Raw genomic sequence first — 144179 nt, 5'->3', positions numbered from 1 at the left:
TAATTCAAGAGAGTGATGAGCCAGAGTACTAGGTCCTGGCTTCTACTATAGGTGACAGAGAGAAAGAGCTGTGACATCTCAGCTGAGCAAATCATTTGCTACAGGCAAATATCTTAGATGTCACAACTACTACGGCGTCACATCCAAGAGCAGTGAGGCTGCTGGATCTTGAGTGCCTGTATGATTTCAGCTTACTCTACAAGGAGCATGAGGAGAAGCAGTGGGCTGCGTTAAGATTGCCCTCTCTAGGCTTTTAGGCTCTCCAGGCCTTCTACTCCCTGACCATACCAGAAGCCAAGATCTGACAACCTCAGATTGCAGGTGGTCTAAAGGGCTCATGAAGCTCTTGAACTTTGACATCCTGGTAGCATCGATGTCCTCCTTAAGAGCTATAATAAGTGGTATAAATGTGGCCCTGGTGTCCTTTCCCGGCAATATGATCTGCAGTGGTAGACCTTTATAATCAACCTTGCATATTCCCAGCGGAGCTAATGGGGTTACATATGGGCTGGAGAATCTCGAATTTAAATAGCTCACCCTTGTAAACCTTTATAGCTCTTGTAGATGTTTGTATGAATATAATCCTGCACCTTCACAAGACACTTCTTTTTCTGCCTTTACTGATCTGAATATGTGAAATACTTTGGAACACGTGTATCATATAGCAGGGTCAAGCATTTTAATTTATAGAAGGTCACAGTTGCTACTCCTCTTAAACACCAATGGAATTTTTCAATATCCTTGAAGTAAATCCCCTTTTCAAAACAGTAAATGTTAGCATGACAGTATGTCAAACATGGATTTGTTTCAAGATTATTTACTTACAATTAGACAACTGTTCTGGCTCTCAGAGAGAGTAGTCAGCAAAATCAACATTATTTGAAAGAGCAGCAGGGATGGCTAGTGTTTTAGAATCCACGGAATGTGGTTTTCATAAATTCCACAGCCTTATGAGATGCCACAAAACTGACTAATTTGTTCTTTAAAGGTTTGTTTGGGCCCATTTAACATATATCTAAATTTTAAAGGGTTTATATTTTATGAGAAAAAAGCAAATATCAATTTCTCCACTTCAGACTTGTGAGATGTACATTTGCCTAATAGGATCAAATTGTTTTCCATTTCTTTTCACTTTTATTTTAATATATATGTATGCATACACATGTATGCCTCTTAGAGCAGAATGAGGAATCAGCTCGTAGCAGCTGTGAAGAGTGAAATTCCCAAATAGGAAAAGGCAATTAGCTTGTCTGACATTCTGATCTACTTTAATGACACCATGAGTACTTCTGAATGCTATAATTCATGAGAACTTCTCAGTGCTGTAATTCTGACTCTTATTTGAAGCTGCTATTTCTTAATAAGCATTCCTTGTAAATCCTTGCTGCATGGTCAGCTCTTTCCTAAGCCGAAAGCAAAAGGGAGAGCCCGTACTTGTGTGCGAAGAGGCAGTGCTTTAGAAGACATTCTTCCTGATGTGTGTTTTCAATAAAATCTTAATTATGCTCTTTACTGAGGCTACATTGACATGTTTCTGTTGGTGGATACGACGTAGTACAGCGCGTATTTTAAAAGCAGGGCAGGGATAACGGAGAAGCTAGGAAGCCTGCCAATAAGTGTCCAGATGGCTACTTGGACATCCTTTATACAAGCCCAGAGGGGCTGGGCTGGGGTTGGGTGAACCTGGCAGGGTGAGGAAAAATCAGAGAAGATGCGGCTCTTCCCTTGCTGCAGGTACGAGGCGGAGCGGCAGAGAGGCGGCCGGCTGCGCTGCCGGTGCCTCCAGCTCCCCGCGGCAGCCCGGCTCCTTGCGCTCCCGTTTTGGCACAGGCTCTGGCGTCCCGCTTGGGCGGCAGCCTGGCAAAGCCCTTAGCTGCCTGGGCCTGGTGCAATACGTTTGCGCAGAAGAAGCTCCTGGCACTGTTATAAGACGCGTGAATGAGCCGGTGAGGGAATTTGCAGGTCTGGGTGGCATATAGATAATCTTCTAGGGAAGCAAAATTCCAAAAGGGGGTTAGTCAAAGGAGACGTTTAAATGTCTTAAGTAATGTACTGTCTATCAAGCCATGCCACAGTTAATTTTCTCTGCAGAGTAAGCCTATATCCGTCATATGGGAGGCTACAAAATAAAAATGTTCTGCGAGCTGCCATTGTTTTTAACAATGTTTAACATTGTTTTGCCTAACTAAAAATAGTCCTTGAAATCTCTGAAGTCTATTTACAATATTCTTCTGCGTTTAACTTTCGCTTTTCAAACTTTGCCTGGGAATTAAAATCCAATCCAAGGGATTCAGTATCTCTTTAGTATTTCTGTTTTTTAGAGATGAATTCTGTGAGGTGCTAAATTCCCTCACTTCCTATACCCATCACCATCAGCTAGGACGAGGCTCTAAGTGGGCAGGAGTGGATGAATAAAGTATCAATTAGCAAAACTTCACATCAGATATGTCAGAAAAGGAGGTAAAGAAGACAGAAAATCGTATGTTGTTGAAACATGTTGCAAGTCATTGCTCAAACTCATCTGAAAGAAAAGAAGGATCAGTGAAAGAGATAGCGGATTTTCCTACAGATTTGTATTTACTTGATAAGCTAGGTAGAGTCTTGCTAAAACATTAAAGACATTTTTGCACTCAGTGTTCACATAATGATGTGAAAACAGATGCCAGAAACAGTCTCGAGGGAGGAAAAAGAAACAGTGAACTAGGAAACTAGGCTCCTGTTAGGGCAGATAATTAGAGTATCTGAAGAGTGACAAAATTCCAGTGCCAAAACAGCTCCATTTCAGAGCATGATGGAGATGCCAAGAAGATGGGATATAATAAAGACCCCACAAAAAAATGCTATTTTCTGTTAAGGTTTTTGTGAAATTTACTTCACAAACATACTCTCCTCCTTTTTGTCTTTCCTATTTATTTAGTTTGTGCTTTCATTAGTTTAGTATTTGTCCTTCCAAAAATTTATATTTTTTTTTCCAAAAAAATGTACAATTCCTATCTATCACAGGGTCTTACAACAGCTCTAACAAATGATGGTTTAGGTGCTACACACAAGAAGCAGAACAAGAACAGCACCAGGACTAACCACAGACAACTGGATTTCTGCACAGCTGGGACCTTCATGAGATCCTCTCCTACAAGTTTGCTGTATTTTGCATCTGAGGGAACTGAGTGCAACAGTCACCCTGCAAGTAATTCCCCTTCAGGACAGGAGAAGCCTGCTGGTGCACTCTTCTTTACAGTGGATTGTACAAGCGAAGGGGAAGGAGGAGGCATCTGGCAGCAAGGAGCAAAAAAGCAGGAAAGAATGTGCATGCGGTGGGGGAGTATTTTACTCTGCTCCATGGAGTAGCCTTGCCCTGGTCCATTTGTTGTGCAATTTAAAACTGCCTGTCAGAACGTTATCTGTGGCAATACACAGGCTGAGTCTGAGAATCAGGAAGCCACATCCAGCTTCCATGATGTCATTCTCCACCAGGAGAACTATATTTTTAGCCTGATTTCCTAAGAAAATGAATCTTACATGAGTTTTGCAATCTGTTTGTACACCCTCTATCTGTCTTATGTCAGTCTCTTCCTAATAACTTTGTAATGCAATTCACCAATACCAGACAGATTTGACAGAAGGGCACAGGACTCAAAGTTGTTTTATAGAATCAGTAAGGTTGGAAGGGACCTCTGGAGATCATCTAGTCCAACCTCCCTGCTCAGCAGGGTCACCTAGAGCATGTTACACAGGATTGCATCCAGGCGGGCCTTGAAGATCTCCAGAGAAGGAGACTCCACAACCTCTCTGGGCAACCTGGTCCAGTGCTCCATCACTCTGACAGTGAAGAAATTCCCCCTCATGTTCAGGCGGAACTTCCTGTGCTTCAATTTCTGCCCATTGCCTCTTGTCCTGTCACACGGGACAACTGAAAAGAGTTTGTCCCCATCCCCTTGACACCCTCCCTTTGGGTACGTGTACATATTGATAAGATCCCCCCTCAGTCTTCTCTTCCCCAGGCTGAAGAGGCCCAGCTCTCGCAACCATTCCTCATAGGGCAGGTGCTCCAGCCCTCTGATCATCTTTGTAGCCTTACACTGGACTCTCTCCAGTAGCTCCATGTCTCTCTTGTCCTGGGGAGCCCAGAACTGGATGCAGTACTCGAGATGAGGCCTCCCCAGGGCTGAGTAGAGGGACAGGATCACCTCCCTGTTTCATTCTCAAACACTTGATTGAAACATTAGTATCCGCAGAGAGACGAGACCCAGAGGTGTATCCACTCCTCGAGGCAACGCAGACAGATCTCAGCTTTTTTTCATCTTTACAGTGGCCAACTGACCAGCGCTCACGTGTACCCTAGCTGGTCAGCTGGCACACGTCTAAGTCCAAGCCAGCCACAGCTTCTGCTGCCAAAAAGTCTTAGGGGCATGGAAGGACACTTGGGAGAGTTATGTGTATTGCAATCATGGAAGGCATGGGGAATGTGAGAGGAGGCATGGGGTAAAATGGCATGTTCATGAAGTTGTGAAGAAGAAACAGGATGATTCACTGAGGGTCATATAGGAGATGGCACACAAGTCTATGTTAAACCAGTCCCAGCCCTTACAGAACAATTTAGCCATTGAAGGCTCCTGGACCCAGGGGAAGTCTTGCATACATCTAGCTGAATCCAGAGAGCAGTACTGATACACCAAGAGCAAAACGGAGCACACTTCATGACATTCTCTTTCTTTCTTCGTGGGTAGGATATCAGACATAGACAAGAGCAATGGAGATAAACCAGATGATGCATAAATTCATAGATCTTATTTTAAAAAGATTAAAGAAATAAGGCTTTTGGCTTTACAAAAGAAATGATTCAAAGGAACCTTAGGGATGGAAATAGGAATAAGAAGGGATCAGAGACATGTCAATAGCAGAGGTGATTGCATTCCCAATAATAAAACAAGAGGCTCTGATTTAATCTATGGAATCACCAGACACAAAAGGAATTCAAATGGAATTTTTCTGCCTGCAGAGCAGTAGATTGAGCGTGTAGAATAAATTGCTGAGCAAGAAGAGCATAAGCATTTTGAAAAAGGTGTGGTATGCAAGTATGTGCTAAAAAAGTACCGTGGAATTTATCTAGAAAATAAAAGAGAGGCATGCTTCATTAGAAAGGGCTCCTAGTTTCCTTCTGTCCTAAAATGTCTCTCGTTTGCTATTAGCAACTCAGCAGGGGTTGTATGATACAATTACTCATTAGGTAAAGGAATTTCAAACCTTTGCCCTAAGAGGACCCTAAACTTGTCACTCAGACTCAATCTTGCATCCTTTTCATGAGCTTGAGCAGTCCTTACATGAAGATCATAGAGCCGGGCTTTATTTTTGTGTTGTTTGTGAGCATTCAGAGTTTGAAATCAAGAGTTTTCTTCTAGTTCTATATGCTGTGCTATATAATACAGCTCTTTGTACACACACAGTCCTCCTGCCACATAAAGGCTAAGACAGACTAATTCTATTTGTGTAAGCTCATTTCCCTTGTGAGATATATTAGCTACAGCCTCTTGTTTTCTAATAAAATCACTAACTGTGACTTCAATAGCCATATTTTATACTCTTGGTAGAGAGAAAGATGCAGACCATAAAGTTACAGAGCTTTGTGGCCATGTCGCCACTGATGATTAATCTTCTATATTGTCATACTGTTGTTGCTGCAACTTTTATGGTTTAAGGGTACAAGAAAGGTACTACTTTTTATTAGATCGATTGACTTAATTGGAAAAATGGGCAAATATTTTACATTTGTGTCCTTTTTTCAACTCTGTCTGCTGGACTAATAAAAGATACTTCCTCCCTCCGCAAATCTTGATTTCTGATTAAATCTCTACAGACTAAATACAGCACTGACTTACAACACTTTCAACATTATTCCTGTGTGTCACTCTTCAATAACTAATGAATAGAAATATCAAGTTAATGTACATCAAAGGTCTTTAGAATAAAATCTTCAAATTAAACAGGAACATATGTAGCTCACATATCTATATTTGAATAAAGAATATGGAAAAACTAACAAAGTGTACTATTTCAAGCCAATCTGTTTTCCTCAGAAAACTTTGCTGAGCAAGACACTGAAATGTTAAACTTTGTTGCTCTTTCCATTTCTGTTGCTTAAGGAATTTTCTACAATACTGTTGAATGTGAGTTGGGCAAACAGCAGCTTCTTAGTATGTTTTTTATAAATGACTTTGATTCTCTTCTGTTATATCAGAGATTTAATATTTCTTTTGACACCGTAAGGGTTGTTTTTGCAAGGACTGCCTAGGACAGCAGCCAAAGCTGTCTTGCTCACTTCCGTTCTCACATATAGAACAAAATCTAATGGATACGAAAAAGTTATGACATATCTTAGTTGGATAATGAGGAACTAGCAAAATTCCACAGAATTCTCAAAAAGAGACTGAAAAGAGGAAGCAATGTTATCCAGAAATAACACCATTTAGTTTGTGAACAAATCAAAGAGCATCTCTCAGGTTTCTCTGAAGCCACTTCATGGGCTCAGGTGCTCCTACAGGGCATATTCTTCAAGCCAAGTTTTTCCTTGAGGCTTGTGTGTGGGAGTCTCTTTGTTTTCCCCAGTGGAAATACCACCCAAACTATCAAAGGACTGAACTTATTGCCTTCGATTTTTCAGGGATTCTTCAATGGGCAAGGGAGCTATTTTCCCTAAGAAAGTAAGTGGATTATCTGTCAGCAAGTGAGCCATCCCCTTGCAGAACACAAGCTCTTTTACAACAGGAGCCGCTTTGTGAAATCCTATCATTATAAATGATTTTCACTGAAATCTCCAACTAAGTAAATACCCAGACAGCTGACTGATAATGTTCTTTACTCAATATATCAAAACACAAGCCTGAGTCTGGAGGATAGGTACTTTTCTCCCTTAAATACTTTCTTCTGTATAACTGGTTACAGAGGTGTTATAATTTATTATAACTCCCTCATGACTTCCTTACAAGATTACTCTAGTTAGAGATATATACTGAAAAACTGAAAGTCAGATTTTCCTCTTTAGAAAAGAGGTTCAGAAGTTTTCTGCCAAAATGCACTATCTCCGCGGTCTAGGTACATAGAAAAAAAAAAGCACATTTAGAAAATACACTGAAGAAAACAGTCAAACTGGTGGCCATAAGAGTTATACTGGAATTACAGAAAATATGAGAAAGAACAGAAATACCCTTACTTCAGGCAGTGTATAGGTAGTGTAATTTCTTCTGTCCTAACCAACCTGAAAGAAGCTAAAATTCAGTAGGAGTTGGGTATACTGAACAGTTATTGCTGCATTATGGCAAAGCTGAACAGGCTTACATTTTGCAAATACTCCGGGTTGCTGGAATGACATACCTACCATAAAGAAACTAGACAGAAAGGTGAATGCTTCTGTTGTTCTCCAATCTAGACTTGGTATGTTACCAGACAGGAAGAGGCATTTACTTTTAATTGGCTCTTACTAGTGGTATAAATCCTCTAGTTCTTACTCAAATTTGTCATGCATGGTGCTTTGCTTGCCTAGGATTAAATAAAAACAAAATTCATCCTGTGCCAAGTGCTTTAGATAAACAGAAAACACCCACCTTATTGTGATCATATCTCCTTACTCGGCATTGCTATGCAGCCCTTGTCATCTACTAGCATCATGGTGCAAGCATTTATAGGCAGGACATAGGGGAAAATATGTTGTCCAATTAAAGAAAAAAAAAACAGCTAGGCAAGAAAGATGTGTTTACCTGTATAATGACATCTGGTCAAAACTCATCTCTTGTGGAAACAGACTGCTCCTGCATGGGTGGATGTACATTATGGTCTCTCATCCTATGGCTGATACTACTGGCAGCCCAATACCATTCAACACCACATTAATCCTTTGACTCAAAGGGTTTAATAAAGACTAAAAAAAGTTTGATAACTTAAAAGCACTCATACCAAACCTGAGGTTTCTCCAGGGAAGTCTCCCTCCCCAGATAGCACTATCTATGCCATGCAGACAGGATCAGCACAGCTTCCTCTGGCTTGGAAGTATTAGCTGCAGCTCTCAGCAAAGAAGTGAATCACCCCAACAGTTCTCTGCCAGTGAAACTGGAAGATGATTTATAAAGAACATTTGAGAAACTTCTGATTGCCTAGGTTATGAGGATGTCTTGCAAAATCTGCATTGGCAAACATAGCCACATAACTGGATTCCTAGTATAATTGCCTCCAGTTGCATATGCAAATGCAGTTTTTGTAAACTCACAAAATGGAAGCTATCTGTCATCATATTCCTTTCACTTTAGTACCAATTTCTTGGCTACTTGGAACACAATGAATAAGAAATGCAAGAGCAAGACCTTAGAGGACCAGCTGATAAACAAGAAATAGACAGATTACATGCTAAGGATATAGACTTGGTATTTCTGGCAAATGACTGCATCTAAGTGGACTGTTCACATGATATGGATAAATGCTGTGAGTTGTTGACAAAATTATTTTTCCCGTCTTCTCCATGACATGAAAAATCCCTTTTCTATTTTTGCAGTAAGTCTAAATACTAAGGCTTATGCTCAGCAGCTAACGCCATATAATTGCAAGCAAACGTTACAAACATAAGTTGAGTGAAGTTTACATGGTGATTTTATTTATGAAAAGAAACTTCTTTAAGTACACCTAATAGAGTGAATGCAACTACTCAGCTGCTCCCAGATGGAAGAATTGTTGATATTTCTTCTTAACATTTACCAATGTTGAAATAAGTAGATTATGAGGCTTTATTCTCTGAACTGCTCCCTGCTCTGACAACAGTTATAAATCAAGATGCATGAAGGATCAATGAACACTTTACATGACTAAATAATCCTAAATAATATTTGTTGAATTGCCAGAAGCACATTCTTTTGATGGGTTACACTGGTGAGGATTCACCTAGTACAGGGCACAAACCCTGATGATAAACCATGATTGGCTGTTCATGGCCTTTAGGAGAAGATAAAGCAGTTTGTTGAAGCGTCTTCTGTCAAAATGTCTCTACATTTATTTCTCTGAACAAAAAAGAAATTCTGTCTATTAGCTCTGAGGCTAGGACAGGAGAAACTCTTCTTTTAGCTGAAGGGAATGGAAAGAGAACTTTCACAAGCACACTAAAAAGAAGGAGCAAATGAGGTACCTAACTTCCATTTCTACTTCTATTGCTCAAGAAAACGAAGTGGCTTTTGGACACAGTCTAACATTAAAGCAACTAACATTTTCTAATATTATTATATGTCACAGGGCATGATTTTTATTAATTTTTTTTCAGTAGCTCTTCCATTCTGAATTTCATGTATGTACATTTCTTTAGATCTTAAATCTGTTCCCATATATGTGAACTGAAGCCTGACCTAAAATGCTACTATATTTGTCACATCTAGTAAGAACAGAGAGGCTAGACAGGATTTTACTAGTGGTAAGTCCTTTGTTAACAGTGACATGCAAAGTGAAGTATGGAGCCTGTTCTACTTACTTAAGTGATGACATCTCTCCTGTGAACCCAGCATTTACTTACCCATGCAGCTACTTTAACATAAGCATTTTAAATAGATGAGGAATTTTTTTTCTCTCATGAATGTTCATGTATATATTATACAGAAACAATAGCTCTGATCTCCTTGAGGTCTCAAATCATATTCTCAAGTCTCAAGCTCTCAAGTTCTCAAGTCTCAAGTTCTACCATAAGACTGACTGACACTGAAAGTGCATCTTTCGCTTATTATCTTAATTTCATCACATTGCACTTTATGTCCCAGATGAGATTATAATTTGTCTGATAGCACCTTACGTAAGATGAGCAATGCACACAGTCTAGATATGCCTATATTCCATGAGAAGGGTAGCATCACTTCAGATTCCTGCTTACTGTGCTCCTTTAGAAAGCAGAATAACAAAGTTTTCTGAAAAACTCTCAGTTTGGGATTTTTCAGCTTGATGTGTCCTGTTCTGTTCAGCCAGGCAGGATAGAAAGATAATCCTCCCTAGACTGAAGAAATATAAAATACACTGCAGTTACTGTATTTCCATTTTGGAAAAGTTCATCTGGTTTAACCTCCTGTGTATGGAAACATGCACCTGCCCCCAGTATTTCAGCCAAAGATTAATGGAATAATGATGCTGCCTTCACTATTAATAGAATGAGTCCAGGCTGATTAGTCAAGCTTAACCTACTTGTTTTGACAAGGTCTTCAAGTTTACTTCTGTTTAAATAAGAATAGAAAGCTCTTCACTGATGTTTATTAAGTATGAAACCATATTTTTCTGTAAAATGTGGAAAGAAATGAATAGTTCAAAGATGTCAAACAAATATTTCAAAGAATACTTTGCTGAAGTAAGTGACACCTGTCTTGTTTGTTTCCTCAAATTTAGTGAAAATAGCTAGTCCATGAAACATCAGGAAGAGATCCAGCATTAAATTCCTTTGTTAGGAGATGAGCAAGAAATATTTTGTGCATTTACTGGTCAAAAGAATGGGTATAATTTCCTTATAAACAATGGTATAAGCATCATTTAATGGAAAGCGCTACTTTATTGTCAGGAAACTATAAATTTCTGTGTAGTAAATAATAGGTGTTGCTTGATCTTGAAGAAAGGAAACCTAAATTCTGAATTTTATTTTAGGTAAGATGCACACAAGGTATTTGATAATTTCAAGCTCTTTCGTCTATTGAATTAAATATACTGGCTAGATACTTTGTTCTCCATCAGATTTCCCAAGAAGAAAGCTTCCCTCCTCCTTTAGACAGTGACAGCTAAGGACACAATTAAGTCCAGGGAGGAATCTCACTGACGCAAGTCAGGACAGGAGGCCTTTTATCTGATAATGCAGAACAGTAACTTGTGGAACGACAGTTCACCCTGAAGCTGTGGCTCTTAAACTAAAACTACAGACGAGTTCCTATGCAGTTTCTACAACTGTTCCTTTTCATCACCCAGTTAGTGAAAGTTTTTGAGTATCACAACACATCATATCATGCCATGCCTGTCTTAATGTGCATCAAAATACACCTTCTGGGCTCCTGGTCCCCTCATCATGCAGACTGATGACCCCTGTCAATGTCCAGTGAACAGGGTGAGATGGCTAGTTGATATGGAGATCTGATGGATCTAACGTCAATCTGAAAACTGAATGCAGAAATTGGAAGTGATAGCTTGCATATTGCCTGAGCATCCTCATCTGTAATGAAAACACTACATATTGATCTGAAAAGACACGTAACTCCATAATGATCTAATTCTCTTTCAACTACAGCTCTGAACTACCAGACTGAAGCTTATCTGTTCTGACTTGTAATAACAACCAGTCTGGTTGAGTGGCACCGAGGAGCACAGGGGACTTGCTTTCAGGTCTGGGACTTGAAGGGGGGCAGAGGAGCTGTCTGCATAGCTGACCACAGGCGACTCAGCTCCTAGGAGAAGCCTGCTGGAGGCAATTTCTAACATCTGGTTTGAGAAACAGCTGTGATTTGCTGATTTACATAATTGAGATGCCTCCCTGGAATGAAGTGTATCCAGGGAAAAATCAGCATCTAGGCAAGTAAGACAATCGGGAAAGATGTGGTATTATGATATATGGAAGTCAGGGTTTCCATCTCTCTATCTGTGTGCTAGACATCTTTCTTGGGTGCCTCATTTTTTCATAGGAGATTTACGATGGGCAGTGTCAGTACTGCAGCCTCGTGGGATCACTCTAGGGAAGTTAGTAGCTTATGACTAATCCTGTGTCTCTAGTCATGGGATTTGAGCTGACAGACATGCATCCATCTCTCTGTCAGTGCAGAATCCTTGCCTGGGATTCTGTTTTCTAGTCCTTTGTCTTCAGAAACAAAGATTTCCCTTTGGACTCTATTCCAGTCAAAAAATGCCAGGATATTTTCCCTTACGTTTAGGCTAGTTTTTCGCTACTTTGATCTCTCTGCCCTGTCCTGCGCAGTTCTGCACCGTATTGGACAGTTCTGCCAAGCCCAATGGCGTTGTTCCAGCATTTCACTCTACACTCTTCCGTCAAATGCTCCACTTCTCTGGTAAAGCCTTTCCTTGAAAAAGGCTGTTCCCCTAGCCCTCAATCAATACATATTTTTGAACGGACTCTGTGTGAAAGCTTTTTATATGTATTTCTGATAAACGCTTTTCCAGTCCTAAATGTTTTTTTGAGTAGTGGGAGAAATAGGAAAGACAGAGGAAGCAATAATCAGGAGAAAGGGAAAAAAATGATACTAGAAATATTTTACATTCCCCAAAATGCATGAAATTGTACCTATCATTTCACAATTAAAAGTGGGATTCATCTGTCTTTCCCCAGAGCATTTTGAAATGACAGGCATAGTTTTTGCAGTTTGGAAAATGTTAAGGCGTACAGCAAAGTCAGCCTCTCTGAATTTTTTTACTAAGATAATTTGCCTGTGACAGCTTATTTCCTACTAAAAATCAAACATCATACTTCTAATGGTCTTGCATATCTGATATGCATATCTGATAGACACGGAAACTGGCTTTCAATCATATGTGCCAAAGACATATATTTTAAGGAAATGGAACAGTTATAAATAATATAATTGAAAACAAATACAAACAAAGAAAAACTCACAAACAAGCGAGGAAAAAATTCCCTGTCTTATGAAAGCAGGTTATTTTCTTAGCCGCAGGTAAATTTTCCAGAACAGTCATCTCTCTCAAACACACATAGCCCTGCTATCTGATCAGCTACAGCATTTTAAGTTCATGTACACATACTTGGTGCTTCATGTTTTCCATTGCTCACTCATGCAAGCATATCCAAGAGCCATGAATGTGGTTGCCAGTGCAAGAGGCTGAGTGAGACATGCAGTTCTCTGTCCTACATGGTGTAATAAGCCCCACAAGTAATTTCAGGTTACTCACCTTCACCTTCTGTTTGGCCAAGGCATGTAGCAGAAGACAATCCTGGCTACATCTCTACTAAGCACCTGCTAATTCACAGGTCAAGCTCATGCTCAAGCCTGAATGCCAGATTGTCCACACTGCCTGCATGAGTGCTCCAGCTCCGGTTAATGACCAAAGCAAGCTGGTAGGCTCACAACTAGAAAAATTCAGGAACATGGGAGAAAATGGCCCTCTCCTCCAGACGGTGTAGAAACAAGCTTTTGGAGCCACACAACTCAGGAAATAAAAGTCCAAATTTTGGCATGACTAACAAAGACAGAAAAGATCTAGCCAAGGAGACCTAGGCCCTGAAAAGGAAATTTTGGGTAGTTAGCACATCTGAAAAACAGTCCCTTTGTCATCATGCCTAATTAACCAAGTTCCTCCCTAGCTTAATAAACCTTCATTGAGAAAATTGACCCTAATCCTTATACATTATAAAATTTTTGATCTCGCTTATGGGAATTTTGAATTGCCAGGTAGAGTATAATTTTATCTCAAATTACTTTTGCCTCATAGAGTCCTGAGCATTTATATTTAAAGGATGGAAAGTGCCAAAGACAAATCTGCTCACAAACATACAAAACTATTATATGCAACTCTCACTGCTTCTGACTATGCATAAAGATAATAATGTCGCAAAAAGAGGTTGTCTAGATGTTTGTGTTATTAAAAATTGCAAAAAAAGTGAAATATTCCTCATTCATCCACTAACTTTCTTAAATATCTTATTATTTAAATGGAGATATTTAAATGCCAACCACATAAATCCTACCATATAAACCACACTGTCCTATTACAGTGTTGACTTATTTTATATGCAAATATGCATCTATTTATCATTGATCAAATATTATTTCATAAACAAGGATCGAAAAGTTACAGCTTAGTATTCAGCAAAAAGCTTAATGTTTAAACTAGGGTCACCTCAGGGTTATGAAGGACATGGACATTTTAAACTGATAATTTGGGGAAAGTGCACATTTAACTGCTCCCACTATTCTGTTATGTGTTGGGGCTAAAACTAAGAGCTGTCATTCTGAAATTTGCAGAAGCTCTGGCTTAAAACTACAGAAAAATATTACTGCTATGAACTGGATCCTTGGGGTTACACCAGCTGTGCTTCTGGCCCTAAACATATGGGGTTTTTTTCTCTTCTAAAATCTAGCCAATACACATGTAAACTATGTGGGCTGATCTCAGTTTTGTTTCAGGAAATGGACACACTGTGGTGAAATAGTTTTTTTCCAGTGCTTTAATTCTGCAGGGGCCTAATCCATGATAAATCTCTCTCCTATAAGTAACTTTCAACACTTTTACTTTTAACAGACTTTTTATAGAGAAAGCTGAGAAGAATATATCCTGAAGATGTATTTAGCTAATTGAGTGTTCACACATTTAATTCCTGTGAAGTCCTTACCAGGCCTTTCTGAACAGCTCTATTAGTCACCATATAGATATATGTACTTACTGCAAGCCAAGCTGCATTCTTCTTATATTCCTTTTGACTCCAACATATACTATAGATTGATTTGAAGTCCCATCTGCGCATAGTGAAGAAGTCAACAGGAGCATTTTCCAGTAACTCTGATGGACTTTGGTGGGCCGAAGCCCAGGACAAGAGTATAGTATTTAAAGCCAGGAAAAACTGAATGAGATCATCTGGTCCGATCTCTGGTTAAATACAAGACATGTAAGTTTTTCCTAAATATGCCAGTACTGACGTAACATTGCATAGGAGACTAACAAGTGTGTGCCACAGAGAGGGGAAACAGGCGCCTTCATCGCTGCGTGGTACCCAGCCTCCTGGGACCTGATTAGGTGAGCTATTCCCAGGTGATTCCAGCAAAAACACTCTTCTGTTCAGCCCAGAAAGGAAAATAAAATCAGAATAGCTTAAGGTGCTTGTCACCAAATCTAGGGGAGCATTTCTTCCAGACCCCTGAGAAGGCTGCTGTGCATCCAAGAAGGTTATCTGCTACCTGATGGCAGAGGCCCACTTTCTCCTCGCTCCATTTCCAGTTATGGCTGTGTGGCTGACTGCCAAGCGCTATACTAATTCCCTTCCTCAGTCCTGAAAAAAAAATCACAGAAAAGCAGAAGTGTGAGGCTTGATCATAGCCATTACCTTGACGCAAAACTGCACATATCACAGGACCGCTGAAGGAAAATTAATCCATGCTATCCATCCTACCAAACCTACAAACAAGTGATAAGCAGAAGTCAGGCTGACATCTTTTACAACCAAAGAATACTAAAATCACTGCCCAGCCTAACTGTAACTATGTGTGCGGACACATAACATAATATCAAAAATAAGAATGGTTCTTGTTGGTTAAATCAAATATATCTCTAGCTTCCAATACTTCTATACTTTCATTACTTCCAGTACTGCTTCCAATAGTAGTAGATGCTTTCAAAAGAGAAAAAAAATCCTAGGGCAATACAAAACCACTCTTCTAATCAGTCTCTTGAACTGAGGTTGAATTAGATCATTACACTGTATAGTAATCTGTGGAGGGGTCTCTCCTCCAGTAACTGCTTGCTTTTTTTTTTTGAATCTATCGAGTTTGCTCCCAGAGTCTGGATTAACCCTCTTTTAATATATTTAATCTCATTATAAAGATTCTGTGTGAGGGTAAATCCACTTCCTTCTCATAAGCTGTCTCAATATTTTCCTCACAGCTATGAGGAAACATCTTATTTCAAGGCTGGATTTTTCCAATTCTAATTTCCCAGAGCTAGATCTTATCATGCCTTTGTCAGCACATTTGAAACAGAGGATGGAAAACAGATTTTTCTTGTTCCTTTCCCCATTGTACTATATCCATTTTTAAATAATAGCCACTCAGATTTTTAAAATCCTGATCCAGGGGACCATTTAAGTACATGATTGACTTCAATGGGACTATTCTCAGGCTAAAAGTTAAACATGTGGTTAAGTGCTTTGCTTACACAATATTTAAATTCTTCTTAATTTCTCATTTACTTTCATTGCTTGCTCATGATACCTGATCTGTACAATGTGTTGGAAGCACAGCATTTCAAGTAAATAGTTCACCATGAGATCACATAGGTTACAGCACAGCAATTTTCATTGCAGCTTTTGTCTAGGGCTAAAGGAATTCTGTCTGATGGACACCAATGGCTTTTCTGATGTTATTTTCTCTGAGGAACTAATGCTCTTCATTTTTGCTAATTCCCTCTGCTGCCTAGTTTATTTGTTCAGCAGTGCCCTAAACAAGAAAGGTTTCCTTCACACAATAGCCTGCTTTGCACTCTGTGTGCGCACGGTTTACTGAATCCAGAGCTAGGGAAAATGTACTGGTCTTCAGCTGGTATGAATCAGTGTTGTTTGCAGAAATGAGGGAGCTATGCTTATTTACATCAGCAAAGGATCTGACCTGCAGTCTACTTTGTTTATATATGAATGTGTGTATATGTGCAGGTAAACATACAAGGCCTGGATAGATGAATAGGCCTTCAGCAACACGTTTGTGGGATATGAGATAACTTATTAGAAATGCAAGGGCAAAAGAGTGAAATTAAAGCTTATTTATTCCTAAGGTCAAGTATAAAAGAACTGGAGGTTCATGGGGAAAAAAATTAATAAAATATTGTCTCTCATCATCAACAGTGGTGGGAGATACAGTTAAGAAATGTTTATAATGTTATCACATCTGTACTATGTTCCTTCTAAAGCTTTCTAGGACTTAGGTGTTTCAGATCACCTGCTTTATTTCTGTATTTTTAGTATTAAGCAATGATCATTCCTAAGTCTCATATAGTCATGACCAAGGTCTCTGGCTCTTCTTGCAGATGATCTGAAGTGACCATTTCAGACCATTGGAGTTAGGAAGTTAAGTATTGTCTAACTCTTATGTTTTCAATTACTTTCTGAAGGTTTCTATACCTCTCTGTTGACCAGATGCGGAGCCTAACAGGCTGCAGAGCTGGGCAGAGAGGAACCTCCTGAGGTTCAACAAGGGCAAGGGCAGAGCCCTGCACCTAGGGAAAAATAACCCTAGGCACCAGTACAAGCTGAGGGCTGACCTTCTGGAGAGCAGCTCTGCAGAGAAAGACCTAGGAGTGCTGGTGGACGACCGACTGACCATGAGCCAGCAATGTGCCCTTGTGGCCAAGAAGGCCAATGGTATCCTGGGCTGCATTAGGAAGACTGTTGCCAGCAAGTAGAGGAGGTGATCCTGCCCCTCTACTCAGCCCTGGGGAGGCCTCATCTCGAGTACTGCATCCAGTTCTGGGCTCCCCAGGACAAGAGAGACATGGAGCTACTGGAGAGAGTCCAGTGTATGGCTACCAGGTTGCCCAGAGAGGTTGTGGAGTCTCCTTCTCTGGAGATCTTCAAGGCCCGCCTGGATGCAACCCTGTCTAACATGCTGTAGGTGACCCTGCTGAGCAGGGAGGTTGGACTAGACGATCTCCAGAGGTCCCTTCCAACCTTACTGATTCTATGATTCTATAAGGTGCCCAGAATATATAATTGAAGTACTCCTTTACATACATGACTACCCCAGTATTCCAGATTTTTGTCAGTATTCCAGAGAAAATATTTTTTCATAAAATCACCTAGTAGTAATTTTTATATACTAACTATATTTTACAAAAAAGTCTCAATTCTTAAAGTAAATAAATCTTAACATGAATGAGCAAACCTCTACAATGTTTTTCCCCACAATTTCCAGTTTCAGTAGAGGTGAAATTTTTATTCTGCACCCTCAAATTTTATGAAAGTTTTAAATCTCAAGGTAGAGGTGCAACTGCACAGGAGGCAGCTTAGTTTTCTAGAAGTTCAATAAAGGCAGGACTCCACTATAATGAGAGCCTCTGAGAGTTAAGAGGGTCACTCCAGTGGTCTCCAGAAACACTCTGATGCAAGTGCTGGATCAGACAAGCAAAGTCATAAAAACTATTTATACCACTGAAAAACAGAGAAGCATCTTGCTCTAGCATTTTTGTGAGAAAACAAGCATCTTCCATGTAAATGCATAGATAGGAGCCTACCCTGAATTTCCTTCCAGTGGGTAGAAGTGCATGGACTTCTTGAGCTAGAGACAGCATTTTCCCCATTGTGTTAATCAACCACAATGTGCCTGTCCTCCAAGAATTTTTTTTTTTTACATCCTTTATCTGAAGGAAACAAAATAAAAATATCAGCATCAGGAATCCCTACTAGCCATCGTACAGAAATTAGGATGTCTGATCCTGTGCTGCACACTAGTTTATGTAGCTAACCGAAAACCTAAGTGAAAATTTAGCAAGATTTTGATATGTTAGAGTCTAATCTTGAAATAAATTATTATGTTACGCTGTGCTCTGGAGGAATTTTCTTTCAACTTTTATGACAACATTTTGATTCAATTTCGGGGAGATAATGATTCAGACATGGTAGCTGCCATCTTGGCAGATTGTGCTAGGAAATGATAGATAGGATTCTCTACAGCCTAAAGTAATTGCTAATTTGGTTGTCCTTCAAGTATGCATGATGCTCAGAATCTGCCAACTTCCCTGCATGCTAGAAACTGCACATATTCATATTTGGCAGACCATATGAATCCTGTTTTGGCCTGTGTGTTACAAGCGTAAACACAAACAAGCCATGTCATGCTGAGATTGCGTGTCATATCAGTGGGAATCATCTACCCCAGTTTTAGACATCTACAGGGTAGACACATTTAGGTTAGTCTGCTATGCTTACTTTCTAGTTAGAGAAGAAAAACAGGGTCTTCCAAAGAGTGAATCATCTAATTCTGAAGTCAAGGTCTACAGCAGATCAGTTAAATTTCAGCTGAGACTATAGCTCTCCATTGGATACTAAGAAAACCATGATCACTTGCTGAGGTGACCACATCAAGCGCATTTATATCTGTATTTAATCTGAATCTGAACCTTGCATCCATATTCTTTTCTGAGTGCTTAGTATTTCATAGTGCTTGCAAATGTATTAAGCAACTTGAAGCTCATGGAACTTCCCTATTTTTGCTGAAATGACTTCATACCAGAACAGAAGGAAACAGGACAGTAAAAAAAATTCAAGGGATATGTAGTTGTCCTGTTCTGCCATATGTGCATCTTCATGGGCTCCCTATATTGTTGTTTGTGTGAACTAATTATCTGCTGATATGTGATACGGAAGCGTACTTCACATGCTTCCAATTGGAGAGCCTGCTCTCATCAATAGCTCCTCCGACGTTTTGGTTCTTTGTGGTCTTTCATATCTTTCTTTCAACTCCCTTCCTTCCTTTGCTGTCTCATTTCTAGTTCTCATTTGCTCTTCACTCAGTATTTCTTTTTATTCTCCTCCCATTTGCCAGGTCTCCGTAACTGATGTTGTTGTTGTTTTTTTCACAGAGCTCTAAAAGCTGCATGAGGCAGATGCACTGGGCAGTGTACTAGTTATATAAAAAGACAGCTGTAAAAACATGTGCGACGGCAATTAACCAAGAACTTTTAGAAGCATGAAGTCATTAATTCTAATTGCAGTACTGCTCTTCTCAGAAATTGTTCCCAATATCTGAAATAGAGAAAAAGTCTGCTTCAGGCAGCTTCCTGAAACAATTCCAACTCCGTGCTACCACAAGCAAGGGGTCTTCTTATTGGCTATACTGAGGAAGCTTTATCTTCAGACATGCCTCTTTGAGCTTTCTAACCCTCAGGCACTGGAGCAGGTTCCACTTTAAACGCAGGCAGAAGCCAGAGGTTAAGTTTCCAGCCAGAGGATTATTCCCCCTCCTTCCCAAAGCAATTTCCAGGTTCTTTATTGAATATTATCAAGGCCCTCTCCTGAATACCTTCAATTACTTTTCAAGAAAACAGCAGAAAAGGGTAGTTAGCAGCATCTTCAAGAATTGTTAAGTACCTCAGAGACTATATTCAGTCATTTTAATTTCATTAAACTCCAGAGTTGTTTCCAATAAGCAACCACTCTTTAACTAGCTGATCTAGAACTGAATGATGAAGATACCTTTAAGCAAACCAGATGAAAACACATACGGAACCCTGTTCCTTTCAATGTCAGGCTGAAAGCTGATATATTACATGTCTGCATGCAATAAAACATTTTTGTTTTAATGTTCCTAGGGAAGCTTGAAACTAAATCCTTGCAAAACATCTGGTTGAAAACGTCAGTATTTTAATATTAAATGTTTCCTGAAATCTGCTTGTGTACCATGCAGATTTGCTTCATAGCTTTATAATAAATTGTTTCTAACTCATTTTGTTATCCTTGCATTGACTTTGATATCTCCTGCTGACAACACAACATCAGTAATAGTGCTACTCCAAGTTCAAGAGTTAGCTGATATACCAGGCACAAATTCTGAAGATGACTGCCTAGTTTTCAGGTTTCAGCATCCTATTGTCTTACATTCAAATTCTAAAGTTTTAATTCTCTGCTCCTTAAAGTTATTTAAGCACCTTTACTTCATAGATTTGCTTTCCAAATATGGTGTGCAGCATTTTGCTACCACTTACAAGCACAGCAGTCCCTTATTTTCATGTAACAGCTTTGGATGAGATATTAAGAAACTTTGCACACCTTGGCGGGTAACAGTTTTCACTTTACTACTATTTAAAATGGCATGTCAAAGCCCTGAAGGACTTGGGGAAAAGAAGTTCATCAGAAAAGTGGAATTTTTTTTCCACACCTAATAGTTTTCCTGAGTATCCATGCATGCAACAGTCATGCACGAGACAAGCAAAAGGAAGCTGAATAGAGTTCATACATTTTAAAGCATGTTAAGCCATGCAAAGATGGTTTCTCTAACCATCTGCTATAAGCTGTAGCTTAATAGTTCCAAATAAGGTTTGCTAAATCTCAGTGTGATGCTGTAAGTTAGGCACACTGGTTTCCTGCCTTCAGTTGGTTTCACATTTACGCAGAGCATGGTCCAGACAACCCTGATTTGGCATTGCCTGACCTACCTCTGGACTGTATAATTGTATCGCCTTGGCACTGAGCTGTAGGGCTTGTGAACTTTGGTATGGTGTCATGCTAACACATCTGTGCTACTTTTGAGACCTCAGCCGTTATCTTTGGATGCTGCTGCACAACTCTCTGTGAATGTACCAGCCCAGTTACAATTAGTTTTCTCTCTTTTGTATTGTACGTAGCTTAGACTAACTCCAGCTAGCTAACTTAAGCTATGATTCTACCTAAGCTCCTTAGTTATAGGTCTTCCAGCATGATTCAGAGCATCTTCACTCTTGCCTCTCCAGATCTTAACTTCTGCTACTCAGGTAAGACAGAGAACAAACTGAAGGAGGCTTCAATGGCCCTTGAAATACAGAAAGAGAAAGTGGAAACCACTCAAGGGTTTCTGCTCAAGAGGAATATAACTTTAACTCCCATGGCCTTAAGAACCATACTAGTTGTTAGCAAATTATTGTGCATGCTTAAGATTAGCCATAACCCCCTCCCCAATAAACCCTCACTAGGATTTAATTTCAATTGAAAGCAGAGAAACTAATGATATGCTTATAAATAAAGCTAATTAAGATTCTGTAGAACTGGGGACTATTTCATAAATTAGAAAGATATTTAATGTCAATATATAGCACTGCATGACTCAGAGTCTTTAAATAAGTATAGGTATTTTCAACCTCATCATTATATGACTAGCCTATCTCAGATAGAAATGTGAAAATATGTAGTAGGAAACAACTCTTTCAGATAGCAAATAATTATATAAACATATAGCTGGAAAAAATCCTACAGCTGATGTCTAACACAGGAAATTCCATTTCAACATATTTCTTGAATCTTAATCCTGCCAGGTGGAATGGATCAACAAAAAGGGAGAAGTCACAGTACCAAAAAAAATGTTATATACTTGGGGAGGTCATCCAATGGGAGGGTAGGAAACTCCACAGACCATCTACAACACCCATCACTAAAGTTCAGTTAGGTTAAAAGCTTAATGTGTATCTGAATCATTACAATTTTTTCAGTTTGAATTTATCAATATCTTGCCAAAAGTCTATTTTACTGAAACTATTTTCAAACTGTTTCCATATTTTTTTCCTAATACATACATTAACTTGCAGTGAAAGACTGAAGTATTTGTTAGGATTCATTACACATGTATGCTAATCATATGCATTTGAGAAGTGTTTGTTCCAGATTCTCTTCTTTTGTACAAATATATTTTCCATTTACTGTCTATCTTGAGCCAAGCATAAGGCCCAGGCAATGCTAGCAAGAGAGATTTCCTTTTGTTTTTCAGCCAAAGCACCAGAGCTGTTTAACAAATAGGTCTGTTAGGGCTACTCCTGGCCAATGGACTGCAAAGTCTGTGAGGGCTCTTTTCTTGGTATTCTCAGAAAAGAGAACTTGAAAGGTTTTGTGTAGTAATTAATCTAAGTCAAGAAGCTGGCAATATTTCAATAAACCAGCAATTCATATATATCAAAAAAAAATATATATATATTGCCCCTCAACCCCATCATTTTCAGAAAATGAGAGTGAAGTTATCTTAATTTGTATGTGTCAAACTGGATTTTCAAAGGAGTTGAAGACTTTCAGTTCCCATTAGTTACAGGTTCTGAACTCTTCCTGATAGGTGTCTGAAAACAACCCCTTCCCTCAAGCTCTTGCCTAAATACCATTAATCATGCTGGATCTTAACCACTAATAATCAATTAATTCTTATGGACTATGAGGGAAAACAAAAAAATTAGGATGTTTTAAAATTAATGTTACACACTAGGAGCTACAGGCATCTTCTCTTTGACCTCAAGGGAGCATTATTGCTGAACATCACAAGGCGGGATATGATCTAATAACCATAGTGTGTACATTTTAGATCAAGCATCTGTTATTATTTAAGTATTTCATTTCATAGTATCTAAAAATTCATGCAGGTTCAGATTCAAGACATATTGCAGGCACACACATGGATTAACTGAAGAGAATCATTAAGGGGGCAAAATCCCCAAATATTAACAACTTTAATGATGTACAAAGTACCAAGATTTCCTTATCTCATTTCAGACTCTATTCAGATGCAGGCCTGCATCTGGATTGATGAATTCTTTTGATTTCTGTATCTTTGGAAGGTATATGAAGAAGGTTGTTATGTAATCCAGTATTTTTTATAGCAAATTAAAATTACACTGAAGAGATTAAATGTTGAAAGCTAATTTTAGCCAAACTAATTGTAATAATTTTCCTAAGAACATAACCTGCAGATATTTCCTAAGGTAAAAATCAAGACGATTGAAGAGTTATTAAGAAAAAAAGCTTCTGACTACAGGAAAAAATAGCCAAATCCATATTACATTCTATTATGTAATAATGTCCAACACTCCCCCTAGTGGTTTTGCTTATACGGATGAGTACGAAGTCCCATACATTCAAAAATCCTCTAGCCTAATGACAAAATGTCCTGTTAATAGGATTAAGTACCTTGTCATCAGATAAGTAGAACATGGCAAAATCCCTGCCACACATAGCAATTAGATCAGAACACAGCCTGATTCCTTCCTGACGCTGGGAGCAATTTGACAGAGGACGTGTTTCAGTGTTAATGGTAAATATGCTGGTTTTTACTTTTCTTTGGTAATTGGTTTGTATTTCTTTATAAAATTAATTAGTCTTTTGCTATACATGTAAAAGTACAATGTGCAAGTAAATCTAGAAGTAAATCCAGTTTATAAATAAATCCACGCCCTTAATTTGCATGTGCATTTGCAACTGATAACTGTATCTTCAAGAAGGCTATACTGGTTAACAAGTAGGAATGTAAATACTATGTTCACTTAATCAGATGAGAACTATAAAGCATAGTTGTGTGATTTCTAAAATACAAACCTCTCTCATCTAACAGCTCTTGAGAGGAAAATAAAGCAAATGGCATTTATTTCTCTTATTTTGTAGGAATTTCTTCCAATTGCCGATATGTTTATTTGTAAAATTGATTTACTTGCCAATTTGTTAGCACACTTATTAAGCACTGTTTTGAAAAACAATGAAAGAAGTCACATGTTTGGAGACACGGAAAGGAAAAAAGTCTAAAAACTTTCTTTTGTAAATTTGGCAATAATGTCTAGTACGTGTACATTTATATCCTGAACTAACAGAAAAAGTGAAAGTTATTTAGTATGAGATCAGTATTTATGTGCATTTCACAAAGTAGAAAAGAGGCAGATTAAGCTGCATAAACTCCCAGTTTTATAGATACATATCCCGATTCCATTATACCACTGTGTAAACTCAGCAGAATTATCCAGTTAGTCTGAAATGATACATTAGAAATAATGTCAGGCTTCTTCATGTGTTTTCATTGACAGTAGATTTTAGGTGTACAGAAACTATAATAAAAGTTGAAACCAATGCAACTTGTATTATGCTTAGTAGCTATTACATCTAGGCATTTGAAACTCATGAAAATGCTGACATTTAACTGCAGCAACCTGCTTCTTTGACAGAGAGAACATGAAGACCTGTTGGTTATTTATAATATACATGCTATGGTTGAATGGTCATCAGTGTGCACCGACAAAGCAGGAGGAAATGAATCTCCGGGAAAACCTGAAGAGTACGTATGCTTTTCTCATCAGTAGTGTGCTGGGAGGTCCTGGGTCCAGGTCTGTGGTCGGGCTTGCCGTAGTGCACTCTGAGCTCCACACTGGTGCCTTGTTGGAGTCAAGATGATCCACTGTCATGTGTGAAACTTAGAAACTATGGCTGATTTTTGCTGAAGCAAAGTGTCTATACACACAACAAGGAGATAAGAAAAACCATGATGAGAAAAATCAAAGGATTAATAGATAAGCCTCCCTCTACAAAAAAGTATTTACAGCATTTTCGTATACTGTTTGGTCCTTCATAGATTGTACAATATAAACTGAAAACAAAATGTAATCCAACAGATTTTAAGTTATTTTGTTCCCTTAAATAACTTTTACAAATGCTTATTTTTGAATTATATTCTTAGCTGGAAAAAGGTCGTTATTACAAATAATTATAATAAAATGTCTTGATTTAGAGAAAGTAGCTATTCTGCATATACTCATCTCTGAGACTGGATTTATTTTGTGGGTAGGAATCCCAAGAGGATCAGCCATAAAACACTCTTTTGCTTCAGTCTACTTGATAGTATTTCTGTGCCAAACAAAAAGTTATGGGATAGGAAGAAAGATCTGAATAGAGAAATGAATGGTATAAGAAATGCTTTTGGTGATCTTGTGGTGACATATTTTCAATTTCTTTTGTAGAGTTCCAGGGATATTCATGATTTTTCTGTGCAAGAAACAAATGCAGATAAGGGATATGCAGAGCTACAAGGTGCAAAGTGTGGTCAAACTCAGGTTTTCATCAAAAATCTATGGTCATTGCTGCATAAGAAGTCTAGAAATTTTTTTATGAAAGAAAGTTGAAGGCTCCTGTAATCTCCACTTTCAAATTTCATAGTGTGCTTTCAGATTGAAGATAAATATATAGAATATGTCATTAGGAAACTGAAAAGTAGCCCTTGGAGATAGTCAAAACCTAACTAGATGAGGCCCTGAGCAACCTGCTCTCGTTGACCCTACGTTAAGCAGAGGGCTTGAACAAGGTAGTTTGCAGAGATCCCTTTCAACTTCAGCTGTTCTGTGATCCTGTAACCTGTAGTAGGTCAGTTGAGGGTTAGTATACACTACTGATCACTGGTGAAGGCTCTGGACTAGATTCATATCTGACAGAAATTGTCTTGGCTCCATGTTACAATGTTCACTGTCTCTGTAACTGTAGGGAAAAACAGCTGTTTCATCTTCCTTTGTTATCAGTGCATGACAATTTGTGCCACTTTTGAAATCTGATTAAGTCACCTTGTAATATGTTTTTTTTCAGTATTATCTGAAGTTGGAGAGAAATATGTAGATGAAGAGGTAAAGAAAGCTTTGACTGGTATTAAGCAGATGAAAATTATGATGGAAAGAAATGAAGATAAACATGTAGGTCTGATGAAAACCTTGAAGAAGAGCAGTGAAGAAAAAAAGGTAACTGAAGTGCATCTGATTTTTTCTTATTAAGTTGTGACTATTTTTAATCAAATATTAAACACTATTGAGTTTAGGCCAAAAATCAATCTAGAACAGAACTCTTAGAATCTCCCCTTTTCTGCAAGAATGTAAAACATATTGTATGTACACCCTGAGCAGCATACATCTGTTTATATGGTCACATAGCAAAGCCAGGAGTAATATGAAATCTTTGCTTCTGTGCTTTTCTAACTAGCATAGAAACCTCTCACTGCAGCTCTATACACCTTGTCAGTCCCTGTGTCCTAGAAGCAGAAGTTGAGCCAACAGACATCCTATCTAGCCTATCAGAAATGTAGATGTTTACATTTCAGAAGTTAAAATATTACTTTATATTTGTCTGTGTCTTAAGGAGAAGCATGTGTTTGCCAAGAACCTAGTATACTGAGGCACTGAACAACAGCACTGCTTACCTCACTGTTACCTTTTCCAAATTGCACACTGTTCTTTCAAAAGCTAGAGGTGAAGAGTTTCCATCTTTGCTTGAAAACATAACCTTCTAAGACACGTACTGCCAGTTTCTCTCTGTGGTTGAATGTCTAAACTATTTTAAAAATGCAACTAGAAGAGGAGCACTTGAGAAAACAGTTGAGTCACCCTGGGTTAACATCTACCTTCCCTCAGCTCCTCCCAGCTGGGAGGTAGAACATGTTATCTGACACCGTCATGTTTGATCTGAGCTTTCTCATTTTATCCTGCAAATGCAAAGCAACCAGGAAAAACCTAGGCATAGTCAAATTGATGGTGACCACCAAGTGGAAATAAGGAAGATCTGCAGTAAAAGGAACCATTAAATTCTGTATGCAGATTCAAACCTTCCTCTAGAGAGAGAACTTCAGTTTGTAACATCCACAAGCCCGAGCTGCTGTGACAGCACTATGCTGAGTGAAGCATCACATTTTACTTATCTCTTGCCTGCTTCACTAAATTCAGACTCAGGCAACTGTAAGTTACGTATACTAGGTCTTTAGTGCAGAACACCCGGTAGCTCAGCTCCACATGCCCTTATGCACCATAGGTCAGAGAACACTTTCCAGCTTGCTTTACAAACTTCAGAACTTCATAAAAAAGATCAAACCCCACAAATTATCATGTGCTGCAGAAAAAGTACAGGGGATCAAGGGAATTGGTAATGTCATACTACAATAAGGCTCAATGCAAAGTGCTCCAATGATCCTGAGAAGTAAAGCGTATGGTATATTAAAAAAAAAAAGGTTCTAACTATTACTTTATTACTTCCAATGAACTTGATGGAAAATTCCACCTTGTGCTCACATCTTTCAACTATATATATTAGCAAGCCTAAAATGGCTTAGCTTTCTAACATCTTTACTTCTCTGTTGTTAGCTCTGACTGATGATTTTAGAACTCATTCCCAGACAGAAAAATAGAACTTATTCCCTACCACAAGGGTTCATAAAGCACTGAATAAATATATTCAGAAAGAGCAAAAAATAATTAAACTTGGACTATGAATACTAGAATTACTATCGCCACTAAGCACACTCTGACATTAATTTTCTTTTCCGTAAGCCTGTTCTCTACTGAAATGAAATGCTGACAGAAAAGAACAGAACAAACTAATTAAAAGGTTTCAATCATACTTACGAATATTTGGAAATGTTGTACTTGCAGAAAGAAGTTCACGATGCCCAATCTACTTCAATGTGAAGAACTGTTCTGTCTTTTATATTCTCAAGTCTATTCTAATGTCTCTTCTAACCATGGCTTGGCTTTGTGCCCTACCCAATGGAGAGAAATGCAGTAATTAGAGGAAGCATTGTAAAACGCATCCTGTCCCCCTCCGGTGTGGAAGGAGCGCCTCACACTTCCACATGATTGGGAAGAAAACTCCTTGCTACGGACTTTTGTTCAATATAATCCAAAACAAGAGAAATTTTATGTATTTCTGAATTAGAGAAAGAATTTGTGTATGGCAAGGACTTAGCCTCATGAAATACTGGTCCATTTAAAAAATGGAGAAAAGCAGCAAAAGAGGGTATTTGTGGAACAGATGAATGCTGCAGATACGATATGCGGAAAAAGATGTAAGTTGTGCACATGATCTTGTGAGGGACTGAATGCTTCTTGCACAGAAAGCCTTGTGTTCTTTTCATAACTTCAGAGATCCAGTAGACATCTGTTTGCTTTTTTAGGCTGTCCTCTCCAAAAAAGACATCAGAAAAACTATACAAGGAGTAATTTTTCAATTTTCAGTTCCCTCCATATGCGATTGCAGCTGAGGAAATAACCTATCCATGGTTAGGGATTAAAAGAAAAAGAACAATGAATAGCCAAAATGAGTGATCAACACTGGGATAAGTATTTAGAATATGAAACTGAAAAATGCCATCAACTGATTTTTTTTCTTATTTAGGAAGCTCTGCGACTTATGGATGAGGTAAAGGAAAGATTAGAAGAAGAAGAAAGACAATGTCAAATATCCTTGAAAAATGTGTGGGATGAATGTAAATCCTGTTTAGAAAGCACCTGCATGAGATTTTATACAACTTGTAGACGTGGTTTATCAACATTTAAAAGAAAGGTAGGGAGAAATACTGTTTATTTGAGAAATGCTCTGTAATTCATCTAGCAGTTTTACAGAAAGCACATCTGATTTTCTTCATAGCCAGCTCCACCATTTATATGATGATATCAAAATGAATTTGATTTTAGTGGTCTGGAAATGTGAAGTTATATGGAACAGATTACATTTGATTTTATTCACTGAACACTAAGCCAAAATCAGTTCTGTTGCACCCCGGTGTGACTCCTTGGAAATTGATTATTCCCCTGACTCCAGTGGAGTCTCTCCAGATAGACAATGATGTATCTCACAGTATGACTTGCATTAAGATGCTCAATAACTATTTGTGAAAAATACCACACAGATTCTTTACTTTCCTTCCAAAAAACAACAATTGGAAGTGTAGCTATAGTTAGTAAAACTGCATGGAAAAAAAATCCACCTACATACACAACATCAGTCCTTCCTGTATTTATTTTATTTCATATCTACTCTTTAAACAACAAAATAGCTTTAACATGATTTAGTGCTTTTAACAGAGGAAACTGTTAGCAGAGGAGATACTCCCAATTCTACCAGAAAGAAAATACACTCTCCTGGCTTGTGCAATTTTACTAAAAGATCTAACAAAATTGTAATCACATTTTGGGGGAGGCATATGCTTCAATTGCAGCTTATCTACAGATCCTGCACAATTACTTTTACTGAAGTTTTAGCCTTTCTGCCTAGCTTTCACATCCTCAGGCAAGTTTGCAGTACTACTCTTTACTATTTCCTGGCTAAAATAAGCAAATTTGATGACATTGGAACTGAAGAATAAGATAAGAACTTAGAGCTTAAACACGATACATTTCATAAATGACAAACCTTGGAATAAAGGTGCTTAGTATTTGTGCATACTCCTAAAGTTATTAAAATAAAAGTGAGGAAAGTATTAAATGTAAGCCTATTGGTGATACTTTGAGCTTTTTAGACTTGCTTCATGCATCCCTCAGAAGTATCTCTTGGATTTTCAGGGGCCTGTGGATGTCATTTTGAAATTATTGAAGTAACGCATATATATTGCACTGTCTTTGACTCTCTTAATAATTTCGTCAGTGAGCTATATAGTTTAACTGAAGCACTCATTTTTTCAGTTTAAAGTGAGAAATGTGTTTGGATCTAAATCCTAAATTGCTTAAGGAAAAGAAAAAAAAATGGACAAAGACAACAGCTGTGGCTGATGACCCAGAGGCATCAGGGCAATACTGGTGTAAGCTCCTCCTGCAGTGTAGCTTCCCAGTCTACCTTCCCCTTAGTTCTGCCAAAATATCTGTCAATGTGGGCACTGCACTAAGGACAAGGTCAAGTACATGATCTGATTTTTTTTTTTTATTTTTGTAAATACACACACGCCGATGTATTTGGCAGTGTGTTTCTTAACGCTTATCAGTTTGCTAATGCCACAAACAGCGTTTGTGGCTCCACAGAGCATCATATGTGCTCAGGGATAGCTAGTGTGTTAAAGCATCAAGCAGGGAATAAATGGCTCAGACCTAAGGGAGGGGAACTGCATAAAGCAGAATGGTCACTAAATCTCTTGCATCATCAGACTATGGACTCAGAGCCGCTGTATCATTGATTTTAATTGGTTTCAGTTTGCGCAAGAATTTGAGCACTTGGCCACTGGTGAGAGAGGCTGAGGTGTTTACAGATTAGAGCGAGAACAACTGCCTTCTGTTCCTTATATTCGCACATAATTACCATAGAAATGTTTCCAAGATAAAGTCCAAATTGTTTATTGGATAAAACCCATATGCCAATACTAACTTTGAACCTCAACAGATTAAAGGCCAACTGGCAACCCTTTTACTCCAGATCTGATTTGGAGCTAAAGATTTAGTTCAAATGTACTTCCACACTTTAAGGGTCTAATGCCTTAAGTTACTTTAGAGAATATGCTGGGATTTGTACTTCAGGTATTGAAAGTCCATTAGTTTTATATGTGCTTCCCCGAGAGACGAAAAACTGATAAATTGTCTGGCAGCTGATCTATCTCTTTCTTACACACAGGTTGAAGATTTTTTGAGGAAAATACCTACACTCATATTTACGTTTCATGAGGATAAAGGAAAAGACATACAGTTCATTGGAAAGCCTGAGAAAGAGGATACTCAGCTAGTAAAAATGGAAGATTTATTTAGCCAGCTATTATCAGACATGGGCTCAATATTTGACAGAAGTTTTGTTTTTTTCAAGCAGATGCAAAAAGAATTTGACCAGTCTTTTCAAACATATTTCATGTCTGATCTGGATTTAAATGAGTCCTCCAGCATGCCTGCTTTCCCTGAGGATACTAATAGAAATGTTGGCTTACACAAAGACTGGGGTATACCTGGTTTCTTACAGACAGTTTTTGATTTCAGTATGACAGTTTTTGAAGGTGTCAGTGAGGTGATTACTGAAGTGTTCGATGGATACACAGATAATAGAAGAGATTTGCCAGAACGAGCCAAAGGCAAGTGTCAGAAGACATGAAAATAAACCTCACTGTCAATGACATCAAACTTCACAGGATTGCTAAGCTATTGTTACTGACTCAGTTTGTTACTGACTCAGTTTGCGGTATATTAGCGTAAGATACGTTGTGGAACTCTGGAGGCTTTCTTGGGTGAACAGACATGGGTCAAGCATAACTACTAGTTAAATTAAAAGGCAGAAATCTCTTAGAAATCTCCTAGAAATATCGCACTGAGACTTCCTGGTCCTGATTCTCACAACAGTTCCCAGAGCATTTTTAGAAGTTCCTCAGAAGCTCTTGAATTCATGACAGATGTAAGTTTTCATAAGGCTGACTGAGAGATCTGATTTCAGTTTTTGTCAGGAAGATGTATCATATCATATTGGCATGTCTCCAATTCAAAAAAAATTAGGATAACTCTGCGAGATGTCAAGGCAGATCCCTGTCCTTACCCAATGACATTAAGCTCTGCCACAGAGCTCAAGTCCTGGTCTAAGCTACTGCAGCAAAGTCATGTATCAATCAAATACAAACCAGTCATTAGATTTTTCAATAACCAGACAAACTCTGGGCATAACTTTGGTTTTAAGTTATAATTCTCAATAGATGGAAGAAATGTTTAGTCTTCAACTAACTCTTAGAATACAATTCAGCTTTATCCTTTGTATCTTACTAATGAAAATGGAAAAGCAATCATCATTCAAATATATGCTGGTTCCTGATACACAGTAACTCTGATTGGTAGGCGATACAATTTGTCTATATGGTAGTCAGGAAATACAAAGCTAAGCTATTCTACAATAGTGATTTTTAATTATTCTGGTATTATGACTGATGTTACCTCAGAAATGAGCTTTGGTACTGTGCTCTCATCTAGCTGTACATGACTGAAACATCTTGACTTCTAAGGGTCAAAAAGGTCTCATCAGAACTCATTTGTTTTGGAAATAATGTGTAATAATATTATTAATCATTTGGCTATTAGTGGCAAATACACTAGCATGCCTTTAAAGGGGAATATACTATAGCGACATGAATTCCTTGAAAGAAAACATGTTTTGTATCTTCTCTTGATTTCTACTTTTCAACATTTTATTTGCATTATTTTGGATTTATGCCAGATATTTTGGTTTCAGGGCAAGAATTTGTATTCTAATACAAAGGCCAGGCAACAAACGAGTAAATTTAGCAGGACCTTAAGCTTAGTGTCATTCTAAAAATACTATACTTTCATTCTAGATTCTGACAGAAGTGGCATGTTCTCAGAAATTATATCTGGGCATCAAAGAACTTCGTGCAAAGAGCTTCATGAGAATTCATCAGGATGCCTGCAGTTCCATGAGAGATGTCAGAAATGTCAAGATAATCTTTTGCATGGTAAACAGTTATTTTCTCACTTATTTCTGTAATGTGTTGGCCATTCATTTTTAGATTTTGATGCTCTCATTTTGCACTGTGCTTTTTCCATGTTTTGGGAATTAACTTTCTGCTGCTGAATTTCTACTGTAACTATGGATTCAAACACTATTAGTCATTCCAGATGATTTCAATTACCTTTCCCCACTGTCTCCACACAGTGTCAGTATAACTCAGTTATTAACATATTCCTGTAGGCCCAAAGCAAGAAGTTCTAGACTCTGTAAGAAAGTATGTATATATTTTGTTAGAAATGCCATCCAACAGAGAAACAGGAGATCAGATAGTAATCGATCCTGCCTGGTGTAGAAGGGCTTAGCAGAAAGTGAGGAGAAGCTAGAAGTCCTGAGGTATTCCTGCAGAAAACCAGACCTAATGTCAGACAGCATTTAGCACCTCCAAAGGAAAGCAATAGCTGCATAGCCTGTAATACCTCTTGTTGAACCACACCAACAAAGAGGGTTGATTGAAGAGCAAGAAGGGGAGTGCTTGTCGATATGTACAACGAAGACAAAGCTCTGGCATACACTGTCCATGGGCATCTAGAAAGAATTCAAACTGTATCACCTAGAGCTGCTCTTGGGCCTCCTGCTACAGCACAGTGTTTCTGCTGCTTTCAGAATTACTTACCTCCCCAAAACCACAGTGTATCCTTACCAAACACCTTCAGTACACCTCGAGTGTGGAAAATGTTAAATTTCCAATGACACATTTTGAAAGGAGTATCAGATCATTTCCATTTCACTAAAAATGTTTTTTTTTCTATAGCTGTGTATTACACATACCAGTTTCTATTTGCAGTCACTATACTATCAACCTGACGGTGTTCCTTGATAATGCTTTTTTGAAGAGTTAAACTGAATGTGTCCATGACAGTTTGCCTGTAGGAGTAATACACTGTTCTTCTTTAAACACATATTTTGGTAAACAAAATCCAGAAATCTTCAGTTCTGAATTCATAGCAGATACTGCTGGTCATATAGTAATGAAAGATAAAGTAAAATTAAGCCTTAGCACTCAACTGCAATGCTAACAGCATACACTACAGGCTTTCTTGTAAAACCTATATGCTTATGATGCACTGAAAAAGGAATATCAACAATAAAAAGAAAAAAAATCCTATAAGAGGAGATTGAGAAGTTGCTATATGTAACAATCACCAGGTCTTATTTAGCATATCAGAAAATCAATTGCCATGAATATGACATAAACCTCAAATTATTTGGTAAAGCATCATAATACAGCAAATGGGATAATTAATCCATTTAGTCATTATGACCTAAACTAAATCCACCAAAATGGGTCAGTGAGAATTACTCTTTTTTTTTTTTTTTTTGGTTAGCATTACTTAAACTCCAAACCAAAATTACACTTCCTTCCTAAAAAAAATAAAAATCTTAGTTTCTGTTCTTCAGATAGAAAAGACCAAGTGCAAGACATAATGCTTTCCTGTAATTGTCATGCTGGTTGTCTCTCTAAACAGATTGTCCAAATGTTCCTGAACTACACATAAAGTTTGATGAAGCCTTTAAACTGGTTAATCTCTCGGGTGAGCAGTATGAGCAGATTCTCCAGATGGTTCAGCGTCATACAGAAGACACTTCTTACTTGTTGAACAAAATGAAAGAAAGATTTGGGTGGGTGTCTGAATTATCCAATACGACCATCGGACCAGAAAACATTTTCAATATAGTTAAGGTAAAGGTTATCTACTGAAAGGATCTATTGCACAGTGTTGTCCTTAATATGTGGTTTGCTGATACTTACACTCTTGCAGATTATGAATGTTTGTGTAATTTTTGGACATTAGAACATCAAATTCCTACTTAGGTTGAATTTAAATATGCTTGAAAATCCCTCGATGAGCTGAAACTCCAGAGATTAGAAACTATTTTCCTCTAAATCCTTTTAGTCTGACAAATATCTGATAGACAAACCTGAATCGTTGTCTAACCTAAGCAAATTGACACCACTAGGTTCAACTGGCCTCAGATTACCTTCTGATAAATTGCACTGTGCCAATCAGTAACATATCTTTATTAGAACACTGAATATATACCTATATGTCTATATCTGTACCTATATATTCCAGAGGTCCAAAAAAAAAAAAATATTATGCAAGTTATTGCAGTGGAAGCTGCTTATCAAAAACAACTTCTGTCTATATTCCAGTAAATACATCATGACTAACTGTATCTCATACACAAGAATACATCCAAGGTAAATTCAATTAATTTTGCTGGACAAGGGACAAATCCTGTTATCCCATCTGACTCAGAAGTCCAGTTTATTACTATTACTACAAGAACTTTATACGAAATGATTGTGCAAGCTACCCCAAAAGCACTGCAAAATCAGGAATACAGACACAGGCAATATTTAAGCATAATTTTCCAACTGAATCCTAGTTATCTGCTTTGGAAAAATAAAAATACAGAACTAAGATTAGTTTAGAAAAACATAAAGAATTACTTAAACCACACAAACTTTCTCGTTAAAACAGTGGAAAAACTCACAAATTTTTGTTAAGAGACCAGAAACTCTTTATAAATGTAGTTTGTGGTATAAATATTAATACGTAGATCTTTAATATGGTCTTGCAGTGTCATGTCACCTCTTCCCACAGTCCATGATATATTTTACTATGAATTCAGACACATGCTGTCTTCTCAGAAGAAAGTAATTTTAAAAAACTAGACAAGTTTAAAATATTCTCCTATGTAATTTTTCCTCATTAAAAGTGTTCAGCACAGTAGATACAAACAAAACTGATAGAACATTAGATTCCAGTGTCTAAAGTACTGATTTTTTCTCTTCCAGGTGGTTCCTGGGGATCTCTCTGGTACAAATGAAACAGTGGTAGACGTCAATATTCTGACTTCACCTACTTTTACCATTAAAATTCCTTCCAATTTAGACCCAAAGAGTACTGAATTCATTGAATACATAGCTGGGAAAGCATTGCAACTTTATAAACAGAATTTTTAAGTGGTAAGTTAGTTATATCTTCTTTCATAGAGAACATAGTTCTTCGTAGGAGATGTTTACATTGCAATGAACTTTAATTGGAACAGGATTCAGTCACTGTATATTCAAGATTTTCTCTTCATAAATGACACATAGATTGATAGAGAGATAGATAAAAATGTTATGGAAAACAAAAACAAATGCTCAATGTTCTAGCCTGCAAACTACAGACATGACAGTATTTAAAGACTCTACTTATTTAATATGAAACCATCGATCTTTAAGTAACATCTGGGATGAGATAATGCAATGACAAAAATTCCATGAAAAAGCAATTGCCTCACAACCACAGACCAGAGCTTTGGCACTGGATACCCTGTTTTTGTGTTCATTAATCAAGTATGATCTGGAATTACCACTATTCATTATGTTTTTATTTTAGGTGATGTTTAATGGTATGCTCCACATTATCTTCAGCCATGAAGGAGTACAAAGTCAAAATCAGCACCATTACTCGAAAGAGCTCAGTTTTACCATAAAATGTTCAGATTAACAGTGCTGTGCTCAGATTAACAGTGTTCTGTTAACAGATTCTGCGTAGTGGTATTTATGGGTACATGCATAAAAGGGATCCTTCTTACATACTTCTAATCATTTCTGTAGAAGGGGCTCATAGAGGCCTGTCTCCATGCTCCGAGAAGGAATGGGGACTAGGGAAGAACCAGACAGAGCAACAGGGAAGAACAATACCTTGTATTTTGTAAACCCATGGAGAATCTTCAGGAAAGATGAGACTGATCCAGATGGTCCTACTTTGCTGTGGGGCTAGTCAGCCACCCTGGGAAGAAAGGAGGGCTCCGAGAAGCACAGCTCCAGGGGCTTCAGATTCTCCCAGAAGAGGCCAGAGCTGTAACAGGCAGCTTGTACAGGCAAATCACGGCAGTGTCCCACTCATCTTCCGAGGAGTCACTAGATTTGGGGAAAGGGTCCTCGTTAAATCATGGGTGTCTTGACATCCTTACCTCAGCAAATAAAGCTGAGGAACATGGCCTGAACGGGCAGCACAAAAGTCTCAGAAGACAGGTAAAACAGATTCAACATTAACAAAATAAATTAATATAAGACAATTCCAGTAGTTTTTAATTGACTGTCTTTAATCTTCTGAGGTCAGACTCAGGAACTTTGGACAGATGAGAGAAATAGCTCCCACAAGAGAAGACCACAGAATACAGTGAATACTACAAATTTTTATTAGATTTAATTTTTATTAGGTTTCTATTGGTGAAATTACAGGTATATTAAAAAGTACACATTTTTTAATATTATATGCATGTAATATAATGCAGTCTGTAATATAATGCAGAGCACAGTCTCTACAATTTTCCTTCAAAATTCTTTGTAATTCATAGTTATCTGCAATATATGCTTTTTGTTCACACGACATTCATTTTCAAAGCCTAATGATAACAGTATTAATCCCTTTAGTCTGATTACGATTTTTAGTCTGAATCTTTGATTCTCCTGTGCAGCCTGCCTTGTGTAGCCATCTTACACCAGAGAAAAGTAGATGGCATTGATTTACAAATGCCAATACCATTGCATGTTCAGTCTGCACAAGGGCCGCGGCACACCAATGTACGACGAAAGCAATAAGTAAAAAACCGACAGGAATATTTTGTACAAAAGGGAAAAAGAGAAAAACACTTTGCTTCATTCTCTTTTGCATGTTGTGTGTATTCCTTTAGCAGGATAGCGATAGTTTCCCCATATATTTGTTTTTCTAACGTTATTTTCTCAGCTCAAAATGTTTAATCAAAAATCTTTTCTTCCCCTAGGGAAGAAGATGTGCGAAGTGTTTCTTCCATGACTCTCCTTAGATGAAGTGCTCCTAAGTTCAACGTACGGCTGATTGTTAGCTGTCTACAGTTAAAATAACTGCATATAAATCAAATTTTGCTTAATAAATATTGTGATGTATGAGCTAGCAACTCAAGACCGCAGTAATGGTTTTTCCTCCGTACGCAGTGAGCTGTATTTCTCACCCGCAGCTCGCGGCTCCGCTCCCCCGCTAAGGGCCACCCTCCGCCGGGGAAGACGGAGCGGAGGGCAGGGGAGGCGGGAAGCGGCGCGGGGAGGCGGCGCCCCGCTCCGCCCCGCTCCGCCCCGCTCCTCCGGGCGGGAAAGGCAGGGCCGCGGCGGGCGCCGAGAAGCGGCGCGGGTGCTTTCTGGCGGCGCCATGCCGGCCGAGGGGGAGCCGCCGAGCGGCGAGCTGGGCGAGCTGCAGTACCTGCGGCAGGTGCGGCACATCCTGCAGCACGGGCACCGGAAGGAGGATCGCACCGGCACAGGCACCGTCTCCGTGTTCGGCATGCAGGCGCGCTACTGCCTCCGAGGTGGGCCCCGCGCCTCGGCCGCTGCCCTGGGCCGCCTGACGGGGGGCGCCATCTTCCCGCGCGGGCGGCGGCGTTGCCTTCCTGCCGCTCTCCACTCTGGGGCAGCTTGGAAACCCTCCCCCCTGCACACACCCCGAGGCTCGTTTGCGCATTTTTTTGTTGTAGTTGTTCGTTTGCTTTTCGTTTTATTTTCTTCCGCCTGGGCCGCCTCCCTTGGCGTCGCAGATCGGGGCAGGCGGGGGCTGCGGGTCTGTGGGGCTCACGACCGGGCCGGGCCCCTCGGCCGTTGCCCTTGGGCAGCGTTTCCCGGCCCTTCCCGTCCGCAGGCACTGGACGCGCCGCCTTGACTGGGCTTTTATCTTAAGCCTCGGGTGCCCAAGTTTCCCGTGCGTACGCCTGCAGCTACACCTATAAGGCGGAGTTGTGCAAAATCCTCATTTCCAATTCATCTGCCTCCATCTGTGACCGTGCTTGGCTCCAGGAAAAGGAAGTCGTGTTCTCACCTTGCTCAACCCGAATGTCAGCATAACGCAACTTTTCCTGACTTCTTTCTTCACGTCCAAACCGCTGAATGTCAGATCATGACGTTCTCCTCTACACAGAGTAAAACATAGCTCGGTTCACGCTAAAAAGCTATCAGTGATCATCTCTGACACTTTTAAACTGTGTTTTTCAGATCAGTTTCCACTGCTGACAACAAAGAGAGTATTCTGGAAAGGAGTGCTGGAGGAGCTGCTGTGGTTTATCAAGGTTCAATAAATTTGGATGCCTCTTATCCGTGCCTGAGATATGTGTGTGCCTGGCATTAATAGCAATAGAATGGGTTAGCATGGAATGGATTTCAGAATTTGGGGCAGCTGCAGCTGCTTCTGTTCATACTGCAAAACAGAAAGAGACATAACAACCTAATATTTTTAAAGCATGCAGAAGTCCATTATCTTCAAGGCATTCCATCCATTCTATTGAATACTCACATTGTTACAAATCACAATGTTTTTTATTCTGTTTTTATTCTTTTATATTTTTTGATGAAACTACTCTGAAAAAGTAAGGGCTTAAATTGTTTTAACTATATCCCACAGATATGAAGCCTAATACAGTCTCTCTTATTAATGTTTGAATATGAATATGAAGTAGATAGTAGGTTATTTAATTATCTACTTTTTAATATTGAGATAGTCAATGCTGATTTGGACCAAAACTGGTAGTGAGGTACAGATGCGGTAGGACTGATGTAAAGAGTAGGCTTTTTAGTAATGAAAAAATTCATACCTTGTAGATGTAGTCAAAGTAATAAAATTCAAATATATAAGTATCCCTTGACATGCTATGACAAGTACTGGTATGGGAAGAGTAAGAGTATAGCTAACCACTTACTAGTTTGCAGGGCTCAAATGTTTTTTTTTTTTTTTTTTTTTTTTTTTTTTTTTTTTTTTTTAGTGTCTGCTTTTTAAAGATAAAGTACTAGGTGCTCCCTAAAACTGAGCACTTTTCACGTTGGATTTTTGAGTCTAGAGATTTGGACTTGGAGCATAAGTAAATGAAATTTCTCTGGTTTATTTTTCATTTTATCAAAAGGATTTTTAAGACTGTTCAGTTAGGACTTACTATAGGTGGCTCAGGAAAGGCAATGTCTAGGCTGTAAGTTTTTTATTTTTTTGCTGTTATTCATCTGAAAAATAAAATCTTGTTCACTGCAGATGTGTGTACAAAGTGATACACCACAGTTGACCTTGTGATTGTACTGTTGTTGAGTGCAAAAGGTTAGAAGAACCTTGAGTTAAATAACAGGAGCATGGTACTTCAAATCTTAGCCTAGTCTCTGTTCACGATAAGTTGTGTTCTGTCCATGTGCATGAACAAGCAGACTGTTCATCCTTTATTTTATAAGTGGAGAAATACCTTAGCCACTAAAGCATGATTCAGCTATTTCAAATCATATCCTCTGTCTTGTGAATAGGAATTAGACTTCTTGCTGTCTGTATTTTGTAGGGTTCGACAAATGCCAAAGAACTCTCTGCAAAGGGTGTGAAGATTTGGGATGCCAATGGGTCACGTGAATTCCTGGATAAGCAGGGCTTCTATGACAGAGAAGAGGGAGACTTGGGACCTGTTTATGGTTTCCAGTGGAGGCACTTTGGGGCAGAGTACAAAGATATGCACACAGGTAAGGACGTAAAAATAGCACCTTTAATGCTTATTCAGATGGCTGTAATCCCTCTTTCAGAGGTCTGTGGGTTGGATGTGTGACTGTTAAAGGCATTGTTCGCAGTATGAGCTGAAAGCCAGAATAAATTATCTGTTTGAAAGGCTGAACATATATATATATATATATATATATTTTTTTTTTTTTCTTTAACTGAACCCAATTATCCTGGAAGATGTGGCTTTGTGTATTTTAGCTTGGCATTTGTAGAACAGTCACTGATAGATGGAAAGACATGTCTGTATTGCCTTCCAGCACCACGAGCTTGCTCAGTTTTGATAGTGGTGGAACCCAGGCTTCAATCTCTGAATACCAACCCAGGATCCTAATTCCATGATGTAATTGCACTAGCATGAACTGATGTTAGTGCACTACATTCATTGGGAATTGTGGAAGAGAAAGGTATTCCCTGTGCAGCTGGAACAAAGTATGATGTATCCATAGCAGATGATGCTGTGGACAGATAAGCTAAAATAAGTTAGGATGTGATGCAGAATATGTTGATACCATTTTCAGTTGAACTAGTCCATTAGATTTACTCTCAGATGTCTCGGAGACTCTTATAAATTGCTGAGGGAGAGAATGTATAAAAGTTGTAGAGGACTGCCACTAAAAAAAAAAAATAAAAAGGATTTTTCCTTTGTAGTTGGTGTGATCTTTTTTTTAACTCTGGTAGATTGATAGCGTGATTAATTGTATTTTTTCCTTTTGTTTTTTGCCAATACAGTCTCAAAGTTGACATTAGTTATGGATGTTGACTTTATACTGGCATGCTAACAGCTACCAGAATTTAATTTTATGCTAACACAAAATAGAGAACTGACAGGTCTGAAAACTCTTACTAGAAAGTTTTAGCATTCTTGTATTTTAAAAAGTCTGAAGCATAACATAGCTTGGCAAAAATGACCAAGATAAATTACCTTAAGTAGCATTACTAATTGATAGGTAATTAACTTCAGGAGCTAACGTAACCGTCTGAAAAGGCTTTCTGGCATGATGCTACTGGCAGAAGAAATCCCTGAGATGGTAATTATATATTACCATCTTATTTACCAGCTTGGGTCTCTTCCTGTAACCGTAATTTACTTACGCTTTGCAACAAGAGTTGCTAGTGAAAATTGTGTTACTAAGCATGCTGATTCACTGGCATGAGTCAGAACAACTAATGACTCTTACTCACAAATTTATTCTACCTATTCTGTTAATTCCAGTGTGAATTTTTGTGAATTTTTGATATAATTAATATTGGGCCTAAAAATCAGCCTGTGGCGATCATTGTGGGAAATGTAATATGCTGTACTATATGGGATTAAAGTTCCATTCTGGTATTGAACGCCATGGGAACTATGAGTGCTATATGGATGTGTATATTCATCTGTCAGAAGCTTTCTCCTGTTGAACATAAAATAATTGTGGCATCCCGTGTTACTGGCACTCCATAATTATTTTTTTAAAGAAGCAGCACTGTAGCATATAAATATCTTGTTGCCCATTCCAGCACAGCTTTTGTCCTGTTTAGATAGCAAGTCACTATGAGTGATAAGGTGATGTGCTTGTTCCAATTAATTTTTTGTATTTCAGGCTTTGTTTCCTGGGATGTAGTTTTACTCAGACTTCTTATTTGGTCTTAAAAGATCGCTAGTTGTTGAGGCTGGGAAGAAAACGCTCTAAATGCGAACAGTTCCATTTCAATGAGCACTAAAAAGTACTCAAAGCCCCTTGAAGAGACGGGGATATACTGTAAATACCATCGTTACCATTTTGCAAACCTTGGAGCACCTTAAGGAAGAGCAGCAAGGAATAGCTCACATTTGGAGAGTGCCAACTGATAAATTTATCACATTCAAAATCATTTGGATATCACGTTTCAGTGGGAAAATGGCTAGGCTTAAAAAAAAAACAAAAAACAAAAAACTAATGACTTGAATCTGTCTGACTTGGTATCTTCAGATTACTCCAACCAAGGAGTTGATCAGTTGCAAAACGTGATTGAAATGATCCGAAACAATCCAGATGACAGAAGAATCATTATGTGTGCTTGGAATCCAAAAGGTACTGAACAGCACACTTCAAGTGAATGTGGTTGCATGTTATCTTGCTGTATACTAAAATATGTGATTTCTAAATCCGTTATCAATAGTCCGTTCCATGTTAGTGGCTTTGCTTATTCTTTAGAAAACTACCAGGACTGTAGCTCTTTGCCTGCAGTAAAAATAGTTATGGAGTATAAGCTTGATTCTCCCTTCTATTTAATTCTTGTGTTCAGACCTCAATATTTTTGGACTATTGCTTCAAAGTTTTTCTTTCTAGGTTAAAGTGAGGAATGTGTGTGCCTACCACTATCTTTAACATACAGTCTTTGTAGAAAGACAGTAGATTCAGCTTTCATTCACCTTATTTTAAAAAGGCTAAAGAAAAACAACAAAACACATACAAAACAGTGCATGTCTCTTTAACCATATATGAAACTACAAATTTACAAAAAGGCTTTGTAACTAGAGAACAAAAGTGTTATTTGTTGTAATCATTTTTCTTCGACGTAGGTTGTCTAAATATGTGTTCACTCTGTAGGGCTACCTCTGTCTGAGAGCTAGTGCCAGAAAATGTTTGACTTTAGCAGCATTAGTAGAACTGTGCACAAACAAGATGCCCTAGCATTTTTCCATAATGTCTCTAAAAGGGGGTGCCACATACTATTACAGCTATTGTAAGGTTAAACATTCTCGAATATCAGCAGCTGGTTAAAGGGTTACCTTCCTAGCTGTGAATGCACTTGTAGGTGAACACTCAGATCTTGTTTTCTGTGGTTTTTGTTTTTTGGGTTTTTTTTGTTTTTGTAACTGATCATTAGTTTTATACCTCATCAAGCAGTAAAGGTATATTACAGTAGGGAAAGAGTAAGATGAAACAATGAAAAATTGCTTTAGGGTATGTGCTTAATTTTACTCTTAATGCCTTCCTTTAGGGAAATGAACTGATTCACCTACCTAAGTAAAACTAAGCTGTGCAGCATTATGGCATAAATCTGTTCTGTGCAATATCTGCTTATGACTCTTCTGGTTCTGTAGCTCAGGAGACAGCTTGTCATGACCCAATCTTAATTGCTTAGGCATCAAGTGCTTTTAAAAAGTAGAAAAAAAAAAAGCAACAGAATGATAGTGCAGTTTGATTTTGGTGTCTTCTGTCTCATATAGTGCTTATTCAGTTTGTGCATCTTTTACATTTATGACCCACTAATGGTGTTTTGTTTTTTATTTCTCTTTCTTCTTGTATTGGAATTCCTCAGATATTTCCCTGATGGCTTTGCCTCCTTGTCATGCTCTTTGTCAGTTCTATGTTCTAAATGGTGAATTGTCCTGTCAGCTGTATCAGAGGTCTGGAGATATGGGACTAGGAGTGCCCTTCAATATTGCCAGCTATTCACTGCTCACATACATGATAGCCCATGTCACAGGACTAAAGGTAGGTGGGCTATTTAATCATTTTGCTTAATTTTGTATGAACAGTGATGGACTGAAAAATAGACTCATGTATAGGAATTTCTGGAGTCAACATAGTGTTCAGCATCTTTCCTGCATATGTGCAAGGAAGGACCCCATGAATTGAGCCTGAGTTGTTTCCTGTCTATGTTGGCAGTTGGGATCAGCAGTGTAAGAATTCTTAAATTCAGGGCAAACAAGCAGGAGATCTTTTTAACTGAACATACCAACTAGCTGTTCCACTAGTTTAATTCTTAACAGTCTGAACCGAGCATTTGTTGTTATGGTAATAGTAACATAGAAGTTACTAAAAAATCCATAGCATGTGGGTTTTTTTTACTGGAAGTGAACATTACTGCAGTGGTTGATTTCAAGATTGTAATTTGAATATGCTGCCCACCAAACTCTGCTGTAATTTCAGTTGGGTATTTTTTTCATTTCCTATTGTAAATGGTTAGGTGGAATGGTAGTATGTGCTCAAACTGCTGCCCTGTCTCTAGAGAGCTGTATTTTTTAATTTGGCAGAGTAATTTACATGCAGTACAGTCTTACACAAGTAAAAAACCTTTTTCCTTAGAGCATTTAAAAATTATGTTAGCAAGGCATTTGGGCCTCATCTTGCTGCTGTTAGCAGCAACGTGAAGGGAACTTGGATAAAATTAAAAAGTGGGGAAGAATAAAACTTCAGAGCAAGTGCAGATGTACTTCTAAAGCTTAGGCCAAGGGATCAAAGAAAACAGGTTTAACATTATGTCTATATCTATAATGTAGCTGTTACCCTGCCCCCATCCATTTCTTCTCGCAGCTCTAGTGGTTCCCTTAATGGTTCCTGCCCTTCCCTGCCTTCCCCCTGCCCCTGGCCCAGGGAGAGATCCACAAATCTTTGCTTTTAAGATCCAGTCTACTGTGAATTACTATGAGAAATGTATCTGATACAGAACTCTATGGTTTGTGTAACATCATAAATTAGATATTTCGTATATTTTTATATTGGGTAGTGATAATTTTTACACTGAATGTTTTTTGCACTAAGTGACATTAGCTGAGAAAAAATGTGCCCCCTAAAGACAGACATTTAGACCACTCAAGGTAGGTGTCTAAAGTAAATGCAAGGAATTCTCCTAACCCATTCTGTACTGCAGCATGGTATATCCAAGGGCTGGTCTACACTTTGGTCAGAGATGTACTTACAGCTGATAAAACTTATCTAAGTTGCCTTTAAATTGCTCAGGGGTTGCTAAGTAGCATAACTTGTGATCTTGCAAAACCTATTGGGATGCTAGATAAATGCTTTAGGGTCTGAGCTGTGGCTGAGAGTTGCACTACCAGAAACAATCTTGTTTATTAGTAGTCAAGGTAGTTTAAGCCAGCTTTGGCAAGTCCTACTTAATAGATGTGGAGTGGAAAAGTTGTGCTCATCACTGCCTCATCTGTTTCACAGAATCACAGAATGGTTGAGGTTGGAAGGGACCTCTGGAGATCTAGTCCAACCTCCCTGCTCAAGCAGGGTCACTTAGAGCATGTTAGGCAGTATTGCATCCAGGCAGGTTTGGACTGTCTCCAGAGAAGGAGACTCCACAGCCTCTCTGGGCAACCTGTGCCAGTGCTCTGTCACTCTCACAGTGAAGAAATTCCCCTTCATGTTCAGGCAGAACTTCCTGTGCTTCAGTTTCTGCCTGTTGCCTCTTGTCCTGTTGCATGGCACCACTGAAAAAGAGTTCGGCCTCATTTCTTCCCTGCCCCCCTGCTAAGGTGTTTGTAAACATTGATGAGATCCCCCCTCAGTCTTCTCTTCTACAAGCTAAACAGGCCCAGTTCTCTCAGCTTTCCTTCATAAGGGCGATGCTCCAGCCCTCTGATCATCTTGTGTAGCCCTACGCTGGACTCTCTCCAGTAGCTCCATGTCTCTCTTGTACTGGGGAGCCCAGAACTGGATACAGTACTTGAGATGAGGCCTCCCCAGGGTTGAGTAGAGGGGTAGGATCACCTCCCTGACCTGCTGGCAACACTCTTCCTAATGCAGCCCAGGATACCATTGGCTTCCTGGCCACGAGGACACATTGCAGGCTCATGGTCAACTTGTCATCCACCAGCTCTCCCAGGCCCTTCTCTGCAGAGTTGCTGCAGGTCAGTCCTCAGCCTGTACTGGTGCCTAGGGTTATTCCTCCCTAGGTGCAGGACCCTGTTTCCATCTGTGTTAGCTCATTAGTAGTGCTTCACTCAGTCAGTTGCTATTATCCTAGCATGACTTCAAAGATACTTCTGTAAGTTAAGAAATATATTATTCATTAATTATTCATTAGCCTAGGAAGAGAGAGTCCTTGGAAGCTTGCAAGAAGGTCTTGATAAGCCAAGTCAATACAGGAGTTGCAATTCTGCAATAGACACTAAGAATTCATACTGTAAGCATGGTAATGTTTTGCTGTCTTGAAAACTGACTCTTTGAAGACCCCATGTGTATTCTCCTTTCTCTTCAGCCTGGAGAGTTCATACACACATTAGGAGATGCTCACATATATCTGAATCATGTGGAACCTCTAAAAGTGCAAGTAAGTACTTATATCCTTGTATCTTCCACCGTGCTTATTCAATACAAAGTTATCTTTTGCAACCAGACTTCATACTCTGAATATTATTTTGCAAAAATTAATTTTTCTTATTAACCATAGTACTTGAAGTGGGTAATGTTTTATCTTTTAACCTATGTATAGCTCTGGTTACAAACAGAAATGTAATAGAAATATGATTGAATTATACATCAAATTAGAGACAGATTGCTACTGTTCTAAGTCTCAGTCAAGAGATCCAGAATCTCTACCCTTTTGGCTTCATTACAAAACCTTAGAAAACTGTTCTGTCTAATACAGGTAAAATAAAATACCTTTAGGGTATATTAGTAAAGAATAATATCAATTGACAATAGTAAATCAGAACTACTATCAGGCTGAATATGGCTATATTTTCTTCAGAAAGTAATTAGATGCAGTAGAAGCAAATTGGAAATTTATTTAACTAGACTTAGACTGAATATCCTCATCATATATGTGGTTCAGAACTATCCAAAGTGCCAGTCATTGGTTTTGGCCTTAACATCCCCATTAAAAACTGCAGCGCATTTGGTGCACACCTGAGTCAGAATTTCCAATTCAGTTTCCTCTGGAAGGAATACGACTGGGATCGCTCTTCAGAACTGAAACTGCTTGGATGATCGTGGAATCCACTTCAAAATTGTGCTGCTGTTCTCAGTGGAAACCCTGAAGTATTTCCCTCTAGCTCTGTTACACATTTTTTTTCTTTTCTTTGAGTATAAGTCTTCCTCAGGAGGAAGCAGAATATATAGTGTGTATATATATATATAGTGAATATATAGAATATATACACTATATAGTGTAATCTAAATTGAGATTAATGAGATCTAACTTTAATTATGAAATTGCAGAAACAGCACGCCCTTAATCTCAGCCTCCAAATATAAACTTTGTACAGTAATCTTGGAACATGTTTTATTTCAGCTTCAGAGGGAACCAAGACCTTTCCCTAAACTCAGAATTCTTCGTAAGATTGAAGACATCACTAACTTTACGGCAGAAGACTTTCGAATTGAAGATTATAATCCCCATCCGTCTATTAAAATGGAGATGGCTGTTTAATACTATAAAACTACTTCTATTAACATGGAAAACTAGCTAGGCTATCTGGCTTTCACAGTACTTCAAGTTACTCTTTTCTTTAAGAGAAAACCTTAGTTAATTTATATGGAGAAGATCCTGTTCTAGAAAGCAGCTACTTAAAAAGAAACAAATTTTATTCTTGAAAAAGTAGATACTAATAGAGTGATGTTGCCTTTGTATCAGGCTGTCATGCAGAACTGATTTTTAGGCTTGGAAAATGGTGCTGTTTTTTTCCATCCGCAACAAAGCAGGGCAGACTTTAGCTTCTGTGTTTTGGAAGGTGAGTTTTGATTTATTCCTATTTTGTAGGCAGTACATATACTATACAGATTCTAACATAGTTTTAAATTGTTAATGAGATAATTTCCTACACCTTGCATTAGTTAGTAGTGGCTGCTTCAGTTACTACCTTATGGAAATGCAAACTTTTTCTTTGTAGTACTTGTTTACATGCTATATTTTGTACTGAAAATAAGAAAGTTTATGTATAATAGAGGACTTCTTCGAGGTTGAAAAGCTCTTTGAAATGCATATACTGTTTAATAAAACTTTTTAAAAAATGTCCTTTGAAAGGGATGGTGCATATTTAATTTTAGTATGATGTTTGTTTATAGCTAGTAGTAAGTTAAGAGTTGAAAAGCAAAAATAAATTCTGTTTTACTTTAGGACCTTGGAAAGCGAGATTTAGCAAGGAAAAAAAAAATCCAAACTTAGGTGAACCAAGCAGGAAGGCGAAAGTTCTTAATGGAGCTGTGTCTGAAAGAATCTCCTCATATCATCTGTGTATCAGCATTTTTTGTTCTCCAGCCTTCTATAAACGATGAATTTCATACAAATCAAATACAGCTGTAGTTAAACCTAGGTTACAGGTAGCATTAGCAACAATCTGTCTGCCTCACAGGAAACCATCTGTATGTATGCTAATGATGAGTAAGTCACATCACTCATCATTCAAGTCCAGATCCCATAAGCATACAAACTAATTTTACATCTTGGAGTAGTAAAAGTTTAGCTGTAGAAGTGCTTATGGTATTTGAGCCTAGCAAAATTCAGCTTTTGTCTCTTATCCTTGCAACCTTTGTAGTAACCTGAGTATGTACAAAATTCCTCTTCAGAAATTCAGTTGTGGATAGATTACAGTTAATATTTCAGACACAGCATATTCAATATATATTTTAACACAGAGGAGTGCACAGTAATTTTTATTCAAAATAACTTGCTGAATTTTTAAGTTCAATAAATTTGCCATCGCGAATATTGCAAAGTTGTTTGAATTAGTTCTAAAAATTTAATAATCAGTGGGATTTGACTCAGTTCATTCAGAGGCCTGAGTATAAGAGGATTGTTGCATTTTTCTTAAACTGATCATAACTTTCAGAAACATATTTTACATCAAAGTTATTTGCAAATCCTTTCACTGCACAGAAGCACTTATCTTCAGTTTTTTTTTTTTTTTTTTTTTTTTTTTTTTTTTTTTTTGTAGCACTGTCTCGTGAGATTGTGTGTGCTCTAAAAGTAAGTTTGAGGAATTTATCTTTTAACTAAAATTTTGTGGGGTTAAGTATTCAATGCTGCTCTGCCTTTTGGCTTTAAAGATGATTCTGCCAGACCTCCCTCTGGAAAATGATAGTTTCTTGCAGATTTTTCTTTCTTTTCAGTAGAATATCCAGCACCTTTACAGATCAGAATATTTTTTAGACACTGAGTAGGAAGTGAAGATACATTTTGCAATTGGGTAACAATTTTCTTTTGCTGCTCAAGATTGGAGTATGAATTTGTATCCTCCTTTGAGCCTACGGAAAAGGCCAGAGGGAGTCATACCTCCCTGTCTTACCCTATTGTCTGGTTAGAGTTACAGAAATAAAAGATGTTGAGGGCACACTCTTAATGTGTTTGGTAGATAAGTAAGTCAGCAACACAAACTATTAGACAGACCTAAGAGGCGTTCCTAGGACTAAATTCTGACTAGGGTTTTGCTCTTTTCAGAACACTTTTCAGTTTTATACTTTGCATTTAGAAGGTATAATTAATAAGCCTACTTCTTTGTTTAGTGTAATAATGTATCCACCATCCAGTTTAAGTGTACTGAGTACCATTAGAAAAATTTGTTACATATTTTATAGATTTTTCAAAATCTGTCATTGTTTGTGATGGAGGTACATTCCTTTGTGTACCCATAAGACAGCATACCTAAGGTGGCATGTAGGAAGAATTCTTGATTACAGTAGGATATTTGAAGTGTTTATGAAAGTGATCTACAAATTCACACATCCTGGAAGAAAAAAAGTGGAGCTCAAGTACGTCACAGCTAAAGGATGCTCTTCAGGCACCACTCTAATCCATGCTACCCCAGCCAACAATTTTCTATACCTCCTTACACAGAACAATCAACCTTTACTGTAGAACTAATGTTTTTCTGTCCTTGGATATTACTGAAAATGCACTCAGTCGATTAATCCTAGAAGACAAATTTTATTCTAAATTATAACCAGTAGGACTTATAAAACTTAAGTTGTTGTTCCAGTGTTTAGTCCAGCACAAGAAAATTGCAGAATGAAACTATTACTACCTCCTCTATATCAAAGGTAAATAAGTTACTGCTTATTAGACAGGTTCTCCTCAGTACCTTAGTTCATCTTCCTTTAACAGATGATGAGAGTGGTGTTTTAGCTGAGATCATACCAGAGCCTTGCTTGATACATGGAAGATAAAACCTGTCTTTTCTTGAGGTTGCATTAAATGGGTGCCCAGGAGCCAACATGTAATTAAGTAACAAACTCATGTCTTGTCTGCTTTGATATACCGAACTCACAGGCAGTAGCAAATATTCTTGTTATTAGACCTAAAAGCCAGGTCGTATGTTCCTTACAGTGAATTTCATCCCATCTCTAGTAGTCTGTTTTTTTAAGGTCACCTAGTTCTGATATTCCATCTATATTAATGATATTTCTCAGCTTTAGGTTGATAGCAACCTTATTATCATGTGTGCACTTCTGTAAGTTAAAGATTCTTGTGTGCATTTACTGACCTCTAAGGCACAAGAAAACAAATTAGGTCGCAAATTTACCTGCATTTGTGCCTGCATGGAGCAAGTTAAGTTCTTTTTGCTGGAAACCACTTCTTACAACACTTCAGATTAGCTGGAATTTGCAGGGCAAGATTACTGCTGGCGAAGATGACTAGTAAGACTGCAGGCTGACTGGATTCAGAGCAACAGTTTAAACAAAACATTTAGAGACATTGTTAGATCCTACGGGTTAAGGAACACAGGAGCCAATTGAAAGAAAGGTATTCTTGGACTTATTGCCTGATGAACAAGTTGTCCCAGCATTTTGCCGTCCCTCATGCTTGCCAGCTGGTGACTTGAGGAGCTCTACAGGTAGCAATAAAGGCTCGGTTCCTTACTAGCTCTGCACATCCATAACATTTTGCCTTGCTGACTGCTGCACTTATTCTGGCTCACAATTTGGCCTTGTGGAGTTTCTCCTCATCTGTCATTCTGCCTCCAAATGCGTACTTCTATCACCTTTTTTTCCCCTACTTCCTAGAGAAAATTCAATCGGCTAACAAAGATAAGTTTCTTACCACTTTGCTTAGATACTAACTCCCTCAATGTCCTACCTTCTCAGAGAAACTTTTATACCCCACATTATTTTCGTGTGTTACGTAATGTTGCAAAATTGGCCGCACTTCAATACCACTGAGAGTATGAGTTGTCATGATAGGTAAGAGGTCAGAAGAGAAGGAACTATTTCTGAATTTTGAGACAAACGCCTGATCTGCCATCAAAATCTAGAGTCTGTTTGTTAATCTGGCGTGGTGAGTTTGCCACTCTAGTGACATCCCTGTGAAATATCTGAGGACAGAACACAGTCCAGTTCTGAAGCAGCTTTTTCAAAAATGCTACTGACTGTTCACTTTTACCTGCTTGGACTCTAATCCACATTTCGAACTTCCCTTTGTAGCCCACTGGGATAACAAGGCAAATGCATGCTGGAATCACCATGTAGCAACATCAGAAAAAAAAAAAAAAAAAAAAAAAAGGTGACCATCACCATAGTCAATTGCTATGGTAGTATACCATATTCTGTATAACTAACCTACCTTCAAGCCTTCCAGATACTGAGATATAATCAACAATTTTCAAGTGCTGGACTAATTCACAAGGCCAGTTCCCCCAGCATGAGGGCAAACAGGAACTGAAAACAAAACAGAACAACGCCTGTACTTCATTGAAGTTAAGAACATGAGGGAAATGACTAAAAGTGATTAAGATCAATGATGTCTTCATTCTTTCATGGCATTTTAACAATGCTCCTGACAAAAAGTCAGAGCAGCTCTTCCCCCCCCCCTCCTCCAAGTTCACACTAGAGAAAGACAGTGTCCAGTACTGAGAGACCAAATGTGTTCTGGTGCACACCTGTAGCGCAACACCAAACAAACGAATATACAGCAGTGCATACTAACTTATGCCTAGAAAGAACTTAAAAGCATGAAGAAACTAATCAGACTAATTTGGGGGGGAAGAGAGAGAGAAAAAGATTTTCTCACTCATGTAGCATTTTTCAGAGCCTTTCTCTGGTACCTTTTGGTCATCAGCAGCACAGACAGCTTTTCATTCACACTTCCCAGTCTGCCACTGTCAATTTGGAGATAAGTCAGGGCCTTAACTTGTAGGAGCTGTTTAAATATCACTCTGTTTTGATACTGTAAGGGAAAAATAAAAAGTTAAGACCTGAAGTCTCTAGAAGTAAGTCTCTACAAGAGCTGCTGGCAACTAATATCAAAACATTTGTACAATGTCTCTCTTGTGTTTCTCAATAAATCTGAATTATTTTAATTATTTATAGGAAATACTTCATGAGAATTTGTATGAGGAGAAGCTCAAGGATGCTGCCAGTATTAAAAGAATTAGCCTACACAAGTTAAACTACTAAGAGGGTCATGTGTGACCTAAGTGTGGATGAACAGAGGCACACTGAAAAAAAAATTACCGTGTGCATAAGAGCCCAGTCTTCTTGGAGTGAGTTTAGAAATTACTACCCCTTAAATGGATGTTGACCCACATAAGTGAAAGTGAAGCAAAAATACCAAGAGAAAATGGTTCTTCCAGTCTAGGAACAACAATAGTGGGCTTAACCTGAGCAAACATGGCTCACTTTTGGAGCAGAAGTGTTAGGTAAAGCTGATGTGGCAGTTGTCTGGGACCGGAAACTTCCTGCACTGCTCAAACTTTCAGAGCATTTTGCCTCACAGTCTTTTTAGGAGTGAGGTTGCTTTACAAGCCAACTCACCTCTTCTGGTTACCTAACCAGCCTCCGTGTTTGCTAGCAGGGAAGGTCTTCAGGTGGCACAGAGAACTGGACTGTCCTGACTACAGTTAAGCATGCTCACTCAGCACTGTACCTTTGGGATGTCTATGCATGTGAACAACTATTCCTATTTTGAGGCAGCTGAAGTGAATATAGCAGTGATTCTACTGTCTTTTGCTATCATTCCTTCTCCTGGAGAACAGTACAGCCAGATGAGGGATGGCTTTGTAGACAAGATGCTTGGAATGCAGGATTGCATTTCCAGCTGTGCTACAGATTTTCTGTTCAGATTTCAGATAAGTTGTTCAATTAGTTCAGGTCTCACATCAGTTTTTCATGTCTAAAGTAAGGATAACACTGCTTACCTTATTCACAGGGGAGTGCTGTGGATAAATACATTAGATGGCTATGTGGTTCTTAGAGGTTATGGTGAAAAGAAGAAAAAAGTTTTTACAAATCCTAAAATAAAGCCTGCATTCAGGATTTGGCATGTTATAAAGCAGGGCTATTCTAATGGATAATTCAAATTTATCCTAATAGATGCTCATTATACAATGCCCCATCCCCCAGACTGAGTGTACTATCTACTGGCAGACAACAGCTGAAAGCAAGAAACTCTCGGCTATGAAATATGTGTAGATAGCAGGGCTTGGCATGAGAAACTGGCAGCAGAGAAACTATGCTAATGTAGTATTTCTCTCCAGTTGCTCCAGAGAACTGAGAGTTTGTTAGTTCACATTGGTTGGCTTTGTAGATTTAGTGTCAAGACTTGGCAGGAAGATGGGTGCAATATAAAACAACTTACTTTGGGTTGTAGGCTGGTATTCTAAAAGGTACTGTTCTATCTATTGACACCTCACTACTGATGATGTATCCAGGAAGTAATTCTGGAAATGGGTCTTTGGACTCATTACAAGTATTTCATGGGAAAAGTATTTAAATACAGCTGATGGCAATGACTTTCTACTAATGCTAATAAGGAGTTTTGTTGGCAGAAAGGAAAGGTTACTTAAAAACCTTATAAAATAGCTGTATATATAACATCTAAAAATGGAGCAGAGCATCTTCCCTCTGAAAAAAACCCACAAGAGCCCCAAGTGCACTAATAGGTCTTACTCTCGCCAGTCTCACCTGGGACTACATGCTCCCCACTGGACCTTCAGTCCCTGCCTGAGCTGTGCCGTAGGTGCAACCTGGCCTTGCAGCTGTGCCTATGCCTGGCCATGGGTAAATGGATGATTTCTTGGCCTGACCTTGGCTGGTCTCATTACCGTGGACTTGCCTGCTGATCACTGGACTGTGCTTGACCCTGGTTACCATCAGTGAGCCTTATCCTGACCCTGACTCGCTCGCTGGTGTTCCCAGCTTGACCTTGGACCTGTCTCTCCACCATGGTGGTGGTGGAACCATCCTGCCCTGTCCTATCCCGACTCTGGGTCCCCCGCAGCAACTAAATCCCTCCACGTCTGAGCGCTCACAGCTCTATAAGGTGTGAGCATGCATCTTGCAGGAGGGGAGACTGCTCTCAGGGCCTCAGGGCACTGGCAGGCCTTATGGGCCCCAACCAACGCAGGACCTGGCTGGGCACAGGAGCTCCATTTCAGCTCAGCCCAGGGCCCACTGTCTTGACTGGAGCTATGTCCCAGGCATGCCTGTCTTCAGCTATGCCTGGCCATAGCCTTCCCGCGTTGATCCAGAACCTGACCAGTGGCCCCAGGTGCCTGAGGAGTGGGCACCTGGGAGTCAGTTTGAGGCCACAGGGCCCATCTGTTAAAGCCCTCTGTGGTGATAGGCCTCCCTTGAGCAAAACCAGGCAGAGAACCCAAATGGGGAATATGGCAGCTGGTGGAAAAATCTCAACCATTGCATCTGTTCCGAGCAGTGAGCACGAGTCAGAGCTATGTATTGTGCTGACCAGGTTAGATTTCTTTGGGGTCTTCAAGAGACTTGAGTCTGTCCAGGTAACATCAGCTGAAGACAGAGTCTGTAGTTTCTCCAGAAGTGCTGAATATCGAGTACACTCAAGGACTGGGCCTCTAGTAATGACTGAGCTGAGACCTGAACAGAAAGATCTTCCTGTTTCTAATGTCTGAGTTGTTTATTTGTGAATATTTCTCAGAGGAACACTATACAGATCCCTGTCAGAAACTGCAACTTGCTAACAGAATAATCTTCAGAGACTGTAATCTTTACAGCTGAGTTAATGTAGCACAGATAGCGGTGATATGGGAATAAGAGCCAGAAACCTTTTCATGCTAATAAACACTCCGTCAAGTTGTTGCAGGGAGGTGATATCTGCACGCACAGGGCAGTACTGAGCAAAACACATCGATTCCAGAGCCACAGAGCAAACTGGGAGCTGTGCTAATTACCCTCGAGCTAAAGGAGATACCGCAGGTCAGGAGCCCTGCAGCTCTGTACAGACCATAGTGTCCAGACTTGTGCTGCACAGACCTTCCAGGTGACTTTTAAGTTATCTCTCGTAGCCACAGCATGTTCTATTGAGTTGCATGGACTTATTCTTCGTGTTTTCCTTCTCTAGCTGTTATATGGGGCAAGCATAGCCATGGATGCACTTGTTTGTATTACTATTCAGAGAATACAAAATGTTAGCAGTTACTCTCCTAATAAAAATAAATAAATAAATAAACAGTAGGTATTCCTAGGTGGTTCACAGAAAATACGTATGGGGAAAAAAAGAATCAGGGAGAGAAGGCAGGCACCCCTGTTAGGGAATAGCTGAAACAGCTATCAAATATTTTTCGTTTGTAGTATTTATCCCGAGTGAGAAATGCAAGAGAGTTTTGGCACCAGCTCCCAGAGGTTAGGTAGTAGTTGCATTAAATAAACAGTAATAAGGAAAAAGCCAAAAAACACTTAAGCATATACTCACATTTTCTCCTGTTGTCACACCAATTCCTAGCAGTGCTAAGGCCTACAAAGAAATAGTAAACATTCAAGATTTGCTTCTGGTTTTTAATTCCTAATAAAGTTACTCGATAATATAAAGGATGGAATAACAATTGATTCAGCATAACGTTTGCTACTCATTTTATAGAAAACATTACACATACAATAAAAAAAATTATTGATATTTTTCTGCTTTTTCTGCTACACAAACATGTAAAGAATTATAGAGCAAGGTGTGTGGAGCAGCAAAGAAATGCACATACGGTACACATGGGGCTTTAACAGTGCTGCTAAGTACGTCATGTTGTGAGTGCAATCTCTGAACCAATATACTTCCAACTTCATTGAAACATTAACTTACATGTTTTAGAAGAAGTCCATGCACATTTTAAACTAATTGTTGGCTGTCTTCCTCATGCAGGCATGACAATCCTTTTGCATATTTTTTAGGTGCAAACTATTCCTTTATACTTAAGGGAATATGGGTGCAGAATGTGTGTCAAGGTCCTGTAACAAATATATTCAATGAGACTCTGAATAACTAATTCAACCTGAACTCTGAGTAGTCAAGGAATAGTATAAACAATACATTGTAGTTTTATGGATTTTATGTCATTATTGGGGGGGGGAGGAGGGAAGCCCTCCAACCTCTGCAATGGCTGCATGTCCCAAAATACCATCTGAAGAAGTTGGCTTCTCAATCCATAAGGGTTGAAGTTCAGCTAGTTCAGTGACTAACTCTACTGCTTCCTTTATTTCCCATCATTGGTTTGCATCCAGCATCTGGAGGTAAGGAAAATAAAAATCAAATGTGCTTCAGGATTCTATTGACTTTTTCCTGTCAGACTCTAATAAAAGGAACTGAAAATTTGACATGAACTGATGAAAATCCAGGAAATTGAAAGGAAATTAAAAGCTGGGATTCTGTCTGAATCATATGTTTTTTTGGCCATGCTTATGCTAGGAGCTTGCAATTTCTATAGCAATACCCAAGCTGGGTTTGAACAAGACAGATCAGGAGCTGTAACAAGGACAGAAGGGTCTTCTGAGGGAACCAAAATGTTTTGTCAGCATATACTGGAGTAAAACACCCTACACATGAACATGATTGTCTGAAATTTTCAGCAGAAAATCTTCGTAACAGAAAACATAGTATTTAAGACAGACATGTTTCACAAGCAGCAGTTCACTCTAACAGAAGGAAAATTACACCTCCTCCCAATCCTTCAAAAAATGGAACATCTGAAAATTATTAATTTTGATCTGGAAATGACACTATGGCTCCTTTTCAGGTTCTTAGGTCCCTGCCATCCTGTGTTCACAGAGTTGCTGATTGGTATTTCAGGATATATGGCACCTATGGAAGTCCCATGCTACACTGCAGCACCCAGAGCAGATGGACAACCATGGCCTGTCATGGAAAACATGGGGCAAAGGATCCGGCATATAGTAGTTAATGAAGCCAAGCAGACATTTCCAAATCTGAATACATGACTTGCATTGAATTATTTCTCTTCATTCAAATGAATTTAGCTAGAAATTTTTGTTTTTCTGTTTACCTTTGGCCAGACACTGGAGAAAAAATATTAACAAGTGTTCCTCTAGAAGCCTTCCTGGATATAAAAGGCACCCTAAATCTTTTAGAAGGCAGTGCTGCAAGAGGGATTCCCTCCAGACTTGAATGGAAGTTCTGGCACATGAAATATAGGGTGAAATTCTTAGTTATAGATATACTGGGTTGCGTACATCACTCTTTGCTGGTGCATGTCAACATTTATTGGCATCATTATTCAGGATTTCAGGAAGGAAGGGAACTCTTTGCCAATAAATGTACATAACGAGAGAACTTTCATCTTCGAGTTTTATATAAAATGACTTCATACAGTAGTAGAAAGTGATATTCATCATTGTTTTGTCAGGGACAATCATTTTTCGAATAAATCTGCATCTACGAATATCATCCTACAGATCTGCACCCACCTTTACTTTGAACCTAGATGCTCATTTGGAACAAGATATAGATCACTTCTGAATGATTAATGCATCAGTAGATAGAAATATATTAACTAGATTTTACAATTTCAGCATCACATTCTTATGGAAAGAATTGTTTTTTATTACTTCTCTTCCCTTACAAGCAGGCTTCATCCTACTGTGAAAATAAAACAGCAAATGTTTTTTTCATAAATCAGTGGAAACAGTTATTTTAATTTGCCATCAGCCCTCAGCTTTGCCATACCATTGCTCTTTTCCTGCAATGCAGTATTATGCAGCAGAAGGAGGGGACGTGTCCAAGAGGTATACAGAAGCAAAGACACGACTGTCCATATTATAGACATAAAAGAGCCAAGCATAAAACACAGAAGAGCAACAGTCAAGACAAGTATTTACTGTACCTTGTCCAGCCCTCTTCCAAAACCTCTGTACATAACTGCAGGTAAAGTTACACTTATCATAAATCTCCAAATAACTCTCCTACAATGCATCTTTAATAATACTAAGCTACACATTTTCAAAATCAGAATAAATTTTCAGTTTCTTCCTAAGAGACAGCAGAAACTCATCAGAAAAATGAGATGAGATACATGAATAACATCCAGCTGAAAAAAGAGAAGGAAACTCCTCAGCCTAGCTGAACTGTAGCATATGATAACTTTTTCTAATCCAAATATGAAAATGTCATGACTCAGCAATGCTACTTCTAGATTCACTAAGGAATATATCTCCTAGAATGTAAACCCCAGTTACATTAGCTAAATCTGACACCCATAAACTGTTAAAGGCTTTCACAGTATTTCACAAAAAACCAAGTCCATTGCACAGGCAACTTTCTCTGGCAGGAAAGATGCTACTCTCCAAATGAAACTGAGGGCACTTCTCCTGCTGTTGCCAGCTGCAAAGTATCCCTCAAAGCTAAGGCAACCAGATGTTCCAGAAGAAACCAACTTATTAAGTTGGTTGGTTAATCAACCAAATTATCAAACTTCTGAGATTCACGTTAGCTGAGACATCCTTACTCCTCGGAGATGACGTTACTGCAGGTTACAGGCACTGGGCTTCTGAACGTAGCCATTCAGGTGCAGATTTGATGTGTTTTCACTAATGCTCTCAAGGATGACACTTTTGATTAATTCATATCACTTTTCTGAGCATCGCTATGTGCATACGCTCCTCATTTAATTTGACACTGCTACAACCATGCAAAAGCTCTGTTAGATATGACATGCCCATATAAATATAATTCCTTTGCTGTCTTAATATCTTGTTCTCAATACTCATATACCTTGGGGATGCATATCCTTGGTGATAGACAAGACTGTAGTCCTCTGCCTTACTGGGAGAATTATGGCACTGGACTTGCTTTCCACTCCTCAAATGTATCTACAGTGTTACTTTTTTACTCAGTCCAGCAAAACTTTTAAGCATTTAGGAGCAAACACTGAGCATTGATCATTGTCTGTTAACATTTCCCCACTGTACAAACCATTTAAGATCTTGCTATTTGAGAGATCAAACATTCAAACTTGTTTTAACAGTTGGTCTGAGTAGGATAGCCAGGCACAGGATGTTGTATAAGCAGGATATCCATGCTTTAACATTTGCTTTTCTGAAACATAAAGATTTTCTCAAGTCAGGCTATTTTTTTAGTCAACAAAAGATTATTTTGTTAAATAGTCTGTCAAAGACCATTCTTTGTGGAAACTGACAGTGGAGGTGTTTTGACTTCTTTCTTCCTTAAAAGCCCTAATTTTAATCAAGGAGATCAGTTTTGCTGAATAAACACCCCTCTCTTCTCCCTAGGTATTTTAATGAAAAAGAATTACAACTCAGAAAAATCCTTGGAAGAAAACAGCACAATCTCCTTGCTAGCCTGACACACAACAGTTATGTGGCAAAAAGTCACCAATACAGCATAAACCAAACACCCAACTTTGCAGTCCTGGAGATGGATGAGAAGACGCTGGCAAAAAAAATGCTTCATCTCACACGGTCCCTTTCCCATTTTCTAAGACTTACAGAGTAATACTTTTAATCAGGTACACATCAGTTTAAACTCACCCTTTCTTTTTTTCCAAGCAGGCCATTTTGGAGTATTTCTGTAAGGGAATAAACATGAATATGAAATTACAGTGAATAACTATTTTCCTTCTTCCTCCAGCTTTCATCACTGTGGTTGCCTCTCTGACCCATTTTAGTCTCATGGACCGAGGGTGTATTCCTGAGTTCCCATTGAAGCTGATGAGGCAACTCAAGGATTAGGAAGGAGGAGAGTCCAGCTTTGAGGGAAAGAAGGCTGACATAAGCTGCTGCTTCTGTTAGCACATCAGTAATATACTTGAACTTTGTGCAGGACAGCAATTGCTTGGGCTCCTGATTCAAGAACAAGCCATGAATAAAAGGCATGGCATAATAAAACAATAAGATGACAAAAGATTAATTAATGCTAGCTGCATGAGCCATGACTGTCAATCTTTTCTCCATTTCTCTTAAGTGAATAGGGAACTGAGACATAGCACATGTTCTAGATGCTCCCCACCAACCACCTCATCCTGAGCCTTTGTTGCCCTGGTAAAGATGCAAGCATGTGCTTAGTTTGTGGCTGTAAGTGCTAGATAATAAGCTCTTTTCAGCTTTCTTTTAAATTCTATCCAGGAAGGAGTGAAAAATTAAATGGGAAAGCCATGTCTCACATTCCAGATGTCAAATTAACTTAGAGGTGCATTCCTGTTGGCACGCTTCCGCTCCCAGAAAAAAATAGGTTCTTTTAGAGCATCTTAAAATTAAACAGAATTCCCCCAGAATCTGGACACAAGCTAAATCATGTTCTCTTTTAATACAGTCAGAAAGAAGAATGTCAAATTACCTTTATATTGGAAGTATAACAAGATTTCCTTACCGTATCCACTAGTAACTTCCACAGAGGCTGGAAAACAAAATGAATTAAATAATTGGAACCAGGTGGATGCTATCAAGGAGGTAACATGAACATGGTTTTTGCTTCTTGAAGAAGTGTCAGAATGTGCAAATGTGTTTTCATCTGACACTCAGAATTAATTACTGACACTAAAGTACTGTAGTTCTCAACCCCAACCAAGAACATTAAACACTTTTCCATTAAAATAATTAAGACTGGAGCATCCCTCTTACCTTGGTTTCATTACAGATGCAGTATTGCTGGCATGACTTTTCTACTAAAAAGAAAAAGTGAGCTTCATACTAGCTATCTGAAATGCTGGTCTAACCCCTTGCTGAAACCTATCACTATGCAAAATATCCTTTCATACATTTAAGATATCTGTGCTGTGAATTTTTTGATGATGTGCTTTTCAAGATCCTAGTGCTCTTGGATTTGGCAAGCTGAAGGGTGCTGGTTGCACACAGAAGGATACCTGAAGGCTCAATGTGATGGAGCAAAAGTGAGAGACGGCGGAGGCTGGCAGACCCAAGCTGGTGGGGTGGAAGCTGGCTCTCCCCTGCCAGCTGTGAAGTCAGGATAGCGTGGTGGGACGCCCTGAGGTGCATGGTGTATGAGTGTGCATGTGGCTAGCTCCACGGCTAGCTACAGTGCTTTGCTGCTTCTGTCCCATTAAACCAGAAGGTCTACAGAGATCAAGCACTTATGACTGTGCCCATCAAGATACAGCCACAGCAAAGTTGTATCTGATATTATCTAACCTCCTGTAGCCTCTATCTATCCTCAGTCTGAAGTTCTGAACTAGGACTCCACCATAGCAATGGTTTTATGCTCAAAGACCAAAAAGCCAATTTCTGTGCGAATAAGTTATTTTTAATATCCAGCAATGTGTGAGTATATACTGTTGGCTCCTGGATCAGTAGCATTTATGATAGGGAAGTGGTTAAAAAATTAAAATCTCAGACTAAAATCTACAAATAAGAAAGACGACATCAAGAGAAAAGCGTACACAGAAACAGCTGATAAGCAGGGCCGGTCAAAAATCTTCTTTCAGAAATATTAGAGCTACCACAAAATGATTCTGAAATGTTCAGGTCAACTTCACTGCTAAGCAATGTGCAGTTGTTACAGTTTTCCATCCTGCAAAAGCTAAGCATGTGCACAGTCTCCAAGAACTCAGTGGTGCCTGTACTTTATCTGGTATTTTAAAGCTAAGCATATGTATATATTACTGCAGAATCAAGACCAGATGTGCAAAAGAGGAGAGCCAGGAGCAGCAAATCTCTCTGGATGAATTGAGTGTTCTTACATTCAGGTCTTATGAGCATTATTTTTCCCTCTTGCTTGGCCCACAGATCCCACAGAGCCTTCAGGACAGCACCTGTAGCCAAGCGCATAGCACCCCTCACTGGTCAAATCTATTGAGCAAACAAATATACATGCACCAGCATCATCCGTGGTCTGATACTCACCAGTGTCTAAATTTCTTGTAAATGATATTTTGTTCCCTAAATATTAAAAGAAATCCTTGTTAACATAGCAAGGGGAAGAGTCATTGGCACTGAAAAAAAAAGAGGAATTTGTATTGGTTAGAAATTATAAAAGAAGTAACTGCTGAAATGTGCCATTTCTATCAACTACCCATCTGGAATTCTCTGACAAGTCATTTTCTCACAGGCTTCCCTTAGCACTAAATGAGTTCTCGATTTCCAAGAAGTTGAAATAGAAATAGAAATTGAAATAGGAAATGCCATGTTTTGTGAGAATGCACTCTTATATGTTTGTTACCATCCATTTATTTCACAACAGCCTTCCCCCTTACATGTCTTACCCAGCAGAGCTGCTCATTGCTGGTGAGCTCTCTGCAGAAGCCTCCAAAGTTGTTGACAGTTTCTTCCATGTGCCTATTGACCATGTGAGCAGAGAGCCTTGACAGCACAAACTGCAAAGAATACTGGCATTTACTGCCTCCTTACAGCAAAATGCCTGTAACAGAATTACTGTGGGCTCGTCCTTCAGCTGATGTTGAGAGAAGTAGACTTTTCTGACAGTCCATGAATTGTGTCATCATGGAACCGTTCACTTTGCACCCAGATCTGGGTGGCCACCATCTAGTTGTATGGTCATGTTTCACCTCATTTTTCTATTGCCAAGTGCTGAGCCATTCCTCCAAAAATTTAATAGCTTTAAAAGGCTTTCTAGGTGAAGAGTTGCTATTTATCACCTCCTGTTTCAGAGGAAAATGAAACAGCTCTGCCCTCCATCCCCACTGTAAGCTCTATATCAATAGCCCAGCACTATGTCAGAGGCAGAGGCTTCAGATCTCCTCTCCTCTGAGGAAGACAGTGTTTCTTTAAATGGGAGAGCCTTTACATAACATCCCTGCAGGCAACTGCTCTGTCTCCCAGAGTAGGTTGGTACTTGCAGTCACATTCAAGATCTCATTTCCTAATAAAGGACTCAGTTTCTGGGAATGATAGAGAGGCAGTTGTAGTCCTGCTGTTTTATGTCTCTGAGATTCAGGGCAGCAGCAGAACTGTTTTTTCCAGTCCCACATACCTCCGTTCATTTATTTCATTATAAATTCCAGGGAACACCATAGGATACAACCCATGCAAATCAGGAAAGCATATCCTTACATGAACACTTGTCCAGCAAGCTGTAGAGGGTCAAAAAAAAAGGACAGACACAGTCGAAAGTTGAACGCCAACCATCATTTTTTTCAGCAGCAAGGAATAGAGAGAGAAATCTGTAAGATTTGTAAGAGAAATCTGAACGGGAGACTGAGAGTCTAATTCTCTGAGATATCCCCTGTTCAGGGTCTTTGCTTATGATCTGAGAAACAAGTGTCTGAACATCAGTTTCATAAACACATTTTTGATTGCTTCTGGGCAAGGAACTTTATTTGTCTGTGTCTCTGTTCCTCTGCTCTTCCTATCTGCACTACGGGGACAACTTCCCATCCCACCTTTCTTGGAAGTGATGAATCACATACTACAGTGACTGAGGGCATTCAGGAGTCCAGGCAGGTTGTACCTCGAGCATTCCCTCTCATGAAGACTGAAGGGTGTTCAGCAGTTTAGGTGACCAGGTCTGAAGCTGCAAATATCAGACCGGGTGATACACAGACTCAGATCTTAGCGTAACTAAAGATAATGGTGAATCCTTAAAGAAACTTAAAATAACTGAGTATATGCTTGCCAGATTGCTAAGTAAAATAAAATAAAATAAAATAAAAAGATATTTCTGTAAGAAACAATTTCAGAGGTGGATCAAGGGAGAAAGAGGCATGGTATCATCAAGTCCTTGACTCCTGCGCAGAAACCTAAGCTGATGAACGGAACAGGTAATAAGTGACTGTACAGATGAGTTCTGTATAAACAAGACGATGCTTACATAAATAAAAACAGACCAAGTATTTAGAAAACTCATTTACTTTGCTCCGATCACAGAAAAAAAATAAAAGAAGTTGCATGTTCTTATGTATTTATTCCTTAGAGTACTATTGATCTGGGAGACTGGGTTTAATGGTGGGCAGAGGACCACATTTCCCAGTTCACACTGTGTCTCTGTGGCAAGTGACCAGCCCGTGTCATTGGCCCTGCAGCCAATGTGCTCTGCCTTTATACAGAAAGTGTTAATTACCAAGGAGGACAAGAGTAGATAAATCTGGTACTATAAAGAACCAAAGACAACTACAGAGAAACTAGATCTTTTGCTGCAAAGCCTTGCAAGCAGAACGCTATCTCAGCTGTATCCTTTCATGACAAATTGCTTTACCTAATAAAAACAGACACAAAGCCTGCTGTGCAATTAAGGAACACATTTTTGTACAATGTTCCCCACCTTGCCCAAGAAATATAGTTGCTGTAGCTTAAAGCGGCTGAGCACTTTGGGCCAGCTCCAGAGCGCTCCTTCAGCATGTGTGTGATTCTGATCTTGCAAACTGGCCCGCTGTCTGCAAGGCAGGGGAAAGGAGCATGTGTGTTCATGCCTGCTTGGAGGGAAACTCATGTTTAACATAGGAATAAACACAGCACAGAGTGGGGTTGCAGATACAACTCAGAGAAGAGATTTACTGGTGTATGGGAGTGGTGGGAAGTGGGTGAATAGCTTTAATTTAACTTCTGGTGTCAAGCCACCTAGATCATGCTGACACCTGTAACCCCTTTACACATGGCTCCGCGCTGAATTTAAATCATAGAATGGTAAGGTTGGAAGGAACCTCTGGAGATCATCTAGTCCAACCCTCAGCATAGCCCATATGGGGATTGAACCCGTAACCTTGGCATTAGCAGTACCACACTCTAACTAACTGAGCTAAATGCAGTTCCTTTGCAAGATGCAGGAGCAGTATCAGGTGTGGACCAGGGGATTCCTCCTTCATTTTGGGCAGGGTAACAACTTTCCAACTTCCTTGCCTCTGCCCAGGGTAATGTCAGCTCATAGCTTCTGAGCCTGGCATAGTCGTTGGTCTCCACCACCACGCTGGCTTTGGAGTAGTCAGGATCAGGGTGTTGTGTGGGCTGCAGTGACTGTCATTAGTGCTGGGCCTGGCTGCTGTGAGCTCCACTGCCTTCTTTTCCTTCTCCCCCCCCCATCAGCACTTGGGAAGGAGGGTGCTCCAGCATTTGAAGAGATGTGCCCAGCTACCAGCATCACTGAAACAGGCCACCTCACCGGCTGCAAGCCATGACAGCTCAGGACCCACTTACCAGGGGGTACAAAAGACCTCCACAGGTCCCTTCCTACCGGAATGATCCTATAATCCAATGATATCATGGTAAAATCAAATACTCCCTCAAAGACGTGATCTTAGATCATAAGGAGTGTGCTGAAGGCATGGGTCTCCCATGGTGCAAGGCCACTTGCTCACCTTTGTGTCAGCTCAGGCCTCAGGGACTTGCACAGGTGCCAGTGAGGCTGCATGTGAGCTCCTTGGGGCTTTGCAGAACTTGGTCCTGGAGGCAAAGGCGCTGAGGCCCAGGACCAACATTGCACTGGAAGTTGTGCCAACAGGACAACCAGCACTTGCCACACATAGGTTATCTGGGTAGCAGGTGAGCTGAGCCGCAGCAGTACCTGAGCCAGGCCAATGCAAGCAGCTGGCAGAGTCTCCCAGGTCAAGCTCCATGATGTCTGCAAAGAACAATTGTATATTAGCTTTGTGGAGGCACCTGGAATTGTTACACTGGATCCACCAGTTTTATCCAGGTGTGCACTGTGGTGGATAATGCAAAATTACAGCAAGCATGTCTTAGGAAGTGACCTCTGCAACTTCAAGACGAGGAGTCCAAGTTGGCAGATGTTAAAAGCTGCCCACCAGAAGGTAATTCTTAGCAGACCAACCCTAGCTATTGCTGTCTCCAACTTTATTCTGGATGACGTGAGGCACCTACTCCCCCCTTGCCTTGATTCCCATCAGGAGATTATCAAACTGACCTAATTTGTGAAGGGTTTGAGAGTGAGAAGTGCTAGACGTTAGGTAAGAATGACTGTTGAGTGAGATGGCAGATGCCTTGGAAACCCTGAAGACGGTAGTAGCATAGCAGTAGATTTCTGTCCATTGCCTGGCAGAAGACTGAATTGGCTGTGTGGGGTGGACAAAAGAGGGATGTGCTGCGCTGCTGATAATCTAACAGCATTTTCCCAAACCAGGCTGGCTTGCCGAAGTGGATATATTTCTCACTACCTTTTTGAACGCCATTTGTCATCCCCAAGCTGCAGAGTGTGTCATTCCTTGTTAGTCCCCTTAGGGATCAGTTCAACTGAAAAGGGGCATATCTGTTGCTAAGGTCCCGTACCCTTGCTCTTCAAAACACTTAGGACAGTCAGAATAGGCTGAGGCCATTCTAATGACAGTGGTGCCAGAGATTATGCTTAGCTTTTTAGTCATCTACTTATTATAACCTTAAACCTGGTGAAGCTATTGATTGAACTTTGGTTTCACGTGAAAAAACCCTCTCCTTGCAAGTGGCTGTCTTTTGCCGAGTGGTGCAGGAAGATTAAATGCACTATTTTGATGCAGTGCTACAGGGAATTCTTGCTCTTACACGACTATCCAGAATGTCAAATTGCTTCCAGGTTGGGCATTTCCCTGTGAAGGTCACCAGAAAGCCAGCAGAGAATTCCCATAGGCTTTTCAGTAATTTTCCATAAATATCTCCTTTTAAGTAAATCCAGGGCCTTAACAAAACAGCACTAAATTAAAACGTAAATACTGAAACAATTTCTATTGTACTTGCAGTCCTTTAGTACAAAAGAAAGAGCATAAATCTATGCTATTCATAAACCAATATGAAAGCCATTCCAGACGTGAAGAGGGTACTTCAGTGAAAGTGATATGGATCTGACCTTGCTGTATTAGAGCTTCTCATTTTGCCAGTCACCTCCTGTTAAAAAAAAAAAAAAAAAAAAAAAAAAAAAAGAGAGAGGGAAAAAAAAGCAATGGTACACAAAGTTGCTAAAAGCTGCTAATCTTTAATTCTGTGAATTCTAATACATGTTCATGCTGTTATGACACAGCCACAAAATGGAGAAATAAAAGCCAGTCAATCGCAGTGAATGATAAACATCTTGCCTAGAAAGGTAGAGAAAGGTGGTGTGGACAGTAAGAGATGTAAGTCATTTAGGAGCCATTTTCCACTCACACATGTGAACAGTTTCTCTTGCCTTTTCTTGGGAGCTCTTCAAAAAGACTTTGGAGGCAATTCACAGGCTCAGCCTCCTTGCCAGGACCAAGCAGGGGCTGCAATGTCACTTTTTGACAACACACCTTCAGCATCTCCTTGTTGGGTATATCCCACAGTCTGCGGAGGAGCAGGGAACCATCCTCACTGTTCTCATGATGAAGCAGTCAAGTTATTAGATGTTTTCCTTATTCATGCTATTTTTTTCATAAAAGTCAGATTGAAACTGAGATTTATTCTTTCCTCTGTTTGCAAGAGCAGAAATCCTTGTTTATCTAGAAAATATAACTGTGGTGCTTCCAGACATTAGAGGGAAGGGTCATCAGCCACTGAGCTCCTGGAAGACTGCCCCAGTTGTGAGTAGATGCTGGGTATTGAATGAATAGCAGATGCAGCAAGGAAAAAAGCCTAATTGTTAGCATGCTCAGGATGGATTTTCAGGATCAAATGTAAGATGCACTGACCTATCCATGCCATAGTATGTACGTATCAGTGGTCTCAGCTAGAGGCTTAATAACCTAGCAGCAGGGCACACACAAGAGAGGTCGAGTGCTCCTACTGCGGGCAGCTTTTTCATAAGAGAAGGAATGCTTTCACAGCAGTTAGCTTCAGTGTTGGTACGTGACTGATTCATCAACAACCTTGTGTTCAGGTTTCTCTTTTAAATAACCAGGCTATTCCTCAGGCCCTGCTAAGTTTAATTAGGTAACTCTCCCTTCTCCTTTAAGAAGAACAAATCAAAAGCAGAAAAAGGGCCAGTATATGTTTCTACCCATTTAAAATAAGTGAAATATTCAGATAAGATGGACCATGTTCTCAAAGTACATAATGCTATAAATACTTTTATCCTCTCAACAACAGTAGTTATTGCAATTTAACAAAAATATGACTTTAAATTAAAAAAGAATGTTAAAAATGAATAACCAAAGTGTAATACACAAAAAACAAGTATTTGCATGCAAAACTGACATGAAAGATAAGCTCAAAGACTAGGTCCAGTGAAGAGCATGGGTCCCACAGGGGATTCCTGAACTCTGCTTTAGGTCCCTAAGCATTCAGTACACATGCATGAGGAGGGAAACCTAATCCCAAATCCTACATCCACATAGTGCCACTAGGGAAGAAATGCTAAGTTCCTTGCCAGAGTGTCTGTAACATCATCGCTCTGGGGTTAACCTGCAAAGGCAAACAACCCTGTCAGTGTGGTCTCCAGGAACCAGTATCTCTCTGGTTAGGCCCTCTGTATCAGTTTTTCAAAGAACTGATCAAGGTTCACTCATTTACAGGGCAAAAAATTTTCTGCTCTGCTCTCATATTGGGTTTTCCCAGCTAATATTCAGGGGCTCAGCTAGGAACCAGTCAGGGCGAGCTGAGCAGATACAGAACCATCACAGAGAACAGAAGGAACGTTTCTCTGCAGCTTTGCTCCATTTCCACTGACCCATTTTTGTGCACAAGGAAGTGGATGCTCCTCGCTTCCTTTGCCTGCCTGTTTCAACTTCTTTTCTAAAACATGACAAAGAAAACAGACGATCCCTGCTATCTTTGCTTTACAGCCCTCAACCTGCTTCCCTCTTTCCTGTAAGTGCTCAAAGTAGCATCCCAGCTTCTCACCTCCATCCTTCACTCTCAAGCTCTCCTTTTCCCTCCCCTATGCTAAGGGAGGAGATGGGATGCCATTGATATTTTCCCAGCTAATCTCCTCATAAATGTCCTAAGAGAAGACAGAAAGCAAGAGTAAAAGGAATCCTGCTCTAGAGTGAATGCTTAATGCCTGTGGCTGTGAATGAAGTCCTGCATTTGGTTTTGCACACGTAACTACATCTTTTTCACCCTTAACAATCACCTGTGTAAGATGTAATGGCAATCCTGGAGACTAGCTCAGAGCCCAGGTTTTCTGCTTGAGGCTGCTGTATCAGAGGTAGGTATGTCCATTCCCCTGTACCATCTCTTCCCATCCTGTCTGAAAAAGGTGGTGGCTAGAGGCACACACAAGGATTCTCACTCCTGCATCGACCACAAGTCTCCCACTGGGCCCAGGAGGCTGATGAAGCTCAGTTCCTCCATGTCCATCAGGCTGAAGTAGGAGCAAGATGCAGGGCTGGAAGACACCTGCACCTCCAGGTATCTTCACAAGGAGTCTTAGTCAAAGTTCCTACTGCAAGACAACAGACAGGCAGGGAATGTATGAAGTGCAATTTGGAGCTTTAGCAATTATCTACCTGGACCTGATTTTGGTTCCCAAATCAATCACTCAAATTTAGCCCTAAATTCCGTAGCTGGGTGTAGGAATTTGACTCTGCTGTTTACAACACGCTGCTTAGATTAAGCATGGGTCTTTGGGGTTTATATCTAACATGACTCTATAGCTCTGCAGCAGTCTTACATGTTGAGGGAAAGTTGGTACAAACATCTATGGCACGTTCACAGAAAAGAACAAAATTTTATTGGATTAAACAGATTGAAATAAATAACAAGAGTTTGGAGCTCATTATTAGATTGTTAGGTTTATATTCATTCCACAGTTGTGGTTTCTCAATATGGTGTAGATCATATTTCAGAATTGCCAGTAACTTGGAAGAATGAGGGTAAGAATAATTTTCTGTCTTGTTTCTACCCATCATCAAGTTATGAGACACCTCCTCCCACCCCTCAATTACCCTTCCAAGGCTCATTTTCAGAGGTAAGAGCTAGTCATAAATGTAATGAATGATGAAATTCAATGCTTTCAAGGCTAAGAACACATAAGATTCTTTTTCTGATGCTTTATGCTGAAATAAGATGTATTTCATCGAAACAGTAGGATCATACACACTTCTATGTTTGGATATTTACTCAAAAATCATATGAAAATATTTTTCAAATACTACATCTTGAAACAATGCATGACAGAAACAATCTGCAGCCCTACCACAAGAAAATGGGTATGACAAGGTCTGATGGAGAACAGGGAGAGTACAGATTACTAGAAATATTACAGTGTTGTTGTCATTAGAAACAGCAAAACATTAATTACATTACAGGAACTATTAAAAATACAGTAAACTTTGCAGTTCATAGCTTCTGTAAGAACTCTTGTAGTGCTCTATTAGTTATTATTGAAACTCAAACAGTATGTTGACAGTACTAGCTGCTTAATCTACAATGGCACTGAATATACACCTCAGAATGTGGAATTTGAGTAGTACTGGTCATTGAGATAGGTAACATTCAACGTAATTGAGAAAAAATATCCACTATCACAAGAACAAATTTATGAAATTCCCTGAAAATTGCACAGAAATCAACAGTGACTGCTAATGCCAGATAAGTAAGAAACAGGAAGTGTATTTGCCTACGGTGCAGCAGTGATCACCAACTGAGAGTCTACTTTGGAATTTTTGTCCCAAGAATGCCAAGTCTGTCCGTCTGTCCATCCAAGGTCAATTTTAAGCCTAGACAGAATTGTTTTAGCCAGCTCTTGCCAAGGACTTCTGAACTGCTCTAGAAAAAGTCTTCCTTTCACAGCAATAGTTTATAACACACCATGAACTCAGCATCTTTTATGAAAGTACATTAAAACAGTTTACAGAGAAAAGCATACACCTCAAGGTAGCTGTCGCTTCAAAGTTCAATTTCCCCTTTTATTCCCTCCCTTCTCCCCTCCCCAAGAAGGTTACTCTGTTTTTGTTTCCCCTTTTCTTTTTTTTAAAATAAGCAGAGACAATCAAGGAGAAATTTATTTTGAACCAATTCTGCAAAACAGTTCAACAATGCCATACTTTATAAAAATACTTAGTTACATAATTAAACTTATTACTATTTATATAAAAAAGGTGAATGTGAATTTTAAACTCTGTTAGGGTAAGAACCACATCAAGGTTTTGAGGTGAAACACAAATAAATTTTCATAAACATACAATCTCTTTTGGGGAAGTTTTATAATACACAACCATTTACAATGAACACGTTCATTAAGTTAGTGTTTTATTCCTTTACTATACAAGTGTTACTACAATGAATTGTTCCATTCAGTAATTAAAATCCAAACAATGCCAGTGTCATTTTTTGGCATTCTTTGTTATAGCTGTATTAATACATAAACTCATATGATTGTGTTATTCATTTTAAAATATTTAGAAAAATTAAAATTCAAATTTTTTGGCTTTTTTTTTTTTTTTTTTTTTTTTTTTTTTTACATAAAGCCCTTTTAAAATTTGATAACCACAGCTATACAGGTGATAAGGGATAATGAGGGAAAATGGAAATGATGGCACTGGTCTTATACAGATCCATTTGGTAGTTGGATTCAATGTAGTGTAAATCCATGAAGAAAAGGTCAGGTTTAGTACCGGAACTATATTACCAACTTTTCTGAAATCCGCTTGTTGGATAGCTTTACAAGAGTAATATTAATTTCAACCCACCAGGTAAGTATGAGTTTAGTGTTTCAAAATTAAATTATACAAGCTTGATCAGAAATTCAAAAACCTCATGCAAATTGTTGAATAGAAGACATGATGTTATTGCTCGATATGTCAGCAGCGGAAGAAAATAAATCTAGATGTTGTATAAGCTGTGCTGAATGCCAGCAAAAGTTCATTGTCACTATATTCGGTCAACATTAAATATACTTTATCCCTTTAGTTTTTAAACTTTCACATTTTCTTCTGTTTACTTTTAGTTAAATAATTCTACGGGAAGGGCGAAAGTGAGAAGAGAAACTGTGTGTAAGAGTGTCTTAATAGTCAAGAAAAGCAAAAGTGCAACTAAATCCCTGAACTAGTGACAGTTTACATTTGTGGCACCCACCCTTATTAACAATATAAAAGCCACATATAACAGTACCAAATCTGTGTCTGAAAATGGACTAAAAGCGGCCATTTATCAGCTTCAGTCTTGCTTTCACGGTGAGCTTTGTTCAGGTAGTTCTCGCATACAAAAGCTCTTTGTGAGATGGAGATAAGAATATTAAGGGATTTCCACCCTACCCCAATTTTATTATAGTTTCAAGTTCAAATATCATCATACTTTATCAGCGTAACTTTATAAAATATTACCTCATTTTCTAGTTACCTTCATTATTCTTAATTAGCTATGCAGAAAGAAAAAAAGAAAACTCTGATGCTATTTTCCAGTTACATTAATAACATGTATTAACACAGTGCATTATGCTCTCTAATTTCGCTATTGAGGTCTACTATTTAGATCAAAGTTTGTCTCACACTGTTCCAATTTCTCTTTTAACCTGCCTACCCTAATTAAGTCTATGCAAGAGGAAGCGTGAAGATCAAGACTATGCATCAACAGGGTTGTACCACCTCTAAGGGAAAAATACTCATGTACTTTTGAATGCAGGAAGTCTTACAGAACTGGAATGGAATTGTTTGGTCCCATAAAGTTCCTCTGCTTTAAAAATGTCCTACCTCAAGATCACTTGCAATTCCAGACAATTCCCTCTTTAGCAGAAAGATTATTAAATGCTGGGAAAATAAAGGATATGAAACATTGGTTTTGCTGCTTTTGTTCACACCAATACTCGTTTTACCATTCTGTATTTTCACTAAGCTTCCTTTGGACCCCGAGATAAGTCGGGAAAAAGAAAAAAAAATCACATCATTGGTAAATTAGATTATAACACTTCAAAAGTGGTTTTGTGCAACTGTATTACAAAATTCCAGTTTGCCATTAAAAGCATGCAAAGTAGCGAAGATTTTCTTTCCTTTGATTCCTTAAAGACATCAGGAATTCTTTGCAAGTCTTTTACATTTGGCAGATTTGTGCATGTTACATAGATTGTTGGCTTATAAATTGTCTCCAGGCTGGTACTGTGGTTCTGTAGCAGTAAAGTAGTCCTCCAAGAAAGACTGTATATATTCAAATGTTGGTCTCTCATCAGGGTCCTTCTTCCAACACAGTTTCATTAACTCATGGAGAGACTCTGGACAGCCTTGTGGACAAGGCATCCTATATCCACGTTCCACTTGTTCCAAAACTTCCCGATTCACCATCCCTAAAATGAAAGCATTTTATCTTTGAATGACATTTACATAAAGGTCCAGTTTGCCCATTTTTTTTCAGGTCTTCTCTCTCCAGGCACAATGCTAGTAAGACATGCACGTGAATCTACCACGATAGAACCTGTAATAAGCACACTTCATATTGAATGAATTTTTAAAATTTTACATTAAATATACTTTCTGAAAATTATTTCATTATACAAACAATTCCTCAATGTCTGGTCCTTCATCCATTTGTATACTTATTCCTATGTTTTGTTAGAAGTCATTTACACTGTCTTGGACCTGTTCTTTCTGAAAAGAGACTCAAGCACAACTATCTTCTGCCTTCATTAAATTCCATTCAAGGACCACTTAATCTGAAATCAGATCATGAAAGAGACAGTATACACCTGACAGAAGTGTCTTAAAACTCCAGTCACAAACAGCAAACTATCTAACAAAACATGTGACATATGTTCAGTTTCAAAAACTGGTCTACAAAGTTCGCTCTACAGATACTGTAAAGTTGGGAAAATGTCAAAATTAGAAATTTCACAATCTGAGAGACGGCAAAATATAAGGATACTAAGTCATCTGAAATGATCTATCAGTCACATTTACAAATGGTATCCTAAAACACTTTAATTATACAGTAGTTAATCTGTAACTAAAACAACTAACTTTGTGAATACAAGAACCAGCAAAGTGCGACTAAGTATTTGTCTCTGCTTGTTAACTGTGGACTCCGAATGAAGCTAAAAAGCATAAAAGGAAGCCTCAAAAGCACAGCAAAAACAACCAGAAAAGGAAAGTCTATTAAATTTTCCCCTTACCTGGATATGGCACTCTCCCCTTTGTTACCAGTTCTGTCAGTAGAATTCCAAATGACCACACATCTGACTTGATTGTAAACCGACCATACAACGCTGCCTCGGGAGCTGTCCATTTAATTGGAAATTTAGCTCCTAAACACATTGGTAAAACAGATACTTAAATTTCCCTTGTTTGTGTATTACTTGCTTATACTTCAGAATATTTTGAAGTAAAACTGCACTCAAAAATTTTTTCATTTCATTTTGGTGAACCAAATTTGAGGTGATTTAGAATCTTAATATTTCCAACTGAAAAGCATTAGGTCAGCAACTACTGGTTACAATTTTTCTAAGCAGTTTGAAAAGGGGAATGATCTTCAGGATGTGATAAGCACCCCCTCTGGAGCCTCAGCCCTCTTCAAACTCTAGCAACTTAGTACCTAAAGAAAACCCCTAAAAATATTTTTTTAAAGAATAACCAATCTGTCAAATAATTTTGAACTTTAAAAGCTTTACAAAAACTGTGCTAGGAGAGGGACCATCTAGCTTACATAATCATGAAGGTACACTTATACGATTAACTTTTATCATATAGAGAGAACACATGGGCATATTCTGCTAAACGTGACATTCATAAGAACTTTAAGGTAACTGGATTTATTTATTCAATAAATAAATTTATTCAATCTTACCTTGTCTTGCAGTGTACTCATTGTCCTCTATTAACCTTGCTAAACCGAAGTCTGCTATTTTACACACAAGATTGTCTCCTACAAGGATGTTAGCTGCCCGAAGATCCCTGTGGATGTAGTTCATTCTTTCAATGTAAGCCATGCCATCAGCAATCTTAAAAACAAAGTTTAAAGAATTATTTTGATGACTATATTAATTTCTCCAAAGCATTAAGGCATATCCTTTTATTTTAGTTCCAATCTCTTTATATAAGCATAGGAGCTTATATAAAGCAAGACCTTATGACCACATACTAACTATGGGGTAATCTGGATATACAGTATTTGCTGATTTGGATCTAGACAGTTTCCTTGCAACAACTTACAAGTCTACAACAGAAGATGTAAAGAAAAGCAAACAATAGGCAAAATATTCAATAAGTACATTTAGTTGATATCAGCTATACTTTCAAGTCTCTTCTCCAAGCACAAAATACACTTTTCTTCGTTTATACAACATACCTGTGCAGCCATGTCAACCAGCTGCGGGAGTTTTAAGTACTTCCCTTCTCCTTCTTTTAGGAAGTCTAGCAAGCTGCCTGTAAAAGATAACACAAAGATTTTGGGAAAACATGGTAAAAATCACACAAACTTGACCTAGACATGATGTTTTACAAATTCAGCTCCTAAACTCTGCTTGAAAACCCTCATTTACTAAAACCCTCAGTTGGCTGTGTGATTAGTTAGAGCAAGTTTTATCCAAACATTTTGGAGTCAGTTTCAGTAATTTAGATAACTGAACATTAATAAAATAGATGGCCACTTGACGCTTATATGGCCGTATGTAAGGATTTTCCAGTATTCCTGGTATCAATGCCCCTTCTATTTGGTCTTTTTTCCAGAATAGTTGTGCAATTAAAGAACAAAACAAAACAAAATCCCTGGATATAAATTAATTTTTTCCTAGTTGTTTTTCTGTCAGCTCCTATTATATACTAGAAAAATGTTTGTGGAATTGTTGCTTTCATTTTGTTGCTTTTTCTTTCTCATAGAGGAAGAAAAGGCATCTTCCATTCTTTAAGATATATTATCTTCTCCCATTATATAATGCAATTGTGTCCAGAACATCACATTAGTTCTATCTGAAGTGTGTTCCACGGACCTGTGTGCCTTTCAATATAATAATCTTTACATGTGTGGTAAAAATCTGTCTCCAATTAACAATTTTCTCCACAGGTATCATTAAGGATACAAGAACATGATCTTTTTCTTAAGAGAACGGTAAAGACTGAATAAAGACTAATAACTAATCGAGCTTTCAAAATTACAAAGAGTGTGGTGATTGTGGGGAAAAAAGTCACTATTTTGCAATTTTGCAGTAAAATTTACTGCAGCAGTCATGAATTACAGCTCTCTGATATGTTTTCACTCATTTGCTATATTTTTGCATCAAATGGTATCATTATAAAATATTTTAAAATATATGTTTTTTTGCTCCATTATTTTTTACTTTTCTGGTAAAATTTAAGCATTTTATTTCAAATAAAAAACAAACTTGCAATGGCATTTTGAATCTGTAATTTAGATGAGCATGCAATGGCTTCTGTAATTCTTCTGTTTTCGTAAGGTAATATCCCGGTTCCAATTTTAATCTTTACTTTTTCTTAGATGGAATGGTCAAAAGTCATTGCTTATCCTGACTGCCTTGTCAAAACCTGATTTCTGAATAATGCAAAGTGATTTTGCACGACTGCTGTTAAGATCTGGCACAGAGACTGTCTTGTTCTGTTTAGGAATAAAACCAATACAGAAGGAACTTTACATTTTCTACTCCTTTCTAGCCTTAGAAGAATACTTAAAAAAAAAAAAAAAAAGTTTGTGGCTGAGCACTGAACATAAATTCTTGACTTTGGTATTATTTCTTCTTCTTACCAAGACAGTACAAGTTTTCTGTGAAGTGAGGAGAAGATTGCATTCTTCAGAAACTGGAATAACTGATCTGACGATCTGCTTCTTCCTAACACTAATATGCTTACAATGTTTACTTCTACACTTAGCCTAAATCTCTAAATCTCTTTTTCTGGAGGGGCTGGGAAGGGTGAAATGATGTCGACTAAGGGAAGAAGGAAGGAAGGGATGGAAAATAAGAGGAAAAAAAGGAGTCTGGGAAAAGACAAGCTATTTAAAATTTGCAATTACTTTACTAGAGAGAAAACAAACCCAACTGATTCTATGACTATGAACATGACCTGATTACAGGTAGATGTATTCTCATAATGGTATTCCTTGCTACATTATCTAATTTAAATGCAAGTACAGGCAGTAGATATGAGAAAAATGCTCTTGGAAGATTACTAAGGATGAAACAGATGTGCAAAAAAAAAAAAAAAAACACGTCTCCACCCATGCTTTAAATCAGAACTGCTTCAAGTAGGTCAAGTGTTGCTCACTTTAATTTAATCAAAATTACCATTTATACTCCAGTCACTTTAAAGCTAACATTAATTAAACATTTAATTTGTTGCTAGGACTTTAAATAATCTTTTAAATTTACTATCTAAAAGCTATTCAGTCACACACCTTTTGTCATGAATTCAGTGACTATATAGATTGGTTCCTCAGAAACAACAGCATACAGTGGAACAAGCTTGTCATGTCGTAGTTTCTTCATGATCTGCGCCTCCTGCAGGAAAGCTTCTGGCATCATTGTACCAGGTTTTAGTGTCTTGATTGCTACTTTTGTGGTTCCATTCCATGTTCCTAAAGAACCAAATTATATTTTATTCTCTGCTACAACATCGAAGAGTTGTTCTTACTAAAACATTTGCTTTCTACTTCTGTTCTGTCAGCTAATAGAACAACTATAAATTAGTAACTATACTGAAGATTAGTTTTAATTTTACACGATCGATAATTAACTATTTTTTCTTTTAATTCTTAATCAAATTATCTTTTCAGACTTTAATATTGATTTACTTAAAATATTATTAAAACAATCATTTAACAAGTGAGAGGTGTTACATTATGCTCTTACCCATCCACACTTCACCAAAACATCCTTGGCCCAGCTTAACCTCTAGCCTCAAAGATTCTCTAGGAATTTCCCAGGCATCTTTCGCTAGTCCCTGGGTTTGTGGTTTCACAGTTGGACATACAGTTGTCAGCTTATGACACAGCCCATCAGCATGTTCTGGAAAATGGAAAAGTAAGTGTTGTAGTTAAATAGGGATAAAACTGTAATAAAAGGAACTTGGTAATGTTGATGAAAGAGCTATTTAATTTACCGTTTGTCAAAGTCAAAGCCTAATTTTTACAATAGCGAATTAAAAAAAGAAAAAAAAGCTACCTATGCAGTTTTTCTTCCTCACAGAGCAGTACTTGAACACTGGAATTTAGGCTTACCTCTGTAGTGCTTTACCAGCTTCTGTAGGGATTCAAATTGTGCTCTGGTTGTGATATAGTATCCACCATTATCAAGTTTTCTGATTTTGTAGTGTTTCACATTGTCACCTCTGACCTCATCCCAGTCACGTATGGAAAGGGAGTAAGCACCTAGAAAACAATTTTTTGGTGAAGAACCAAATCTAAAAGTATGTTTAATACATGTCCCCTAATTTTATCACACACATACACAAGTATAGGTATAATGTAATAGACATAAAAATGGCCATTTTATCCAGGAGTAGGGGGAGGTGGGAGAGGAAGGAAATACGAAGAAATTTAAGTACCTTTAGTGGTTTCACTCTCTCTTACTAAGAAAATTCCACGCTGGTTCCCAGGATTTAAAAGTAGTCTTTCTGCATCCTTTCTGCCCATCTTACCAAAATACCACCTAGAAAAAGTTAAAGGAAATATCTGTAAATAAAAAATTCCTAAGAGTGGATAATCAGATAAAGAAACAAAGATTTAGAAATCTGAAGTCTTGACTGGACTACTAATATCCAAAAGCAGTTACACATCAACAAAGTTATGACTCCCATATAACTAAAAGATTAAGATGACCTATTTTTATTCTAAAGTTCCAATTTCTACTGCTTTCAAAATCTATGTAAAGATGCCTCTATCTACAAATTACTACATTTTTCTGATAGGTTAACAATAGACATCAACAATATTCACCAGCTAAAGTAACACACTCCCTGCGGTTAAGAAGTTTGTAAGACAGGCTGAATCAGATGATAGTGAAATATTATGGGTAGCACACTCTAACTACATTTTCTTTTGTAGCTGTTCCCATTTTGTGTTAAAAAGCATTGCTTGATACCAAGTGGGTGTGCACAAATATCACTGGATCACAGAATCACTCGGGTAGGAAGGGCCTTTAGGAGGTCTCTAGTCCCACCTCCTGCTCCAAACAAGGTCAGCTCTGAGATCAGACCAGGTTGCTCAGGGCTACGTCCAGCTGGTTCCTGACAAACATGCAAGGATGGAAACTGCACAACCTCTCTGGGAAACCTGTGCCCCTGCCTGGCTGTCCTCGTGGTGATTTTTTTCCCCTCTCCTTACTTCCAGTTGGAATCTCCCTTTTTTCAGCTTATGTCCATTGTCTCTTGTCCTCCTGCTGTCCACAGCAGCAAAAACAGCATTGTTTTCTGCTGTTCATTTAGAAACTTCCCTTGATAAACACCATTCACTTCTCTTCTGTGCTCTGTGAGTAATGGTCCATCTTTGTAGGCTATTTTGTGCTGTTTCTCTTGCCTAAAATTCTTTCTTTCACAAAAGGAATTTCTTCTCTGCTCCCAAAACATTCTCACCCTCACAAGCATTACGCGCAAAGCTCTGTCCTGGGCCAGTGTTAACTTTATTGTTCAGGTGCCAGTGAATCTCCAGGCTTTGGAATAACACGTATTTCTAACCATATTTTATTGGGACTGCATGCCTCAGACATCATAAAGTGATACAAAGTATAAAATTTCAAACATTTTAATTGGGGACTGTCATAGCACTAAGCAAACCTGGCATTGTAGGTGTAGGGAAGAAAAGTAGTATCAGAAACCACTGCAAAACAGTGATTTTGTGGCAGTAAACATCTTGTGGTGAAAAAAAAAAGTAGGTAAGAAGGGTGTGTGATCAGAATGGCCTACACAATCATTTAGGAACAAAGTTATTTTTTACATTTTCCTGTGTTTGCAGTTTGACTATATAAATAGATGTGCAAAGTCAGAATGAGCTATGGGAATATGTATGTTTAGGACAAATTGAATGTAATCTATAATCTTATTGAACTAAACTTCAACCCCAGTAATTACTTCACATGAAAAAGCCTCTTCCCCAGACTACTATGGCAATTTAAAAATTACGTTGTAAAGTGTTATTTTATTTTACTACCTATAAAGTAATAGAATGGTTTATTTGTCCTTTTTATGAGCATTCAGCATTTATAATATGGCAGCATTCAAAAACCACAGGGATAATGTAGATCCTGTTACAAGTAGTTTGTGATATAAATGCCTTTAGGCTTAGAAAAGACCACTTAAGAAAGAAAATCCTAACAATTTTATGGCTGTATATTGCTTTGCATTCCAGCTGCAGTAACAAAACAAAAATCTAAAAATGCTATCAAAGCCAATGGCTAACAAGTGAACTTTAAAGCAAAAGAACTCTACTCTAAATGCTGTGGTAGCATTTAATAAAATTAGTACTAGTTCTTTAAAATATTCAATTAAAAAAAATTCCTCACTCATTACCTCTTAGGCCTACCTCTAGGTATCACATAAAACCTATGACAAATCCCCCTCCCTGCCTTTTACCAGTATTTAGGAGCAATACTTTCCTTCTAGAAATACTGCATTCTTAGCTAGCAAAGAATTATGGTTTCTACTGGTACCACTAGTACAGCTCTAATGACAATGTCTTTATCACATAGCTTAAAAATCCCTATTTTTTTGGCTTACAGATCACAGTGTTAAAAATAACTGAAACTCAATGACATTAAGCAACACTGTGACTTTGATGCAATCATTTTTCAAAAGCAAAAAGCCAGGTAAGCGCAGCAGCAACATGCTAAAATCCCAGCTTGAGATTCAGGAAACATCTTGGAAATTGGGCTGTTTTCCCAGAAGTGCAGTAGGAAACAGAAGAGCGCAGATCATGTATCAGGGAATCGCTTATCGGCAGTACCATGCCCTTATACTGAGCAGGAGTTTTACAGTTTCTAGTACAATAAATGCAATTAATCCCTTGAAACAAACACCTCCTGAAATTGCACCCCAACTTGTAATTCTCAGAATAATTCCATGCAAATTTTAAGTGCTCCAGGAACAGCTGAATGTAGAATGTGCTGGTAATGTAATTTTCTCAATTCAAAGCAGTCCTTAGCAGGCCTCACAATTTTGTACCAAAAAGCTGTTAGATTCATAGCTTAGCAGTAACTGCCCATGCAAATATTTTTTCAGAATGTGAGACTAGATGCTATCAAGGATACAGCTGACCTTGAATTAGGGTTTGCCAAGCAAAAATATATAAAAACCTGGAGCTGAGAATGCGTGAACTCTTGACTAAACACCACGTATTTTGCTTTAGCCCTACAGACAGCAAGTAGGCATAAAACATTTACGTGAGTATGCACCTCACGCCTATTGATAATTGTATCTTTAACACCACCTAAATACCATTTTTATCCTTGAGTTAGTAGTATTATCCTACTTCATTAAAAGTTACATGTAGTGACTTAAGGGAACACTATCACCATAGGCCTGTAAGTACAGAAAGGATAGTAAGAACAGATTGACAGGAAACTGAATGTCTTACTCTTCTGCTTGAATGGAGTCTGCAGGAGCTACATAATTGCTTGGGATGTAGCCTGTTTTTCCTGTAGCAATTGATCGTGCTTCCCACCAGTCTCCTTCCCTGCAATGCAACATCAATTATCTCTTCAACCTATAAACAATACATGATTCCCTAACAGCTGTAACATCCTCACATATGAAATGCAGGCTAAAATTTAGATAACATTTTCTCTTAATTCAAAAGGCATCCAAAATAACATCTGAATTTATTTCTGTTTTTATTGTAAGCTATGTGAGTGGTTCTTGGTGGAATTTTAAATTTAATTTTTTTTAACATAAAAAGCAGCATTTATCTAGATATGCAAAATATAAATCTGTAACAAAAAGTTTTATGGTAGAACTGTAAACAAACTTCACAGTACTCTAACCTTAACCTGCCTTAGATCATTCTGCCTGTACGTTGACAGTGAGCAACAAAGGAAACAGGAAGTCAGCTAAGAAAACTGGAGAACTGGATGAAAGAAAACTACTGCATGTATGAATTAGAACTGTTACACAGCCAAAAGCTGTACGTAAAAAAATTCCAAGTGAACAAATAATTTTCTCTTTAATGGGCTTTCAGAAATCAGATCGTAACACTGTAACATTACTGTAATTAAACTAGAGTATCAAACTGCTGAGATAACCTAGTGTGGATTTAGAAAGGAGGCTGGTAAGACCCACTTCTACTCTGAGTTGTCCTTTTCTGGAGCCAAGGTGCTGAGCTCCTGCATTCCCAGTGCAGTTCCTCCCCACAACAATCTACCCGTAAGAAAGAACCTGCAACAGGCAGAGATAGCATGCTTTTCCACCTCTGCTGCCCCAAAAGGGACAGTTAAGCCTCATGTAAGGAGCAAATAAAAGGATATAACCCTATTAACAGAGGAGAAGAGGACTCAGGGCTTCCCCAAGTTATTGTCTTATCAGTATAACTATTTTAACCCCTTATTTGTTGAGCTCTTATTCAAGTCAAAATAATCCATCTACCCTTCACAGAAAAAGATTTAAAGAAATGTTGGGCTAGTATTTATGCCCAACAATACCCCAGTGAACTCTGTGAATGAGAAAACTTACGTGTTGTTTATTATCTGGAATCGTTCACCTTTCTTAAATGAAAGGTCATCTGTAGTTCTAGCTTCATAATCATATAAGGCCACAAATACAGTAACACCACCTTAAGAAAAAGGAGGAAAAAAAAGCACATGATACAGCAGTAATACTACAATACTTGTTTTCATAGACTAGTCTTTACATCAACTCATCAATTTTAATTTGGAAGAAAATGAATGCTTTGGGTTCCATCTCCCTGTAGAAGCTGGATCAATAACCAGCTGATTTCTTAAGACAGAGGAAGGCCTTCCAACAGATACCTCTAAAAAAGCGCATTATATCCACACCAGAAGAGGCAGCTAGATACTTCATTGGAAGTATACAAATAATCAGAGAACTTGTACAACAAAATGTGGACAGCACATTAACAGTTAAGCTAATTTATTTTTAATAAATGCAACCCTAGGAGATCCTACAACACCATGGAAGTATCATATTAAACTATCAACTACAGATTTTGTAGAAATAATTTTCTTTTTAAACTTTTTACATATATATACACACACACACGTATATACATATACATACATACATATGTAAAAGTATAACTAACTGATGTCTTCCCAACTTTCTGGGGCTTCACATCAAAGTCTACTAAAGGAATGAAACTAGGAGTACCCCACATGGGATGAAGACATTTCACTGCTCTAGGACTTATGTTTTGTTAATTCCATGCAGCCTCCCAACTAGTGAAGCAGACCTTTGCTGAGTAGGATCCGTAACTGCATTAGTGTCGAGACCGATATCTAGAGGTATTTCATATAACGAACATTCACACTTAACCAGCTCTTTGGAATTTGCTTCTTCTGCCCCTCTTCTGGGGCGCAGCATGTTGCTGCATGTCCCATGAACAAGACACAAGTGTGAGAGAATGATGGTTAAGAAGGCTCCTGTATTTATCATAGGATAAGCATGCCTTTTAAAGCATCTAGCCTTAAAAGAACTAATCTATAAAACTGGACTAAAGGAGGAGTAGGAGGGAAAAGAGAACATACTACATGACATGTACAAGACAAAAGTAAATATATACCAGAACTCGAAAAATTTAATAAAAAACTGCTCATGGACAATTCAGAAAGCTTTTCAAGAGCTAGAAAAGGGACCTAATACTTTCCAGTTTTGCCCTGTTGAGGTAGTGTGATCTCAGGAAGACTCTAAATCAAATCAAAATTTTTAAGTGACCTGGAACTTTTCTGTCAGAAAGTATCCATAGTAAAATATAACATTAGAAGTAGAAAGTATCCACTGCATTATGTATTCTCCCTTTCTGATCATTTTCTGTCATGTTAATTTTAACATCTAAAAATAGAGGACAACCTACAGAAATATATTATTTCTTAAAATAATTTATCACTTAAAAATTTTGATTTGATTTAGAGTCTTCCTGAGATCACACTACCTCAGCAGGGCAAAACCAGAAATGAATTTACAGTTCCCCTAGCAAAATCAGAGCAAGAAAAATCCCCATAAGAGGTTAGAGTAGGTGGATTTTTTTAATGTGTGATTTACATATCAAGAACAAGTTAGAATATCTCCCAGAAGTTAACATCTAATCTAAGTTAAAAATTAACACAGTTCTACAGTTTTTCCTGTGTGTTACTGCATTATTATTTTGATGATGTAAGACACTGCATACAGAAAAAAACTGAGATAATACACCATATTCACACAAACAGAAACTGATGTTAAGGAAATAAACCATCTCCACAGAACTCTTCAGCACATGAACAAAATCAATACTCTGAATTCACAGTATTACTTGCACATAAAGCAAATAGGAGACTCCACTTGAGAATAAACTGTACTACATCTAGATACTAATTCTTCTCTAAACAGCATTACACTAGTCAAGAAAATGAAACAATGGATTTAAATATAACCCATACAGTAAGAGATATTATTTGTATACTTTGAATTATTTAAGAGACCCCAAAAGGCTAGTACATAATCCTTGTAAAGTTTTGATTTCAACACTTCAGCTAACAAAATCTCTTTTTATTCCCAGAAACGTAATTCATTTCTCAGTAAAGTAATAAAAAGACTTCAGGACAACAGCATCAACACAAAGTATTTCAAACAGACACATCTCAAATGTTTTTCAAAGGCTGTCACTGCTGTCATCTTTGTGGATCACTCCACGGTAATCTAGTTTTTAAAGCTGTTTATGGACCTACCATTTCACTTAAAGGGTATCCTTTGATTAGGGCATAATTTTCTCCTATTCTAGAAGCGGTTTTGGAGAGAGGAGCAAGCTTTCTTGCTCAGCAGGAAGATTACAGAACACTAGTGTTTACAGAGTTTCATTGAAGGGAAAAATGATGGTCACTTCTGTTTTCATTTTCAATAATGAATTCAAAGTGTTTAATGACTAAAAATGTATATCATAGGAGCAATGTGTCTTATATAGATTTTCCCTCTTTTTTTCTGCTCTAAGGGAATAAAAGACGGCCTAGCTCTCCTCAGCCTTACAGCTACAGGCTACAGTGACAACCATATCATCCTTTTATCAGGCATTGCTAATGGGCTGGTTTAAGTACTACTAACATTTATGTCCTTCTGTTTGACAAGCCCATTTATTCTCTCTTTTCCTAAGCAAAAGGCCACAGAACAGGATCCAGTATTTTATTCGTCACAGTTACAGAAAGCTTATCTCTGCACAAAGATAGCTGTGCTGTGCATGATGCCTCTGTAAACAAATCACCAATTGAGACTTACTCTAGTTCATAATAGGACAAGAACAGGCAAGTCTAAAAAACCCAGTTCACTGTCCTGAGCTGTATGATATCTACCTGCAGCTTTGAATATTGTTACAGCCAGAGCCTCATTTTATGCATTCAAAAAAACCAGACAACTTGGATTTAAAAACTGGAACTGAATTTACCAGGTAATTGCTAGTGATTTTTTTTTTTGGGGGGGGGAGAGGAAGAGAAAAGAAGGCAAAAAAGGTATGTGGGTTTCTGTGTGGGTGGGCTGGTTTTACAAAATGAAAAATGATTACATAGGCAGTATCATTTTAACATCATCACAAAATGATGGGGACATTCACCCCCATCAGCCTGCCTGAGGATACCTGAATCTACACTGGTGAAGTTCAAGACTATCCTTCCAAAAAAAATCTCTCCTGTTGATTCTGGTCCAAGATATATAACATGCTTAACTACTAGCTGGCACACGGACAGGCAAGAGAACATCCTTCCCGGTCTCTGCAGCAAAGGATTTATGGTATTTTTGAGGCAACATTCCTGATGTCTGGTGATGCTCAGGAGTGCTTGCACATGCTACAGGAGATTCTGAAGTAAACAAAGAATCAGATCTAGTACAAAGACATGCACAGAGGTCCTTGGTGGAGAGGAAGGCTTCTTTAATCATACCAAAGTTTACTTACTGGGCTAATGAACAAAAAGAAATGCTGCCATTATTTCATTCCTGCATAAGCTAATCCAAAACTGGGATTCAGTGCTGGCTCAGAAATTGAGACAAGATAGTTACTCATTTTAATTATTTGGTTTTTAATGTATTCTTATAACAGGGAAAGGAGGTGATCTTTATCTGACAATTTATATTTGGTTTCCTGAACTGCTTAATGTCAAGGCCACCAGGGTTTTCATGGGTCTCAAATTTCTTGTGTTTAAAAGCTTTTAAATGCCACAATAACTGAGCAAACATTTAAGCACTGTAATTGTGCTAACATTAGAATTTTGTGGGAAAACTAGAAATAGCCTAACAAAGAATTATTTATGGTAGTTTGTAAAGTGTCTGTGAAAAGTTTCTAGAATAAATTACTCCTTCCTCTCTCAAAAAAAAAAAAAAAAAAGTAGTGAAACTAAGTTAACACACAGAAAAGCTCACCTATTGAGATTAGCCATGAGCACAAAATCAAGTTTTTTAATTTAAGTTTTAAGATGTTGATATAAAGGGGGAGAGGGCTTACACCATCAAACACGTACATTGCTTTAAAATGCTGTACCTCCAGAGAATTTATATCTAAGTTGGGAAAGTCTCTGCATCTTGCAATGTTTTACATATTAACATTTTCAGCTTTAGTTTTCATATAACCATGAACATGATTTCTGCTTTTTCATTTCATACATTTCGTTCATAGAGTACTCAGCATACACTGCATGTCCTTATTACTTTTATAAATGAACAGATTTAATGCTGCACTAATGTATGTAACTAATAGATAATCAAGTAAGTCTGAAAATTAGTTTCAATTAAAGTATCAATTTCATGAAATTTGAGATCCTTTTCATTTTGCATTTCTCTTCTAAATTTTAAAGTCATTACTCCATGTGTGTTTCTAAAAGCTTAGAATTTCTAACATGGTTTTATCATCTATTCCCATTACTGCCTTTAACATACGTTACATTTCTCTTTGCTCTGATCTTAACAACCTCCCGCCAAACACATAAAAACCCAAACAAAAAAACAGATATAGAACACCTAATTCCTCCAACAGTGGAATTATTATCTGAGTAGTAAAGACACTGAAAATCGTAAATCCCTAAAGAGTGTGTTTTATTTCTGGGTAGCAACTGGTAATAGTACTTCTTGAAGATGAATGTCAATCTTACAGGTAAGTTTAGAAAAGAAAATTATATAACACGCACCCGTTAAAGTACTAGGATATGGACTTGGCACAGTTGAAAATGAAGATGATGCACCTCCAAAGGGAGTCATTCCTGAGGGTCCTCCAAAAGGAGTCATGGAATGACTATTAAAATTAACTGCTGATCCCTTTATTGCCGGTGATTGTGTTGCTTGGCTTGAGTCTGATCCATAATGGCTGACATGGGAACTAACTTGCTCTGGAGTATTATCAGTTCTGTATTTCATGGCTGGACCTTTGTCTTCTTTGCTTTTAATGCACCCCATGGCTGCTTCTGTTAAAGTAAGAGAGAAAAAAATGAGTTCATCTCTATGTTGCATCTTCTGATAGACAACACAGAAGATTCACAAAAAGTTCTTGTAAATACTGATTTATTACTGTAAAAAAAAAAAAAAAAAAAAAAAGCAATAAAAATGACAATACCCCCAGCAACTGCTACTACATGCAGATTACACATTCTGGTGAAAAACTGTTCTTGAAGAAAATCTAAAGCATTCACAGACTAGAGAGAACAATTATTTTCCCCTATAAGAACACACACTGGCAGCACATTTAGATTATTCTTCATCCCAATTCCTCAGTGGACTGCACATGGTAAAAAGAAAAGAGTCGCACAGACAACAGGCAAGGAAAGCACCAGGAACACTGAAGACTTGTATAGCAAGGGAGAATGGAAAGATCAGGAGTTTTCAGCAGAGGTGACAAATGTAGAGTAATATAAACAATTATACAAAAAATTCCCATTTTCCTTTTTAAGCATCTCTGCAACGAGGTTCTGATCTGTTGCTTGTATTACAGCTAAGGATAGCTTTAAAGAAATAGAAAGGTTTTTGTTTGTTTCCCCCCACCAAATAAAGCTCACAAATGAACCTGTAATATTCACTGCCATGAGGCAGCCTTAACTAAACTCACGGGTCTAAATAGAATAATCAGAAAAAAATTTGTAAGAGTAACTGCAATGGAACTACACCCTGACAGGTGACAATTTTCTAGCCTTAACTGCCCAAGATTGCCATGAACTTCTGCTACAGGCAGACTATTCCTGTGGGAATAGCTGTTGGCTGTGGGGATAGCTGTTACCTGGTGATAGTCATCAGAGAGGAGACATGCCACAAACAATTTACTGCTGCTTAAGAAGTCCCATCTGTCATCTGTCAGATGGTGACAATTGATAGTAGGCATCTTCTGACTTATCCCCTCTGGGACACAAGTCAGGGAGGAAACAGGAGTCCATACTAGATGCAATACTAATCTGACAAGAAAAATCCCAAGCTCCTGAAAAATAAATCTACTTTAACTTCAAAATTAGGAATTTCCATAGAAAGAAAAAATAATGTGGAGCAGCTGATTTCCTAAGTCATTTTTTTTAAACAGAAACAGCAGCAATTTGAATGCATTAAAAAAAAAAAAAAAAAAAAAAAAAAAAAAAAAAAAAAAAAAAACAATTTTTGGTAACTGCAATGACAATTTCACAAATTCTTTAACTAACATCGTAGATCAAACAATTAGGAAAAGTTTCCCATTATCTGTCCAATTATTTTTATTTTCCATTTCAATTCTCTCTTACCTTGTTGGCTACCAGACACAGGCATCCAGAATAAAATAAATCTTACTAAACAAATACTAATATACTCACACACGGACAAAACATAGTTCTTACTCTAAAACTGTCTTCTGATTTCCTCTATATAACTAACCATTACAATATTAAAGATACCATAATTTCCTCAAGAACTGAGAATGTGAGTTTCTGGAAAGCATGACCATAGATGACCTTATTAAATTTATTGACCATAAAGTTAAGAATATTCACCCTGCCACTGCAGTCCCTATTAGTGTAAAGGGCTATAGATGATTACTGGTGCAGAAACGAGCAGCCATGAAGACAAATAACCGCATTTTTACACATCTTGCCTATGAGTTTTACAGGGAAGAATTAGGAATAATCACAGGAGCACAGCTTACCTCATCTTCTACTTCTGATTTTGCCAATATTAATTGTGCATGAATGTTAATAGAGCAACTGAGCCTCAAATACATAAATGAAGAATTTAACATATCTAAATACCCTACAAAAGAAGTCTTACAATCTACAGTAGAAAAGCTAATTATTAATTCACGATACAGGTGAACCATGCAACAAAACACATAAAGTAACTTTAAAAGGCACAAACATTTGTATAATTAAGCATCGATCACAGACAATTTTCCCTCCCCCCCACCATTTCTGACATTTGGTTAACGTGTAACAGGCTGATAAGGCTCCGAGATTACAGAAGATGGAAGCAAATCTACCAGTCCCGGTGATACTGCAGGATTCTGCCCGCGGAACTGCTCCTGCAGCCAAATGGACAGTGTCCATGCTACCACCTGCTGCCATATAACTAGCGCAACGCAGAGGCGCTCACACACTTTAGTATGTTTAGTAGCAAATATTACCATTGGTTTACTTTAACCAAAGACAAGCAGTGACTCAAAATATGAATTCATTTTAGAGAAATACAATCAACAGTCTCTTTCCCTTGCTTCTCTGCTCCCACCCACTTCATTGCTAATGTAATCTTCTTCCAGGGGTTAGAGAGATTAACAACAGAGATTCAATCAGCACTTCCAAGACAAAGAAATAAACAGACCAAGATCTAAAAGCTCTACTTTGAGTGCATACTGACAAAAAAAAATTTGGGTAAGCAAAACACTGCTTTTAAAAGTCAAAAACAGAGATGGAAAATTCCTACAAAATACTGTGCATGCTTTCACAAGGAGGGAGCAGAGGAATGAGAGCAGAGATGACAGACACAAACAGTGAGTAGTACAAAAGGGAAAAATGATTGCACAGAAAGAAAGAAAAGAAAGATTTATTAGGGTTTAGACTTGCAATATATCACTGGATAAAGCAGCCTCCTGCCCACAGACACTAAGCAGCTAGTATACAGTGTCAGATTTAGCTGTTCTAATACTTTGTTATTAAAAATTTATGTTATTGAAATAGCTAACAACTAGTTTTATTCCCCCTTCTCTTACCAGCACCAAAATATTAAGGAATATATTTCTGTGGTAAAGCTCATAACACACTTTCTGAAGCATGGAACTCTTTTCAGAGGCAGAGATAGAGATGAGAACTTTTTGTTTGCTCTGCAAAAGTTCATCTATTCAAAGAACTGCTGGCCCAGAATAAGTTATTCACAAACCACTGTTCCACTCCCATTAGTTAAATCATTATTTTAGCTCAGTCTGCTGTCTGAAACAAACTAGCTGAATAACTTAGAGTATCTTGTTCCTTCTTTGAAATGAATACTCTTCTGTTTGTTCTGATTACTGTGCAAATGTGTCTGGTGGGCGGGTTAGAAGTCAGCTTGCTGGAGGTCTATCAGGAAACTGTTCTGAGAGGCATGGATGAAAAGCACAGATGTCTTGTTCTGCCTTCTAGATTAAAGCAACCCAATATTAGAACATTTTCAAGAACAAGGAGCAGCTAAAATGATTACTGGAAGGACAGCTGAAGGGTAGCAGGTAGATGCCCCCAAAAAATCAACAGAAGAAAGAGTACTCTAGGAGGCAGCCACCAGGTAAGAGTTTAGTGACCTAACTGAACTCTGGCCTTTGGATGGCTTTTCCAAAAAGCCCACATCCAATGTGATTCAGCACTCTACAGAGACCTCAGACAATGCAGAAGGCCCCCTAAACCCTCTGCCGAATTGAGGGCTCCAAGGAAGTCAGTGCTGGTATCTTTTCATTCCCGTTTCAGTTTTATAGCAGAGTATCATGAGGAAAAATGTTGCTCAACAATGATCTAAAAGTATGGCTGGTAAGCTCTTTGCTATTTTTTTCCTGCTTTTGTTTCTGAAAAGATGTTCTGCCAGTCTGAGAAATATGATTTTTTTTACTCAAGATCTATTATATTTTAAGATACTGAGCAACTCTTTACTAGGAGTGTTGGTGGCCTCCTCTATTCAGTGCCGAGGGACAATGTTGGAAGGGACCTCTCGTCCAGCAAATGCCAATGTACCATTAATGGTACAAGTTGTTATCTGCTGTTTTTCTGGAAAACAAGGATCTCCAAGTATATCAAGAAAGTTCTACTGAAATGAAGGAATATGCTAGAGGTTTCTCGAAAGAGGTGATTTTAATTCAGTCTTTTACAGCTAGCATTCTTAAAGAAAAAGCAGTCTGCTGATACCTCAAAAAAGATGAAAGTATTTATTTTTCCCATAAAGGGGATTCTACATAGCGGTATCAAGATTCTGAGGGCCAGAGGTTAACCTCTGAAATCCGTAAGAGCAGAAGCTGCAAGAGCCTCATGCTTGTTTCACTTCTGTTACGTATTTGGTAACAAAAATCGATCACTACAAAAATCAAGTAGAATGAGGAGTTTCTTCTTGGGGCCAGCTGGAGGTGTTCTCTTCATCTCTCACTTCTGCTGTGATTCATCATGTCCTCAGATGCCCTCTGGAGACCTCATCAAAATGTACGGCAGTGACAGCCTCACAGAACAAAAGACATCCTAAGGAATTTTCTATTTTCAACCTCTAGATTAACTACTAAACTATATAAAAACTAAATGCAATAGGCAGGAGAAGGGAAAAGTTAATAAAGAGGAGAAAACACGTTTCTCCTCTCAATTATTGAAAGTGTTTATACAGCCAAAAAGAGCACAATTCAATTTTCCTCTATGAAGAGTCAAACGAACAGTGAGCAGTCAAATTTTTCTTGAGAAGAAGAAACAAAGACTGCAAATATCCTACCACATGAAAAAACAAACTATGCTACATAAAAAAAAAAAAAAAACCCAAAACAGACAAAAAACAACAACAACAACAAAAAACAAAGAATGCTCTTGGAGGTTTACCAATTGCTAAAGAAAAGACAATAAAAAGAAATTTCCACTGCTAATCTACCTTTACTTCTCAGTGCGGGGGGGGGGGGGGGGGGGGCGGGGGGAAAGTGCAAGGAAAGAAGCATTTCAGTTTGCAAATGTGAAACTAAATGCTTTACAAAAAGGTCCACTGACATTTCAACCACAGTCATGTTTTACAGTTATTAAAATTTCATGCAGTAATGAAGACAGGATATTTTGCAGAAAGTTCACTAATGGATCCATTAGCTAACAGCTGACTATTTGCTTAAACAAGTGCAGAGCTGATTCTGTATGTCACTGGAGACATGCAATCTATACTTGCTTTTTGTACAGCTAGGCAAACAATGCAAAGCATCTGTCAAACAGGTGGTTTCGGACAGTAGTATTTAAAAGTCATTTATTAGAAGTCACATAGACTGCAAGAGGGGAAGAAACAAAGATAACCAGAATGAGACTAACATCTTTTTTGCCACTACTATGATATCCAACTAATTCTGTTCATCTTTTTTTAAAAAGTCAATACTTTGATAAGAAAATTGTTTTCTATATACAAAGTGATCCACCATGTGCGCGAAGGAAAATATACTGAAGAATGAGCAAGAGTGGTCTGCATTCTTTATGCAATATACACAATTTTTACTGCCATGAATTAGTTTGCTTATTTTACTAAAAACAACTCATGAAATTTCAAAGAATGCTGTTCTATTGGATTCAGTCTTTACAATCAGCAACAGCACTAGCATAATGAGACCTCAGAGTCTACTGTCATGCATTTGAAGTGCAAATGACAATGACTTTGTAATTAGTGATGAAATAAGGTACAAAAAATGAAGATAGAGAAGCATAAAAAAAAAGACACTGCAGCAAGGATTTAGGTTATTAGAATTTCAAAGTTTAGTATTCATTTAAGTGTGGTTTACCCAGAAAAATAATTAAAAAACAGCACTATTAGACTTCGTTTATTCATACACTAAAATACATTTAACAGTCAAGAGACATCCTCCTTTATCACTGACTAACACAATTTGAAAGTTTTGATCCTAATGTTTCTACAGACCAAATCCTGCTTTCAACATGACTGTCCAAACATATTCAAGGAGCAAGTCTGTGGCTGCTATGGTAATGCTTTTGATTTCATAGAAGCAGAACAAAATCCAGCTTGGCTGCTAATAATGCTACAGCTAGCAAAAATAGTATAGCAAACAGAGGGCATCACACAGAGAGAAAAAAACTGAAAAATTTTGTATTTGAAATACCTTTGAAAGAGTTAAAAGCTTATTACATCTATTGTTCTAGCTCCTGCTTTCTAAAGAAATCAGATTTAAAATTTGCATTAATTTAATTATTGAAGGTGACTGATCCTTCTACTGCAGAAGCCAATTACCTGGCTGACAAGATTACTAGAATGAATGTACACTGAAGGAATGCTGGATCTTGCAACACAAACTGGAAAATTAGCATAAGTTGAAATTGCATAAGAAAGAGTAAGGTCCTTCAGCCTTTCAAGTCCTTCTGTGATTTCTTAACATTTTTTAGAATGGAAGACAAGAAGGTGGATGACAGAAGTGCACTTCTGAGCCTTGAATAGGTTAGGCATGGAAGCCTTACTCAGCTGTACCAGACTTTGGACATAATACCTATGAAGGAGACTGAAGATTTCCAGTTCTCCAACTTGAATCTTCTCAGGCAAAGACTCCTCTCTTGAAGAAACACCTACTGTTTTTTTACTGAAGCTCTAGAAGGTAGAAGATAGGACCAACTCCAGCAGGTACTACAACTCTCACATACTAGTCAACAACAGGCCCTGCCATCTGACTGGAAGCTCCCACTGATGTTCCATTCTGGATCCAGACATAAAAGAAAAATTAACTACTGCAACACTAACTTTCAACAAACAATGTAGAATTAAGAATTAGCAATAAGACGAAGTCAAGAGAGAGGTGAGCACTCTGTTTTCCTTCTCAGTCACACTCTTTTGCCTATGACCAAATATACAGATCTCCTCCTACTCATGGTATACTTGGACAGCTCTCTTTTCTTCCAGTTTAAAGGCAAGCAAGTGCCACAGGAGCATACTGGAGAAAAAGATTGTGTTATGGATGGCACATGATCTGCTCTGCAAAGTATATGCTGTTATTGCTTGTAAAATTGTATTGTAAGCACAGTTTTGCCTACACTATCTCAAATACATTGCACGTTCCTTTGATCAGATCCTGTATGCAAACATGGCAACAAAGTGTGTCTTTTCCAATCAAACAAAACAATATTCAGGAAAGACAGACTGGAGGTGGAAGCAAGCATATTTTCATTAAATACCAATCTGGTACACCTCTCTCCTAACCAGAAAGACATACCTAGCTCAGTATCCTGTCTTCAACAGTCGCCTTAGACTCCAACCAGGAGCTCCTGCTTAACCGTGGGCCTGGGCTAGGGTTTTGACAACAAATAAAGTTGGCTTTTTGTAGAAACAGTGACCAGCAGCAGATGGCTATGAAGAACACAAGGGCAGGGCAAGCACAGACTGAAACTTTCCAAACCTTCAGAGATTATCAGGGCAAGAATTCCAAAGCCAGACAGACCCTAAGGTATGACCTACATGGAAAAAGTCCTACAGGTAAAAACTGATTTATGAATTTAAGCTAATGCAGTTATGTTGCTCTAACAGTTGCACAGGTATTTCCTTCTAGTGTGAGCATGCCTTCACTGGAATTATTTTATGTTGCTTGGTTTAAACCAGATTAACCATACTGAAGAAAAGGTATTAATATAACTACATAGATATAAACAGCGTAATTTTCTGTTCTCCTATGGGTTTCTGAAACCCCTAGGAGATGTGTCACAGCCAAGACCTAGACTGAGATCTTCCAAGCATGACTGTAGTGGCCTGACTAAAAGCACGGCTTCATCTTTGCATTCCCGTTGCTACCATGAGCAGTCTCCACCACCTACTTTGAGCCAGGTAACAAAAGACAGGAAAGCAAGCAGATGCTGGGAGGAGGGGGGTAACATTCCCCCCATTCTCCCTTATCCCTCCACACCCCCACGAAAACCTGCACTAGACCCAGAGCCTGCATGTGGGTACCTGACTCCCAGTCAGAGGGAGCTGCTTCTAACTTTTGGGGTACAGTGGAGAAAGTCTATCAGATTTAAATGTTTAAGCTTAGATATTAAAACCCAACTAACTGCTAAATAGAACTTTGATTTTAAGACCATTCATGTTTTCACGATCAATTCTAGATTTTCAGTCAAGTCAGCTTATTTCTTGTATTCAGAAAGAGTGAAAAATAATTTGTGCTTTTTTGTACACAAACCAAAAACCTGCCAAAAAACCTACAGCAGATCACTTAAAATAATTACGTAACACTGACAGGTTAATTTTCTTCATCCCAACACTCAAGATTGTAAGGGAGAGATTAACTAAAATATCAGAATTGCAAAAGCAATCTTATGTGCTCAAATATGTAATAAATATACACAAGGCCATTTTTAACATTCAGAGTTATGATGTCTAGCCTCACAATTTCAAGCCTTTACCACACAAAGAAGTTTTCTCCAACAAGAAAAGATACCACAGGCAAAAATACCCAGTATATTGTCTAGATAGGATTATTGCTGCCCCATTGTCTACAATATTTAAGTGCACAATAAATAAATGCAAGTAGAAAAGGATAATTCAATTATTTTTTCACTTAAGGTAGTAGCAGTTCATACTTACTAATCTGCAAGTGGTTAGAATTATCTAAAGAATTGAAAGCCTGATGTACACAAAAAGCAAGGCCAAAAGATTGTTTCAGATTACAATAACATGCATGTCATGACTTGTCAAAGCCATCTAGTCTATTTTGGACAGGATTTATGACCGACTTATAAATAGAAAGATTTTGTTTTCTCTGAACCCTATTTGGACAAGAACAAAAAGTATGTCTGCTACTACAGAATATTTTTATACCTTCAGTTTTAAACCATTCTATTCAATTTTTTTCCCCTGAAAAAGATGTCCCCAATGGTTATTTGAAAAGTTACTTTTCAACAGTTTAAATAATTATTCAGTTTTCTCGCTCCCATAGCAGGAAGCAGGAAGACTGCTTTCCCGAAGGATGCCTCTGTTAAAGCAAAGGGAAATTAATATGGCAGAACAATTTACAGCATTTTTTGTTCTGAATGAAAGTTGCACAAAATTTAAGTACTGTTTTTTCCCAAAGTCCAAGAATTAACTACACATAAAATATGGACTATAAAATTTGCAAGCTCACAGACGTTTAGAGATCCTGAATTCTGTTCCTAACTCCAAATTCATTCAAATCCACAGAACTTTTATGCAGTAGAGTCTCCTCAACTGGGTCATATGGCTGAAGTGGCAATTTATTTTAGGAGAACAAAATAGAATAACTCAGTATCTGCGAGATTTACTTCAGTTATAGCTTCGTTTAGTCTCTGTCCAACAGCTTAAAATATGAAGGAAATAAATAGTTAAAGCAACTTAAAAGGTGAACCAAAAAAGACCCTGTGTTAACTGTTTGCCACATCTACTCAAATTATATCACAAGCACACTGCTAGGAGATCACCTGAAACTTGAATTTAATTAATTTGGTGTGTTTGACACAAAGTTACTTGGCATTTGCACATACCTGCTTTGCAGAGACAAGCTTTCACAGCTAGTTCGCCATGTCACTCTAAGAACATTTCCCTATATGCTCAAGCTATTTTTTCCTAGCATAATTGACATGATTAATATATTAACAAAAATCAGTAATTAACGTATTTAAATCCAATTACTGATAAAATAATTCATTTATTCATGCCACAATTCATTTATTCAAAGGCCTCATCCCCAGATATCCCTAAGCAATTAGTTCTTCTCAGGACAACAGAAATTTCAGGAAGCCAGCTGGAAAATATCAATCTTCTTTACTAAAACAAGAAGTTAAAGTATGTATAAACAATTACAACCACACAAATACACTGTTCTTCACGATTCAATAGCTTTTTTTCTTTGTTCATAAAAGAAGTGAAAAGTACAATTAGATTATAAAGAAATTCAAAATTTAACAAAGTGTAAGATGACACCTGCTAAATAATACCCTTACTCAATAGGAAGAACTGGATTATATTTTAACTAAACAAGAATTATTATCCCTAATTGCTATCATTACTTTACTGTTACATTGCTTTCTATACTGATAGAGTTATAATAGTGCATTCATAGACAAGACCACCAGAGGAAATTATCATAATTAGCTAGTCAGGCTTCTTGTACAGATGCCACAAGACTTCTCTAAATTAATTTATCTTTTTATGCTTCTGAAAGTAGATACGTGCTCAAATTCATTCACTTTAAAATCAACTGCTGTGGAAAGTACACCTACACTGGACAAGTCCTAAATTTTAAACATTGTACCCCTAAAAATAAATGCCTCAAGTCTCATTTGAATTTAGTTCTAACATTCAGCCAACAATCTTGCTATATCTTTGCCTTAGGTCAAGGAGTCCCCCTATTACTATCAAGTTTCTATTCCCTTTATAAGCATGTAGATCACATCTCTCTTTAACCTTCCTTTTGATAAGACTTACTAGACCCCAGTCACGCATCAATCTTATCTTCTCTAAATCCCCTCAGGTCTTCCAGTGTCTCCCTGGTCCCAGTGACCACAAGAAGTAGATACAGTATTTCAGGAAAGAAATACTTCTTAATCTTTCCTTGAGGTTCTTCTTTGAAAGCATCCAAAGATTTAATTAGATCTTCTGGCTGTAGTCACTGTTTCTTATGAACCTTAGATCTTTGCTCTAGAATAGAAATTCCCTCACGCTGAAAGCACAGCCCACATTCTTCTTGTTACATATATTATATTTTGCTGTATTAAACACACAGAGACTCTCAATCAATTCAGATTACTCCACTCAGGGAACTGTGACACAAATCTGGAAAAAGGAAAAACTATTTATCAGTTGAAAGGGGAGCCAACAAGACATGGTGAGAGTGGAGTCCCACTGCTACCCTACCCAGGGCTGCTTGCACATATTTCCAATTTCTCCACTGTCCCATGCATACCCTTTCCTGCAAGCACCCAGCATGACATTTTGGAGCATGCATGGAGCTAAGCCATGTTGAGGGTCCACCTACAAAGCTCAGCTGGTTCTATGGGAGGAGCTTCTGCTGCCTCTTAGAAAGCATACCACAGAAGAAAAAAAACCACTTTTCTCTTGTTTCAGGTGGCAAAACTTGACCTTTGTAGGTTACAGTCACTTGTCCTAGGCCAGCGCTGTCACCTACAAAGTAAGAATATATTCTATTTTAATAGAGAATTTTTGTTCCAAGTGTAGGCAAGTGATTTGTGAACCTGCTACCACTATGAAAAATTCTTAATTTTCTTTGCCTTCAAAAACATGGTGACATTTTCCTTCATGCTCCTGTTGATTCATTTGCCAAAGGAATCAAAATACTCAACTCTTTCCAACTCCAGACTAGCAATTAGAGTGGCATGTATAGGGTGTACCAAGCCTGCAATGATGGTATGTAATGGAAAACCACATGGTGTTCACTTCCCATTTCTTCTTGGCTTTCCTTTACACAGCTCTGCTGATTTTTCAACTACCATTTAAAGTTGCTGAAAGAGTTTTAGAAAGTTCATAAAAGCATTTCAGAAAAAGATATCAAAGAACAAACTTTTCCTGAGAGGCACAAAAGACACCTAGGTGTTCGTATTTGATGGAGTGAAACAAAGGGGAGTCAACTCAGCATTTCCTATTATGAGGAAGTTTAATAAAATAACAACTCAAAAAGCACTGAAGTCTTTTGACACCATCTAAAGATATGTTAAAAATTGAATCAGTTTTCTATTCATCCTTTTAAAGGGTGTTGCATACTAGCCAACAGGCCTCCCCTCTATTTTGGCATTTTCCAGCTCGTACGACTCACTATCAGACAGGCAGCACAATCCAAGTGCGAACCAGCTGGCAGCACATAAAACACTATCAATTGCTATTCTCCAAACTGTGCAAAGTGAACAAAAATGATAGTTTTGCCAAGTAGAAAACAGGAATAGATGAGAGAAGTGCATGCAGAAGAATGCAAAGATGTACTACATTAACAACTGGAGTGCTTTGGGTTCTCTAAAAACAAAAGGAAAAAAGAAACAGAAAGAATATTGGTAATCAATGAACAAAGAAAAGAGCAATAGAAAATAAGTTTTATTATGAGGTAAGTATTTCATGTAGGCAAATACTGTTAAATCTACAATAAAGTATACTCTAAAGTGATCCCAGCATTCTTCTATTTTTATCTATAGGTTCGGATAGCACTTTTAAATGAGCAAGCAAAACACTTGGCCATTTTGTGTTCTCTATCATTCTGTTACCATTTCCAGGAGTACACAATTTATATCTGAATATTCACTTCAGGCTAAGTAGCTAACTACTGTTTTACAGCAAATTTTCTTCTTTCTGACTGGTAAGGCTTTTAGCAATACTGTTTTGACTGCAAGAGTGTTACCAGGAGGATGGATGATTTTCATTTTAATTAAGTTAAATAAATTTTAACTAGAGGAAAGGGAAAATATTAGGGATTCAGCAAAAATATGCAGGTCAAACAACTTATTATTCAGTAACTTCCAGAAGTAATTTAAATTTTGGTCACAGGTCATAAAGACTTATGTTATGAGCAATAATGAGAAAAACAACAAATTAACAATGTTTAAGGAGAACTAATGCTGCATGAAACATTCCTGCAACAACAGGACCCCTAATCTTCAAAAGTAGCATGCTTAAAAGAGCTGAAACATACTATGCTGCAGATATGAGAAGTTTCACTTTAGTGAAAGGTTCACTAAAGCCAAAAAAGATGATTAGAAACAAAACACACAAACATTTTAAATAATACTGTTTCAGTCATGTTTCCTTAAAACCAATGAAAGGGAAGAAAACATTATTCCATGTCTTTGTAGGGGAGTTAAGGGGGAGAGAAGTTTTATTTATTTATTTATTTATTAAGAAAGTCTTTTTAGATGGTTTTCATATTCATGTCAGTGTTCCAAATCTTATTATACTGAATTTAAACTAGTGGTTTACAAGCACTTCAAAACTCGTATTTCTCTCATCTCTCCAAGCTTAAGTAAGGACTTTTTTAATAAAGGGCTTTACCTATCTGAAAGAGGAGGAAGCTAGAAGTGTTCTCTATCTGGCAGGAATGGGATGTCTCTGCTAACCCCTAAATCTCTCTAAACTTCAAATTAAGGAATTTCACCTCCCCATCAGTTTTAAATCCTATATCCTTCTAAATATCATCTTTCAAGTAGGAACCAATGCAATACTATCATGCCATAGGTTAGCTTTATGAATCCATTTTCCCCATTTTTAAACATCACTGTCTTTTAGACTAAACACTAACTGAACTGCCGAAAAACAAATTCTGTTGTTTAAAGCAGTTCATACACTGCTCTATGCCACAATCCAGTGCTAGTCATAAAGAATAACAACAACATGATAACCCTGAAACCGAGCAGAATGAGTGGAAATAAATACCTGCACCTTCAGCCACCAAAGGAGGACTGGAAGATTTTACTGGTAACTGGTCTAAAGACAAGTAAAATCTGCACAGGACAATATACATACACTGTTAAAGAACAAATAATCAGAAGGGAGTAACTTCTTTGGAGCAGTCAACAAAAAAAGAGTAGGCAGCCCTTCACTTTTCTAGTAAATAACTGCTTGTAACTTCATATGAATGTGGAATACCATCCCTGAGTGAAGGCCTTCTCTGTATCAAGTAAAGATCTTTGCATTTGCTTCTTTTCTCTCTCTCAGGTTTGCGTCTCCTGCTCATACAACACCCCAAATTACATTGCCAGTCTTGGAGTAAGGGAATTTTCTGGCCATGTCAAATTAATAGAAACTACAGGGTTCTTCTTGTTGCATCTTGCAGGATGAAGGCATTTTTTCCAGGAACGCCTGGTAATTTCAATTTAACAAATGCTCTTGGTAATGCACTTAATCAATCCTGGTATCTTCCCAATATGTGTTACAATTTTAACTCCCATTTTGCTATTTTTGTATTTTGTATTTGTATTTTGATACTTTTTATCCTTACTGGCAGACGGAAGGAGTCTACACAAAATTGGTATAGCATCCAGATCCTCCACTGGATCCCTTCACTTCCAAGCTTCCAAACAGTATTTTCCCCTAAGCTTGCAGTCAGGAACTCCTCTTCTACGTGCACCCTTTCTCCCCATCCCAATCTGCATCTGGTGGTTTAAAATTTGGAGAAGGCAAGAAAAAATGTTTGGAGAATACAGGTTTCTCTGATATACAAAACAACCTGATGCACTATTTAAAATATGTTCTACTCCAAAATTGCTTTCCTAGATTGTTCAGTCTGATATGCAAAGTTCAGAACATCCACTTTAATGTAACAAAACTTGATAGAAAACCAGTAGTCTCTGGTATGTAACTGAACACAAACACAATGAAGAGGATAGAAAAACAGAAGTGGTACAATGGCAATGGGATTGTAATAACTCCTTATCTTTGATTCAGGTATTGGGATAGAATCTCATGGCAGGCTTGATCAGTGCAATCAAGAAGATAAAATTGCCATAAATGAAGATGTAAAAAACAGATTTCCCAAAAGGAAAGAAATTGAAAAGAGAACGGGAGATTGTTGCTGAAGGGAATGAAGACTTATTAAACAGAACAAACAAAAAAGTGAGGGGAGAGAAATTTAGCATTTTCAAGCGTGGCAGAACAAGAGAGTGTGACGCAACACAACAGGTACTTAAGAAGGTTACTACGTGTTCAAGCACCAACTCTACACAAGCAGAAACAAAGATTAAGGAAGATACCTGGACTGCCTAACTTAAGGTGCTGAATATGGGAAGGCTAGTATTCTGCAAACAGGCTTCCTATATAACCAATGGAAAGACACATGCTCCTTCAGAATATGATAAAGAAGGCTAAAGAATTTTCACCCTCTATCATATAAAATGAAGTTTACAGCAGAAAGATAATTATGTCATACGCCCTGCTCTTCTCATTATGTGTCTATTCAAAAACAAACAAAAAAAATCAAACTAGTTGGCAACACTACCTCTCAGGTAGCCATACCTCAAATTAGGTGACTAAAGCTAGGCAATGTGAATAAGGTACAGTCTGTTAAATTTCAAAGCTAGCATAAGCACAGCAGCTTTAAATATTACAAAATGCAAAACAGACTCGAGGGCTCTGATATTAAATCTCTAAAAACTAATTCATAGGAGAAAACAAAAGAATTTACTCATTTGCTACTTCAGTCAAGTTAGTGTCCTTTTAAATAACTCCCTAGCTTAAATTAATGCCATTTATATTCAGCAATGGACTTCAGGTGGAATTCATCTTCCAAATTTAGATGTCTATCTCAGGATGAGATGAATCATGCTGTAAAAGTGCTTGTTTCTCTCCACTGACAATGAAGGGAGCCTACAGAAGTAGTTCAGATGTAGAGAGCTACAGCTGGCATCCACCAACCTCCTAGCAATCAATACTGAAGTTTGAGCTGCACAACACGCTCGGTGCTCCTCTTAAATTACAGAATCAAAGAATTAGACTAGAAAACTTATTTCAAGAAGTGAGAAGCAGCACTATCCTAAATTAACATCTGGAATTAGTTTAAGTTGTATGTCAACATCAGCAGGTTCTACTATTTGCCCCTTACACAGAGAGTGGTTAGAGTTTTGCTCACGGAAAAATGAGCACATATGTCAAATAAAAGCCCATCCATCTGACATCTTTGTACAAATTGTAACACATACTGACTATGAAAGAATTATTTAAAAATAATTCAACCACATACAGGAAGTTATTCAGAATTCTGTATTTTCATAAAATCACACATAACTGGCTCAATATTAAGCCAGTTAATACAATATTAAGACTACCAATTGCCTAAACTCAGCTTCAGCTTTAGGAGTGTTTCTACAGAAAATAAGGATTTAGCAATCAAAATCAGTGATGCTTTATATAGTGAAGTATATTATTACAGCAAAATAATTAACAGTAAAAATCTTTTTGGATCTGTGCAGCTGTCATCCTAACAAAAGCTATATTAAATAGCAGTATCTTCTTTCAAAGAGTGAGAGTTTTCTCAAATATAGCGTTTACATCCAACACAAAATATGTCCTCTTTAATATTATCCTCTCACTAACAAGTACAGAGGTCTCTTGGTTATTCATATAGTCATAAAGAAGTGTATGTTTCATGGACAAAATGGTCACATACAACACAGACACACGAGGGACTTGGTATGTCTGTGGGAGGGAAGAGTACTACTGAAACACCAAAAGCAGTCTCAAGGAAAGCAGGAATACTCAATGTACAGACAGCCCAGACCAACCATTGTTTGACCAGGCCCTACTCAAAAATGCCTCTTTCCTGAAATACTTCTCCCTAAAGGGGTAGGGGTGCATGACAGCACGCGAGAGATTTGACTGCAGATGCATCCATCGTATGAGCAAGAAGTATTATGCAAAAGAAACGCAACTAGGCTCAAAATTTAGTCACAGCCTGACATGCACCTGCAGCCCTGCCCCTACGGAGGACATGCCCCTTGCTTCATGAAGCCTTTATATTTTAGTGGCAGGTGTGGGGTCACACATACAGAATACACAGCATATTGCCCTGGAACAACTCCTACAGAGATTAGTGCCCCATTTTGGGTGAAAGTTTGAGTGCCACTGGTAGTGTCACCAGTCTAAAAGGTTCTGAGAAGCAAGAATCACAAACAACAAAGATTTACAACAAAGGAGTGGCTGTACTGGACAAGACCAAAGGTTCATCCAAAGTAATACCCTCTCACCAACAACAACCAATACCAGATACCTAGAGAAGAGTGTTACCAGCACATATACACAGCAGTACTTCCCCAGAATACTCCCTGAACCAGAAGCTGGTCTTTGCGTTTGATGACTTTTCTTCCAAGAGACTGCAGTTTCCCTTTGCACTGATGCAAATGTTTAGCCTCATTAAAATCCTGAGGCAAGAAATACTATAGCTTAATTACATGTTGTGTTCAGAACCACCTCCTTTTTGTCTGTTTTCAATTCATCAGCTGTTAGTTTCATTAGACACGTGTGTCTGTGTACCTATGTGTATATAAACACTAAAAAAAGCCAGTGAATAAACACTCCCTATTTATGTCCTCTTTGCTACTGATCAGTTTATAGAACCACTCTTTTCAGGCACCATTTCCAGCCTAAAGAATTTTCCTATCTTACTTGTCTTACAGAAACTGCTTCATGACTTTAGTTACATCTGCTCTTCCTTAAAATTTCAGCTACATACAAAGATGGAGGTGGGAGCAGATGGGGGGAGGGAGGGGGAGAACTACATAAAATGGATAACGATTTTGTTTTTTCCAGTAGAATCATTATAGTCTCCTTTCTCTCCTAACCATTTCTAACCTTTGGTTGTTTTTTTGATCACAATGCTGAGTGGCAACTGTCAGCTCTGACATCATCTTTCGAGATGTGAAGGCAGGTCCTGTTCCTTCCTTCTCCAAATACCCCACTGCAAGGTATTTATGGGGAATTTCACCTGCCATTTTAACACTCAGTCACTGAGCACTGTGAAGTCCTTGCAACAATGCCACAGTCTGCCCTCGTCTCTACTACCCGTAAGTAAATTTTCTTCTGCACCCTTTATGAACTTGAACACGTTCCATGAATACAACTCTCTGAAACTGTCCCCAGCCTCCTCTCTTTACTCTGTTTACTTCAATTCTTCACTTCTTGCATTTTAGTCAATTATTTATCCACATAATGTCCTTCCCTCCATCCTATGGCTGCTTAGCTTCTTGAAGATTATTTGGTGAGGGACCTTGCAAATGCCTTTTGGCAACCCAAGCAAATTATTTCTGTCAGGTCTTCCTTACCACTGTGCTTGCTGATGCCTTCAAATAACTCAAACGGATTTGCAAAATATGGACATCCCTTTGTAACAGGCTTTTGACTCTTCCTCAGTACATCACGTTTATCCATGTTGTTCACTAATTCTAGTTGACAATACTATAGAGCAATAGTGAACAACAATTCTAGTGGACAACAATTCTTCATTATTGTTTTTATTTATTTGCTTTGTACAGATGTCAGGCTTACTGATCTGTAATTCCCAAGATCTCTCTTGAAGCTTTTTCTTAAAGATTGGTGTCATACACAGGCTAAGACCTTACAGTTCATATATAAATGAATTTACGTTTTAACTAGAGGGTGTATTTGTTGCTTTCCTCTCTACATAACAATGACCCTTGGATTATTTTTCTTCCACTTTGGAATACTGTTTTTTTTTCCTAAGGTGCAAATGCAAGCATCTTTGAAGAGAAAATCATGAGAAGATGTAAATATTTTTGTTTTCTTTAGAATGTTTAAGCAGCATCTTCGAGAAGACTGGTACATGATAAAGGTTTACTTTAACAATAATACTACAAACCTTTAGTTGTATCAAAAGAATTCTCTTTAAGCTACAAGTGACAGCTTCATCAATAAGTGCTCCTTAAAAAAAATGTGCAGAAGTAGCAATTTAACTATTTAATAGTTTGTCTTCATGACCAGAAAATGTAAATGAACTGATGAGAATGAAGTTATTAATTTGCAAATGATTTTTTGTTCAAAAGGAAGTATGATTTTTAAACATCTTGCTAGAAAACCAGAATTGAGAACTTATGATAACCACCAATTAGGCAAGTTAAGATGAGGACTAAAATAAGCCAGTCTTAAATGTACATCAGAAATTTGTCCTTATCAATCGTGCGAAATTGCAGCTCTGCGTTACAAGGTTACAAAGGCCCTCTAAATTTAAAGTCCAATTCCAGCCAATTTTTCTTCATTGTAATGTTTATTTTCACCTTATTTTCTACTTGTAAGTCCAAATCCAAACACAAAAATGAATCCTATCTTACTGAATTGCTCCGATACCTTTCTGTGATGCAAATTCAAATTTTAGGTTTCGTTATGACCGCACTTCTAGTCACAGTCTGTTAAAAATAAGTATTAACAGTGCATTTAAATCCACATGCAACTGTTTCAGCTCCTGCTAGTCTAATACAAAACATAAAGATGAGAAAGAAGCTCAGAATGCTAACACCAACAGAACAGCACGAATTCAGCATTTCAGTATGTTTAATCTAATATATGGAGAAAAATAAAAAAGGCCTTATTTCTAGTGGTACAAAGGCAGTTGAAGCCAGTACACAGTTCACATTGTAAGTATCTAAATAAAAGACATTACCATAGATGCTGAAAAAATGCTTTTCCAATAAATGCAAATATCTTGATTCAAAAACTTCTGGTGTTACTCAGGGTTTCAGGCAGCAGGGAAATTAGCAATACCCAACTCCTCTCCCCTGCTACCCTGTTGGGGCAGGGAAGAGGTGAAGGACAGAGAAGGAAGCCATATATAGACTTTGTACTAACAGGGGACACAAGCAGAAAAGAAATCTAAGAGAAGTATGCAGCTGCAAAGAGCTACCCCCCCCTCAAAGCTATCCTCTGAGAGCTAGCAAAAATGTCTGTCAAAACAAACAAAAAATCTGCCTTTGAAAACCTGTATTTTGTTTCATCTGAACTTCCACACTTCATTTTGCAGCCCTCTTATTCCTTTCAAAGAATCACAGAATAGTGAGGCTTAGATCACCTAATCCATCCCTACACCCAGAACAGTGTGAACTAGAACAGGTTACTTAGGACTGTATCCAGCGGGGAGATAATTCAAAAAATACCTCCAAGGATGGCAACTCCACAAACTACCTGGCAACCTGTTCCAGTATTTGATCACCCTCAGTAAAAAAGACTGCTGCAATTTGTGTTCACAGCCTCACCCTGTCACTGGATACCACTCAGAGGAGAGTAAAGAAGACAGACTCTTCTATCAGGTACTAATGTACATAAATAAAATAGGTCTCCCCCCGAACCTTTTCTTCTCCAGGCTGAACAGTGCTGGCTTTCTCAACTTCTCCTCATTAGACAAATGCTCCAAGCCCTTAACTATCTTCTAGGCTCTTTGCTGGACTAGCTGCAGCAGGTCCATGTCTCTCTTGTACTAGAGAGGCCAGCACTGGACACAGCACTTAAGATGTGCTCTCACTAGGGCTGAGCAGAGATGAAGGATCACCTCCCTTGATCTGCTCACAATGCTCTTCCAAATGCCAGGAGGCTGTTGGCTTTCTTTTCAGCGAAGGCACCTTGCTTGCTTCTGTTGAACTTGGTGTCACCTAGGTCCCCCATGTCTTTTTTGGCAAAGTTACTCTCCAGTTGGTCACCCTCAGCACACACTGATGCATATGGTTATTCCTCCTCAGGTAAAGGATCTGGCATTTCCCTTTGCCGAATTTCATGAAGCTCCTCTCTGCCCATTTCTCTAACCTGTCGAGGTACCTCTGAATGGCAGCACAACCCTCTGGTGTAGCAGCCACTCCTCCCACTTTATCACCATCTGAAATCTTGCTGAGGGTGCATTCAATACCATTGTCCAGGCCAATAACAACAATGCTAGACAGTACTGATCCAGCATCAAATCCTGGGATACACCACTGTTGACTGGCCTCCCACTAGACTTTGTACCACTGATCACAACCCTCAGAGCCTTGTAGTTCAGATAGTTTTCAATCCATTTCACAGACCATTTACCTAGCCCATGTTTCATCAGTTTGTCTATGAGAATGTTATGGAAGATGGTGCTGAAAGTCTTAAGTCGAGCTAAACAGCATTCACTGCTCTCCCCTTGTCCACTCAGCCACTCTTCTCATTGTAGAAGGCTAAGAGGTTGGTTAAGCATGATTTGCCCTTTTATGAATCTGTGCCGACAGCTTCCAATCACCTTCTTGTCCTCCAGGTTTATAAATCATTCTAACTCCTGTTCTTCATCATCTCCTATGTAAATATTTTCTTAGTCTATAAAAATGTGCTAAGTCATTCATAGTTGCACATCTACAAATCGAGATGTCCTCAGAACAACTAACAATCTCATGCCATTGCTTAACGGAGTATTTATTCCAGCTAGGCACTGAAATAACAATGCTTCTTTTTTTCCTCCCACAAATGCATCTAAATTGGTAGTAATGTTGTTGCAGCTGTAATGGTCTAGTGATCACAGAAAGGCAAGGAAAACATCCTTTTTGTGCCCCCACTCACTGCATATTGTTGAAAAAAGATGACAAGTTCACCAGACATGCTCTCTGACCATCATACCTGTAGGAATCTGCTTCTCCTTTATACTAGGCATTTTGTTAACAGAATCCTTTCTACAAGATCTTGTTTAACTCCTGTATTTTGTCAGGCTCTTGACAGAATTAGCTCCACTTCCCAGATTCCCCAGCCTCCCTGAAATGGAAACATTAGAATTTTTAGGGAGCATCTTCTTCATGCACTTTTTGCCTACCTATCTTCTGTCTTCCCTTCAGACTGCAGTGAAGATGACACATCAGACTATTACTGTGCTAAAAAAATTCCCGTGCTCACACCATCACTTGAATGGAGAGAGGGTCTGATACTGTGCATTCTTTCTTCCCTGATCTACATACCTAGGAGGTAAGCATCTCTTCAACCTCCACCAAAAACAAATCCAAAAACGTTGACAATAGATATGATGCATTTTTTCCTAAATTCCCTCCAGTCCTAGGCACTTCCAGTTATTGGATAATCCAAATGCTGTTTGTCTAAATGGCAGTTTAGCACTGAGAATCTTACAGTAATGGCAGGCTACAGTTGTGGCTTTACACTGTATTATACATTTAATGTGATTCAAACACATGCCGTGGCATTAAACTGAACTGGAAGAGGAGATTACAACATGAATCCCCCATTCTTTCACCAATTTGGTGATGTACTGCCAAAAAAATCAATTTTAAAAGCCATTTGTACATTTGGTCAGAACACATCTACTATAGCCCTGGTAGACCAAGGACAGTGGTCTAACAATAGTTTTTAGGATATTAGTACTCCCTGTAGTGAAGCAGTTGACTAAAATATTATAAACAAATTTGGACATATTCCCAAACGGATTATAACAATTTTCAGGCAGCTGAAACCTTGGGCCAACACTGGTTGACAGCATCCATTTAAAAACTCTTTCACACTTGTACAAAGTTAAATCAACTTGGCACTCTCTCTGGTAGCCAATTGTCTCCTTAAAGTATGAGCTCTATTCATTCAATTGAATTGCTGCATTAAGGGGACAGTTGGCTGGCATGGAGAGGATTGGACTGACTGACAATGTGCTTTAGTCACAAAGAAGTTGCAGCAAGAGTTTCTGAAAAAACAGAATCAATGAGACCGAACAGATGAAGCTAGTTGAAGACGACAAAAGTACAGGATGTTTCTGGGGAGAAGCTGGTATTTCAGTAAACTTCCTAACTATGACTAATCCTAAAACCATTCTTGTGCCCTGTTTTGTAAATTCAGCACCTCAAATATTTCAAAGAACTTCGTTTTACTTCTTAATCCCACATCAACTAAATACTGCTGCAGCAGCGAAGATTTCTCCCCACCACCACCCCTGAGCTACACATTTGGCGATTTTTGGCTGAGAATTCTGTGGATCTGCATTCTTTCCATTTATGGAATTTTATTTTGCATGTGAAATATTATTAAAGAAACTCAGCGTGAACGCTACTTAAGTACTCATTCTGAAATTATTTTAAGGAGATTAGTGTCCCAGACCGCCTTCCCTTTGTGAAGCTTCAAATAGACAGTGCAAGAAAGCCATACTGTACTTAGTCAAAATAATCACAGAAAGAAAACGGTAGAATGTGATACAGAAGACAGACAAATTGTACAAAAATTATAAGACTGTTTTATGTAAGTAATCACTATATTTTAGTCCACTTTTCAAATACTATTTCTTAATCTTTTGTGTATAAAATATAAATATCACTGTGTAAAGTGTAAGAAAAAAAGCCAGAGGCTTCTGCAAAATTCTACTGCAAAAGTCAGTGGAATTACTCTGGATGCTCACTGGCAAGTATGAAGGGTAAAACACTGTCCAACATTTGATTTAAATGAATTTTGCTCTTCCTACCTTAGCAAGGCTATAGCAAACCACTCAGAACAGCAGAAGTCTGATGCTGCTGCTACATGAAATTGCTGTAAAGAAAACTCTTGTAATATAAAGTAAATGTAAACAACATGTAGAACACTCTTGGCCATATATATGTAGAACTATTTCAGCCATATAAAACATATGCTAGTAATTTAGAAAAATATTTTTTTCTGATAAAAATTATGTCACAGATGCAAAAAAATTCATCAACAGTTTCTAGCTCTCAGACACTATAGGATTAATACTACAAAAATATTTTTACTTTAACATGTCACTTATTTTTGTGTAACTGCTTAATTAAGTGAATTTACGTAATTATATTACCTAATCAGAAAAAGGAAAACTTCTTTGATTCAATTGCTAGATTAACCTATCCGTTTGAGATAATAGATCCAATTTCATTGCCAGACTTCTTTGTCTTCATTTTATATTCCACTGAACTCTACTTCAATAGAATTGTCTCCACTTACCCCAGAGGACAACGTGGTCCTTTTGTGTAAAGCTAATCCAGCTTCTCCTGAAGTCAAGAGGAATTTTGCACTTGACTTCAGTGTGAAAGAGGATCAGGTCCTAGAACAGCAAGGTTAAAATATCTGTGAAGAAGAACAGATTCAAAATTTTCCAGTCCCTAATTATCTGAAGAAGTATACAAACGATTTGATTAAATGAAAAATTCAAAAATGGAAAAAAGTCTTATTTCCGTTTCAGTGAAAAGCATGCAAAAAGTTGCTTAACATTTTTTTTTTTTAAAAAAAGAACTGAATTACATTCAAATATGCTAACTGTAAAACTTTACTGGTTAAAGCATCTGTCCTGTCTTTTCAGTTTGACAGGAATTGAGGGGAAAAACTGATTCCCCAAGTCTAGGAATATACTTTAAAAGAAGCAACAGTTTAATTGTACAGTTTCCAAGATGTAGAAACCATGCAGCAGTAACATTTTAAAAACTTTTCAAATTTCCATGCGCATGTTTAAGATCCTTAAAAGCATCTTAGATTGTCAGTAGTCCACTGGCTCAAAAGTTCTGGCACAGTTAGTGAGGTTACACTGTCAGCCTCAAGATGATTCACACATCTAAACTATTGGTAATCTGGACATACTAAATAAAACGCAGTAAGTGATGTCTACTTCTAAGTATTCATGTAACAGTAACAATAAAATAGACTAATCTGTCCAGCCAAATTTAGTCACATACTAACTGACCACATAACATATTATAATGGAAAGTTATCCTTTTGATTGCATTTTTAAAATACTTAAAGTAATCCTTACTGGGTAAATCTGAGCTTACTATTACAATAATGTATATTGAATACAAAAAATATTCAAGGTGTGTCAGCTGCCAGAATTTTAAATATATTCAAACCATCAAACTGGCAGAAGTCACTCATATGCACCTAGAATCAGAAACCAATATGCAAAATACTTAAAGCAGTGACTTACGCTACAAAGACAGAAAATTCTCCCCAACTAATCTTATTCAAATATCAATTAATTACAGTCTGAGAAACATACTGGTAAGAAGTTAAGAGAAGCAGGACAGATTCTTATTCATACTTTTCAAGAAAGCAAAAAGTTTCAAGTATGAAATCTATTAATTCTGAAATCTTAGAAGTTTTGGTGACCAAAAATAATCAACAAATTCAAGCGAACTTTCCCTTGTGTAAATAAACCAGGTAATTTTGAACGCAAAACAGGTTTAATTTTAGCTCTATCTCCTTCTATAGCCTTATCTAAAAGCTGAAGTATTATTAACTTGTACCTTAAAATGCAATGCTGGATATTTATATGAATTTCAATCACAATTTCTATTCAAATGCCACTAAATACAAAGTAGGAAGAAAAACTATCTAGCAAATAAATTGAGCTTTCATTGCTCTAGTAATTATACATATAGCTTAAAAGAATTATTCTGACACTTTATTATTACTACATTAAACAACACATGCAGTGTCATCCTTTCCACTGGCAAAAAAAAGTAACCAGATTAGGCTAAACTCCAATATATAATTACAATCAACATATTTTAACTATTACTGACCAGTAAGACTCAGTCTCTTTCTTTAGGAAAAGAACTAAATAGTGCAAGTGCAAAACTAGGTTAAAAATAATCATTTAAAAACCAACGCTTCCTGCTTGTTAATGTAAGTCACTTCACAAATCATCTGGTGTTAAGTTGGCCATGGTTTCAGTACGTACGTACCAAAGTTAAACAGTATTCCAAAGATGTGTCAGCTCTGACCCAAAGTGGGAACCCCTTTCCCCAAAGATGATCAAAAAGCCATAGATTTAATAAAAAATGAAAATTAATTCTGAAAGAATTAAATATATATACCTTCTATGAACGATCCACATATTTCCACAGAAATAAGTTTTCACCTATATTCTATCACTTGTCTCAATCCACGTACAGTTATGTTAGCATGACTCAAGCAGTTCTACAGGTTTCTACAAAGTATGAGCTAATAAATACTTCCTAGTATTTATTAAGAGGAAATCAATTTCTTTAGCTAAAAATAGACATAATTATTCAGTACGCTATTTTTAAGGCAGTAAGAGTAACCTCAACCACTATGATTTATGAATCATGTTATATTTAAGTGCAGATCTGTACATAAATGTAGAAACCAAATTGTATCAATATTCTTATTGTATCTGAGTCTCTAAACCCATGAAAAAATATCTAACTTGTTTTGTGGCTTTTCTTCAGAGTTGAGATTTTTGTACTTTTCATTTTGCCTTCTCATTTGAAGACTCCAGAACTCCAAAAACAACCCAGAACAAAATAGTCCCGAACAAAAACCACCCAAAACAAGCCCCATCCCCAAACCCTTCCTCTGTCTCTTACAGAATCTCTTAGTAATACTGTACTTACTCGGTTTTCAGGCTTGAAAGACTGTGAATGCTGAAAAAAGCAATTACTTAGGACAACTTCCACAACTGACTAGTCGTAACAGCTCAAGAGTTATTATAGTTTTCTCTACCCTTCTCTTTACTTCAAGAGCAACTGTTTTCAAAAGGAATAGTATTTTACAGTACTTTCTGCTGTAGGTGTTACTGATTAGAATACTTGATATGACGAAAGAACTGAACACAGGTGTCCACACTGAGAACACTATACCTTTTCAGTATACTTTTTCCTCCTCTTCAATGCACGTTTTCCAGTTAGCTACAGATGAGCTAATCAGGCCAGAACTATTATTACCTTTAGTTATCCTTTAAATAACTATTTCACACTGAACATCAGAATGAGTTCAAATCCCTCCCTCTCTCTGCTTTCAAGACTTCATCACTCTGTTAATTCATCCTCTCCCTGGAGCTTGTGCATATGGCAGGAGCAGGGGAGGAGAGAGCAAAACCCAAAAAACTGTACTTTGGCAACCCTCCCAAATATTACACGCTTCAGAAACCAGAAAGCGTATTTACATTCTAAGGTATTACTGTTGGAAGGAAACCTGAATACTTTCCCTAAAAGTGTGTAAGATGCACTCTTACATGTGTTTGGGGTCTCATAATACCGCCAAAATAAATTTGAAGCTCTAAGGAAACACACACTATTTCAACAGAACTATTTGGACCAGAGCCAATCACAAATACTAATGCTATATAATAGTAAAAACACTAAAAGGTAAAACATTCTGCTGGCAGCATCTCTTTTCAGTTTAAGAAGTTACGACAAAGGGGAGAGTAAACACTAGCTACTATGGCCATATGCTTTCCTCCTGTTTCATCTCACTCTTGCTTACTCCTAACCTGAATTTAAAGGCCACTTCTCTGAAGAACTTGAAGATTGCTATTAGGTTTAGTGCAGATTTTTGATTTTTAGATAGTACAAAATGATTGTCCCCAAACATACTTCAGACCTACACATCACGTAGTTCTCAGTTTCTCACAGATTAACCTTGTTAAACATTTTACTGAAACGTTACAAATTTTGCCTGTTAACATGCTTCTGAAGACCTCAGTTTGGAAACCTCTAAGGTTTTAATCTCAACTGCAGACATTCAGAAAAACAATACCAGAATTAAAGCAGAGAGAGACAGGAGAGCTATAAAAATATCTTGAAGATGTACTATTAAACTTACTGTTTTTATTTCAAGCAGTTCACAGTAAAATACAGAACTTTTGCATTTCAGTTATGATTTACTTCCTCAGCCACACAGTAATTGCTCTTTGACTCTCCTGTAGCCTGACAAAGGAATGTTAAAGAAAACATTAACAGGTAGATATATTTCCAAGGCACAGTTATTTTCAAAACTAGAATATTTTCTAAACATTAATTGTTGATTAGTTTTCTGAATTGGACATGCTTTGACCAAAAACATGATCTTAAGGTTTCTCATCTTTGATGCACAGGTTCATTAAATAAAGCCTACTGAAAAAAACAGCTGTCATGAATCACACGAAAAGTCCATTTAAGGCCAAACACCTCTATGAGTCAGACCAGAGGTCTATCACCAGTTTCCACTGATGCAACACCAGTGAAAAGACAAGGGGGCAACAGTTGATGTACAGGAAGGGAGTGTAAGAACCAAGAAAGCCTGCAGCAATGCTACCCTTGGCACGTCCTTTTAGCATCTGGATGGCTGTGGTACTGTTGCTAGACGAATATAACATTAGTGCTGAGCAAGCCAGGTTGGTAATAAACAAGCACAAACAGGAATATAGAAAGGAAGAGTAAGGTATACATAAGCACTTTGGAGTTTTTTGATCTTTTCTGTAGTACAGGTCATGATTTCAGTTTCTAATAAAATGGATTTGAAAAGAAGGAAAATACTATACTTAACTCAGACCTAGTTCCTTTGTCAAATTCTAAGCATAAATATTGATTTTATTATCTAATCATACTTAAAACAACTTATTTAAAATAGGACTGTTCAGTATCAATTTGTTTTAAGTCTTCTCTTTCTGGCTGACTGCCAAAACAGTTACACTGCTATACAATGGCAATAGACAAGAGATTCACAGTACCCTCTAATTAATCTTTAAATACCTCACCACAAGCACTGTCTTTTCTTAAAATTGTAAGCATATTAATATGGTTGAAACTTTTCAAACCTTTAAACTTTTCAAACCTATTGTATATTTTTTCCTGAAGCAGAATGTTGCACGTGCTTAGCAGAAACATCAGAAATTTTGCCTAAACAACGAAGGACAAACATTAAAAACAGGATAAACAAATATTACTATCCTCTTCCTAACCTCCTTTTGCTGTAAAGCCATCAATCCTTGCAAGCATACCTGAGACCTGACTACATTCATGCTCTGTCCTTCTTAACATGATTGAAACACCGCTAGGGCTCATTTGTACAAGACTAGAGGGTACTTTAGGGGACAGAGGAAGTTAACTCCACTGAGCCAAGGTTTTCTAATATCAAGACTAACTTTATGTATCAGATTACCAAAATGCTTCAGAAAGTTTCCCTAGAAATTTTTTTGACCTACAAAAAAAAATTTACTTACATGAGTATGCTTACTCAACTCTACTGTCTGGAACTAAATGAAGTTATTCACATGTTTAAGCCTGGCCCAGTAAATCCTAAAATCTGAGCAGAAAGGGTAGCTAAAAGCTTCTGAAGAGTCATTTATTTTCCCTAGACTTCTGGTGTGAAGAAAACCACGGAAACATGTATCTTAAGCCACAAGAGTTTTTCTCTCCCATGAAGCACCAATTTAAAAAAAGTTATTTAAAGTTCAGAAGCACCATCAGAATTTAGAAACTTAAGTAAACTTCCATGAGAATCTAGTAAGTATATCTATATCATCTATAACATTTGCCTTCCAAAAATCAAACAAAAGAGAGTGAGAGCAGCATTAGAAAAAAAAGTTACCTAATTTCCTATATGACATCTTACATTATTAAAGGAATTGAAAAACAGATAATACCAGTCTGAGGTTTTAGTGGTCATTACTTCCCCCGCACTTCCCAACCATATCCTGTAACATTATATATCACTGCAGTCAAAAAGAAATCAAAACAAACCCCAAATCTCAGTTGTAACAATCAACACAACTAAGGATTTTCTTACTGATGGTCCCTACCAGGTACCAGGGGCATACCAGGAGGCTGGAGGACTAAGACAAAAAGCAAAGGTTAGCAGACCTCTGGGGAGACCCTGAACTCAAGGACTCATTTCAGCTGACTGAAACTTTGATTTATTGACTTTCAGTACATAGTGTGAGACTTGGTGCACTTTGTAGGTGCCTGCTTGGAGAGATGGAAAGGCAAGTTTAATAATTCCAAGCTTTGTATTATACTAATTCTACTATTTTGGGCTACCCTATACTTAAACAAAACAAAAAACATCCCGTGTTTTTAAAGATAGAGAAAACAAAACTTACATGTAAATAATTAAGTTTACTTACGTTACTTCTATCGTTAATGTTACTATCATCTTGATCTCTAATCTTGCATGCTAACTTCACCTTAGGGAGAAGTCCCAGTCATTTTGAATTGCTCAGGCACCACCTTCCGCTCTGCTGCATTGGCACCATTAAAAATAAATTATTCTCCTGTAGATGGGAATGGCAGTAAGAATGACTAAAACCTACAATCAAACTTGTCCTACCGTTGGTTGACAGTACATTTTCAATATTACCTTTTCCCCTAATAAATTCAGCATACACAAGGGAATTTGTCCAGGTTTGCATTCAGTAACTGGCAATGCAAGCTGGAGCTCTACAGCTCTAAGTCATTGGTTTGAATGCAGCACAGGCCTGTAGTGATTGAAAGAAGTTACTATACGGCAACTGTAAGGCAGTTTGTATTAAAGAGAAAAAGAAAAAAAACGTTGCCACATCATAAAAATCTATCACTATAAAGCAGCATCCCACTGACATTCTTATGGGAGACAAAAATGAATTAAATACAGAAATTGGTACAAGAATGATTTGTGATGGGTGGCTCACTTCAGAAGTGGCTCCTCCAGGCTAAAAATTAAACTATATTGGACAGTAGTTTGAAAAACTACATTTCTCCCTTACTAATGAATCTGTTCTGTCAACTAACAGAGGGCTTGCAGTGGCAGGAGTCCAAAACCTTTTACAAAGACTTCTCAAAAACCACACATATGCATGGAAGGTGTCCTATCTGAAAAAGGATGCTTAATATGACAGAGCAGAATAATCAAGCATTCTTAAACGTATTCTTCAAGTATTCTTAACTGACATGAGTTTTTAAACTAACACTAGGGTAGCTTATTCAAACTGGCAATGGTCTGAACACAAGGAATTATCTACTGAATATACTGCTTTCATCCACAGATAGGGCATAAAAGAAGAGTAAAATCATATAAGCACTTTGTTCGTAAAGTAAACTTTGGCCATATACTGACATTTGCCACAATGTGGACCTTCACATCATTGTCACGTGACAACCACCATCTACCAGAGCGAACACAGTTCTGATTTGCTCTTCTGAGGTTGCAGGAAGTATGCAAGCATCAAAATATAGAATGTTCTTCAGAATGTATTTATTTGCTCTGCTACAAGAATGTTGATTAAAAGTAAATTATAAATTACAAATTTTCAAGAAATAATTCTGTCATATAGTATGCAGCACACTAAAAGTAACCACACATTCATTACGTATTTTTTTTTAAGCTAAGTCAAGTAACTTAGCTCTTTAAATACACTTTTAATTTAGTTCATTTGTTTCATAGATAAGGAACAGGTAATTGGCAAATATTCCAAAAGAAATGCAACTTTACAATATGAAATACAAGTTAAAGCTACTTTGGACTCACTCTTATTTCAAATGGAGTTCTTCAGATCTCATGAAGAGTAAAATTGGAGTTTAAATATTAAAAAGTTACTGAAAAGCGCTCAAGTATTCTGTGAACAGCAGAACTAATGAAGCCTAATTTCCTGTAAAAATTTTCATTTTCAAACTTCAGACGAGTGTTCATTTGAACTATCTGTGTGCAAATAACAGCTCTTTTCTACCTGACACCTCTACTCTCACAAATTTTGTGGAAATTGTCCACCTCTGAGACCTCCGCTGCCAAATTTAGTTGATAATGGTCAACAGCTGGAAGAGTTATTACAGAGAATGACAGACACACAATATTGCAGTTGCCCTTGTGCTGTAATTTTTGAGGAAATAAAGCTAACATTCCCCCCTCCCCCCCCAAATCATTAGCGATTGCTGTCACCAACCATTGTCACAGCTTTACATGTCTGGTATTGTTTATTTTTCTTTGAAATTCAACACTGTCCCTCTGAGTGCCAGTGCTGCTCTTTCTGTTCATGTCACAAATACTAGCCCATCCTGAAATTAGCTCTTCCCTCCTATCTGTGCAAAACATACCCATAGCCTTCACATACCCATAGTCTGAGCATAAACGCAGTTGGAATCTAATGTTGCTAAATTTACAATCATGCATAGGAAACAACTCAGAGCGCAATGCTATATTATCCGGTAAGGATCAATTTTTAAATTTATAAAGTCTGCAGACTGAGGTAGTAATGGTAGAACGATACTACATACTGACAGAGATACTACAAATGTAATTGACAAAGCAGTTTTACTGCAAGCTCCTCTTTTAGGATCACAGGTTCCAAAAATGAAAGAAGATACTCATAAGTAAAGTTTTTATCTTGCTTCTTTGACTAAAGGTGCATTTTGATCGCAAGATTTATCTGAAATTCACTCAGCCAAATTATTAAAAGAAAAAAAGAATATACTTCCCTTAGCAACACTCTCTAAGCTTTAAACTGGATCATTCTGCCAGATTAACTAAATTCAAACAGCTATTTTTTAATTAACAACCAGCTTCTGCTGAGGTTTAAATTCACTAGGTACGCTTGAATAAACCTCCTTAACAATTACGAGATTCAGAGGTATTTACATTCCAGTTCTACCATACAAAGTGGCCCATATCCACTCCAGACATCTGGAGCAGCCCATTCTGGAATAAATGAAGTAAAACCATGTACTTGTAATATTGTATAACATAAAAAAAACCCGAAAGAACAGCCCCTTTGCCTGAAGGGACTTGTGCATAACTTAACACACAGCAAGTCTACAGCTCTACACAGCACCAAAAGTTACACACAGTCTCTGCAGCAATAGGGGCCTATAGGTTTTCAATACATTTTTTTTTTAACTGTAAGGAACATGAGGAGGTTTGATGAAATGTGATAACTGAATATTTAAATTAATGACTCAGAAATTTAAAGTAGTCATGTTCCTGTTAGATGAACACATACAAACCAGAACATTGTGCAAAAAATAGAAAACAATTACATACATGCAGTCGGGCCAAGCGAGTTGATTCGGAAATCAATTTCCTGAATTCTGTCCTTTTTACATTCTTCAGCCCCAATGCTGCCTTAACAGGAGAGCTTTGCCTCTGGGTTGCATGCACCGAGCAACTGAACCAGGGCCTGGGCTACACCGGGTACGGTCTTTAACAACCAGAGTAGTTAAAATCACCGAGGGGGAACAAATGACCTTACAGCAGCGCCTCAAAATACTACCCACGGGTTAGGAGCAACCACACGGAAAACAAAACACAAGCAGCAAGGAAAACTCGAGGCGCAGCCCAGGCAGGCACATGTCGGGATGAACACCGACGCAGCGCACAAACTTGTTTCCTTCCTCGCCGCGGCCCCCGGCCCCCGCCGCGGCCCGGCCCCGGGAGCGGCGCCGCGGGCTGCGGCCGTCCCGCCGCGGCGCCCACCCCCGCCGGCCTCGCCGCGGGGGCGGCCCGACCCCCGCCCGCCTTGCCCGCAGGGAGAAAGTTGCCGAGAAACTTTCCGCAAACCGAGGCGTTACCGGGGCGGGGGGGAGGGGGAGCGGGGTGGGTGCGGCCCCGGGGCCGCCTCGCGGGGAGCAGCCGGGGACGGGCGGGCGGCCGGGGCCTAGCGCCTCGGCGGGCGCCGCGCCGCCATCGCGGCCGCCTCTCCCGCGGGGCGGGGGGAGCGGGGACGCGGCCGGGGCCTCACCTGCCTCCGCTCGGGCGCTCCCGGCGCTGAGGGTGGGAGAAGGAGGGGGGGAGGGAAGGAAGCGGGGCCCCCCCCGCTCCTCCCGGAGCCGCGGCGACCCGCGGAGGGAAGGGGGGGAGGAGGCGGAGGGAGGGAGGGAGGAGGAGCAGGAGGAGGGAGCCCGGCGCTCCGGTGCGTGCGGGGAGCCGGAGCCTCGCTGCGGGGAGGAGGAGACTCCCCGCCCCCACGGCCGGGCCACCGCCGGCGCCTCCCGCCGCCCTTTCCCTTCTTTCCCCCGCGGCCCCGCCGCGCTCACGCCGCCTCCTGCCGCCCCATGAGCCCCGGACGCGCCTCGCCTCCGCGCCGGCAGCGGCGCCCCGCCCGGCTCGGCGGCGGCGGGGCGGAGCCGGGGCGCCCCCGGGGCTGCCGGCGGGGCGCCCGGCGCTGCGCCGCGCCGCGCATGGAGCCAACATGGAGGAGGCGCGCGGGGCGGTGGCGGGAGCCGTTGGGGGCGCGTTAACGGCCGCCAGCCCCCCCCGGCCGTGGCTTGGGCGGGGGGGGGGGGGAGGCCCTTTTGAGGGGTAACTACTCCTTTTTGGGGAAGCTGCCGGTGGGGGATGCGTTGGGGGGTGTCAGGTGCAGCAGAGCTGGGCTGAGCCATTTCTCCCTGTCCTTCACCCCGGTGAGGTCTGTGGCTTCAGCGAGTTTCTCCCCAAAGAAAGAGCCGAAGTTAGAAGATTTCAGCACCGGCGCGATTCTATTCGGCGTCTTGTTGGGGGGGGGAGTATCAAAATCACGTTAAAACTCTTCAGCCAGAGGTGGCCAGATGGGCAGCACTTAGGTTTGGTATATTGAATTTATTTGAGTGAAGCAGCTGCGAGGGGACGTGCCCCTTCCTGAAGCGCGAGCCCAGCTGCCGCCACAGAGGACGGGCAGCACCGCCTGCGGCTCAGGGAAAGGTCGGCGTTAGGCAGCCACCCGGGCTGTCACCCGGGCACGGAGCACCCCGCGAGCAGGCCCCTCCACGGCCTGCACCCCGTGATACTGTGTGTTACGGGCTACCCGCTAATCGCCGTTCCAGAAGTCAACGTTTCACGTTGAAAGAAATAGGAAATAAACATTGCAGAATAAAGCCATCTTTAAGATAGAAAAAAAAATGTATTTGCTCTTATTGGCCATTAATACATTAAGCAGTTAGCAAAATAAATAATAAAAAAAAAAAAAAGCAAAAGTGTTTTAGGTTTTGAGACTCAGTACCATAAATCCCTTTCAGGTAATCCTGTTAGGGTGGTTAGAGTTTATCATGTTCCTGTCCTGTCAGGAGCCTAAATCACATTATACAGAATTGATTTTTAATTTGAAAAATCAACAGTGAGTTTTACAAATTGACTTGAGCAATGAATTACTTAAGTAGGACTGGTTGAAATGCTGGGTCTGTCGCGGCTTCGCAGAATCGGCTGGGTTTACGGTAGTCTAAATGGGAACTAAGAGCCCTGCTATCAGTTATGTTTTTCTGTGCACTCTTACAGCACAGTGATAAAACTTGTGCATCTGAAAAACAGACTGAACCCTAACTGTGTAAACATCTTCAATATGTTTCAAAGTTATTTTTTTTTAAGAGGTGTATGAAATGTAGGCAAAAGCTTCACCATTAAAGACTTTGGCTCTTGCCGGCTGCCACTGTAGTTTACTTCTAGGTGGCAGGCCTGGGATTAAATAGCAGACGCTCTCAACACCTGACCGTGCCCATGAGGTGCTGAAAGGTTATCTGGGAAAGCTTGAACAAAAGACTCATTCTTTACACCCATTGTACCTCTCTGATTGCTTTCTGTCCTTAAGCAATATGAGGAATGAGTTGCTGCGATTCTCAAAGACTGAACAACTAACCATGGTCTCAGCTTGCTGTCTTACATGTATTTGTGCAATTCGTTATCTGGACATATTCCCACCATCAGCACTAGAGACTTGCAAGCTTAGTCTTGGGCACAGTGTGATTAAAGTAGCACAGTACTTTGGGAGAAGACCAGATGATGAATCTCATAACTGAAAGCAAACTCAGACCAGCATCGTGTGGATGTGAAGAAAGACTTAGAGTTCTGGTCTGGAGTCGTGGAGGCTAGACATGCTTTCATTTCAAGGAGAGACGTTGGCTGCTGCTTAAATTGCCTTGCAGTTTTTAGTGATAGTCTGGATCTTCCTAATTTTTGTCAAGAAATGTTGAACATGTGACTTTAAAGCATCAAACTGCTGGTAGTTCAGTCTGTTTAATTCTGTTCTGGAGGGGATTGGCGTGTCGTTGCCACCTTCTGCCTGTGAGTCAGCCTGCAACCTGTTGCCACATTTTACCTTGGTGATGGTAGTAGCTCTTGCAGTATTGCTCTGCTATTATTGAGCGGGCTCTAAAATCTGCTGCAGTGCTAAGCCATAGAGATGAACTTAAACCACTTACCGGTCGCTCAGAGGCATGAGCTGGAGCAGGTACCACTCGCATTGCAGAGTCATCTAAGACCAGTGCCAGCTTTTAGGGATTTCTCCTCTGTTTTTTCTATTGGTGTAAGTTAATATTTTTGACTTTGCACAAGAAGGAAATTGAGGAGTTGCATTTATGTTTTAAAATGTCTGGAATATGTTTTGAGATGTTACTGCTAGTGGTTAGTGCTGCCATTCATAGATACAATTCATAGATACAATAATAGATACAATTACCTGACTAGCAGTTCAGTTTAGACAGGCTTAGTGTTCACTAATTTGTCAAATATATTCCATTTTCAGTGTCTTAGGAGACATCCTGCTGCTGAGGTTGGCATTAACAAAACCATAAAGATACATGAAATTAATACAAGCAAAATATCTTCCTAAATGTAGGGTATCTGAAAATTTGCATAGTTCTGAATGAATTTCTGGAGAAGGCTTATACAGTTCTAAATGACTTTTTTGGATTCAGATTACCTGATGAATGGTAGAAGCAGGTATGTGTTATGCCAAATGAAGTATTTTTGGGGTTATGAGAGGGAATAGAGGCATAGGAGTAAAAAGAAGAAGTAGCAGCAGAGGAATAAAGATGGAGTAATGCAGACTAAGATATTTCAGTCACTGATGTGGATTCAATAATTTGTATTTGAGGAATACAAGACTTTATCCTGAGATTTTGAAGGCATTGGGCAGATTGAACTTCTGAAGAGCTTTAAGAGTGTATGCCAAAGATTAATGTATAGTATGTATTAAAGGCATATAGTAACTTGGAAATACTGAGTGATTCTTGAAAACAGTTGGTGGGCTTGTTTTCCAAAAAACTGGAACAAACAGAAGAATATTGTAATGGTACATGGTTCTTTTAAAAGAAATTTTTCTTTTAAAGAAAATAATCATAAATCACTTTGTGGCTATGTGTACCCCATACCAAATTTGGCTTATGTTTATTTTTAAATATATTGTTACTATTTGTAAAAGGAGCTTGAAGACCTAATAGCATTTGTTTACCTGAAAGTTCTAACTTCCATATTGCTTTAAAGTAATCACAAATTTGGTATTGTGATGAGAAATTGTTGGCAAGCTGTGTTTCATGCTCCACTGAGTGTAGAAAGGTGTTCTATGTAATGGAGATATTACTTGTTCATTATTTGCTGTATTTGCAAGGCAGCAACAAAATGATGGAATAAAATAGAAGTAATGGTTTACAATATTTCCTTGGGAGTAGAAAGCGACTTTGGAGTAATAGAATTATTGCATGGATTTTTTCATTACTTTAGGTATAGAGCACTATGTAATAGTATTAGGTATTTTTAAAAAGGAACCCAGTGAGCCATAGCTATGCAAAGTTTCCCATGGTAGTATGAATGCACAAGACAAGGAGACAAATTTCCCTCTGATGAACTTACACTGGGCCTAAATTCATTCCTTCATTTTGAGAAATAAACAACTATAGTAGTTAAGGCCGCATCGTAGCTATAACTTACTGGTGATTAAGGTGTGGAAAATAACAGCATTTTATAGCAGCATCGCCTGAATTCATTGGCCAAGTTTCCACTGCTTGTGATCATACTACAAAAAGCAGTTCTTAAAATCCTCAATTAGTATTACTCACATACTTACTTTTAAGCACTTAAATAAATATTTCTAAGAACTGAGAGTTTAACAAAGCTTCTTATTGAAGCATTGATATTTCTTTTGAATCTCATTGTTCTAAGAATTAGTTAAATAAGTGAGTAGTTTTTGTTTTGTCAATTCCTAGAAGCGAATCTATTTTAAAAAAAGTTGATTTTTAAAAGTCAAACATCTTCCTTGGGTATAATGCAAATTACATATGATTATAGTAGTTCAGTGAGGAGATAGAGGGTGAATTTACTAAGTGATGGATTTGTGAATGCTTCCTATTCTGAAACAAACATTTTATTTAAGCTTTATGTTAAACTTTAAAACATTTTTGTCACAAATGTCCAGTTTCACCTTAGGATGATCCAGCATCTTTGCAAATGGCAGGGATCTTTGTGTTTGCTACATCTGTTTACAAGAGCAAATACTCGATTTTTACTTAAGTAACATTTCCATCTGATCTTGTGAAACATGACTAATTACTTATGCATATTATACTTTCTGAAAGTGTGGTGAGAGTTTTTTTAAAAACACAGTGATTCAAACTTACTATTTTCAAAATTACTTAAACTTATTCTTGAAAGCTTGTTATACTTTGTCTGGGAAAATGCCACACTTCTAAACCTGTTGCTATTTACATTTGTGTCACATCCAGTTATATCAGACACGCTGGATTACACTGTATAATGAAAGCCCTATTGCTGTACTCTAATCTTTATCTCTTTATATCCGATCTCCTTTGAACTGCACATGAGTATTGCTTATGGTTACTTAAAATAGGCTACTGCTTTTGTTTCAAGGGCAATGTTATATATGATGAACACTTAACACTAAACCCTGCTTTGCCAGCAGCTACATGTCCTGTAGCTCTGGTTCTTTTATAATTTAACTTGGAAGCCTCACAGATACAGGCCTTTCATTTAAATTTCACACATGAAAGATCTGAAGCCTGTGAAATCATACATGTCCAGAAAACCTTAATGCTTTTAATCGGGCCACTGTGTTCTTCTAAGAGTTTGGAACTTACACTCCCTTTCTCACAAAGCAGGTCATATACTCTTGTTCAGGAAAGAAAAGAACAAACAGCAGGGGAAAAAGAAATACATGTGTTAAAGTTGACCTGGTTAGCTTTAGTTTTAACATCAATGCTAGATTCTGTTCACACCCTTTAAGAGACTTCTGACCTCATTTGGCAGCTAGTATAAAGGAGCAATTTCTGCTGGCTTTGGGAGACTTGCACATCTACATATTGGTTATAGTAATTACGCTATTCCTGTACATTGTGCTGACTGTCTAAGAAATTATTGAGGAAGAAGCATGCTTAGTAATGTTATTAGCTGAAAAATTTCAAGTTAATACAACATTTACTGTGAGCTATTTTATCAGTATGCATCAATTTCAGTTATTTTCCAAGGGATCCTGAATTTTACCTCTTGAATGTACATGCTATTACAAGCTTTGACACATGACTTCATCAAATGAGCAAAGAGAAACAGAATTCAACAGCTGTCTTTTCAGAAAGATGCATTAACTACATAGGTAGTCCTAAGATGGCCCTGTGGGACCAGCCTTTCCTAATCAGCCTTTCCTTCTTCCACTCCATCACTCGGCCCTGCTGTTTCTCCTGTTTCACTTTGTTTTGTCTCTTGAACACCTTTAGTACTCTGCAGCTGAAATTATTTGCTCATCCTCTGTCTCATTGGTAGTAGTTAGTTCCCGTACCCAGCCTTGTTCAAAGCTGTGTATGGTCCTTTCCTCTGAGCCTCAATTCTGACTGAGGATGTACAGATTCCACAAGCTTGTGTACCGTACCCTTTATTATATATTAATCCTTAAGATTTCTTCTGATTTTTTTTTGTGCCAGGTTATTAATTGCTGTAACGTTTTGTAATGTTTTGAGGATAATTGTCTGTGACAATCTTGGGCACCAGAAAGCCTTCCTTCTTAACTTAAAGATGAATTTTGTTGTGTGAAACAAGATGTGTGAAAGTTTGTTACTTTCACACTAGCTCCAGGAGAAAACGAATCGTCCTCTCAGTCTGAGATGCCAAGCAAATTCTTGGACTGGACCTTCAGATTTGGGTGGAGCTGTTCACTGTCACTGCATTCACCATTACAAATAAACACAAATGTTGTGCACGGCTCAGAGAAGTTGGACAGCAGACAGTCATGCCTATTTCTTGGCATAGCCTATTTCTCTCCCATCTTCCATTTTCTCATCGCTGTTCCTTTAACTGGAGTTATGGTCCCCTCAGATCTGCCAGCATAATGACAAGCGTATTTTTTTCCTGTGGTTTTGTAGTTCTGTCAGCATGATCTAAGTCAGTTCAAATCTCTTAATAGTAGTTTTCTAAAAAGCTAGATTATGTTGATAGAACCTTTCTAGGGAGTGACATATATACAGTTGTGCCTGATGATACAAGGGAAGAAGTAACAGTATATGGAGGAAGTCTGCGACTTCTTAGCCCGCTTTAGCTGCAGCAAGAGTGTTCTGAATGAGGCCTCAGAATTTTGGAAACCCAAATGTGGTTGCATTGATAGCTGGGGAGACAGCAGTTGTGGTGGGGAATAGGGAACAACTAACTGACGGTTCTGGTTCCCCGATGTTTAACTTTTATTTGGCCTTACATGCATTTTTTTCAGTTCCCACCCTGCTGCAGAATAATATTCTTTTGTTCTCTCATTGTTACCTGCTTTGCACTGCTGAAGCAGTCCCAGTCTCTTTCATTCTTCCCAAAGAATCTGCGCTGGGACAAATGAGATAATCATGAAGAAGGTAGTTGAGGTAACATATACTGTAGAAGAGGCACCTATGGAAAAAATAATTTAAAAAATGTGAAAGACATGAAGAGATGGAAGAAACCTGGATTTATTGAGAGCAGACTGGCACCATTTCCACCAACTGATAATGCCTATTTCTTTTGTTTGTAAAAATTCTCAGTTACCTACAACTTCATGCAACTTCAACTTCCTAGATTTTTTTTTCTTGGTAGTAGCTTGCCTTACTGTTGGGACACTTGTAATGTGAAAATCTTCTCTTTTCTCATGTTAGAGAATAGTAACTCTTCCAGCTGTTTTGTAGAGAAGCACTACTTCTTCCAAACTCGGAGGAGTTGTTTGAAATACAGCAAGCCTGCCAGGCTTATGAGAGGAATGTGCCTTTTGTTTTGTCCATTAGTAATTCCTTCAGATTTTACCTGATGGTCAGACTGCCCTGCCTAATGTCACATATAGGGATTTAGTAGAACTTATCTAGATGAGTCCCCCCAAAACTCTATCTGCATATCCCGCTACAAATCCTACTTGCCAAGTATAGTGGAGATGCTCCATTACATGTCTTCAAAGGCTAAATCAGAACTTCTTTGCAATTAGATAGGAATGTGTGGCTGGAATGGACCTCCCACCATGCAGCAATTATTCTGGGAAAGTAGTAGCTTAGTAGCTACCATTTCTTTCTCAAGCTTATTCTTTAAAAAAATACAGACATGTATAAATAAGGAAAACACTACTTCCGAGTTGATTCCTTTTCATTTTCTGGGCTCCTGATTTATCCTGCTGCTTTTCACCAGGCTTCTCTAGGATCTAATTTCCAAGCAGGGAAAAGAACAGAGCCAACCCCAAGCTCTCCTTGCACAAATGATTAAACAGGTGATACCTGTCACAGCTTTTCAGAACTTTTTTTTATTTATAGTCTTTAAAACAGGAAAAAAATGCTGCTATTAAAGTTCAGGAGAAAGCAAAGTACATGCCATGAATTCAGAACTAAAAGCCAGAAAAAGGACTGTTTTATTTTAGGAAGAAAGGCTTTTACCAACATACATTTTCCAAGTTTTGAGTTATTGTACAAAAGAGAGCAGGAAGATATTTCTTTCTGTTTATTTATTTATTTATTTTTGTTTGTAAATAATCGATCCTGTTGTTTCAGAGAACTGCCAAACTTTGGAGGGAGTATTTAAGCATTTTTTTTAAAGTAATATCATATTTAATTCTTTACCTTTGTTTCCTACATTTCATTTAATGGTTTTTGGGAGCCAGACAATATCACATAGGTGATACTCCATTGTCCCTGGAATTAATTGTAAATGATGGTATAAATTTGTGAATCTTCTCATAATAATGGGACAAGGTTAGTTAATACTTCAGAAACAAATGGAAAGAAGAAAAATAATGGAAGAAAAATATATGACATTGAAGATTACATTAGTGTGGATCACATGGTGCTTTCTTATGCTTGTTTTTTTCTTTCACTTTTAGTTAAAGTGGGATTTTCCAAAGCACAAGAATCTGAATATCCTATTCCTAGTTCTTTGAGAGCAGAGTCTACTGAAAATCAGATTGTCTGTCCTATAATTTCCCATATATTTGTTTTTGTTTTCTAATTGAGAAGAAAAATAAACCATGGAAAGTTCCAAAATATTTTGGGTTTCAAATGTGGGCATGGGACATCATCAGTGCATCATTGTAACACACTAGAAAGGTCTCTGTGTTCCTCATGGAAAATGTAATCCATTTAGGGACCCCAGATGACAGGAAAATTGAGGGACCTAAACTGTGACAAACTCATGGTGAGTAATGACAATCCATCCTGAAGCAAAACATTTAGATTCTCTTGGATAGTTTAAAACATTTTGAATTCTCTTTTATTTTCCCAAAGGGACATGACATTGTTTTGGCATAACCAACTTTTTCCTGGGGAAAAAGTCAATATTACCAAAACCACTTTTCTATTAAAAAACATGGACAGAAAATTCTGGAGCAGCAATAAAGGAAAGGAGTCGAGCCAAAGCTGAGCACATTTGAAAATGTCCTCTCTAGAGAATATTATGATTATTCCAACCTATCAGTAAGAATTTTATATCGCCTCCTTATTTTACAGTAAGTATAAAGGTAAATATATTTCATACACTTTGAATGTAATGTGATGAAATTCACATGGTATGACTTAATACATTTCAACACATTTAAAATATGATGTTTCACAGAGGCACTCAAAAGCTATGTTTGCTTAAATAATGTAAAAAGAACTAATGTAGAAGCCTTAGGCCTTTGAGGTGAAAAATCACATGAAATTTCACAACTGTTTCGCTAGGCTGGGCATTTTTTAAAAACTGAACGCTGCTTTTGGAAAAAAAAAGATCCCTGACTACTAAGCAAAAGCTTTGTTTACTTTTAGCTTTAGAAATGTACAGCAAAATTCAGTTTTATTTGTTACTCAGAAATGTACTGCAAAATTCAGTTCTAAAAAAAGGAACAAAATGAATTTTAACAGCAACAATAAGTACTTTTGGGGAAGATATGGGATGATGTACTTTTGTCAGAGTTCTAGGATGTCAGTGGTTAGGATATCCTACTAGGCTATTTTGTGCTCCTTGACTTTGTTAAAGAGACCTTCAGTCACTGACTGCACACAGAGGTTGCAGAGTAGAGGAGAAGGCCTCCGACTTTCCATAATTGATGACCGTCTCAGTGTCTGTAATTCAGGACTACTTCTGGTTTAAACATGACAAATATTGTCCCGTTTCTTTTGGATCTGGGCAAGCTTCATCCTGACAACTAGGGGATGCAGGACAGAGCCTGTGTTTCCCATTCGCCAAGTTAATCAAGTGCTTTACTGAGTGTAATAAACGTGTAATTCCTTGCATTTAAGAGTAGATGTGATCAACAGATCAGCTAGTCAAGCACTCTGAATATCACCACCTCTCAGATTTCAGCCAGCTGCACTGTATCTCAGTCCAGGAACTTGTATTACAAGTGTCCATATTGATCAGAAGTGATTTGAGAGAGGGAGAGCCACTGCTTTGGGTGACATGTGTTTCAGGAAGTGACGAGTATAGCCATTGACACAGGGCCATGAAGAGTGCAGAAACGAACCACATCAGAACTGTGCCTGCTATCTGAACGTGACTGCCTGTTGGATTTGTGGATTGTTTGGTTGGCTGTACACGATCATTTTTCTAGTCCTTGCAAGCACCTAACATTTTTATTCTTTGCATACAATTTTCAAAATGGGATGCTAACCTCAATGTGAGTCTATTAGGTACTTTAATAATAAGAGATACAATCATGTAGATGACCCTTGTTAGTCAGACAGATGTGAAATATTCACTTAACAATTCTGAGCTTCATCACACCCATGTAAATTCACAATTAACTATCGAAGCCAGGACATTGCAGATGTATGCTAGTAATGCTTGGCTTGCCTCATGCTGTTTCTGAGAATGTCTGAGAAGCCAAAATAAAACAGCAGAATGAATTTCATAGCCGAGTGCTTCCCTTTGGAGCACTTCGGGCTCTTCACTCGCTCAGAGAAAACAAATTACAAATGGATCCGGCTATAGTTTCAAAGGAATTTTAAGTGCATTAGTTTTTATAGCCAACATCAACTGAGAAATGGTGCTGTTAATTAATGCATTCAGAATGTTTCAATACATTTTTTCTCTCATTTTACTGCTCTTGATGAAATTTTTCCTGTAATTATTTTGTTAGAATTTCTGTAGGCGGCTGTTGCTGCAAATCCTGTTTGCTCTTGGCTCCAAATTCAACAAGATGCAACTGCACCCTCTTGTGGTAGCTAATAACTAGATTTTTTTGGTTTCATGGTGTCCCTCCTGGTTTATTTTTGTGGTCAAGTGAAACAAAAGCAGATAGCAGAAGTGCCCTGAGGCCACACTGCAACAGGGCTTCCTGGAGAACTTCAAAAAATGAGCTGCAACCTAGGAATGTCTGAACTCTGACAGCTGGTGAAGACAAACGTCTGTGGGGAAGTCTTTCAAAGGCGCCCTGGGGAACTTCTCTGCCCTTGACTTTTTGGAGGTTCCTATCACAGTATATTCTGCAAGAAAAGCAGACTTAGTTTGGCTACATGCGTCGAAGCCATACATTTAAAACTAACTTGGACAATAATTTAGTGTTGGTGTCCAGCATAGGTTTGCAGAGTAGTTTACATTCGTTGTCTCTATGGGCAAATCCTGGGAACACTGATACCTGTCTCCCTGCGTGTGCTAATGGGAACTCCATTTGCTCTTGAATGCACATATGCTTGTGAAGGGAGTAGGTTAGGTGGCACATCAAAGATTTAGCTTTGAAAACTTGTAAATCTCACCATGTCATTTTTTTCTGCCATTTCAGCAAAGACTGTATTTAAAATGAGTGCATTTAAATTCATGAATCCATTTAAACTCTGGGCTCCAAGCACTGGTGATAGGGGAAGCAACAGCAAGAGCTCCTTCAGCCTGGAAGATGCATGTCCAAGTCCCACTGTGCAATACAGGGGCTCAAAGAGATTCATACAATATTTCCCTTACTAAAAAAAAAAAAAAAAAAAAATAGGGAGAGAGAGAGAGAGGAAATGGAAATTCATTTCTTTTTCCCATGAAAGACCCTCCGACTCTCTTTTTATTCACGACTAGTGAATAGTGACTATCAGCACAATGCTGATATTATTTCTCAGAACAAAGAGTTAACGCAGGGCCTGGTCTAATCTCAAACAAATCTAGAAGAATTTGTCTTACTCTCTGTAAACAGTTAATTAAAAACAAAGGTAACAGTTATAAAGCAGTTTGATACAGTTCTCTATGGAGAATTTAATTAGGTAAGTAGATTTGCATTTTTATGTCTGAACATGTTCTTACGCTGGCAGCATGTTTCACAGAGCAGTGGAAGATAACCCATTGACACGGCTGGGTAGGGTAATTCAAAATGCTGTTCCAAAAGTTGCATTTAACAAGTTATGGTCAAATATTGCCATTGTTTTACCTGTGGCAGGGCTTCTGCCCTTTTTATATTTCCACACCAACCAATCACCACATTTGAAGTTTGTATTTCTGCTTGCTTTTATGTTGTGCTTCTACTCTGTGCTTTAACTGGCACTTTGGTATCCTTAGAAAGGATAAATTTCTATATTCAATAATATGGTACTTTTGATCAGATGAGGATATAAGCCTAATTTTAATATCTCTGTAGGATATTTGCACTTGTCCTGTATATCTCTACTTTGTGTATTTAACACAGAGCAGCAGTAAGATTGGCCCTGAGCTGGCCGACCCGAGAGGAACAGCTATTGTTGCAGGTCTCTTGAAGGGACAGCTCGCAAGGCCCAGCCGGCTTAACACTCCCTGAGCTATCACAAAGGTAATCAAAAAAAAAAAAAAAAAAAAAAAAAAAAAGTCAGGTCAAATGCTGTCATGACTGTTGACACTGTAATTTTGTTATGTCTTTCCACGGGTATGCTAATACACACAGGCAGATGGGCAAAAATGGGAAGGAGCACCAACATATATGGGAAAGCTGTGTCTTGGATCTCAGCATGAACTGCTTTGTGCCTCCAAATGCAGAAGGGCTCCTTTATCACCCTTGAATCATATGAGTTAGCCCCTTTTGGAGTGAGCTTGAATGTGAAGTTTATGCAGCTGCATCCCTCTTTCAAGTTAATTATATCACTCGGAGTGCTTCAGCTACGATTCTATACTGCATGGCTTCCCACTCGAATCAGCTTACCTATATGCCTGGGTGCCTGCCACACAGGTTACCTCCCTGCTGAAATCCTGGAACATCACTCAGTCCTCTGTAATCTGAGCTTCTTTCAAGCTCACATACCCAGAATTTGCCAGTGTAGCAGTACTTCATGCATCTGCATGATTTCCATTCTCCCCTGGGGATGGGAGCATGTCCAGTCCCATTTTAGGAAAAAAAAAAAAAAAAAAAAAAAAACATTGCTGAAATTCAAAGATCTACAAGTGAATTCAAGTACTTAAAATGGTCCCTTTGCGGCCAATAAATAATGAAAAGCCATTTTCTACTTCTAGCATTAGTTCCCCTTTATACTCCTGGGCATCTCTATTGACCTCAACCCCCCACCCCTGGCCCCAACTTCTTATCCCATACTCCAAGCCCAATGCCTTTTCTAACCCTAGCAGAAATCAGAACTTGGCTTTAGGATGGACTTGGCTTGAGAACTGCAAGAAACAAAAATTTTCAGTCCTTTCCACCCAGAAACCATAATTCCAGTTCTGGAATAACTACAGACCAGCGACCTCCATTTCTGCTAGCTTGTCATAAGCAATCCTCCTATGCCTGTGCCGTTATCTCTCCTAAGATTTATGGCCTTGAAAAACCCATTAATAAACCAAGATCTTCATTTTTTTTGGCAGCATGAATCTTACCAATTATCCTTTCTCTAGCTAAAACATTAACCATGGATCCCTGCTTGTACTCCAGTTAACTATAGGCCATTGGATGCTCCTGCCACAAGACCTGGGTATTTTGCAAAACTCAGCAGTCTGCAAAACTCTTTTTGAGCATGATGCTTCGGAAACCCCAACTTGAATATTAACTATCCCTGGGTAGGTGCAGCCTTCCCAAACCTTGCATGAGTCATTCAGCTCTCCTGGTAGAAGCTCTTACACTAGCACCATGCACCTTCCAGGGACTAGTGATGAATGTTACTCATTGGTCTCGATATTGCTAGTAAATTTTAGCTTTAATCCTGGCTGAATCATAATCCAGCAATCTCCATCTCATTCCTTCTTTCCCACAGTAACCTCAGCTCTTCTCTTGGTGAACATTGCAGGATCTTGATGTGTTCATGCCCTACTATCACAGAAATGGGATGATGGCTAGGGGTTGCAAGGATGAAGGGTTTGTGGCATCAGATCTGAGAAGGGTAAGTTCTGAGCCTAGTGTTGAGATAAAGGTTTGGATTCTGAAATGTAAGGCATGAAAATCAGAATTTATGGATTCTTACAGAAACCTTAAAGCTAAAATGGGACTGCTGCCTGTAGGGGGCAGTTTCTTGGTAACAGGATAGGATTGGATGTGAGACCTTGCAATGAAAGCTAAAGTTACAGTTAAAGGTCCAGATGGAAAGCATTGATTCAGAAAAGTAGCAGGGGATGAAGATGCTGGCCATGACTACAAATTAGATTCTGATCTCTGATTAAAGCTCAGGCTAGAGGTTGGCTTAAACCCAGAATTTAAGAGAGCTGAAGAGTCAAAAGATTACTGAATCCAAGAGGCACAAAGGATTAGGCTGTGGACTCATGTGATTAGGGGAAAACAGCTCACTACTTGGGCTCATGCTGGAGTGGATTGGGAGATATATGTAAGGGTTAGGGTTAATGTTAGGGTTCAGTTCACAAGAGTCTGAAGAATTCAGGAAAATAAAGTATCTTCGCAGGCTTGTAGGAGTTTGATGAGAGTGAAGCAAGGGCAGCCTGAATTTAAGTTGATCTATCCTGGGATAAAGTAGAATTAGGTTTATTTCAAGGATTTGTGATTAGGTTTTGGGTTCAGGAAAACAGGAAGGGCTCAGTTTTACTACTGAATTCTGCAAGACCTACAGGAAAACATGACTGGTACTGACAAATAATTTATGGCTCATTCATAGTCAATTAAGAGTTTCCGGTTGATGATTAAGTGTAAGGATTAGGACACTGAGGGCTGAAATACTCAGTTTCCTTCAGGTTAAGGTAGCAGCTGGTTCAAGCAAAGGAATAATTTATGCTTAGTTCTGGGGTTACGTTCAGGGTTAAGAAGAACAGGGCTCAATTTCTTGCTATGTTAGTACAAAATTATTTTATTTTTATTTTTAAAATTCCATCCTACTGAACTTGGAAGTTGTAGATGCTAAGGTGAGAGAAGTATTAGACTGATTTAAGATTGTTTTGGTTCATGTTCACTTCTTTCCATGTCAGCTCTGACAAGAGAGTCAGGGAGCCACTAATGGCAGTTCAGGTATTGTATTTTTGGGGGTAGAGGAGAGAGATTAGGTTGGACAAAGCCAGTTCCAGTGAGATTAAAGCTAGAAAGGGTTCTGAGTGAACATAATATTTGATAGTACCCCAATAAAAAATATTTAAGTGTTCTAAGGTTTTAATCAGATTTCAGATATTCTGGCTAAGAGCACTAGGAAAACCAAACACACTTGTACCTATATAAAAGTGTGCAGAGCAAGCATTAACCAGCATTCTTAGCATCCCATATAGGACGTGCACATGTATGTGTATATATATGTTTGTGTGTGTGTATATGTGTGTGTACATATATATATATATATATATATATACACATACATGCGCAAATACACATACACAGACATATATATGTATGTTTAATTGTACGAGGTCTAAGAAAATCGAGGGATTGAGCCATCACTGCCAGAAAGTTTCAGAAAATCAGAATACTTCAGTGCAAAGCCTAGCTACCAGTTCTAGCAAAAAAAGTGGTGACAACTCATTTAAATTCTAATGAATTTACCAATTTAGTTTTAGCAAAACCAGTGGTGGCTACTCAATTAAATTCTAATGAAGTTCTGTAGCTACCATCATAGAACTCAGATAGTAGTAATCATCAATATATGCATACATTTTCCACAATTAATTGGAAATTAAAACACACTCACCCATTTTTTTCTAAGCATTCTGAGCTATCTTTTCTTTTAACAATAATTCATCATCAATAAGAAGTATCATACATAAATAATAAATTGCATAATGCACAGTGCATGGAGAAATGCAATAATTATGGTGCTCATCATACAATATATTTGGTAGTTAACTTGGTTTGATATTTATAGAAAATCCTAGTAGCCCTTCAAAGCTGCTGAATCAATACTTCAAGGATAGAAATTTACAAAAGTGCTTTGGGCAATTCTTTCATATTATAATATTTAATAGTTCACTTTGGAGGTATATATTCAATTTCACTTGAAGACCACAAACCAACTCATGTGTTATGCCTCAAAACAGCCCGTGGTATCTTTAGATTTCATGTAAACCATTTGTTCAAAAGCCAGTAGGCTTTTTCATTTGCCTTTTTTGGGTAACTGCTTATATTCAACTAAAGTCAAACCTTACAGCTTATAAAGGAGTCTCACTGACCTCAGTGGAGCTGCTCATGAGGGTACATGCTGTTGAAGCGAACATATACACTTTATAACAAGGAATGTAGCTTGGAAAATAGTGAGGTGAAGTTACCCCCCTCTCCTCCCTGCTGCGATACAGGCACTTTTGCGTTCAATATTGCCTTCAAAATTTTGCCTTCATCACATGTTTGTCCTGTAGAGCTAAACAGCAGATAAATGCACAACAGACAGGGGGGGGGGGGGAGAGGGGGAGCCTTAGGTATCTTTATATTTGGGTTAAGTAGAAACATTGCTGGGATAAGTGGTCTAACAATTTGAGAGGACAGGGCTTGTGAAGGGAAGGGAACAATCTATACCGCTCTCTGTGGCTCTAGTTTCAAGTACAGCCTTTGAGAGCTACATTCCAGGTCACCATTCCCAAAGAGCTCCTTATTCTTTAAGGCTCCTTCCCCTCAGCACTTGCTCTTTGAGGAATTACCATGACAACCTCCCTGATGCTGATTTCAGGTGGAAAGCCTGTTTCAGGAATATATGCCTCTAATTTGCCCAGTTTCTTTTAAAAATCCCCCAAATCTCAAACTGAAAAAAGATCAGTAAGTAAAATATATTTATTTTTTAACTAAAACTTGCTAAGTTTTCAAAGATGAGTTTTTTTTATAGTCTTTTTAATGAAAGGCTGCAGAAACAAATATTCTTAAGCACGCAGACTAGATCTAATTTCAAAATGGACTATTCAGTCACATTACAAGTTACAATAAATCCCATTTCCAAAAGGAGAACCTACACTGGAAATAGAACAGTCTGAGGACAAGTCAGTTCTTTAATGCGATGTTAGAATACGGATGAACAACTACATTAACTAAAATGTTGGCTACATGCTAAAGGCCTCATTGTATGTAAGAGGAAACAATGAATACAGTCTAGCCACACAGCCATTCCAGTATGGATGGAGACAATAACTGGTACCGGCCAAGCTTAAAAATACTCTGCTGAAAGAAAAGCTAAATACTCCCTATGTTCTCACAGATTACTTCAGACCAGTTCTTGAAGCTTCTCTCTATTGCAGCAATCTTACGGTTCAAGGAAGTTCCTGGGTTTGGTCTTTTATTGCTTGCTGTGTGGTTATAAACGTTCTCCGTAAATGCTTATAGCTTGTTTCAACTAGTCTCTCCCTCCAAAGATTAGTGTAAATGGATATTCCCTGTTTTTCAAAGTTAGCCATTGCTTACTAGGTGGGAGAAGGGACATTCATTGGGAAGCTCCTCCCACACAGTTTACTGGAAGCTGCTTAATGTAAGAAGCCTTCTTTTTACCACGCCTTATTCACTACTTCATCGTGACTGAAATCTTTGTAACTTTTGTAGGAAACTACTAAGAGAGTTAAAATAAAATGAAAAAAATCCTTTCTATGCTCCAAATAGTGTATTGTTGGAATTGTTGGAACAAGAGAGATGACTTTGGATCGCTCTCTTATTAAGCGGCTGTAAGACAAACCAGCGCTACACTTGTGTGCACATATCTATGTTCCCAAAATACTACATTTATTGTACAGTCCTCTGCTATTTCCATGGTTTGCAGGAGACATCTTGTGGTCAAAAAGCAAAAACACACTGTGCAGATACCTGGCTGTGCAATGTGCAGTCTTTCTTCTGCTAAGACTGTGAAGGATAGCAGACAGGCTTTCACTGCCTCCCAAGTGAAGGTGTATTTTCACTGTCAGGAATAAGTGAAATGAAAGTTACCCATCTGTCTGAAGGGTATTTTTGAACTAGGGCAGACTAGCGGAGTTGGGCATAAATGAGCTTTAGAGGTTTTAAGCAGCATATGGGATATTGTCAACCTTCTATCTAGGGAGGACCTATGAAATCTGCTGCAGCTTGTATGTAGTCAGATGTTTCTTAGATGAGGCTATGGCCTTACTAACACTGTGTGTGTTTGCTTGCAGCCTTCTCTCTCCAGCATGGAGCATTGACGCAGTATGCCGCAGAGCATGGGAAATGAGGTGAAGCACAACAAATGAGTGTGCATTCATATTTGACTTCAGTAAGATATTTATTTTATGTGGTGTTCCCTTTCTGCAGATGGACATCATTCAGCCAATTCCCCAAATCTCACTTATGGCTATTCTTAGAATTAGAGTGCTACCCAGCACTAGTACTCGATAAATACAGGGGAGAGAATTCTACTGAGAGCCAATTGTTTAGAGAAATCTGCTTTAGAAAAAATGCATAAAAAAAGGGTAAAGAAGAGCAAGAAGAATAATTGTAGGAACGCCATAGGCAGGCAGAAAGACAAGGTTGTTTTAGATGGTTTTAGAATTAATTGTAGGAACGTGTCTGATGATAATTACAATTATTAGACAATTACATTACAGCACTTCTCAGCTGGCCTGACCTTTTTACTATGGCAGGTGCCCTTCAGACATATGGAAAATGACAGTACTTACTTCAAAGAGCATATCAGCTATGAGAAAAGACAGAACAGATGAATGAGAAAAATAAGTGGATTGTGATAGGAGGGATGGAAGACAAGGTAACAATAATAAAAGGATGGGTGAAATTCTAAATTTATCACCGTACCATGCTACACTATTAAAAAACCTGGGAGAGAGTAGAGAAATAATGAGTGTCCATGACAGGAGGGTTGGGAACAATAGCAGCAGCAAAAGGTAAATCCTAGAAGATGGGTAACAGTGTATTATCTGGCTATAGAAGCCATTCAATAGAAGTGTCTCAGGCCAGGCAATCTGGTAATGAGACCATGCAGTAATCATTTGTCCCCAAGCTGCTATTATCCATGGTGAGGAAATCTGATTCTTGCAAGTGTGTGGTGAAAAAAATCATTACCTTCCAGTCCCCATGAAGTCACAGTTTATTAATAGAGTCCTGCAGAAAATGGAAATTCCATTTGGCAAAGGACTGGACACTTGTCCTCATTAGCAACAATACCAGTAAGTTCACAAAGTCTATGCAGAAGGGTATTTCACAAAGGATTAATGTCAGGTTGGCCTGGATATTTCATTTTGAGGTGTGGCCATTTTATAGTAAAATATAAAATTAAATGAACAATCCTTTTGAAAAACTGATGTTTCCACAGGTTGCAAAAAGGCATTTTGCAACATTTTCACAACTTTTCACCCTTTTATTTCCCTTTGTTGAATGAAATTGCTGAGAAAATTATGCCATTTTGCAAATGTGTCAATAATAATGGAAGTGAATTACTTATTCAAACACTGTTTTCCCAATAAGCTCTATTAACCAGCTCTCACTGATTTTCCAGAGCTGAGTTTTGTCCCCTTCCTTGAAAATTAGAACAATTAATACTTGGCGCAGCAGTATACAGCCATAAAAGCTCTGCATAGGCTGGCTCAGAAAAGAACAGCCCTCCTGTAACTGAATGCAAACTACTCTTGTGGGAGCAAGTGTATCTGTGGCAAGATCTCCTCTTGGAGCGCAGATAGGGAAAAGGCACAAATGCAGGTTGGTCCTTCTAATCTCGTTGGAGCTTTGTGCAGCCCAAGGGGCTAGGTAAATCTACTTCTGTTTAAATCTCGGCTGCATTTGCCTCTCTCGGTTCTTAAAACAGCTGGGAATGGCTGACATAAGAGATGGGCTGGTACAAAGGAAAATCCAGCTTTTCTGGAATGTTGCTTCTACTGTGGGCTCTGGTGGAGGATGGGTTGTGGCCTGGAGGCTCTTCTTTAGTTTCATTCCATATGGCTGCTGGCCACGGTCTTCTCTTTAGCCAGCGCTAGCACTGAATTGGATGGCCTAATACGTCTGAAAGGCTTTTTCAGCCTTTATTCTCACCTACCCGACAGCTGACTTAATTTACACCAATTCTGAGCCTGACATGGAGTCCTTGTAAAATACAGGAAGGGTGTTCCTGTGTCTCAGAAGCACCTTTAAGTGCTCTACGGTGGCAGACTCATGGCATAAAGTAGCCACAACATATTGCCTCTGATGTAATAACTGGGGTGCAGCTCTGTGCCATTGCTATTACTATCTAGATTAGGCTGAACACAGGTGGAATGGCAGGAACAGGCAGTCCAAACTACTTTCTTTCTTATTCCTCTTTCCTGACTCTATTCCTGTAGAATGGGTATCATTTTTCATTAACAATGAAATTGTCCCTTTCCTAGTCTTTTCCAGAAAGTCCTAAAAGGAGAGCAAAAAAAGCTCCTTATCAAAGATCAAAAGTGTTTGCTCATGGCTCCACTAGAAAGCGTTGCTTGGAACTTAAATATGAAAGCTAGGCTTGCTTGTCAACATGACGCATTTTATACTAGGGCCATAATATCAGCAAAGTGACCACAGAAACATAGTGCACTATGTAAAATGATATTATAACAAGTGCAATTTAATTTAAGTGTTCAAACTGTATTTGATTACTTCAATGCAAGCCCAGCTTCATCCTAGGCAAGAAAGAAAGTGTGCAGCTATGTTGCTATACTAGCTCAAAAATCCGTAATATAGACATCTCCTTGTGCTTAAGATAACTTGCTTCAGTTTTCTATGCTGCTACAGGCTCTGCTAATCTATATCAAGTTAGTCACTGTGCCATACAGCTATATAGAGGTGTTAAGATAAATATCAAAGACAAATATCACATGGAATAACAATACTCCCCTTTCTTTGGTACTAATACATGCATAAATTAATATTTCATGAAACATAAATATTACTATACTACTAAGATACTGATATTACTGTTGGAGGTAGTCAAGCAGATTTGATGCTTCTTGGTCTGAGTTAGTACAGCAGTTTTTATGGCTCTTATGTCCTCAGCTCTGCTCTGTGCAACTCTTATCTCTTAGGTCTTGTAGTCTAAGGGACTTGAATCTGTGTGCCACTTTGCAGACAGACACCGCAAACATCGGGCTGTATACATTTTCACACAAGTATTCTAAGCAGAACTGTTTTCATAAGAAAATACAGAAAATAATGCCATTTATAATGTCTTGTGCAACTCATCAATGTCTGTACAAGAAAATGCCAGAATGCTCCAAGAAAGTCAGAGCAGGTCTCAAACTCATATCTCAGAGGACTATTGTCTCTGCTGTTCTTGTTTCTGCAATAAATTCCTCTCACCAAAACTCTGTCTTCAGCTAGGGAAAGCTTAGATTTTGTCAGCTGCCATTTTCTATTGACAGTTCCCTACACACTTTAATTACATTAAAATTTAAATACACCTGATTGTTTCTTTCAAGCACATAGTGAACAGCTATTACATGAGCACAGCGTAGTTGAGCACAGCACATTTCTCACTAAAGACCCATTGCTAAGGTAGCATAAAAACTGCCAAATCTGAGGGCCTGGGGCCACATAGATTATACAAATCTCGATTAAATTTCATTTTATGGGCTTATGTCTACTAAGACCAATGAAATTGTGAATCTGAAAAATAGGAAAAAATGCCAAATATAAAATCTGCAAAGTAACAGCAATATAGTCTTATGTACCTATAGAAAAGAAACTAGTCAGTTATTGATATTTTCTCTGAGAAAGAGACTATAGAGGGACTAATTTCTGGTAATACTAAACATGATTTTAATAGCTTGACCCCCACAGATCAATTGCTGTTTTCAGGAACCTAATACCACATGTGACATAAAAGCATTCCCACAGGAAATCTATTCTTCTCTACCCAAATGTCATTATCTAAAAGTGGATAGAGATTATTTGCATAGAGAACTTGAAGAAGATATTTTTCAGCTATTACAATACTACCGGGATTAGCACTTTCAGAAAAGATGATTTCTGCTTCCTTTTTTTCTTTGTGTAAATAGAAGAATAAGTCAACCTCTCAAATGGGTTTTTATTTTTGGGGACTTTTTTCATTTTTGAAGGTGAGAGAACTTTCTGTTCTTCACAATTGTGTTTTAATGCAAAGGTATCAGAGACAATCCTTCTTTTAGGAGTGGGAGAAGCCAAAGATGTTTTTATTTCACTTTTTTGGGAACTTCCAGTGGGGGCAGGCAGCAAAGTAGGCATATGTTTGTGTTCTACGTAAGAGCTATGCAAAAGATATTGTTTTTGGCTGTGAAAAAACATCTTGCTTTTAGCAGTAATAGAAATGGAAATCATAGAACTCTACAGCCTTAAGGACCTCAATAAATCATCAAGCCTAATGCTTCAGTGGCAAGGTCAAGTATATCTAGGCTGCTGGCAAAAATGTTTGTCAAATTATTCCTAAGTGCCTTGAATGAAGGTGGTCCCTCAGCATTTCTCTGCAGCTTGGTCCAGAGATTCATTATCTTTCCAGTTAAAAAGTTCTCCATGTCTAACTTGGCTAATCTTTGCTGAAAATTAAAATGATTTCTTCTTGACCTTCTTTCGACGGATTGGTCAACAACACTCCTATTTTATTGAATAGTGTGTCACAGCCTGAACCCTATTCCTTGTGCAAATGCAGCCTTTTTTCTTGGGGCCAGTAAGTCTCTTGGGGGCAGTAATAGACTCTTTGGTTGCCTGATGTTGATATATGTTGCCTCAGTGCTACTAGTGCAGTTCTGCTGGTGCCAGAAAGGTTGGTCAGTCTAAGCAGACTTCAACCATTGCGGAAACACCGACAGGGACCAGAGAAGTTTCCTTGATTCTGCTGCTTCTTCCAACTTTTACTGTGGCCTTGGGACTCCTTAGTGTTAATTTAATCAGAGAGATGGTTCAGAAAGACTTGCAAATGTTAAAAGAGCTTGAAACTAGCCTTCCAGGGAAGGCAGCATGTTCATAACTACATTTTTTCCTTAACTGTTTTCTTAAGTTGGTGAAGCTGAAAGTTTAGGAGAGAAGACCGAACTCAGTGCTCCTCAACTGAAGCATGGTGTGCTACTGGTGCCGCTCAAGCAGCAGTGCAGGGACCCCTCAGAAACGTCCACCTCAAGGGCATACTACAACTTCCCTTAGCTAAAACTAGCAGGAATTGATCCTGGTGGGGCTGGTCTGGTTAATTCAGGAGAGCGGCTACTCTGGCCGGGATCAGGGGCTTGGGCGCCCACCAGGCAGCCAGGTGGCAGGCCCAAGACACAAGAGCGGGCCGCGGAGCGGGGATGGCTTTCGCATCTGCGACTGACCTGTGCTCCTCCACTTTCGTGCCGTGAGCACATCCGAGCGCAGGAGGCTCACCCAGGGCACTTGAGAGTAACTTGAGCGACGACTAACGCACTCTTTTACCTCTGTATTGCAAGGTAGAGAGGTGGATTTTCACGCAAAAGGAACCACAGCCTTTTCCAGGGCAGAATGATCCACGAGGCGATCTAACTTTGTAAAACGTGAGTGACGCTTGTTCAAAGGCTCACGGGATGAGGAAAGCTCAAAAATGTATGTGTTGGCTAAATATTTTTGTAGCCGTGTTTTGTCTCAGGTGGGTCACGTTTTGGTGACTGAGCAGTGGTTTGAAATGGCTGGGCAACATGCTACCCAAATACACTTGCCAGCACAGCACTCGTCTTTGCCTCAAAATTGTCTGTGTTTTACTCAGATATATGGCCCTCCCCATGTCTTTGCATGAAAAACTGGAAACTAAGGTCAAATGAGGCATTCTTCAGGCTATAAGGGATGAATCCCGTCACATTTCTCTGTATTGCCTGGATAATTTTTTGGTTGTGTCAAATTTGCATTTGGGGTTGTACCAGGACCTGTGGGAAGAGAGTTTGGCTGTCCTGGATGGCTTTCAACAAAATCCAGGGCCTTATCTGTTTATTTGGCTGAACAAAAAGGTGAAGTTTGACCAAATCGTAACTTATTTGGTTCTATATTTGGCTCATTCACTAAATGAAACTGAAGAAGGGAAACTGAACAACTGCATTCTGCCTTCTGGCCTGAAACAGCAAATATGTTATTAAAAAAAAAAAAAAAAAAAAAAAAAAAAAAAGATCAAAACTGCCAAGAACAGAGCTACAGTGTTTCCTGCCCACTGATGTGGGCATGAATCACAGCCCTCCGTTCCCCACAAAAGCAGGGGCAGAAAGAAGCTGCTTGTGGCCATGCTGCTGCCACCCCCGGGGTGAAAGCAGAGCTGCTTTGAAAACTTCGTTCCTAAAATCTCTGCGGCTGCAAATCAAGGTGAGCCGCTGCTTGCTGTCGGCTGAGTCTTCCTGTTTTTCGCTCTCATCTCTGGCCTTTTTTGTTGAAATGAACTGGGAATTGTCTAAACTCCAAGCTTGTTGTTTACATTTACTTGAAAATAAATATCTTGTCTTTAGAGACTGTCGTATGTCTGCAAATAAGTCTATTTTTTTTTCTGATCTCACAAAAGTAATTTACCAGAATAAGATATTTTTTTTTTCCTGGAACCATGGTACTTAATCATTTCTAAGCAAATATGGGGAAAAAGTGTCATGTGTCCTTTGCTTTGTAAAGAACCATTAAGCTTTGGACCTATTAGCTTGTATTTGGAGGTTTCATTTGTCGCTTTTTGTAATTATATAATGAAATATTTATTGAAAAGGAAGGAGTAACCATTAACTGTCTTCCATCGGTAAACAA

At 38.4% G+C, this 144179-nt stretch overlaps 4 protein-coding genes across 11 annotated transcripts; 2 read left to right on the top strand and 2 right to left on the bottom strand.

The window, feature by feature from the left end:
• The first annotated feature begins 24379 nt into the window (after window positions 1–24379).
• On the top strand, window positions 24380–35399 carry CLUL1 (clusterin like 1). Of its 2 annotated transcripts, none has more exons than XM_062568123.1 (7): window positions 24380–24482; window positions 25778–25926; window positions 28346–28513; window positions 30548–30992; window positions 32235–32372; window positions 33895–34109; window positions 35232–35399. In XM_062568123.1, the coding sequence occupies exons 1-7, from the start codon at window positions 24380–24382 to the stop codon at window positions 35397–35399; spliced, it is 1386 nt and encodes a 461-aa protein (XP_062424107.1). The 2 variants fall into 2 exon arrangements, with proteins under 2 accessions (XP_062424107.1, XP_062424106.1); XM_062568122.1 differs by having other exon boundaries at window positions 30548–30998.
• Window positions 35400–37533: 2134 nt separating this feature from the next.
• TYMS (thymidylate synthetase) lies at window positions 37534–47699 on the top strand. The gene is made up of 7 exons (XM_062568121.1): window positions 37534–37771; window positions 38448–38521; window positions 39764–39938; window positions 41928–42029; window positions 43264–43439; window positions 45934–46005; window positions 46969–47699. The coding sequence occupies exons 1-7, from the start codon at window positions 37615–37617 to the stop codon at window positions 47104–47106; spliced, it is 894 nt and encodes a 297-aa protein (XP_062424105.1). The 5' UTR covers window positions 37534–37614; the 3' UTR covers window positions 47107–47699.
• Window positions 47700–49317: 1618 nt separating this feature from the next.
• On the bottom strand, window positions 49318–65971 carry ENOSF1 (enolase superfamily member 1). The gene is given in 15 exon segments (XM_062568528.1): window positions 49318–49399; window positions 51228–51294; window positions 51297–51349; window positions 51713–51834; window positions 55333–55374; window positions 55998–56128; window positions 57251–57342; window positions 57746–57780; window positions 58874–58956; window positions 59405–59451; window positions 59653–59720; window positions 60247–60275; window positions 61598–61682; window positions 62096–62206; window positions 65957–65971. Coding segments are annotated over 15 exon segments (1062 nt in total).
• A 3405-nt stretch (window positions 65972–69376) lies between these two features.
• On the bottom strand, window positions 69377–119980 carry YES1 (YES proto-oncogene 1, Src family tyrosine kinase). Of its 7 annotated transcripts, XM_062570201.1 has the most exons (16): window positions 119763–119980; window positions 119066–119222; window positions 116181–116327; window positions 113900–114003; window positions 110285–110384; window positions 86905–87177; window positions 82259–82358; window positions 81168–81266; window positions 78146–78249; window positions 77820–77969; window positions 77452–77607; window positions 76998–77177; window positions 74940–75016; window positions 74439–74592; window positions 73768–73899; window positions 69377–72945 (listed from the first exon to the last, which is right to left on the bottom strand). In XM_062570201.1, the coding sequence occupies exons 6-16, from the start codon at window positions 87167–87169 to the stop codon at window positions 72737–72739; spliced, it is 1626 nt and encodes a 541-aa protein (XP_062426185.1). In that variant the 5' UTR covers window positions 87170–87177; window positions 110285–110384; window positions 113900–114003; window positions 116181–116327; window positions 119066–119222; window positions 119763–119980; the 3' UTR covers window positions 69377–72736. The 7 variants fall into 7 exon arrangements, with proteins under 7 accessions (XP_062426185.1, XP_062426190.1, XP_062426187.1 ...); XM_062570206.1 differs by lacking the exon at window positions 110285–110384; XM_062570203.1 differs by lacking the exon at window positions 116181–116327.
• Between the last annotated feature and the right edge of the window lie 24199 nt (window positions 119981–144179).

The sequence above is a fragment of the Rhea pennata genome, chromosome 2 (assembly GCF_028389875.1).
Source record: "Rhea pennata isolate bPtePen1 chromosome 2, bPtePen1.pri, whole genome shotgun sequence".
In the NCBI taxonomy this organism is placed as follows: domain Eukaryota; kingdom Metazoa; phylum Chordata; class Aves; order Rheiformes; family Rheidae; genus Rhea; species Rhea pennata.
The sequence above is the reverse complement of the archived record's forward strand: the minus strand, read 5'-3'. Positions and strand labels throughout refer to the sequence as shown.

Coding starts and splice junctions, on each gene's coding strand:
- CLUL1 (XM_062568122.1), top strand. CDS start 24,380: ATGAAGACCTGTTGGTTATTTATAATATACATGCTATGGTTGAATGGT. Junction 24,483..25,777: donor TCTCCGGGAAAACCTGAAGA/GTACGTATGCTT, acceptor GTTTTTTTTCAG/TATTATCTGAAGTTGGAGAG. Junction 28,514..30,547: donor TATCAACATTTAAAAGAAAG/GTAGGGAGAAAT, acceptor TCTTACACACAG/GTTGAAGATTTTTTGAGGAA.
- TYMS (XM_062568121.1), top strand. CDS start 37,615: ATGCCGGCCGAGGGGGAGCCGCCGAGCGGCGAGCTGGGCGAGCTGCAG. Junction 43,440..45,933: donor CCCATGTCACAGGACTAAAG/GTAGGTGGGCTA, acceptor CTTTCTCTTCAG/CCTGGAGAGTTCATACACAC. Junction 46,006..46,968: donor TGGAACCTCTAAAAGTGCAA/GTAAGTACTTAT, acceptor GTTTTATTTCAG/CTTCAGAGGGAACCAAGACC.
- YES1 (XM_062570201.1), bottom strand. CDS start 87,169: ATGGGGTGCATTAAAAGCAAAGAAGACAAAGGTCCAGCCATGAAATAC. Junction 73,900..74,438: donor TGAGTACACTGCAAGACAAG/GTAAGATTGAAT, acceptor CAATGTGTTTAG/GAGCTAAATTTCCAATTAAA. Junction 72,946..73,767: donor GGGGAGAGTGCCATATCCAG/GTAAGGGGAAAA, acceptor CTTTCATTTTAG/GGATGGTGAATCGGGAAGTT.